This window comes from Uranotaenia lowii, unplaced genomic scaffold, assembly GCF_029784155.1.
Source record: "Uranotaenia lowii strain MFRU-FL unplaced genomic scaffold, ASM2978415v1 HiC_scaffold_12, whole genome shotgun sequence".
In the NCBI taxonomy this organism is placed as follows: domain Eukaryota; kingdom Metazoa; phylum Arthropoda; class Insecta; order Diptera; family Culicidae; genus Uranotaenia; species Uranotaenia lowii.
This window is the reverse complement of record NW_026597188.1, coordinates 3,062-147,240: the sequence shown is the minus strand read 5'-3', so window position 1 is coordinate 147,240 and position 144,179 is coordinate 3,062. Positions and strand designations below refer to the sequence as shown.

The following is a 144,179-nucleotide window of genomic DNA, read 5'->3' as shown; positions in this document are numbered from 1 at the left end:
TATAATAGGACTCCATGGATGTAGATCCTTAGCTGCTTGTAGATTTCATGCGCCGATAATGGATTTTGCTACAGGAACGGCAGCTTTGGCGTTGTGGATATTACACCTGTTTGATAGAAACAGAGTTTTAGGTTGGGACACTAATAGACAATAAAACAAATTTTACCTTGAATTGAACGATGATTTTTCCGACATCCATTTAGGCCAGCAGATAGATCAGAATTGCAACACATTAAAACAATTTAAACCTTTAAATAAACACTTTCTTTCATTTCAAATTCGATTTTCCTGCTTATATAAACAAATAAATTCACCCACCCAGAAACATCAAAGAAAACAAACTGATCTGTCATTCGTTGCCGTGCCGCTGCACTTAAATTCCAAAAACCGCTTAAAAGAGGGAAATCACACGGAACGCTTAAGAAACGTACAATTATTGTTAAAATTGAGAGATATAAGTAATCGTTTTTTAATAAATGAGAACACTTAGGTTTTTTCTTTCACAGCACCATACTGATTCAACAACGATGTAAATTTACGTAAGAAAAATGCCTGCGTTGTCATGTAATTTTAGTATACTTAAATTTCATATATACAAAACTTAAATTTCAATCACACCACGAACAAAAAATTGTACAATTACATCACATATGATGGAATTTTCAGTGCGAGTTAAATATTACACGCCTGTAAACATCTAGAGACGTGTAAAATTTGAAAAACAAGTAAAATATTGAAGACGTGTAATATTGATTTCGCACTGAAAATTCCGTCATTTCTGATGCTTCTTTTTATTTACATCATATGTGATGTAAATTTACATCAAATAATCGTGTTCCGTGTCAAGTAATATTTATGTCATTAGAATTCAGTGCTTTTGATGATTCAACTTCTTTTAAGCCGTAAATTTACAATAATAAATCGCGTTCAACGACGTGTAATCTTAAAGGTTTTCAGATTCAGTGTTGTTAAGGATTCAGATTTTTTTTTCTGTGAAGTTCATAATAATTTAAAAGATTTTACTTTTGTGGTGTCAAAATGACACCCAAAGTCGGAAAAGTGAGTTTTTTTGTCCAGGCTTCCAGGGTTCGTCCATAAAAAAAGTAAAGATGCAATATTGAAAAACTTTTAAATTCATTTAGGGTCCCCGAAGAAATTTTTGTATTTTGAAGCTTCTGAAAAAAGTTACAAGCCTTTAAACTTGCAATGGTGTCAAAATGACACCCTAATGCGGATGAGGGTTAATGCTGCGTCAAAATGTTCTAAGCAGTGCCTCTCATTAATAGTGATAAATATCACCCTGAAAAAAGTTAACTTATTTTGGAAGTCTAATAACTTTTTTATCATAAGTCGAATTGAAATGCAGTCTTCGGATGAAATATTCGCCATAGGCTTTAAGAAATACCATTTTCAAGAGAAATCGGACGAAGGGGACTAACGTTATTCATTAAAAACTGGATTTTCATGTTTCTCCGGAACAAAATGTCTCAAAATCCCATACAAACTTTAGGCTCGTTGAGCGACCCCTTCCCGTGATCCGATCTGGCCTGAATTTGGCATGAGACCTTGTACTAGGCCTAGGATCAATTTAAGCCTGCAGCGCATAACATTTCACAAACTTGAAATTTCCCATACAAATTTGGGGCAGTCTACAGTGTAGGTACATGATACTTATTAGACCGGTTGTTCTCTACGGGCACGAGACGTAGATATTGCTCGAGGAGGACCTGCGTATACTCGGAGTATTCGATCGACGAATGTTAAGGTTAAGAGCCATCTTTGGTCGCGTACAGGAGTGTGGAGGCGAAGGATGAATAAAGAGCTCGCGCGACTCTAAGGCGAACCCAGTATCCAGAAGGTGGTGAAGGCTGGACGGATACGCTGGGCAGTACATGTTGCAAGAATGCCGGACGAGTGTCCTGCAATACGAGCAGGGGCACAAGGAACGAGGTGGTTAGACCAAATGGAGCGTAATCTGGCGAATGTGGGATGTCCAAAAAATTAGAGAACGGTTGCCATGGATCGAGTGAATTTTAGGAATTTGTTCATTAAGTTATGTCGTGAAACAGAAAACTATGTAAATAATGAATTTTTCATGGACTTGCTAGGGAAATTCATTGTAAATAATAAATAAATTTTTAATTGAAAGTTATATGAAAAAAGCCATATCAAAATTTTCGATACAAGATTTTTAAATATGCACACGATTATGACAGGGTGTGCCACCTGATGAATACACCCGATTTCAACGTCAAATAGCTCCGTCATTTTCAACCGATTTTCTAAAATAAACAAAATTTTACCAGAGTATGTTATGTCATTTAAAGCAAACTAAAATTTGAATAAAACGTCGTTAAATTGATCACCTCCATTTGATACGCAAAAAACAGCTCTTTTGTAGACATTCTGCATAACATTGGCCAGCATTTCAGGCTTTATAACGACTATTTCAGCGCGTATATTAGCTTTAAGCGCATTAAGGACAACTTAAGATCAACATTTAACACTCAAAACCAAGATGGGAATCGAATCCATGCCACCAGTGGATCAGCAAAACTGTGCAAGACGCACCAGTTAAGCATAATCGTATTTACAGCGATACCAATCATCTAAGAATCAAATTGAAAATTTCAAACGATTCAGTTATCAGATTTACGTATTATCAGAAAAAAAATATAAAAACACGATTTTGGTTATATTTTTTTTTTAAACTTAAACAGCCAGAAAACAAACCGTGGGGTAGAACGCCAAAACTAAGAAATAAAACAATGATTATGAGGAGTGTAATGGTTGAAATATAAAATGTTTAATTACCTACATGTTCATCGTATTTTTGTAAACTAATCATACTTTGGCAAAAAATCATTTACTATTGCTAAACTTATCGAAAATTTCGCTTTTCAAAATACACTTTGTTTTAGCCTTGTAGGTAAAACGCCTCCAAGTAGGCAACGAAATTCAATTTCTAGACCGATATCGCGGCAAACATGGCGGCAGATAGTTTTTTCGAGTCGAATATTGGTGCACCTTTTTAACTCGAAAAAGGACGAAATTTATTATAATTATGCGTTGATATCATAATTTGGGAGTCAGCAAATAGAAAGAATGGCATTTTGTTTTGATATTTGGGTTTTCTCAAAAGTTAACAGTATTCCAAATATGAGCCTAAACCACGTGGTCTTGTGGACATTCTGCCCCAATTTTGATATGATTGATATTAGTTAAAATTTGTATAAAGTTAGTTAAATTTAGCAAAATATTTATAGTCTTCCGAAAGTGCATTCGAGTGGGAAAACGATAAGCTGTTGTTTCATCAGATTGTCCAGGCCAGTTTACCATAAAACCTTAAATCTTATCAGTGCTTAAATGTTAACCATGAAAAATAACGGGATCCACGCTGATTCCATTAATCCAAAAGTATGGTAAAGTGTCTTTAACCCTCATCCGCATTAGGGTGTCATTTTGACACCATTGCAAGTTTGAAGACTTGTAACTTTTTTCAGAAGCTTCAAAATACAAAAATTTCTTGGGGGACCCTAAATGAATTCAAAAGTTCTTCAATATTGCATCTTTACTTTTTTTTATGGACGAACCCTGGAAGCCTAGACAAAAAAACTCCCTTTTCCGACTTTTGGTGTCATTTTGACACCACAAAAGTAAAATCTATTTAAGTCGTTTGAATTATTATGAACTTCATATAAATCTTATATCAATAGAAACCTTGTAATGTCAGTAAAATATGCTTAGAACATTATATACAGCTAAAGTTACAAGTTTTCTCGTTATTCAGCATGAAAGAAAAAAAATCCGAAAAAACATGCCTCACGAAAACTGCTGCAGTTCATATGTTACACGTCCAAAAAAAGATTTGCCTTATGCATATGAAAGCTGAAGTTAATGCCTACATCATGAATACAAGAAATATTTTTTTAAATTTTTTTTAATGAAATGGTCACAAAAAGTTCAAAAAAGTGGTCTAAAAAACCTACTTTTCATTCGATTGCTAGTAAAAACTGTCTGAGCGATGGTAGAGTGTTTTAAAAAATATGACTACAAAATGTATTGAAATTCCAACATTTTGCTGTCTTTAGATTTTTTATGCAACAAAAATTGAATTTAGTGGAATTTTTCAAAGTTCACTACTTTGCGCGATTTTTTTACACATTAAAATTTCATCTGTTTTTGTGGTCCACTGTCAGGTTGTACCCGGATTATCAGTGCTTTTACTTTGTTTGGACCAATCAAGAGTATATTCATTGGAAAGCAAATTTAATCTACATTCTAGTGAGGTGCTACAATTCACGCTGTGAGATTTCAAAAAAAATATAAAAAATATAAACGTAAAATCATTCCTGAATTTCTAGAACTACAAGCAGCGCACAGTGGTCCAAAAGGGCCTGAAATGGAACTTTTTTCCTGGTGACTTTGTCTTTCATTTTAGCTATTAGATGTCTTCAGAACATTTACTAGTAAGATTGTTTCCCATAACGTGAAAGTATCAAAAATTAGTCACAGCCTACTACGATAAAAATAAAAACAGTAACTTTTTTGTTTGAAGAGATAAAGACCAAATTTGTTCTACAAAGTTGTAGATATCATCAAAATATGAAACTTTGTTGAAATAACAAAAGCTTTATCTCTATTCAGTGCAGAGTTATAAAGCTTTTAGTTTAAAACTTACTTAAAATTTGTTTTTTGTACTTAACTATTGTAAATTTTGAACTTACATAAATATGATGTTCACAACATTTATTGCGATACTCAATACGCACATTTTGCACTAGATCTTATGTCTCTACGACCTTGTCTTCCGAAGTTATCGCAATTTCAAGTTTTATTTTTGCTTAATTTCACGAATTTCTAGGGTAAAATGGGGCAAGTGGATTCAAAAACTAAATACCACATCTTGAAGTATATTTCAAGTACTACAAACTTAGTCAGAAACTACTTGTCTCCACGCGCCCGTTTTTGAGAACGGTCGACATAAATTTGTTGAATTTTTAGATTTTAACGAGAAAATAGAGATTTATTGTCATCGTTGAAATAAAAGCATGCTTAAAATGCACATAACTTTATCAGTTTTCAACTGAAATCATCAAATAGCACATCAAAACGCATTGAAATTTCATCACCTTTTCAAATTTAATATTTAAAAAAAATTAACAAAAAGCATTTCCAGTTAAAACCGTAAAAACGCTTTAAAAATTGTTTAAAGGTACAAACGGTATCATCAAAAATTCTCTAAAAAATACCATTCAATAGCTCGTTTGTTGTTGCAACTTTCATTTGAAGACATCAAAACAGATAGTTCATTCCTTGAGAAGATATGACAGAATTATTAACAATCAATCTCTATTTTCTCGTTAAAATCTAAAAATTCAACAAATTTATGCAGACCGTACTCAAAAACGGGCGCGTGGAGACAAGTAGTTTCTGACTAAGTTTGTAGTACTTGAATTATACTTCAAGATGTGGTATTTAGTTTTTGGATCCACTTGCCCCATTTTACCCTAGAAATTCGTGAAATTAAGCAAAAATAAAACTTGGAATTGCGATAACTTCGGAAGACAAGGTCGTAGAAACATAAGATCTAGTGCAAAATGTGCGTATTGAGTATCGCAATAAATGTTGTGAACATCATATTTATGTAAGTTCAAAATTTACAATAGTTAAGTACAAAAACAAATTTTAAGTAAGTTTTAAACTAAAAGCTTTATAACTCTGCACTGAATAGAGATAAAGCTTTTGTTATTTCAACAAAGTTTCATATTTTGATGATATCTACAACTTTGTAGAACAAATTTGGTCTTTATCTCTTCAAACAAAAAAGTTACTGTTTTTATTTTTATCGTAGTAGGCTGTGACTAATTTTTGATACTTTCACGTTATGGGAAACAATCTTACTAGTAAATGTTCTGAAGACATCTAATAGCTAAAATGAAAGACAAAAGCACCAGGAATAAAGTTCCATTTCAGACCCTTTTGGACCACTGTGCAGCGGTCCAGCAAAACGTGTTTGTTTGCTCTCCGAGAAGGTACGGTGGGTGGTGATTTGGGCAGAGAGCGAAGCCGACAGACGAAATAACGATGCGTGTCGTGCATTTCTTGGTCTTTCGGCTTCGCTCTCTGCCCAAATCACCACCCACCGTACCTACTCGGAGAGCAAACAAACACGTTTTGCTGGACCGCTGCTTGTAGTTCTAGAAATTCAGGAATGATTTTACGTTTATATTTTTTATATTTTTTTGAAATCTCACAGCGTGAATTGTAGCACCTCACTAGAATGTAGATTAAATTTGCTTTCCAATGAATATACTCTTGATTGGTCCAAACAAAGTAAAAGCACTGATAATCCGGGTACAACCTGACAGTGGACCACAAAAACAGATGAAATTTTAATGTGTAAAAAAATCGCGCAAAGTAGTGAACTTTGAAAAATTCCACTAAATTCAATTTTTGTTGCATAAAAAATCTAAAGACAGCAAAATGTTGGAATTTCAATACATTTTGTAGTCATATTTTTTAAAACACTCTACCATCGCTCAGACAGTTTTTACTAGCAATCGAAATAAAAATAGGTTTTTTAGACCACTTTTTTGAACTTTTTGTGACCATTTCATTAAAAAAAATTTAAAAAAATATTTCTTGTATTCATGATGTAGGCATTAACTTCAGCTTTCATATGCATAAGGCAAATCTTTTTTTGGACGTGTAACATATGAACTGCAGCAGTTTTCGTGAGGCATGTTTTTTCGGATTTTTTTTCTTTCATGCTGAATAACGAGAAAACTTGTAACTTTAGCTTTATATAATGTTCTAAGCATATTTTACTGACATTACAAGGTTTCTTTTGATGTAAGTTTTGTTCAAATCGGTTTAACACGCCAAAAGTTATAACGATTTGAGCTTGTGGTGTCAAATTGACACCACAAGTGCTGATTAGGGTAATGAAATCTAATGCGGATGAGGGTTAAAAAACCTTTAACAAAATGTTGATTTTTTTAGAAAAAAATATTCATTAATATTAGATTTTTCTATATTTATCTAAACTAAAACTTAATAATAATAATATTAAAAATTAAAGTTTACTCATGTAAATTTTCCTTTTAAATTCTTTAAAACACCATGGAAGAATTTTGAACCAAAACTGAGCATCTTAGACATCAGGCCAACTCGAGTCGGTCTTATCTAAAAACTCCAGTTTTAAATATGTTTCTAGTTGAAAATTGAATGTTCAGAAATTTCAAATCCCAAAATTGGAATACTAATGAATGTTTATAATAAAAGATGTCAATCCCTACTCAATGTTCCTCCTGCCCATTTCAAACCGATAAAAAAAAATAAAAAGCATTTCAATTTCTTGATCGATTCAATCGAAAAATCCAACTGACCGCACCGCTAGAGCACTTGCAAGAGGATTCAAACAGAAGAAAAAAAAAAACTCAAATTGAATTATTCGATTCACAATCGATACAGCTGTCAGCGTTTTGGTGACATCTGTTATCCGCGTGTTTTTTTCTTTATTTTTTTTTCGATAGAATGATTGCTCCCTAAACAAGCACGACACGAATTTGGCAAACGTGATCAAGTTTAATGTCATTCGATATGCAGGGCTGCTATTGTTTATTTGAAGCACTGTTAGATTCGCGTAGTTTTTTTTTTCATTTTGTTTACAAATGAAATGTAATGTTATTTTAAATAAGATCCGCATTGAGATAGACAAATCTCACCCAGCAATGAAAGACTCGAAGAGTTACCAAATTTCCAAAAAGCTACGAATAGTTTATGATCTTCCCAAACGGATATGCATATTTCGTGGTTTAATCGGCGCCAGAAAGATTCCGTCCCGTAAGATTCCGAAAAAAGTCATTGTATGATAATTGTTTGGCTAATTTGCCGAAGTTTGTGAATGCCAAATCGCGGCTCACTCTCGGTAGGTGCCAATCATGCATTATTGCTATGGACATTGGCAGGCATCGAAGCGTAAAATTGTCGCAGAACATTCTTCATTGAATATTCCGTTTGATTGCTTTTGCCGCTGATCGATGGTCAATAAAAATGACTTTTTATGCTGCCTCTTCAGCGCAGGTTCTCACAATATGTTCGGTAGAATATTGTCGATATGATACATGATGGTTTGCTGAGGACCTGGAAATATTGTGATACGTAGGTCTTATTAGTTGAAAATTAAAAGTAACGCATTTTAAGTTTTAATTATAAAAATTTTGAAAGCAAAATTTCAAAATTTTGCATCTGTTTTAATTTGAATTTTCTTAAAGCCGTTACTTGTTTATATTCAGATGTATTCTCGACCGCTGAGAGCCCTTTCCTTGTACAATCTATCAACAGTCTTCCGTTATGTTTAATGTTCCTCTGCAAAGAAGATTTTCTATCAATGAAAGCACATGCATACGTAAAAAATGAACATAAACTGGTCAGAGGAGCGTCACTGCCCATTTCAATGGATCAACAATTCTAAGCACATCTGAAATGGTGAGCTCTGCTAGTTCATCTATCTTCAAGATCTACAAATTAAGTAGTGCATAATCGGGTAACTAACTACCTTCTCTCCTTCTCTGCTGCCGGACAGTCTAGCGAAATTTAACGCTCAAGTTGACATATTTAGTGAACCTACAGGTGGATACGAACTCATTTAGGGAATAAGCAGTTATTTTCACTTTGTTTTAAAATTTGATAACGACCTAGAAGCTGTAAACACTTCTTGCCTGTATGAGAAACAACCGGGATTACATTACGTTTTAAGGACAAGGGTTAAATAATAGGATCGCTGACCCTATTCTGATGGCAAACTGTGCCTTTAAGCCTAGGGATACAGCAATCAACACACATCTGGCAAAATTCCTGGCTCAAACCTACATAGTTGCGGATATACGCACCTCATGGAACAATATGCTAATTGATTACTGATTCATCTAGTAGCCCATTCTTTATGAATACCAATGCGCCTGATCGCGTCGCTTGATTGATTGCTGAGTGGGCATTTATCAAGTTCAACATGTCGTAATAACTGACAGAATGGTAAGAAATTCTGTGTTAAAAAAGCGCAAATCGAATTATCAATTACTATGCGCTTCGATTGTTGGAATTTGGTATAAATTGAAACAAAGAACATTGGCATTTTTCCTAATATTTTTACAAATCACGTATTTCCGGTTCTATGTTGATCGTAGTTCTTAAACTATGATCGGATCTTTAAACTATCTAAACGCTGGTGGTTTGGTTTTTAATATTCTTGTAAGGAGTGTATTAAAAAAAATCAACACTTTTTAATGTAAACAACTTTTTAGTGCAAGGTATGTAAATAACTAATAAAGGAAATCTGTTTTCCATTGAGATCCATGTAGTATTTAATTTATTAATATCGTTACATTTCCTCGCATCATAATTTAAACATTTGAGTTCTCAACATGAGTAAAATTTTGTAAAAATATGTCATTTCTTCTGTCTGGCCGTCCAACCGTGCGTTAAACAGCTGAATTTCTTGCAGGGTAAATATTTTGAAGTAAAAAGTCGAATTTTGAAGAAAAAAGTCGAAATGGTCTGCAAAAGGGTTTTTCAAGAGCGCTTGACCAGTTTCTAGCCAGAATTTTTTCGTTCTCAAAGCTCGCATGGATGTTCCGGATAAAAACAAGAAGAAAAAGTTGAAAAAATTGACATCTTGTTTTTAAAGGCTGACAATTCGTGGAAGCTGCGAATCAGTAAGTGGTGCATATTTTCAATTGCATGAATTTTAATAACGTCTTCGTTTTCACCACCCGAAAGTGTTGCACCATCCACGCCGAAAACGAGCATGAATCGAGTTTTGCGCTCACCTTTGTTGGTGTGTCATCAAGCTGTCAAAAATCCATTACAGCTGGTATTTGTTTTTGTTTGATTTCTAAATTTGAAATCAAATTGATCATTGTCTTGTAAAAAATATGAAAATTTTAGCATGAATTTATGTACTAAATTGTGAAGATTTCAGATTAATTTTATAAGAGAGGCTTGCTTGATAGATTCGCAACGATTCGCCTCTGGCCTTGAAGATAATTGCAATACCGGCTGATTCTGGGTGATCTATGTTTGCTGCTGCTGTACGGGAGTTACTCCAGCTTGATGGTTCCGATATTTTAACTTGAGAGTAACGTTTATTCCTCGCAAATCTCATCTTCTTCGTTCGAATATTTCCGTTCAGATTACAAGAAAAAAATCTTAGTAGTCAAAACGGCGAACTCGTGGAAGTCCGGAGAAAGAATTTTTATAGAGGACCGAAAAAACGGCACTCAAGCCCGCGATGAGGGTGCCGTCTTGAACAACCTTTTTGAAGGTCAACGGGTTGAAATCCGGAAATTGGCGCAATCGGGCATCATCACTCTGAAGCACAGTTTTTTTTTCCAATTTTCACGCACGCGGGGGCTTCAACGCTTGAAGCTGGCTTGTTGCAGAGTAGTTTCGAAGAAACTTTACGCGTCTAGCTGCGCGAGACCAATTTCTGGGGCACGCCCAAGCAGGATAACTCCTCGGTTTGGGCGATTCCGCCAGATCTTTAGGTTGGACTTTTTGCACTCGGATTTGCTGCCCTTCTTGGGCATCGCCTGGAACTGATTGCAGCAAGCCTTTTGGGTACATTCCTTGCTCTTGGGAACATTCGATCCGCATCCTCTATTTTTGCTTAAAGATGAAAACGGGCGACTCTTGAAAGCTTTCCGGCTGTCTCGAGTTGCGGAATAGAGAAACACCAGTCCAGCTGATATTTGTTTACATCAAGAAGCACATTCAGTCAAAATTCATGATAGTATTGGTGAGAGCGCAAGCAACACCGAATATTTTCAGAGTGTTTCACCGTCCACTTTATGGTGCACTACCATTGGATCACTCACCTTGAAAACGAGCATGAAAACACCGGTGCACTACCAAACGAAAACGAATTCTCTATAAGACTTTTGCGAAGATCTGTTTTGAGAGATGAAAATCTCGCACTCACTAATACACATGCTTCATGTAAACAATCATGTGGTAAAAGTTGAAAAGGGAATATATGAAAATCAGAGTTCAGCTACTTCAAATTATTTCTACCAAACAAATCAACTTTCAAACCAAACAAGACCCCCTTCCAAATAATGCCATATTCGTTTTCATCTGGTGGAAAGATGGTTGTGCACCAACTGCTGTCAACTTCATATAAAAAAAACGCTTTGACAGCACTTGGTGCACTACCGGTGCACCACCAGAATGAAAACGAATATGGCATAAGACTCACATACGTAGAGTATGTTGGGGTAAAAGTACGACCTTAGTGATATCCTATTTTTAGAAAATTTTGCAGTTGTTTTTCCAAAACCCAAGAACAGCATTGGATTTCTAAGACTTATATCTCTCTTCTAAAAAATTATGAAGATAATCGATCCACGCATTTGATAGCAGTAGTGAAAATGCCTAACTGCAATCGAATCGTACTCTTACCAGTGCTCTTACCCCACCTCTTGGGCAAAAGTTCGAGTAATGTGGGGTAAAAGTACGACCATTCAGAATCCACAATTTTGCATGAAGTCAAGAGGAAAATTATTTTATATCAATCTATGCTTACAGCAGTAACTTTTGTGTGCGCTTGTGATACAAATCCTATAGATGGGCGAACAACCTGCGCGAATTTAGAGCTCTCCACTAATTGTCCATATCAGGTTTACAAAAACCAGTTCTCATTGTAATTGAGTAATTTTTCGCGCGAGCAAGTCTTTGTAGAAACAAAAATATACGCTGATGTTCCTAGTGAATTTTAGAAAGAAGATAAAACTTTCCGTTCAGATATACTTCAGTAAACCCTGTATATCATTCGTACTTTTGCCCCACTTGCAGTTCGTACTTTTGCTCCTTCAAGTTTTCTTGAGATTTGCAGTTTATTGTGCTAAACAGAGACATAATAATTAAATTCTTTCTCCGGCATTTGCTAGTGGTTGGAAACAACTAAACAGACACATTAAGACTTTCATTGAAATCCAGAATTTTGATTGCTTAAACATGTTTGCCGTTATTCTAAATATAACATAATTTGGGCAGAAAAGCTGCTTCACCTCATTTTTCGGAATATTTTCATTTTTTCCAAATAAAAATTATGTCTGAATGAAGGCAGTCCAAATCACTATCAATCCATGCCGGAGTATTGAATTTTACTGTTTTCGGTTTGTGATAATCTCAAAACTTAATTTTACCCGACTCGTACTTTTACCCCACCTTACTCTATACATGGACCCTTTAGATAAAATTGAATTTGAAATAATTGCGACTTGTGTGTCAATAAAAATAGTCGATGATTTCTTAATTTTTAGCAACGGATGATTTGAAAAACTGACATCGATTGTCAATGTGTGTGTCAGTGCGAAAATATTTCTACGTGGAAATTATTTGCACAGGAGTCCAAATGGGTGCAATTTTCGCAATAACGATCTTCATAATAAACGGCCAAATATAAAGGGAAGAATGGGGATACTTGATCCCCTTTTCTTATTTTATTTATTGGTCACTGTCTACGGCAATTTAATGTCATACAGACTGATTACTTAATCTTATCTTAAAACTATCCTTACTTACATTGAAATTAAAATATACATACACTTGGTTGAACAATTTACAAGATATGTCAAACGGGTTATAAAATTCGTTCCTACCATAGCTGTTCAGTCTCAGAGGCTCAAAACCCCGTAAGGAACGAGAGGGGACATGAAACGGTATCATTTCCACGAGGCTAGCACTATCAATATTACCGCATATGACGTCGAATATAAACAGACGACGAAGTAGTATAATACGTGAACCAATCGGTTCGATGTTTAAGATTCCACATCGAGCATGGTAATGTGGAAGGCGTTGAGGTTCGTTCCATGGTAGGTTAGGCAGTGCGTATCTCAGGAATCGCTTTTGAACTGACTCGAGTAGCTTCAATCCTCCGATCGTGTTTGGTGCCCAGACTTGAATATTGTACTCCAATCCACAGCGAACAAGCGAGCAATATAAAGCTAAATGTTGTTTGAATGATAGGGACTTATCCACAATAACACCGAGATCTCGAATAGACTAAACTTTTTCAATAGCCACGTTATCAGCTGTGTATTGATGCGAAATTACAACCCTACTTCTGGTGAACAAAATAATCTTACATTTTTTTTAATCATATCTTTTTGGAAAAAATTAGCAACTCGTCGTCTTTTGCATTTTCTGACAGCGTGTAATTTCAAGTTTATATAACGCTCCAAAAGTTGGAAAGATACATGAATCCGTAGATGAACTAGAAGCATTTTCGTGGAAGTAAAAATATTGCGATATTTTTAAAGTTAAGGGAGACTTGATCCTTTATTGAAGGAGCAGGAGACTCGATCCTTCATTGCGGGGGCCCTAGTCCTTGGAAAAAATCCATCAAAATTTTAAAAAAGAATGTCAATTGACTATTTTGGTAATGTTTTTTTCCTCTTTTCACAATTTATAAATGTCAGAAGAAGAAAATTTCAAAGCTATGTTTTTACCCTAACATCATTGCATACTTGTAGGCGGTATTTTTTGAATTTAAAAGAAAATCAACTTTCTAAGCCCTTTTTGCAAGACAATTACTGTATAAATATTAGTTATTGGATAAATAATCGTTATCTTGTAATCAGCGATGATTACGATCTATTTTTTTTTTTTTTTTTTTTTATAATGTCAATTAGTTTATTGGTGCTTAAAACTTTACGTACAAGAGATCAAAATTCGTTTGTTAAATTAAATTCTAATTCATTCACATTTACAATTCGATTTGAACAACTTTCAATGTAAGTGATGTAGCCAGCAAGCAAGCGAAGAATGGTTGTGCGTATCCTCTTATTCACTCCTTCCAGCGACGGTCTCAACAAATCCTCGCTTGTTGTGCGTCGACCTCCAGCAGACACAATCAATTGTTGTAGACATCTAAAACTGTCTCGAACGCGTGCACAGTCGAAAAATTTGTGAGCTAAAGTCTCCACCGTACCACAGTGCAGGCAATGATCTCCGTCGGCGCGTCGCATTGTATGTAATATTGTCATTGAAGTTGAAATCCGAAGTTTTCGCGCTGGTGATCGGCAACCTTGCCAACTAGCGACGTTGTGAAATATCATTACTGGCAACGCTTTTGTAAAGTAATAACCAGCGTGCCTATACAGCTACGGGTGGTTGCATATTGAGCAACAGTAGGCAAGGAGTACCAAAAGTTTCTCATTGCCGATTGCCTGTCACAAGATGGACGATTCCGTGGATTCACGCAGAGTAAACTTGAATTTTGGAACGAATTAAATCTGACTTTGATTCAAAACATTCTTTTTTTGAATCCAGCTCCTGTTTTCTTTGAATCAATGAATTATAGTTTTGATTGAAAAGAATAATTTTTGAAAGAAAGAATAAATTTTTTGAATTGAATAACTTTGGACTTTGATTTCAAACAAATTCTTTGATTCAAAAGAAATTTGTTCAATTGCATATTTCTTTAGAAACAAAGTAAATTTTCTTTCAACCGAAGAAAAATGTTTTAAACTGAAAAGAATAATTTTTTGAAACAAAAACTTCAAACTTAGAAGATATTTTGCATTGACTTACAAGAAGAACAGAAAACCGAAAAATCGAATAAAGTTCGGCCGCTCGTTTTAAAAATCAAACCAGTGAATCGGAGTAAGCTATAAATAAGGAGGATTCAGGATGCAAAATGGTAATGTGTAAGTTAATAAATACTGAATATTTAAGTGAATTCAAGATTTTCTAAAACGCTTGTATAGTTACAGGACCACGGCCGACGGATAGATTTCCAAGTCTCTCGAACATGGAGAAAGCTGCGCAAAGTAACACCTCCCCAAATCCCGCGGTCGTATTTTTTCGGCCCAATCTTCAACGGCAATCACCAGTCGGACCAGCCAGCAGCTGGAGTGGCTTTCGGAAGTTTATTGACCGGCCCACGGAGAATGCGAAACTTTGTCAACGATATCAAGGACCCTACTCGGTTATAGTGAACCAGTGTTTTATGTGTTTGTGAATAAAAAAGAATTTAAGAACTAAAATTGTATCTTTTCATTATTCAAACTCCTAATAGGAACTTCGAAACAACAGCGTAAAAATCTTCCAATTGGAATAAATGGAAAATGGTTCAATGAATAAATGCTTTTAAATCTATATCTAAATTACCTTTGAGCAAAGATAATAACTTTAAATCAAATGAAACTGGTTTTTGTATCAAAGCATTAATATTTTGAATCTAAGATTTTTCAAAAGAAAAAATCTTTGAAACAGAGGAAAATGCATTTGAACCAAAGGATTTTTTATTTATACCAAAACCAAAGGAAAAAATCCTTTGTTTTTGCGGCACTTTCCTTTGAAATAAAAAATCTTTGGTATAAGAACACACCCGAAGTTGTACACGTCCTGAGAATAACTTGTCGCCAGTGAGTGTCGCCAATAAATGTCGCCAGCGCTCATTGACGATAACTCCGGTTTGGGGATTCAGCGACAATAATTGCTGATGAGTTATTTTGCCGTTTGCCCACACGTAAAGTAGGCTCCGTTGGCTGGGCGATAGCTGGCGATCAAAAATATTCTTCCAAATTCGTCTCCAGTTGGCGTTAGGGTGTTCTCGTTCAACTCTTGGCTGCTCGGTTTGCGAAATGAAAAATTTTTGTACATTTGCGGCAGTCATTGTTTGTCTCAGCTGATCGGGAAGACTGGGGTAACTGCTTAGAATTTGTGTCAAACAAGGAAGTGTTGTTGGGCTATTCGTTGACTGGCGATCGATGATGAATTCTTTGTAAAAAGGCATTGATTCAATTTCGCTTAAATGACGGTTGAGGAGTAATGCTTTGCATTTCATTACCGGGATTTGCAACTTCAATCCACCGTGCTCAACGCTACGGGCGAGTTGTTGAATTGGAACGCGCGCACAGTATCCACGCCACAAGAATGTTCCAATTGCTGACGTTATTTTGGCTATGTGTACGCTGTACGGCATAATGGTAGAGGACACATACCATAGTTTGGAAGTGATGAACGTGTTTAGTAAAGTTACTTTTTGATGCACCGTGAGTGATCGAAGATTATGAAGCCAAATTTGTCGACTGAAGTTAATAATAAGTTTTTCCCAATTCAGCCTTATCATTTCACGAATGCAGTTAGTAAATATCAAGCCCAGAATTTTTATTTCTTTTGCCGTTTTAAGCCATGATGCTGTCAATGGAATCCCATTTATCGCACCAACGTCGATAGATGTGGTTTTTTCTTCATTTAGCAGGGCGCCCGAGACTTTATAAAATCTTCTGAATAAAGTGCGCATGAGAGAGATCTGTTGAATATCGGTTATGATAACGCTTATGTCGTCAGCGTACGCAACAATAAGATCGTTGCCGCATACGTTCTCTAGGCGCCGTAAAAGTGGATGTAGGTACACTGTAAATTTTTGCCTCGATTTCCAGCAAAAAAAATTGCTGGAAACGTTCAGCAATCCAAATTTTTGCTGGAAACCAGCAATCGGTTTTCGAATTGCTGGATTTTTCAGCATTCGGTTATGTGCTTGTCATTTTTTGCTGAAAAATCAGCAATCGGTTTTCAAATTGCTGGACTTTCCAGCAATTGACCTAGTTTGCTGGAAAATCAGCAATCGAGTTGTCAATTTGGAGTTTGTTTTTGTTTCGTACGCTGAAGTAAGGTGAGATTCTATTTTACGAATTAAGGTTAAATTAATATAATTATTTTATTTTCCTCTATATTCTAGCAACCAGGCATCAAGTCAAGGGTAAGTTTTTATTGTACAGGTAGATATTCCATAGAAGATACTCATCAAAACTATTTTTACAGGTGGCGGATGATCAACATTTTGGCACAAAGCGGCCACCCCAGAGCCGGTGTGAAAGTTGTGAAAAAAAAGTTTTTTTTTGGAAAATAAATTAATCCCTTATTGAAAATGGGAGAAAATAATTGTATTTATTGCTTATTATATGCACAGCCAATATTAAACTTTAATTTTGAATTGAATATAAATTTCATACTAAATACTGCCGGTTGTGTTGAAAGAAATAGCTGGTTTCCAGCAATCTGGATTACTGATTTTCCAGCAATTTGAATTGCTGGAAACCAGCATTAACGTTTGCTGTTTTTTCCAGCAATTTAAATTGCTGGAAATTTTGCTGGAAAGTCAGCGGGACAAAAACCAGCAAAATTTTGCTGGTTTCCAGCAAAAAAAAATTTGCTGTGTATAATACAAATAAATGCATTGAAAGGGGGTCTCCTTGTCGTACAGAGCGCAAAATAGGAAAAGGAGCCGAAAGGTGACCATTGATTAGAAGACGAGATGTAGCATTGTTAGCAATATTTTGTAGCAGTTGTATCAAGTTTGAATTCAACCCAAGATCCGACAGTGTTTTGAAGAGGAAACTATGTTCTACTCGATCAAAAGCGTGATCGAGATCGAACGATATCAGCTTACCCTTTCTCCGAGTAGTAATTAGTTGAGCAATTCTATCCTTTATGGATAGTGTCGCTTGGAAAATATTTCGCTGGCTGTTGGAGCATTTTTGGCTTTCGCTGAGCAGGTGATGATGTTGCATTATTTTTTTCAATTCTTGCTTTCAATATTCTAGAAAGCAACTTATAGTCGACGTTCAAAAGACTTATCGGACGATAGGAATGTGCAGTGTTACCTGAATCTCGTTTTTTTACCAGAACTATTACGCCGTTTATGTACTCCGAAGGGAAGTTGGAATTAAGGGCCTCATTCAGCACTAGGTTTAGCTCTCGGTGGATGATGTCGAACGTGCGTAGATAAAATTCTCTCGGCAAGCCGTCGGGTCCTGGTGATTTTTTAGGCGCGCTGGTTTGGATTGCCGAAAAAATTTCAGCAGTTGTGATGGGTCGCATGCAGGCATTATTTTCATCATCGTTTTCAGGAACTACTCGTTCGCAGCGGAAATCGTCATTTTCTTCTACTGGGACACTTGTGTACAAATTTGTGAAATATTGCACCAAGTGTCTCTGTATGGAAGCACCGTCGGTCAACGTTTGATTGTGCTCATCTTGCAGTCGATCGATCGTGGTCCTCCTCCTCACCCTCTCCCCCAACTGGAATGTAGAGAGGGGCTCACCGGCAACGTGTGTCTCGTTGTTACGAATAAATAGTTGGGTGAAACGGCGTTGGTGTGCAAGCATTTTACCCTTCAGCATATTTATTGTTGTAATAATTTCGGGGTTCCGGTAGTAGCTATCATACGCATTTTGCAGAAGACCAAAAAGGCGTTGTTGTTCAAGATGGAAACTTTCAAAGGCTAGTTTCGATTTCCACCGGTAGAATGCTTGAATTTTACGTTTTGCGTATGATAGCCACCACTGCATCCAGGATGAGTAGTGACGCCGCTGACGAGTCCAATATTGCCAGCTGATTTGGAATTCCTCAATGTTTTCATTCGTAAGTAGGTGCGGGCGCAGACTCCAAAATCCTCTGCCATTAGGTGAATCGAGAATTGGAAGGCAAATTCGAGCAGTCACAGCTTTGTGGTCCGAAAAACAGCAGACATGAACAGCTGTGTTTCTAAGCTGTGTTCGTAACCCTTCACTCACATAGAAGCGGTCAAGGCGGGACGTTGAATTATGGGTAATGTATGTGTGACCAGCTTCACGACCACGAAGCTGCACCCATACGTCGCGAAGATTCATCTGTTGGATCGTGTTTTGTAGAGCGGAACTCGAGTTGTTGTGACCTGTGGCATCGCACTGACGAATCACACAATTAAAGTCGCCACCTAAAATCATGTGTTCTGTGCGGTGCCTGAGATAGTAGGCAATGGTTTGGTTAAAAAAACGTTCTCGTTGGGTTCGGAGCATGGATCCAGATGGTGCGTACACATTACACAAAGTTGTATTGTGTATACGAACTGCTACTAGTCTACCGTCCAAACTTTTCTCAACATGCGAATATTTTATGTGAGTTTTTAGGGCTATTGCTGTACCTCTCCTTGCTTCATCTACATTGCAAACGACGTTATAACCTGGTAGATGTAGATGTTCATTTTCGACCTCTTGCAAGAAAATAATGTCCAGCTCCAACGTTCGTATAAAGGTTCGGAGAGCGTTAAGTTTGGTTGAGTTGGTGATGGTGTTAATATTGATAGTGGCTATGTTGCAGCTTGTGGTATCCATTTTAGTTGTTAAGCCTCATCATCAACACTAATGTCGCTGTAGCCGCCGGTGTGTTTAGCCTTCTTACTAGGAGGAATCTTTTGTCGTTTGCTGGACCGAAGATTTTTTGATGCTTGTGAAGCATCAGATTCGCTACCTTCTGTCATAGATGCTGGGGCATGCGTAGTTTCATGTGTTGGTTTTGGTATGACAGGGGGAGGCATGTTAGTAGGTCGAACATCTCCTACCTGTATTGTGGAACTGGTTCCCGGCTGCGATGCTGGTATCGGTGTAGGTCGGCTGATGGGCGTCGGTGATGGTTGGCTGGCTGGTGTCGGTGCAGGTTGGGTGGCGGGTGTCGGTGCAGGTTGGTTTGTTGATGTTGGTCTCAGCAGTGGTCTCTTGGGGAGTGCTGGTTGTGTTGGGAGTTTCGCTACATTGGCGTACGAAAGTTTGTTTTGGTCTGCTGTGAGCTTCTGCACAAGCAGTTTTTTGTTCTGTACACAAGGTATACCGTTGTGTATGAACTCGCTACAGTGAGGGCACGTTTGTCGCTGGCCTTTGTAGCTTAGCGAAGTTGTTTGTCCGCCGATCACGACGAAAGAGGGAATGTTGGCATCCACAATCATGCGAGCAGATCGAACACCAGTCGATACTCCTCCCAAGAGAAATTTCTCGTCCCACAGTACATCTCGCACCGATAGGACTTGGCCATAGTCTCGCAGAAACATGGCTATGTCTTCGTTTGAAACAAACTCCGTCAAATCAAACAATCTGACTTCGACTGCTCCATCTTCCATTATGATGCGTACTTTGTACGGTTTGCCTTCCACCACGATCTCGTGTTTGTTGTCATGTTCCTCGATAATACGCTCGGCGAGCTCGAGGTCAGTCACCTTTACATACACACAACCGAGACGCCTATTCGGTTGCAGTTGTATCACGTTTTCACGAGTGAGTCCAAGTTGCTGCCCGATGAAATTATGAATTTCTTCATACAGCGGAGCTTTGGGTGCAAGGGAGAAATCGATGCGAAATGTATTTTCGCGTCTTCCCATCGCGAAATCGAAATGCGCGCGTTGCTACACACACGACACTTGATTCGCGGTTTTGTCTATAACGTACTTCTTATCCGTAAAATAATCTGTTCTCGCTCTTCCGATAAACACGACCGATCCGCTCGTAAACTGAGCGCAAACTGCGCAAAAAATTCCTTTTTGAACTCTAGGGATCAATTGAACCCTTAATAAACATTTTAGAAAAAAATTATCTTCAGAGTCGCAAGTCGCATGAAGATGTTCAAGTCGCATTTTGTGAAATTTTTCAAGCATAGTTTAATAACTCAAAAAAATATTTTGTTAAATTTTTTGAGCTTATAGGAATGTTGTTTTGCTCCATTTAACACATTTTTTTAGAACATTTGATCCTTGTAAGTCATTCCAGTTTCGAGATTTAGGTAAGAAATCAAGTATCTCCAGGGATCAAGTATCCTACCCTAAGGAAGAATGCCCCTAAACTCCACACCGTTTTCCTTTCAAAGCACTTCAATAGGTCTCATAAGGCTGATATCCTTATTTTGATTGGAATTGGAATTGTCGTTTTTTGAAAACTGTGAAGAAGTGATGATAAGTCAGAAAAAATGTTTTTTTTTGCAGAAGGAGAACAATGTCCTAAACTTATCATAAATGAAATAAATTTGTTTGAGTTAATTTGAAGGAAAATCATCATCCAAAAAATCCTTGATTTATTTAATGGAAAAAAAAACTGGAGATATTTTTTTTTATCATATTTACTAAAAATCGCCAGAATCTCTTTAAATAAAGAAAGAATTTGTACATTTGTCCTCAAATACTTAGAAGCTATTGAACCTATTGGTTTTCTTTAAATTCGATGGGGACCTCCCTTTTCTTTGGCGGGAGGAGCCTTTGTATACTGAAAACTATCTGAACATGTAAATTTATGCATTTTCAAAACCTTTCATGTGAATCACTTGTCAATAGATTAATTTAACCGATTTTTCGTATTTTACAATTATTTTGTATAGGACCCCTTCTTCCCTCCTCCCTCCCTTGAGTGCGACGGATTCAAAACTCCACAGATACCATTTTTTACTCAAAAAACTATTCCATGGCAAATTTCATATCAATCGGTTCAATAGCTTCTGAGTTCTCGAAGAACAAATGTAAAATTTCTCTCTATATTTATAGAGATTTAGACGATTTTTAGTAAATTTCATGCTACGATTAAAGGGTGTTCGGATCAAAAAGGTCTGACTAAATTGCGTGTAAATCGATTGTTTGTTTATTTAAAAACATCATAGTAGCTTTCTTTTTTAAATTCAATATGGATAGTAAAGCGCGACCTAGCCTCTGAAGAATGTACAGGTTTTGCTGACGGCTTAATGAGCCACTCCCTGAGGAGACCGTCAGTCTGGTTATGGTTTGCCCTTCCAATGAGACCCACCAAAGGGCGAGTTTTTCCTTCTTCTGCTATACTTCTCCTAAAACGACCGTTCCCAAAAAAGGCTTCGAAAAAACTTCAAAATATCAGAAAAACTTAAATTGATCACAAAAATAGACCAAGTCGGCAAAAAAGATCTGACATTGCCGCTTAGCATCAGAAGTTGAGCGTCTGCCGACCACCAATCTTAGTCGCTTTTCAAATTAGAGTCTGCATAGTTGCATAGTTAGTGTTCGTGCATATCCCTTACGGCATTAAATTACAATAAAGGGCCAACGACCCGAAAAACTGTAGGGGAGAGTGAGAATACTTGATCCCTGGGGATACTTGATTCCTTAGCTGTATCTCGAAACTGGAATGTCCTTCAAGGATCAAATGTTCTAGAAAAATGTGCCAAATGGAGCAAAACAACATTGCTTAAAGCTAAAAAAAAATAACAAAATAATTGTTTGAGTAGTTGAACTATGTTTGAGAATATCAGTCGTTCGAGCGTAATATGAACTTCATACTACCATATTTTCAAAGCAATGGAAAACTCCCAACTTTCTTCAGGAAAAGTCTTCTAAAATCTTGATTATGGGTTCAATTGATCCCTAGAGTTAAAAACGATATATTCTTCTTCTGAATTGATAAATAAATAGCGCCTTTAAATATGCAATGTCATTAGCGTTGAGACAACGTTAAAGAATTTTCTTCTCCTGTCGGTTATAAATTGTGAAATGAGAACAAACATGACCAAAATAGTCAATTGACATTCTATCTTGGGGTTTTGTTTGATTTTTCCAAGGATTAGGGCTTCCTGAAAAAAGGATTAAGTCTCCTTCAATAGTAAGAGGATCAAGTCTCCCTTAAATTCAAAAATATCGCAATTTTTTTACTCCCACGAAAATGCTTCTATTCCATCTACGGGTTCATGTATCGTTTCTAATTTTTGGAGCATAGAAACTTGAAGTTACACGCTTTCAGAAAATGTAAAAGGGTGCGAGTTGCTAAATTTTTCCAAAAAGATATGGTGAAAATAAAAAAAAGGGATCAAGTATCCCCACTCTCCCCTACACAATTCAGTACCCACCAGGGGTGCCAGGTGGTTTCATCAAAAATCAGGACAACGCGAAGTTAAAAATCAGGATTTTTCAGGACACCTCTTGATTCATAAAATAATAAAGGTTTCTGCTTAGATTGCATAAATAAAGGCGCAATACAGGTGCTGTAAACGCCTTGATTTATGCAACATCAGTACGCAGTGTGTTGGCTGGCCGGTAGTTCATATCGCAAAACATCATATGAATATCATCTGAACCGAAAATTACCATGTGTGAAATGAGTTTAACTATTTTCTAATCTATTTATTCGATTTTCTCATAGTTTAACTACAAATTCGATCAAATTTAAGAAGTTTTTATGAAAATCAGGACAAATCAGGACATTTCAAGGATAAATTTCAAAAATCAGGACAATTCGAGAGTTTTTGAAAAATCAGGACGGTCTCTCGAAAATCAGGACAAATCCTGATAAATCAGGACACCTGGCACCTCTGGTACCCACCCAAATTTATGCGCATAAATATATTGAGGGAAACTTACTTACAGCATCTGTAGTTTGATGTGGTGTTGATGCAGGCTGTTTCGGTGTCGTTTTCTATCGGCTCATCGGGAAATCAGGCTCGATTTGGAGATGTTTTGTCGAACATGTGATGTTGTTTCCGCTCTAGCGGAACCTAGTGGTGTTGTCGCTCGATGTGGAACCTAGATGTTGTTGTGCTGGCCTTCTTCATCGAATGTCGCGACTATGGTGGGAAACTTATTTTACGGGTGTTTCCGTTTAATTTCGAATCTCGTGGTTGTTGTGAAGGAATCCGAAATTGTGTTGTAACTGTGTTACAAGAATTCAGTACTATTGATAAAGAAATAAAGATAAGATAAAATGAAAAATTCAATTTAAATATTTAAATTAAAAAGCGAGTCTTAAGATCCCTCGATTCTCCTAAGCGACACTAGCGCCAAACGCTAAAATTTTAAGTCTTGTCATACATTATGCAGAACTAACCAATCAGGAATCGACACGAGATTGCGCGAATTAAGTTGAGGGAGATACGGGTTATTGCCGCCAAAAACCAATTCAGTGGTCTCATTAAAGTGGTCACCCTGAAGTGATAAGGTGTGCGAAGAGCCTCCTGGAAAAAGATCTGGTATCTTAGTGACCACGCTGTGCGTGTGAAACAAACCTCGTGAGGTAAAAACGAAACTTAGCTTTGAGAAAGCAAATAAATTCTAAGCTAATTGTTTCATTTGAAGGATAACCTTCAAATGAAGGTTTTGGTCTGGGGCTCATCGTCAAATACGAGCCCATTACCCCGCCGCATCGAGGAGTTTGGTTGTCGGATCTCGAAATAAAGTTGAACGCACTTCGGAACCGGATACGACCGATTGGGAAACCCTGCATCAAAGGAATCTCTTCAGTGTACCGCCGGGAGCTCCCTCGGCTGACAGCATCGTTACTGCAAGGGGTGATTGTCACGAATAGTTACGCTCCTTCCGCCGCCGATGAACGTCACCACGTGTCGGAGACACAAACCACGTAGCAGAAAATCACAGGTGACGTACAGTACTAAACCAAACCTGGCTAATAGAATAAATTCCGGCGTTTAACCTAACACTTGGGTAGTGATTTGCCGAAATAAGGTCCCTGAATTTGGTTCGATTAGGAATTTTGAATTCGTTGGAATTGTTGCCCTAAAATCGCGTTTCAGTTTCTCTTTCGTTGGTCTTCATTTGTATGTCGAGAATTAAAAACCTCCTAAGAGTCTCACCGGGCCTTTAAGACTCGCAACTTTGCGGCAGCTTGCTGCCTGGCGCGAAAGCAAAGTTGTTGCTTTCTTCTTGATCGTTACAGTGTTGGGGTTCCATACTATGTTGACAGAATTTGGGTTTCCGGCGGGATTTGCTCCATAAAAAGTTGGTCCGCGTGGTGAATCTTGTTGTTGAGCCAGGGGAAGGTGTTGTTGGTGCGTACGTCTCGGGTGCTTTTCGTTTCCTTCTCTCAAGGAAACCTTTTGAAGAAAGCGTAAGGGATTATCTACTGTGTGCACGTTTCCCTCCCACAAACTTTTACCTTTTTTCGCAAATCGGTTGTTGCGAACGGTTTGCGACGGTTTATTTCCATAGCCTGTCGTACGACCCTAAAATCTAGGCCAGAACCAGTTAGTGATCCTTTTCCCATGAAAAACACCTCACGTTTTACCTTTCACTACTCGGAACTCTAGTCACACACCTAACTCGAACTGCTCTAGGTCTTGAGAAAATTGTCTACTTATTTTTTAACCAGAACTGCGTAATGCGAATACTTTAAGAAGTTCCCCGACATATTTTCTTAACCAATTCTTATTTTCCTAATAGTTCGGCTTTCTCCCGAATATCTCTCTTCCCTTTTAACAATCCAAGTCCCGATTTTTCAAAGTGAAAGCTCGCTGCGAAGTAGAGAAATGTAACTGTAGCTTGCTACAGGATAAAAGACGGAAAAACACTCAGTTAAGATTGAACTACGACCCAAATTAGCGAGACTTTCGTTTGACGCCTGCCATCAGATTTTGTACAGTCAATTTATGCACTTTCTTCGCCGCAGAACGCCAGTTTGCTGTGAACTGCTTCTCGCTGCTAACAGTTTTTTGGATCTTTTTTACGGTTTTGCTTAACTATCGTCCAATATTTTTCGATTGGGAAACGTTCTGGTGTGTTGGGAGGCTTCTTATCCTTGGGCACAACCTTTTTTCATTAGTTGATAACCCAGGTGGTAAGTCCATTTTACGGATTACATTCCAAGGTACGGTGAGCCACCGCGTCTCCCTAATTTGCTACTCTGGGTTCATGGGTGCAATTGGACGACTCATGATACAATGCTACAAGTAACATTGAGCCCCCTACGCCATAAAGTCCACCTGGGGCTACTTGACCTTTGTTCCCAACTCGAACTGTTTAACACACTTTATCTTTTGCGGTGGGAGGTCGTTTCGCGCGAAAGCACTCCAAGGCAATTCTCGTTTCCGAAACCACTATCAGCAATGACCTCATTCCAACACGACTCGATGCACAACCTCTCCTCTGACGAGTTTGACCCGACATCTCATCGTGTTAAAAGAGGTCCCCATTTAACGTAACTACTAACTTTGCGAATCTAGTCCAGGAAGTCTAGAAGCACAAAGCGAGTTGTCAGACTCCTCCGAATCCTCTAGTGTTGACTTAAGTCACCAATCAGCGCAACTACCTATTTTGCAAGCCGGGGTCTTTTTTTTAAACGAACACACACACATATCATCTCAGTGAAACTTCATGTTTCTTTAAAGAGATATTCTTTCCTTATTTTTAAGCGCACATCTTTCGAAGTAATGATGGCTAGCATCTTACAAATGCTAAAACCACCAGACCAAAGAAGGTGTACTATGTATGCCATGACCGGGATTCGATCTCATGAACTTTGGCATAGATGACTTGAACTCTAACCACTACGCCAAAGCCGCTGGCAAAAGCTGGGGTCTTTACAAACCCGAAGTGCAAATCGAGCTGTAGACCGCCCTCATCAGGTCGCACTCGCGATTCGGGCGCATCAATTCCCGAAACGCGCGCTATTATTATCACATAAAAAATAACTTTACAAACAGAGCAAGCAGTTTCGAAAAACAGCAAACTAGTTAAGTTACAACAAAAAGGCCTTAGGAAACAAGCTAATGTTTTTTGGGATTGTTCAACTCTACATAATTGGACATTCTTACGTATGTATGTATGTATGTATGCAGGGAAAACGATACAGAACGCACCAGTTAAGCATTAACGTTATTTACTGCGCCACCAATCATTTAAGAACCCAATTGAATGTTTACGACGATTTAGGGAGCTGATTTACGTCTTATTAAATAGAAAAAAAACATGATAAAAACCCGATTTTCATGATATTTTTGTAAACAAAAACTCGTGGGGTAGAATGCCAAAACTAGTGGACAGAACGCAAAGTACTATGACAAAAAATAATTGGTTTTTGCTAAACTTATCGAAAATTTCTTTTTAATACCCTTATAAGTAAAACGCCTTCAAGTAGGCAACGAAATTTAATTTCTTGGCTGATATCGCGGCTTATATGGCGGTTGGTGATTGGTGGTTTGCGTCTTGTACAGTTTTCCCCTTAGTTTTGTATTTGAGCGAATGTCTATTATCAACGGAACGCAAAGGTTCACCGAAACTTTACCATCACGAAAGATTTTATTTTAATTGTATGGAGTGTCTCGTAAAGTGAAAACATATTCATTTTCATATAGTGGTGGACCTTTTATGATAAGAAATTTGTCCTAAAATTTTTATATGTGACCGACTTACTAAATTTCTAATTCTAGTTCAAATTCATATCCAAACTTGAGGTTTGATATTCAATTCAATGTTCATACCTAAAAATGTGAAAATCAAAATTTTGAAAATTAATAATATGGTTACCTATTCACATTTTTAAAGATTTTTAATATATTTTTCCAGTACAATTTAGCACCATTAGTAAAACATCTATAACGTAAGTTGTTTTTGCAAATGAGACATGGAAGCAATAAAAGTTTTCCATTTTTAAAGCTCTTGGAAAAGTTTCTAACCGATCCAACAACCGAGCGATAGTTCTAAGCTCCGAAAGATAAACAGGAGGCGAATTTGAGGACTGATTGATATTCCGGTGGCACTCCCGGACCTGCCGAGCTGCTCTAGACGCGGATAATGAACCGAATTGAATAAATAGGCAGTTTCGTTGCTGCTTTCCTCCCATTATGAGCGACTCTAGCATTCGTGCTTTCCGGGAACCATCATGCTGCGTGTTCTCTCTTTTGGCACAAGTGCTAGTTTTGGCTTGAGTCTAGTCTTTCTTGGTTTGGCAAATGAGTGATGACAAGTTTATAGGCTGAACTACAGGTCAGAAGAAAATCTTTAACTATGCCAAATGGAAAATTAGGAGTCAAAATACAGTTTATTCCTTGAACAGTTACAGACTTCTGAACTTAAGTAGACAATAAATATGAAATATTTGACATTGTGGATGTGATCATTATATTGCAGAATAAATTCAAAATGATTTGATTAGTTTTCCTAATTTTATTACTTCTTTCAAATCACCAAAAATTTCTGCTGATTCCGTTTATACCAACCTAAAAAAACAGTCGGTTCTTTATGTGAAGCTAATGGAGTTTCCTTGGGAAACGCTTGGTTTGCCGTCAACAACCGAGAATCCTCCAGTATACGAAAGGCTGATGTCATGATTTCCTGGCAGTTTGTACGATTGACTTCCTGACTGTCCGGCTGATCCCTGATTAAATTAGAAATATAAAAAATAATTAAAAAATAAAATTCAACGAAGGGATAATCACTCATACCGATAATCCTCCGGGTCCAGCATGGAATCCTTGGGAGGCTGAGTTGGCAGCGGAGGCTCCGAATCCACCCGCAGGTCCCTGGTTGAAGAAGGATTGCGCTCCAGCATTGGCAGCACTTGCTCCAAATCCGTTGGGTCCGAATTGCTGGTTGAACGCGTTAGCATTGGCTTGTGAACTGGCCGCACCAAAGCTGGAAAAGATTTCATACAAAAAATCAAATTAAATTTTTCAAATCGAACTGCATTTTGCTCGCACGCTTATTGGCATAGCTCGTGTAAAGGGTAGGTCATCCTTTTATCGACAGGTAACTAAACTTTTCATTTTTTGACTTATTGATGACATATCTCAAATAAACGTTAATGTTTAAACTAAAGAAATTAAAAGTCAATTTCTCTAAAACATGCAATAACCACCAGTATCACCCTGGCACATTTTAATGAATCCTTAAACCAACAGTTAAAAGCTTAATTCCTTTGTTAAAAAAAACATCCAGGCTACGGATAATACTGAGCCGGGAAGCAACCGGAAAGTATCGTCGATTCCAGTCGCGTTTTTCAAATCATGTTAATGAGGTTTGAAAATTGGTATCTTGTCACTCTGGCCGAACACCGATGTGTCGATCCGCATTAATGATCTTGCTCCGGCCAAATGTTTGTTGCGTAGAAGTGTATCTAACGCTAACCGAACTCAATCCAAATGCTGCCGCCCATCGATGCAATCGGTCGATCTTTGAAATTTCAGGGTCAAATCGATCGTTTAAGTGTGCCAACAGCCAACACGGTAGCAAAACAACAGAGAAAAAATCGAATTGAATTTGTGAAAATCTTTCCAGCACATGGGCCTGCATACTGATTAGGGCACAGTGAAAAATGTTGGCCTTATTTGTGCTTATTGACATAGAACCAATGATTATAAAGAAAGTTTTCTATTTTATTAGTTCTCATTTTAATACTCGATTATAGTTCACCCATATTAATTAAGCAAATTAAGAAGGTTGTACTCCATTTTCCCGAAAACCATTGCCCAGAATGAAAAATCACCAGAAATCCACTTTCCCAGATTTTTTTCTCCAGAATGCACCATTTACCAGAATTTTTTGCCCAGAATGAACCATTTCTCAGAAAAAAATTTACCAGATTGAACCATTTCCCAGAAATTTTTTCGCCAAAATTGCCATTTCCCAGAAAATTTAATATATTTATCCAATCTGAAATTCCAAAAATTCATATAGATTTTTTCCACAAAAACTGGGTTCCCATCATACTATTCTTTTGCGGCAAAGTCGTAACCAACGAGGATGAAGGGGCCGAAGCGGCACAAAGCCGCCGAAGCTCCCAAATCCGAAGTGTCCGCCGACTCGCCGTCGGAAGCGGCGACCCTAATACATTGGTCTAGGTCTGCCGGGGCTTCCTAGGTCTGCGTGAAAGCTAGGGGTGATCCCTTAGCCTCGTCCGCCACGCGACAGCGTGAAGGACAAAATGTCTTTCAAGTTCTAACGCGCAGCGTGAGGAGTCGAATACCAAAACGGTTTTTTAAAGGAATGATGGAACAATATAGCCTATCGAAATAAGTGGCCTGGTGACGAATGGAGAAGATACACTCATCTCATCTCATCTGCTGGTTGGTGGATTTTGGTTGGATGGCTGCCTGAGCTGCTGTTGCTCCATGATTAGCATTTAATCAATTAAAGTACCCAAACCATAAAAAAGCACAATATTCGTTCTAAAATACATCGAGTTGGAAAATTTCAAACCTTGTTACATTTCAATTTAAACTTGGTTTACTTTAAATGAAAACCAATTCGGAATAGTTATAGTTTACTCTCAGTGCAGCCGATTAGGCAAACAAAACAGAACAAAAATACAACCCTGCTATTGCCAACCAAAGAAAAAAAAGGAAAAGACCAAACAAAAATTGACATTAGTGGTTCCGGCATCTTCTAATGTGCTTCGCTCGTGCCAGCAGTCGTCGAGCAGATAAAACGCTGCTAAAGCCGCTGCAAGCCGGTGAGAAAACGGCCAGCAGACAAATTCTGGTGAGTGCAAAAGGTGCGAATCAAGATTCCCAACAGAATTATTAATTCCGTGTGCTCCTATCACACCAGCTCACGACGCTCGCGGCACAAGGAGAACGGAAAAAGCCACTTGAAAAGGGAACCAACCAGCAGACAATTTCGGGTGAGTGTCGAATATGACAAATAATCAAAAGGAAGATTCCCAAATAATGATTCCGTGTTTTCACATCCCAACAGCTCAACGCTCGCGGCACTCGAAGGCGGAGCTAACCTGAACGGAAAACACGGAAAAGGCACAGCACAAAGAAGCCCCTAACAAAAGGGGAAGCATCCGGAAGAACACGTGAAAAGCTCCTACTAATGGCATGCTGCCTTAGGGCTTCTTTTTCTTTTCTTGTCGTTTTCGTTTTCTTCTTTCCTCAAGGGAGGTTGGCCACGGCACAGCAGCACGCCTGAGCAAGGGCACGCGGAAGGGCAACTTCTGCTTTTTGCCCCAACAATCAACGGGCCTTCCTGTTCTCCTTCTAAGGATTCATAGTTAGAACCACAACACCTGTGACACGTTGTCCGGAAGTGTATTCCGGATTCAGCGATGGACGAACACAAATGCCGCGGAGTTGGAATTCGAACGTGCGATCTTCGGAGGTCCATTTACCAACTTTACCTCTGCGTCAGGAAAGCGACATCTGGTGTCAGGATGACAAACTAGGAAGATCCTGCAACCAGGCCTTTCGAGCATCCACAAAAATTGAGTGAGTAAACAACTATTAAACAGTGCCAGATCTAACAACAAAATGGTTTGACAATACAAATTACAAAATGAACACACAAATTTTATGAATTGCTGATTTGTTGAAAGCATTTAAAATTTCCTTTGCTGGGTTCAACTGAGCTAGCCTGGCAGGGAGAAGAAAACTTCACTTCTTCTTCCAAAGCCAACTTTAATTTTACAACCTGTAGTTTCATTTAAAAAATTATTTTGAAAAAAAAAAATTTCGAATCATGAAATTTACCAGAATTCATTAGAAAAAAAAACAAATAAAAATACTAGAAGAAAAAATCGGGGATTTGTGCCATTCTGGGAAATGTTCCATTCTGGGGAAAAAAATTCTGAAAAATGGTCCATTCTGGGAAAAAAATTTCTGGTAAATGGTGCATTCTGGGGAATTTTTTCTGGGAAATGGTTCATTCTGCGGTTTGATTTCGTGTATTTGTCATTCTGGGAAAAATTCATTCTGGGACAAAGTTTTCGGGTAAATGGTATACAATCAATTAAGAACAATAAAATTAGAATCATTTAAGTAAATTTGTTAAAGTGGAAAGGTTCAAACTCATGGTTTCTTTAAGTATCTCTAGATAAATTTCGGAATTCTGCAGTTTTAAACAGTTCATATAGCGTATCAAATTTGACATGTGAGGTTATTGGAGTGAACGAAATGCTCTCAAGATGGTTCGAAGTTCTTCCCACCTTCCGTTGGAGAAACAGAAAGGGGAAGAGAGTTCTCATACAATTATTGGCATGACTGGAGGGAGATATAATGGAGCAAATGGAACTAAATTTGGCATGGGAGGATGTTTGGATACGGAAAAAGACTCTATGGTTGTTTGAAACCCCTGATACCAGTAACACAGTTTTTTTTAAGATGTCAATAGTAAATCAGTCGAAAGGCACCGAACTTGGTGGGCAATGTTTCTATAACTATTTGGGACCCTTCCTTTTTTTTCGATTGAGTGAGATAGGAAGAGGAGACGGGAGCATTTTTGTTTTAAATCTATAGAGTTAGTCAAGCGAAACAAACCACTCAGGTTGAGCTTTACGGATGTAAACAATTGAAGTGAAGAAACATAAAAAGTCTTACTCATATGATTTGGTGAATGTAATCGGTTCAAACAGAGAAGTATAACTTAAGGTGATTTCAGGTCAAGCAATAAGCAGAAACAGATATCTCAGTATAAAATGTACATTATACTTCTTATTCAAACACATTATTTTCCGTTCAAATTAAAAAATCAGGTAAAATCAGGCTTATTTCCAAAAATCCGGACAAATCGTAGGCTTATCGGGCTAATCAGCAAATCCTGAAAATTCAGACACATTGGCAACCCTGCCTCTGCCCACCCAGTTCGAGCCAGGGGTGTCAGGTGTCCTGATTTTTCAGGATTTGTCCTGATTTTCGAGAGGGCGTCCTGATTTTTCAAAAACGCTTGAATTGTCCTGATTTTTTAAAAATAGCCCTTCAAATGTCCAGATTTGTCCTGATTTTTTTTAAAAAATATCCAAATTATAACTAAAATGATTCTTAAATGATGAGAACATCAAACAAATCTTAAATAAAATAGTTTAACCAATTTAACCAATGATAATCTTTGATTCAAATGATATTTAAATGATATTTTTGGAAATTAACTCCAGACCAACCAAACTAATTCTCGCTTCAGTTGCATAATTTGAGGCGTCTTCAGTGTAGAGAATAGGACTGGTTAGAAGGTAAATAGAATTATTGATTAACCAAAAATAGAATAAAGTAAGATGAATATAGACGAACTAGAGCTAACGTTCAATTCAAATAAATTATATGTTACTTGCTCTTGTCAGCGCGACTGTGAGAACGTGCTCCAGTTGCGTTAGCAAGAGTTATCACATTAATGAGAAGAGAGAAAAACAGTTGCTTAATAAGTGTGTTCGTGAAATCGATTGAAAATCAGTATAGAGATATTAAATAGTTGATGACTTGGTAGTATGCATGATTGAAAGAAAAGTCGTTAGTTTCATAGGCAGGTTGAAGAAGTCAGTTAAGAAAGTATATTCGATGAGTAAGCACGCGTTTTTGAGAGATGATTTCAGCGAATTGAAATCGCGCGGTCACTACATTCAGCACCCATATTTCGCCTTTAGTTATGCAAACTGAGCAGAACTGCATGTTATTTTCACCAATTTAGTGGTGTCCTGAAAAATCCTGATTTTTTTCTTTCCGGTGTCCTGATTTTTAACAAAACGACCTGGCACCTCTGGTTCGAGCCTCCTCTCAGAAATCCTCTCAGAGTTTACTAAAAAATGAAAGTTGAGTCACCGAACAAACATGGAATAAAACAGTTAATTTCGGCGATACGACGAATATTCTCACTCGGCTTGTCCTACCCTACCAGCAGGGTTGGCAATATGCCTGATTTTTCAGGATTTGCCTGATTTTTGGAATTCCAATCTGATAACCTCATACACTGACAAATCATTTCACACTTTAATGTGTGATATTTCACACATTTTCGAGATAAGTAGACCAACACATCAAATGTGTGATGTTACTGCTGCACATTAATGGAAAATACCGTTTTAGGAAACCAAATCTAGAGTTTGTCTTGATTAGGTCGTATGAGCCACTTGCCCTGTTTCGAGAAAATCGCTGTTAAAGATTTGCTAAACATATTTAATTCTTATATTAAAAATATCGCTCAGAATTGTTTCAAAATTTCGAATGCGATGCAGAAAAAGATGAGAAATACGCTCGTGTATTAAATACAGGCATAGATTTGGTTGTTTCTGTAAACATGCACATACAACCTTTTGCGTTGCGTATTTGGTTGAAACGTCGTTTTGCATGTTGATGAATTTTCTCTTCAAATTCGATTTCATTTGTCTAAAACTTCCCTTATTCCTGCTAACTATCTTCAAGTACTACTAAGTACCACGATTAACATTCTTATGGAGATCTGCACAATTACTGACATGTGATTAGAAGGAACTTTTGATGTGACAATTTTCAAAGTACCTCAATATAAAGAATAAAAGAAACAGGACTTACTTTTGAACACCTGGAGTGTTATCAGGATCCCCGCGGTGATATGCTCTCTGCAGAATATCCGAATTGCACAACGCAATTATGGAGCGGGTCTTGCTTAAGTATCTAAATCTGCCTAGCCTACATCCTCTTCATCGCTACAGCTCCCTGGAATCGATGCTGCGAGAGTCGGTGTGCATCAGGAATGTATCTTTCGGACTAGACAGACGTTTACCACTGATCATACTCTCTATAGACCTCATATGACCCCGATAATTGCGTTAACACCCACTGCCACTGTAATTAAAAAAAAAATACGAGTCTGAAAATTTGTCCAACCATGATAGAAACGTTTTTTGAACTTACCTAGCAACAGCAACGAAGAAGTTCAACTTTAAGCACTCCCACAAACCATTTTCGTACAAATTTTCCAACTTTTGGACACTCGGCGACGTACTTTCTGCGCAAATGCATATTGTCGTAAAAACCATTTCGCCGAAAAGTGTTTTTGCGACCTTTGGTTACACGACAATTCAATGCAGCACAAAACGTCGTTAAAACCAAATCGCACGCAAAAATAATTAAGTCATTATACGTCTTAAATTCAAATCAATTTTTTTAAGTTATTCATTGTTCGAATAAAACCAAATTTCTACATAACTTAGAACACATATTTATCAATCGTTTGCAGCCAATAACTCAATTTTGTTTAACTTGGTTCATACGACCTAATCAAAACAAACTCTAGAAATGTGTGCGCTTCACACATTACGCAAAAAGCGTTTTAAACGAAAACTGTGTGAAAATATCACCCTGTTTCAATTTAGGTAAGCGGGAGATGAGAGTTTCAATGATTTGGAAGTTAAAACATCAAGACTCGCACTTGAAATGGTTTTTTATTGATAATTGTTCTGATTGAAATATAAAATTGAGTGTTACATGAAATGCTTTTAAAATCTAAATACTGTGGATTACAAGGCCGTGCGAACGGGGGTTTTAGGGGTTTAACCCCCCCTCCTCCCCATGAAGATTTTTTACTAAGCATTTTTTTTTAGTTTATCGTGGTAACAGAAATTTATTTGTTTTACAAAAATGGTTTTATAAAGGCATTTTACTTATTAAATTTTTATGTGCCGGGAGAACGGGAAATTAGTTGATCAAACATGTCAAAAAATTTACTCACCTCCGGCGGAATTTAATACTATATCACATCCATTATTACTCTTAGACTAGAATATTTCATTAAACGACATTCGACAAACGACATCTTGACACTCAAAAACACTACCTCCTCTTTTGAATGGGGTTTCTGTAAGAACTGTAAAAACTTAACAATTTCAGAATTTGAAACCAACCATTTTAACAGATGTTTACCACTCACGATAGTCAACTGAATTAGCAAAAAAAATAGTTAAACCTTGTCAATAGTCAATCCATTGGTTTATTACTTATCACGTTGATTATAAAAATGAAAAAATGTGTCATTAATAATTTCATGCTGATCTGAAATATTCTACAAAAAATTTTAGCCTAAATTTTGTTTTGTGTTTCTTGTCCTTCGAAATGTGCAATTCCACATTTGAATGGATTTTGATTAAATAAGGCCACCAAATTAACATTTTTTCCGAGGTGAACAGAATTTAAGAGGAAAATTCTGATTAATTTGGGTGCCCTGAATCCAAATCACAATTACTAGTTTTTTTTTTCTATCAGCTTTCGTTCTTTAAATAATTCCGGAAAATAAGTAGACATGATTAAATAAATTTCTGTACTTTTCTGATAAAACTGTATAACGTTATAAGAATTTAACAATAAAGATTAAAAAAAATGATAAACTTTCTAGAAGCCCGCTAGAAATTTTAACTTCTGCGAAAAAAGAAAAAAAAGTATTCTCTTTGTTTTCTTTTACCTACTCGGTAAAATACAAGAATATTAACAACTTTTTTAAGTAATTTAAAACGAAATTGAATTTAGGATATTATTAAAACAGAAGTCAAATCGATTTTCAGTCTTCAACAAGTTTGTTAAATAAAATAAAACTTAAGAAATTCAGTAATGTCAGAAATACTTGTAATGATATCTTTTCGAATTTCTAAAAATTGTAGAATTTAACTTTTTAAATAATTTTTCCCTATGAAGTTTGGAAAAAAAATTTTTTTATTAAATAATGGAAAACAAACAAATTCAAATCAGTTTTTGTCTTTCATGTTGTTTTGTTCGTTTATCAGTTATCAACGATTGATTTCATTCCGATATGATTAATTTTTAAACTAATAAATTCACATCATCAAAACTGTAGATCTGAAAAACAAAACTGGCAAAGCTTCGTGTTCAGGAAGCTAAAATCTTTCAAATCACAATCATCCAAACACAAAAAAAATTACAAATGAACAATTCCACTCTTAAAATATTTGAATTTTTTGGATAAGTTTGTCTTTGTTTCCTAAATCTGAATGTTCGTGTTCTGAAACGTGTTCTGAAAACTAAATTTAAAAAAAAAATTATTTGTATAATTTGTTCCTGACCTATTATTGAAATTAATGGTGACAACATATTAAGATCTTGAATTCTATTTACATTTTTGTTATTTTAATTTGTTTTAATCGATCTCGATTTTAAACTAATCTACGAAAAGTTTGACAATTAATTCGAAATTGCACCACTAAAGCTAAGTATTAATGCACAATATTAACTAAATTAGTTTTTTTTTATTTTCAGCCTTTGAAATAAGTACTTAGATTTCCATATTTTTGTTTTTATCAGTTTCTTAATGATTGTTCAAGAAATCAGTTCCCAACTTAGACTTTGTCAGTACATATGGGAGAGTGGGGAATCATGGGCCACTTTTTTTCGTTGTTCCATAACTTCTTTTTTATAAAAGATAAAATGAAAATAAAAAGTGGTATGGTTTTCTACATTTTTAAGGTATCATAAGGTATTTTTATTTAATTTTTAATAAGTTATTTTCCCCAAATTCTGACTGCTTGTAAAAAAGCAATATTTTTTGGATTTTGAAAAATGGTGGGGAATCGTGGGCCACCAAATCAAAATTAACCAAATAACATGCAAAGTTTCTAAGTTGACCCAAAACTGTGATTTCCTAATTCATTTCATTATTTTAAAGCAATTTCAGATGATGAAATGAAAAAGAGAGCTGTGTATGATCGCATAGATTCTAAAACCTGGCTCGCAAACGTTTTGGCAAAATTTCTTATATAGGATGGACAAAATATTTTTCATAACTCTTCATTTGGCATAAGAAAACTATACAGATATGAAAAACGTATTTTAAGTTCTGAATGTGCATAAAAACATAAAAATATAGGTGGTTCAAGATGTGTGGCCCACGATTCCCCACAAGCTATGATTTGCAAATTGGTTGCGTTTGTGTGACTTTTTGATGTTTCATCAAAAATTCCTTTTCCACGTGAAAGATCATGACAAAACTCAGATCATAAGCGTTTGAGCATATTTTTGGTATGCACTTTAGGTTCCCCATCGATGAAATTAGCGGGTGTATTTTTAATTATGTAAGAAAATTTTTCTAACTATTTTTAACTTGATAAATAAAAGAAGCATATGATGCGTATTTCAGTCAACAACATATTGAAATATATGCTCACGCAAAGCGACGACGATGACAGTTGGTTTGAGATTTTTATCTCAACACACATCTGAGATATTAAAAGTGGCCCACGTTTCCCCATGGCCCACGATACCCCACTCTCCCCTACTAATAAATTTTCAATGATGAATTGAACACGTATAAAATTTTTTAGTCAATATTCTGAAATGCAAAGACACTTAATACCTTTTATGTTGACAACTGGAAAAATCAAATATAAAAAAAGATCAAAAAATGAAATTTAAGCACTGGCACTCTTGAAACAAAATTTAATATTTTCATCGTTTCATCAAATTGAATTAAATTAGCTACTAGGTATGTGTTTTGAATGAATTCTCTCAACTTCAAATGGATATTATTCTCCTGATCGAGAATCGTGAGTTAAATGATTTTTTTTAAAATTCAAATTGCAAAATCTGAAATTTATTTTGGAATTTGAATTTAATTTCTTTTAAAATTTGGTTTCAATTATAATATTATCAATTTCTGCACTGATTTCTATGTCCGAAGAATAAATTTCTTGTTTTATTGACATTTTAATTCGTATTCGTTTTCTGGTGTTTCGCGAATTTAGATTTCCAATTTGTAAACTAGACTGCTTAAAATTTATTTTCAAGCTAATTTCTAATTCAGATTAGGATAATCAAAAAAAATTATTAATGACTTTCGAGGAAAAAGTATTGATTTACAGTACAATTACAGTTACAGTACAATTTATTATTTACTCAAGTCCGTTTCATGGTCATAAGTAAGAAAATAATGTTAGAAACATTTTTTTATTTATTGTGCATTTTTGGCATTGTTATTATTTCTAGCTAAATTCGAATTATGAACCCCTCCCCCCCCCCCCAACCCTGTCTTTCGCACGGGCCTGGTGGATTACTTGCCTCAACATTCTCATATGACTTGTGACGACGATTTAGCAGCTAAATTTGCACGATGAGGTGTTTCCTATTTTGGCTAGCACAAGATTAAAACAAACTCAACGATTGTGAGTTCGAAAACTTTTTCCTTAATACGTTAATTCGGATAATGTGTACATTTTGTACTTGCATTTTTTTTAAATTTACGACACTTTACCATCCTTGTGGCATTCGTGTAAATTTCGTACTTGCATGGTGTGTAAATATCACACTCCAGTTTGACAGCTCCATATATTTGCTGATATTGAGTGAAACAAATTTGTAAAATGTGTGGAACGGTTTATCAGTGGAAGCCTCCGTTTTCCCTGAATTTTAGAAATAAGCCTAAATTTCCCTGATTTTCGTGAATATGATGGAAAATAAGTACTTAGGAAGGCTTGTAATTCGTATTGAAACATTTTCAACAGATTTAATAAAAAATTAAACATCTACTGCAGAGCTGGTAGCGAGTCACTTTTTAGTGACTTGGTCATTTTTTTTTTTTTGGGTCAGTCACTAAAAAGTCACTTTTTTCATCATTTGGTCACTAAAGTCACTATTTTCCGAAAAATGGTCACTTTTATCACGAAAAGTCACTTTTTTCACCGAAAATAAACCAATGAAAGAGTATTTTGAATTGCGCGTGTTAATAATGACATGAGGCGAAAATTGATTTGAAAATCCGCATTTAATTCCCCTTTGTTTGGGTCGGTCCTAATAAATGGATGTTTTCATATAGGTTTCTTCCAGGGAGAAGAACCACTCATTCACCTAATGTATTCAGAACTCGAGAGGTTAGTCCGTACTATAGTAACCAGAGTGTGCAAAGAGCATGTTTGGCCTGCCGATGCGATACTACCACAGGATATTTTTGATAACGTTGAGAACCTTCTTTCACCTGAAAACATCGCTGTTGGAAAATTGTACCCAAATAGAATAACTTAGATATTTTTATATTCTTTAGATTTTTTTGGAAGCAAACACACGACTAAAAAAGGCCATCGAAACCCGTAATATGGCAGAAGTCGAGCTAGCTCAAGCGATGCTAGAAGGAGTTTCGACTGTTACAGGGTTGCTAGCGAACCGAAAGAAAAACTTTGGAATTTGATCAGGTCACCGGGAAAAAACCGGGAATTTCGGCATCTCACCGGGAAAATTTACATTTTTGGATTTTTTCACGAAGTTTCAAAAATATTTTTAGAATTATTTCAAAATTTAAGAGTATTTTTGAGAGTCTCGATAAAGATTTATCTCATAATCGCTTATTTTCGTTCATTAGTAAAATAAGCGTTTATGTTATCACTTTTTTAACTAATTGCGGAGAAATACGAGTTATCTCATTTTTTCGGTCTCCGCAAGTGTGCTACACTTACAAGCATAACTCAAATGATATTAATTTAATAATGAAACTATTAACGCCAAAACTAAACACAAAGCTGAACTTTTTTCCTCTCTTAAAGAGGTTTCTATCTTAACAAGGTTCTCTTTTATAGAAGGTCAGCAACATACAAATGAATTAATGTGATCTAGATATTCAACTGTATTTGATAAAAATCCACCTGACACCAGTTGATGCATCAGTTCGAAGTTTTCTAAGTAAGTTTTAATATGGTACAAAAGTGTTATATCTCTAACTTCCTTGGTCTAGTCACTAAAACGATTCTAGCTTATGGAGGTATTACACTTTCACTTGAAGAGGTTTTGTGATTTGCAAATCTTAAGACTCGTTGTTTTCTCTCACTATAGAGGTTTCTCTCACATCCAGGTTAGGCTGTACAAATTTCAGTTTCTACGTGAAATTATTCAGTATTCGATATACATATTTCATTAAAATTATTTTATGCAAAAAGCAAATAATTTGGCAGCGTGAGACGTTTTTAAGCAGAGTTACACCTCTTTTTTATCAGAAATTCATCAGAAATTTCAATGTAGTTGTTGTTGTGTATTTCGTTTGAATTGGTCTGAGGAAGGAAACATTACATCGCAAGTGTTAAGTTTTTAATTCATTCTACGTTAAGCTGTTGCTTATAGTTTCCGAAATCTAAGGTCTTAACCCTGATAAAAAATAATATCTTAAACTCAAACAATTAAACCTCAGCCCTGTTTTATACACGGTTTCTATATTTTCACGAATCTTTAGTTCAAATGACTGTTACTATAGTTATTTATTGTTTTGTTTTAAAAAACATTTTTTTCAAAAACGTTTCTTTGGATTTGTACAAAAAAATATAACTGAATTTAGAAAATAACTAAATATTTTCCGGCAATATGATGATTTTAAGTTTTGTAATCCCCATTCAAGTTGATTTTATAGTATGTTTCGATGTATTGTTAACATATTTCTATATAAATTATACTTTTTTTTTAAGAAATTCTAGAAAATTTATATTGGCTGAAAAGTACTACATCTTAGTTTCAAAATCAATTTAACCGGACTTTTTTTTGCAAAATTGTTGAAATTGTGGAGCAAACCAACAAATATATGCCCAGTTCGTTAGATTTGATTTAAAAAAATCATGAAAACCTGTAAATTTGAAACGAAAAGACTACGTGTTACAAGACGCCGAAGTGTTTGCCATGATTTCTAATCGGTTAGCAAGTTTTGGGATACAATCATCAGAAATTTGAAGCTTTTTATATTATTTTTTTTTACTCGCCATGATTTTAAATCAAAAACGAGTATAAAAAATTTCGGAAAAATCATCATTTATAACCGGGAAATACTTAGGAATTCCAAAACGAAAAATCGCTTGCAACCCTGCTGTTAGGAAACAGCAGTCTTCACAAAAACGAGCTGCTGACCAAGTTCAAGATACCGTAGAGAAGAAAAAAGCGTGTTTGATAACTGGCTTCTTCGCAAAAAAGCCGAAGAATTACCGAAGACGGTGGACTTAAATTCGTTTTTCATGATACAAAAAGGAATAAATTTGTAATCCAATGAACATTTAACACTTGGCTTTTAATGGCTTCAAAATCTATTTCTTCAAATTTTTTGTACTTCAAAGTTACTTTTTTCGTTCTACATAGTCACAATTTGGTCACTTTTTTCGGTCCTCAAAGTCACTATTTGGTCACTTTTTTCAAATTTTGGTCACTACTACTGAAATAAATATCCTGAGTTCCGCATATTATTTTCCAAATGATCCTTCTCAAATTATAATAAAAACGATTTCATAGTTGAGTTGGTAATATCATTGAATGATTTTCTTAACATGAATATTTCTATGTTTTTAATCTTATATTTTTCCAGATTCCAGAGAATTAATTTTCAGTAGTTCAGTTTCTTTGGATTTCTTACCTGACTTTTTTCAATGATAACTGATTCGTGTTTTCGACATTTAATCTCTATTCTGATTTTTTTTTCAACCGATCATTTTTGCACTGATACCCCTCTGGCTTTGAGGGCATCGAATGAAACTTTTGTCACATTTAGAATAAACATTTGATAACAGTTTTTTATCTGATGCGAATCATATTCATAAACATCTCATGAAAAGTTTTTTTTTCTGTTTCAAAGATATAAAATTTAAATTCAAATTTGGGTCAATTTCAGCTTTGGCTCTGATAGTAACTTTAAATCTCTTTTTATAAACTTAATTTATATTTTGTTTCTCAAAACTTGATATGAATTTATGATTGATAGAGACACCGAATTTTGGTTCTAAATATAACCTGATTTAAAGTTAAGAATTCTTAAACTCTTATATCTGTATCTCTATGGAATTTGAATTCAATTATTTTGTTTATTTTTTTGAATTATGTGTTTTATGTATCAAATCTTCATGAAACTTCCCAATTGTCATTAGGTAAATATTTCTCGATAAAGCACAAACCAGACGATCAATGATTGAATAAAAATCATTTAAAATATCTATCCGGTAATTTTTCTACTTAAAAAAATTTAATTGATGATAAGGGTTTTTAAAAACATGAAAATTAAATTTTGTATTTTGCAGCTCAAACCGAATCATAACCCCCCAACACCCCCCCCAACCCCCCACCCGCCCCCCCGAGAGAAATCAGTTCTAAAAAATGCCTTGGACAGGACATTTCGTAAAATTGCACAAGAAGAAGAGTATGTTCATATATCGATCAAAATAGAGTACATGTACTCTTAAAAGAGTACGTATGACATCCCCCCTAGTGTATACTTACTTGAATTGACGCTTGGGTCTCAGCAGTAATTCCGCAACACTTCGAACCCGTCTCCGGGCGACCGGATTGTTTTTCCTCACATTCAGCGAAGATTCGACTCGGATTTCCTCGTAAGTGGCAGCATCGTGCTCCTTGTTACGCAACTCGGCATCTAGAAAATTTTAAAAAGTAAATTAGATTTGAGAATCAAAGTTTAGATCCTGAATTTTTAATTCAAAATCTAACTCAAAATCAGCATTCAGGATTAGAATTCACAGTAAGAATATATTATCATATTTCAGATTTAGAGATGTAAGATGGAGATGCAGTATGAAAACGATATTAAGATATAAAGGATTGAAACACAGTTTTTTAATGATATGTATCTCAGATTTAAGATTATTCTGAACCAAAATGCATAATTCGATTAAAAATCCAAAATCGAAGCTTATAAGCCAAATTTTACAATAAATTAAAAACTCAGAATAAAGCTCCTATTTTGCAAAGTGCAGACTGATTTGCTCTATTGTAAAAAAACAAAAAAAAAACAAAAAGTTTAAAGGTGAATCTAGCAAAAGATGTACAAATTTTTGATATCACCTACACACTCTATATTGCTTTTATAATCCTTTACCAACACTGTCGATGTAAAAATATTTTCGGACAGTCAATTTTTTTTTTCTAAATTAATATTTTTCTAATTCAGTTACTAGTCTGGGCAAAAATGCATCAAAATGCAAATCAAAGATTCACCTTTTAAACCTCGCTTCCATATGCTGGAATATGATTGTTTTGCATCACGCGTATGTTGTTTTCAAAATTTCATCCATCCAAACATTAATTATTATGATTTCAGCTAGTACAATTTTTTGTAGTATTTTTTACCCCTAAATGTATGCAGCACTCTTATGTTTTGCCTTTCTATCAGAAAGGTATAGTTATCGGTCGATTTGTGAGATCCTTAATTATGGGTCTTAGATATACCTTTATAGGTACCTATCGAATCAGCTCGACGAGTTCAGACGATGTCAGTGTATTTGTATGTATTGGTGTGAATTTTTCTAAACTTTGTCACTACTTTTTTTTCTTTTAAAACATTTTTGACGGAAAAAATCAATTTAATTCAAACTCAATCAAAAATTACTGCAATTGGTGCTTTATGCGTTATGCCATTACAAATATATCAAAAACCATAAATTTCCAAACGTTTTCATTTGGTTTTTTTTATTAAAAACAAAATTTCTTGCAACTTACATCTTTTTCTTAATAAGGTGAACATCGCATGTTTTTGTGAATTTGAAAAAAACTGTTGAAACCAATCATTTCTCTGACTACGTCAATTTGATGTCCCATCAACCTTAAAACTTTTGATGTACAAGTGGTATGATTATCTGTTGACATTAATTTTCTAGAAGCCATTGAAGTTGAAAAGTGATGCCCCAGTTGACGGTATATTTTTAATATTATAAACAATAACTTTACTCCACATTTTTGAAGCTCATTCAATCAGTATTGGTTCTTGTTATCACCTTGATTTTCAGCATTGATTGCGCAGACGAAAACCGCCAAAACTGCCACACAAATAAATGCCTTCATCGTTGCTTCCGGTTTTCACTTCCTGAGATACTCTGCGCGATCTTCAGCTTTAAACGTACACGAATTCAACCGATCGTCTTAAAAGTCGAACCTAAACTAAAATTCCGTTTTTCAAAACCGTATTGTAACCGCTCTGAGCTTGGTCAATCTTCCGCTAAAACTTGAATTTCCAGATTTCTTGTCAGTTTTTTTTGTACAATCCTTTATTTATTCGTCTTCGATGTTCTTGCAGCATCCGAAGAATGTCTTGATATGTGAATTATTAAGCGGAATCTGATCTCTGGAAGAAGAGAAAACAGCAAAAAAAAACTACAGGTTCTGTGGTACTATTATTTTGCTAATTAACACATTGCACCACATAATAAACAACGAGCGTCGCACCGTACGTGTGATGGCGATTGTCGTTGATATGTAGGAGCTGATAAGCCATATTAACAATAATACCTACCGCTCTAAGAGTCATTTAATAACATAAGCTGGGATTCCCCGGCCGATCATTTTCTGTCTATGAAATCATTCTGCCTTTGCCTTGAGCTGAACCGGTTTCCTGGATTGTTGGCTCTGACAACAACAAGAATTCCCCACCAAGAGTCCAAAATGTTGTTCTGTTTGTTGAAGAAGCAACACCAAGCTCTTCTGATAGCAATGTAATATGGACAGAAAGTCAACGTGAAGTTGATTTCCTGTATATCACCAAACGACCAACGACAAATATTGCACATATATAAGCTTTTAAGGTTTTGAGCCCCTTTACAATTTTTTGCAGAACTCGAGAACAAAGGGAGCAAAAGGAACCAAATTTGGAACAAGAGGGTGTTTGTATACGATAAAGGTTTCTTCTATTATTTAAGACACTTCTCTCTTTCCAAAGGGGAAATGGAAAGGGAAGAGGAGGAACTGCATGCATACAATTTTCGTTACATCACTCGAGAACTGGAATCAAATTTGGCATGAAAAAAGGTTAGGGGGAGGGGGACAGGTTTTGTTTATTCGATTATTCCATTGCCAGTAGAAGGAAGAAGGTGCTCCCAAACATTTTTGGCACAAGGGGATTTTTCTTTATTTTCTGACGGTTTAGCATCCGGGGTTTTCATATTTTCCCCAAAATTTTAAATTTGGTTCTTTTTAACAACTTACAAGCAGTTGAAATGAGTATTTCAATGCAGGTTTCAATGGGTGAATAGAGTTATTTTTACTCTTATTCTTCGTCTACTCTTTACAATATTACTTGTATCATTAGCGATAACTTATTCCTCACTTTTAACACTTAAAGGACCAACCTTCAAAAAAGTCGGTACTAAAAATTCAAACCGCTGTAGGGGAAAAGTTCATATAACGCCCCATGTGGCTAATACGCGCCACTCTTGTTTTGAAGAATCTGACACGTTTTAAGCCAGCAAAATATTACAAATTTGTTTTAAATGCTTTGATTGGTCATGGCAAGTATGAATTTTTCCTTAAAATGCCCCTGTGTCGTGATAATTTCACAATTTAGGTTTTTCTTCATTTCGATCTAAATTTTAAAACACTTTTAATAAGGTGTCACCAAGCAGAGAAAAACGAATAAGACAATATTTTCTGATACATCGATAGAGGAGAATCTAAATTATGATTTTATGCTTAAAAATCATGCTGAACTCGCTAAGGTATGTTTTTCATGGGTATGTTCTATCACGGCCCATGCGCTCTTTATAACGCGCCAATCGTAGTAGGCTGAAAATAGCAATAATTTTTCAAAAAGGCCAATTTCCATTGAAAATGAACAAACAGTTCAAAACCATATTTTGAGCGTTAATTCAGCCCAAAAAATCTATTTTTCTTTTTTTGTTAAATTTCTATTAGTTCATTTTGATTTTCTTTTCAGTAAAAGTGTCTATATGTATTGGTGTGTTTTCGGTCTTCGGCTGCTCTCGGGTGTGTTCGGCTGCTAGGCGCGTTTTGAATACACAGCGGCGCGTATTCGCAACACAGTTTCGTTCTGTGGCTTTGAATATGGTTTTTAAAAATCATGTTTTTGAAGAAACTATAGCAATTTGAGTAATGAAAAATCATAGGAATTTGTAGAAAACACTTTTCTTCAACGATTACACCCAGTTTTAACACAATTTGTACGTGGAATACACAGAAAATCAGCGATTCGCTTAGGTGGCGCATAATAGGGCATGTTCCCCTAACTTGTCAACCACTAATCCAAATTTCACAAACTTGCCTTGCTTAATTACTTGAAGTGTCTAATTTTAGTTTGCTCAAAAATCAAAGAATTTGTAAATGCATGTAAAAATCTAGTGTTAACTTTTTTTTAAACTTACCTCGACTTCGCCCATGTTTACAATGGTTCAACTCATCGTTTTGAATTGGTTAAAAATAAGGCATGAACTGGATAAGCGAGAAACCTCAATAAGTAAGTGAACTGGTCAGGTTCAGGGATTTTATACCACAAAACCTCTATTAGTATTGTGGTGAAAGAATAATTTGTAATTGAAGTTTTGGTATTATACTCCATTTTGATATCAAACTGACAACGTGGTATCAACAGAAACTTACGTCGCGCACAGCTAGAAAAATTCGTGTAAATTAAGATAAAAAACGATGCACGAAAACGGAACATCGAATTTGATGTAAAATTCTACAACGACGAATTTTTTTAAGGATGTAATTTTTGAATCGTGTAAGTTTCAGGTATCATTTTTATTTCATGCATCATTTTTATTTCACATATAATTTTTAATTCACATATATTTCCAAAACTGAACATTAAAAAACGGAAAGCGTCAGGCTGGAATTGTTGTTGCATCCGATGATTCCCAGCACGGCGATGTTTTACAGATCAGCGTCATCAGCATCCTCCAATGGTTCCGGAACATCATGGTTTTTCTGTCAGCACACCTGAACTTTTGTATTCTTCTGACAAAAGTCTCTCCGGATCATCACTGTCCGGATATCAGCCACAGCGAAAACTCTGACCTTGCTGTAATGGAGAGAAAACTAATCAGTTTCAACAGCATTCTTATACCGTAATTGTTTTCTCCCCTCGATCAGTGTTCCACCGTATCCGACAAAAACAAACACAAATCGTCACCAGTGTATTGCTACCTCACTCACTCACACGCTCTCTCGCAACACTGACAAAATTTTCGGGGCAACACCGCCCAATGGCAGTGCAACACCAGGTCAAAACCAGTGCAACTCTGCCCGAATAAACAAACAGTTTGACACACTCGGCATAAACAAATACGGTATTAATTTCACGTCAATATAAACTTACAACTTATAAAGATTCTGGAAGTGCTGCTGTAGCTACGTCTTTCAACGACTCGTTCCCGAAAAATTTCCGACTTGTTTAGTTTGTACCCGACGCGTGTAAACTAATACCGTATTTGTTTATGCCGAGTGTTGCACTGGTGCACCACTAGGTGCTGTCAAACTGTTTGTTTATTCGGACGGTGTTGCACTGGTTTTGACCTGTCGGAGATCTGCTTACGGACGGTGGCCCACCGATAATTTTGCCAGTGTTGCGAGAGAGCGTGTGAGTGAGTGAGGTAGCAATACACTGGCGACGATTTGTGTTTGTTTTTGTCGGGTACGGTGAAGCACTGATCGAGGGGAAAAAACAAATACGGTATAACTTGAAATATAAAAAGCCACAAGTTGAATATTTGCATTCATATTTAAATCAGAAAGATATAGTTTTACACTGTTTTAAACAATTTTTTTTCATTCACTTTTTTAAAACAGACTAAAGTTACATAACAAGTAATGAAAAATTCCATCTTTTTTGGACTACAGTCGAGAAAAATTACATCACTCGTGTTTTAGATTTCTGTTACAATTAATTATTCCTTATATTTTGACGATACGATAAGGCACATTTGCAAACATTTTTTTTTACCAATTCCCCTCATAAAGATACAAATACGCACTGCACAAATATCGGCAATTTTCTCGGTATGTAAAAAGCAAAAACATTGAAACAAGATACGGCGAAGAAATTCGCATTATTTGAGTGGACCTCGTTTAGCGTGTGAACAGCCGTCAATCAAAAATAACACGAGGAAGTTCGGAAACTTGGACTTGTGTTTCCGGCAGAGAAGAAAAAAACACGCGAAGTCAAGGTGCGCCATCGGTTGAGAAAAGCCGTCGTCGATTTTACCACGTTCTGGTCCCCGGAAAGCTGGCATCGACAGCTAAGCGGATGATAAACACCGCAAGAAAGCTGCATCCTCACTAAATGTACTCCTCAGGCTCGCTCCACCGATTGGTCGCTATCGGATTCTTTCGAGCAGGACGACTGCCGGAACGGCGAAAGACGTTGGGTTACAAATTGGCCAACACTGCCCCTCTACCAAGTCGTCATCAACTTGTAAAACATCCGGAAGCACGAGGATTGCTCGGCGGATAGATTTCCGAGCAAACCGGAAAGGTAAGCAAAAACCACCGAGAATTTGCTTACGACTAAAGCGCGCATTTTTGCAGGCTTGCTAAAGCTATCGGCCAACCCAGAAAAGGTCCACAGACGTCCGAAAAATTGCCACCCAAGAAAGAAACAAAAATCAAAAGGGGTCGAGAGCGTGAGTACCGTGAGTGTTACCGTCATGCCTCGGCTGACCAACGTTTTTTATTCAACAGGGCCCCTTTTTTCTTTGGAATCTACGGTAAGCCCTGTTCTTATACGAGAAGCCTTCTTATTCTTCCACGACAACTTTTGACCCTCAAGGGACAATTCTGTCCGGGTCACACCAGCACAGCGCTTCTTGTGGCACCATATTGCCAGCATCATCACTTGGTGCAATCCAGCGGTCGAGCGACCAGGATTTCATTCCACAGCTAGACACTAAACCGAGCATTTCGTCCCGAGGTACCCACCGCGTGCGTGTCAACGAGTGGTGCAATTGTCGTCGAGGCACCATTTCACTTGTTTGGTCCGCAGATGACAAACGACCAGTGGTCAAGCGAGAGCTCACGGAGTGGACGGATTCATCGAATAGCGAGGAAGTGCATGCATCAGGTTTTGTGCAGGATTATGGGCGAAATTGGTGCGATAGGTGGCCGAATAGCGAGCCACATCGCACGTGGACAAGCGGGAAGCGACATCAAATTCTGGTGCCATTGTGCTCCGAGCATCGAAAGCAGGATTACTGATGCGAAAGGTGGCCAAGTAACGAGCCACATCGCGTGTGTGTCAACGGAAAGCATCATCGAGTCCTGGTGCCTGTGTGTTCCGAATATTGCTCGCTCAGCGCATGCGAATCAAGGTGGTGAGCCGAATCGGTAACAGGTGTGTCGGCAAGAGGTCAGCCGGCCACACATCGTAGGAGATCGGTGCAGAGCAAGATGGGGTGCAAGCCTCCAGCAAAAGCCGGACAGCCAGGACGCTGACGCTGACGCTGAAGTATGCACGTAAAGGCTGCCACACAATACAGCGTCGATCGTCGCGTCGCGTTGACATTTAATTTTGAGGATGCCATTTTCCGTTTGAGTCGCCACAATGGTGCGTCGCGTCAGCGAAGGCATTGTACTAAAACGCAAAACTTGTTCTAAACGGCAGCGTTTTCGAGCGTCGACGTTTTGGTTTTGAAAAATATCAAAATTTAAGCGCGTCAGCATGGGTTTGAACTAATCGTATTTGATATTTTTCGTCAAAGATTGACACAAACAGATTCAAAAATCATATCATCGTCATTTTATCTCTTCGATGATACACATTTGTTGAAAAACGTCATTGAAATTTATTTTTAACATTATAATGATAATGATGAAATTACATATAAAGCGTTTTTTAGAAATATTAACTTGATTTGTATGTTCCCGTTTTTTTAAAATAAAAATAAATGAAACATTTTGCGTTGGAGTTTGCGAGTTTTCTCTCAATATTTCCCTATCAGCCCTGTCAGTGGACGCTATATTGTGATGCGAAAATTGTAGAGTGCGTCGCGTCAGCGTTTTAGTACACAACGACGGCGTTGACAGCTGACGTGACGCGACGGACGACGCGGTATTGTGTGGCTGCCTTAAGTCGTTTTTTTGTAACATGTGAGGGTGGGAGTGATAATGGGTTTTAAAATTTAGCAACCCTTCAATAAAAGTTGCACAATTTATGTTCGCAAATATATTTTGATTTATTTTGTGGCACCCACCACACTGACCATAATATTCCGTATACTTTTAGAAATTTTTTGCTGTGAGGTACAAAACATTGTTGTTAAACATTTATTCATAAATAATTTGATAATTTGACAGCAATCATGGTTCCAGACAGTTTCTGAAAAGCAGCGAGAACATCAACATTAGCATGCCTTTATATACGGTTTATTAATTTTTTTTTCATTCATTGACTTTGATTGAATTAATTGCAATAACAATAATCTAGCAAAATTGGTTTGGGAAGAATGAACAAGTATGAAAAGTCAAGTCAATGAACTCTACCTTGCTATACACTCGCTGAAAACAAATTAAAAGTGTTGCATCTTGCATATTTTAAGGCGTATTTTTTTCAAAAGCACTAGACTATTGCATTCGGTCAGTCAAAGTATCTTCAATTACTTCCTGAGAAGTTATTTTATCTGGATTTAAGAATTGTTAACTTAAGGATTGTTCCAGAACCTCTATGGACGAAAACCTGGATTAGTGAGAAGCCTTTTTAAGCGAGAAAATAAAAACGGTCCTATGGACTCTCACATACCTACGTTCGACTGATATCTTTTTGTACTTTAGGGATCAATTGAACCCATAACATACATTTTGGAACCTTGTTCTTAAAAAAGTCATACTCTAACGATTCACGTATTGGGATAAATATTTTTTAAATATCTTTTTCAAATTGGAAACATTTTAAAGCGATAAAAAAAGATCTTAAAGTCTTCATCTTCTTCTTCTTTCTACTTTTGGACTGCACTGAAAATCGAAAATACCTAAACTTGAGAACTGCCACCCGCCAAACCTAAGTTCAAGATTGACAACTTAAGTTTGTGAAAAAATCACAGCTTGCCAATAAGCCAAACTTGTCCTTCGGGCGAAGAACTGTTTTTTTTGGGGGGGGTTTTGTTGTAAGCGCATCTGATTCTGTTACCTCCATCGTGGCAGATTTAGGTTTGGGGGGTAAGTTCAAAGCGAAGAACTGTTTTTTTTTTTGGGGGGATAACTTTTATTCCCGCTTCATTCGCAGAAAGTCTCACATATACGATGATGTAGCTGCCTCTCTCAACAACTCTCCGGTGGTCGAGCGGTTAGCATCCTGAGATGGTAATCGCAAAGACATTGCAGGTATGGGTGTGATTCCTGTACCTGTCGATATTTTTTTTTATTCTGATTTCCATTTTATTGTGGTATGAGATTTTGGGGGATGAGTTCTCCTTTAAGAGCTTAACTTTGAGCTATGCCAGCCAAACCTGTAGGGAGGGAGTTTCATTCGGGTTGGCGGGGAAAGTTCTCAAGTTTGGGTATTTTCGAGGTTCAGTGTGTGGTTGTTTGGGCTGCAGTCCAGGGGGTGGAAGGGCCAGTGACTTAGTCTATATGCCCTGATCTTAAAGTCACATTTTGTTAAATTTTTCCAAAGTGCAATAGCCCAACCATTGTTGTTTTATACACTGCAAAAAATCTACACATTAGCGATATGTGTCGACCTATATAGATTTTTGCAATTTGGCTCCCATTTGAAAAATATTTGTGACACATAAAAGTTAGAAAAATTCACACATAGCGGTCATAAGTGTTCTACTAGCATGGTAAACGCCTGAAAGTAGGCAGGAATATATTTTGAGGGACATGCAGGCGATTTTAATTCGACTATGATTTCGGAATTCGTATATTTATTTTAAAACTTCTTGTTCACTTAAAAATTGTTATTTACTAAATCTAAATACAATTAGCTTTCACATCACTCGAATTCATATTAATTCGTGGAATTATTCACCCTTATTCTTGTTTACGGCGTATCTGTCGTTCGTTCGAACGGATACTTTCGATCGAATTCGAAAAAGGTATTCTTGTTTTCGTTCGAACGCGATACGTTCGGTGTTGGTGTTACCAGATGAACTTCGAAATTTCTAAGCAGCCCTGTTGTATCAAAATGACATTTCTCGTCTGCCAATCGAATAAAAACATTCGTTCTTTGTGATTCTGTGAAATTTTGCTATCGGACCGGAGTACGGCAAGGAAACAGGAACCAAGCAAACGACCCACGGACAAGGACAAAAAGTAAATTATCAACGAAAGGATGTGGCCTGTCAACAAAACCGTCAACAGTAGCTGCTAAAACCAGTTGATATTGAGGCTTTTTTGGAAGAGTGATCGCAGTGTTTTCGGAGGTGATTGCAAAAAGTTTAACAAGTCGGAGCCGATACCAGCTGGTGGAGATGTTGCTTTCGCTGTTGCTGCTGGAAAGTTGCCCTGCCGGAGAAGATCAGAACTCGACGTTGAAATGCGATATATAGGTTAAAAATTGTTTTAATAAAAATGAGTTTTTTTTAATCTAAAAAAATTTGTTATTTTTCAATCGAATGTACCATCCATTTTGTTACATTGACAGCGAAAAAAAAAATCATCACCCTTATTCTCGTTTGGGGCGTATCTGCCGTTCATTCGAACAGATACTTTCGATCGAAACCAGATCAGTAATCGCCGGGGAAGATTCCGATGATAATTCCATCGCCAGCAGCAGCAACGAACGCCAAAGAAAGAATAAGGGTGCATATTTTAAACTCTACAATCGATTTTTGAGAGGTTTCCGAGTTAGTTGGTTAAATTCGGTCTGGATCGAATTTATTTATGTTTAGTTCACGTACCTACACCCCCTTTTTTCTCATTTCTTCTCGAATTGACCCAAAATACATATGTTATTTTGAACCGCTTTTGTATTTTTCAATCGATATTAAATTGATTGCTTCAAACGGTAATGATTCGCAGTATCAGACTCGCGTTTGTCAGTCTATAGAAAAAATACGTACGATCGAAAACGAGAATGCAATGTTTTGTTCGTACGAACGATGTTCGAAAGATCGAACGGTTATCATTCGTTCGAACGAAAACAAAAATGCGAAATTGCAAAACTTTCGAACGAATGCCATTCGATCGAAAACAAGAATAAGGGTGATTATTACTGTTTTTTGTTAATGAAACTTTGTATCCTCGTCGTCCGATATTTTCATTCTATGGTCCTGTGCTGGTTTGTATCCAGTTAGGACCTCCTGACCATTATCCGAGCTGTCTTCCGGAAGAGAGTACCTGTATGATGACAAAAAACTGTAATACACGAGCCAGAAAAAGAATTACAAACTCACCTTTATAATAGATCCAGATGTGTATGTAGCTGCTGATCACTGCAATACTTGCTGCAGGAGAGAGAAAACAAATGAAAATTTACCATGTCCAAAAAAAACAATATTATAGCAATTATCACTCACATAATTACGTTTTGTTCAAGACAAATTCTAATTTTTCTTCCGTCGACAGACATCACGTGTTTTTTAAGAGGTAGCCATTTTTAATAAGTGCAAATTTTCGAAGACGAAAATCATTGAATTTATGTGAAACAACAAATCAACTTTATATGTGGAACATAAACCTTATGTGTAACATATGAATATCATGATTCAGCGATTTTGAAGTCGTATGTGTGGGGAAATATACCTCCTAAGTGTGGATTTTTTTGAGTGTACTATTTGACACATTTTTCTAGAACATTCGATCTTTTCGAGACATTCCGTTTTCGAGATGTAGCTAACGAATCAAGTCACCCCAGGGATCAAGTATCCTCATTCTCTCCTATTGTTTTATTTAGCTCTATCATATAAGAGATTATGATAAAGAGGAACAGAATGGGTGAACGAACAGCTCAATAAAACATTTCATTCAACTTATGGTAGAACGAAGTCTACCGGGTCATCTATTTCCAAGTAAGTTTCTTGCATTTTTCTTACCTGCCTAGATTTTGATTTAGATTCTAGACCCTATTTTTCATTTATTTTTTTTTTTCAAAAAACCGCCATATTTATCCGAGTCGGCACGGGAAGTCTCGATCGTACGTTCAAATATTGTTCATGCTTAACTCATCAACAATAATTGCAGCACTACCGAAGGGTCCGTTACCACTGGTTTGGGACAGGTTTGACTCATCTCACTCCCTTCCAACTGTTCGAAACAAATAAAGAATCCTGAAAAGGTACTTATTAACCTACTTAGGAATTTGCCTTCCGAATTTGCCGAGATACTCCGGCTGGCTGGGACCAACAATCCATTGTTTATCAATTGATTGTATATCGTTCGATATTCTGTCCATTCCCCTTACTAAACCCCATAATAGAGTTAAGCTAATTTTAATATTTAATCAAAAGAAAATATTTCCACATTGTCAATGATGTTTTACATCTTAACATGTTACCATCCACAATTCCTTTTTACCGTTGCACTTACTCTTATACCCCTATAATGGAGGTGTCCTTATTATGTGTTATTATTATACCAAAAATGCCAAGGAATTTACTTTTCCACCCCATCATAACCAGGGGGCATTGTTTTGAAAAAAAAAATACATCCAAAATATCGAGTTCAATATTTAAGCACTGCCACCCCAACACATTTTCTCACCAAAAACTCAGATTTCTAATACTACGGACCATTTTTGGAACACACAACCTCTCATTTCCCGGAGAAGCTTGTGTGATTACACGATTACACTTCAAAGTTAATTGAATAAACCAATCTACCCACAAGCCCGTTCAATTCACTTTCACTGATCAGTGTTTCAGTTGACAACCGGCTACTCATTGAACATTTTTCGAACAATTCATCGAAAAATCACTTTGAAGACATTCAATTTAGTAAAATTTTCACAGACCCGCAAAACACGTGCGATGCCATCCAGGCAAGGCCTACTCCTCTAATCAATTCGACCATTATCTAATTCCACATTAAATAAGCAATTTCAAATTGCTTCGCATCTGTTTTGACATGTTTTGTCCCAGATATCACATTCTCTTTTGATAAACGCCCTAGAAGCGACAAATCATTTGATGAGTGGTAACATTTGGAAAATCATCCGATCTTTCAATGGAGTGGACTGGAATTTAATTTAGTTGCTGAGGATCAGAGGGATGTAAATGCCTGAATGATAGTTTCGACAAAATGCGCTTCAAAGTTGTCAAGGTGTTCGATTTTTCATATATTTTTTCATTGAACTCTTGGAAAATCTTGGATAGACGAGAACCCATACTTGAAGAAGATCTTATGCATTACTCATGAAGTTGGAAATAATCGACTTCAAAACATGATGGGAGGAATAAATGAAAATTGAAGTATTCGCTTTTGTTTTTATTTAAAAACTCGACAGAATAATGTTTACCGAATAGTTGAAAACGTCATTTTTCGGTCATTGACCGAATATCACCATCGGTACCTACCGTAAACTGGGGAAACTTTGATTAGCGGGGTAACATTGATCAACAAGAAATTTTGCAGATAATCATCATTAACTAAGTATGAAGTTATAATATCTGAAAACTGTTTACTACCTTTGAAAGCCTGTAAATTGTGTAAAGTGATCAAAGTTTCCCCAGTTTATAATTTTTTATTTATTTCTGATCAATGGATCACATGTTGATCCAAATGATTACTTAAAATTAAAGTTAAAAACAAAACAGTTAAAAACAGTTTACGGTACTTCAAGTTAACACTTATTTTAAACACCTTTCTGATTCCAGTAATTTCACTCTTTCATCACCGAGTGAAATAAGCATGCGAGCTAAGAGCACCGGTAAATGTGTTTTTTTATTTTAAAGGTAGGACTGATATTAAGAACATTTTTAAAATCTGTACACTTTCGATGTGGAGGTTCAGTAAATTTGTTGTTTTGATTTTCTACAGTTAACGTTCAATAATTTGAACTATGAAATAGTAATTGGATTCTACCCTCAAAGAAAAAATGCACAACCACGCTGTCGGGGATCAGCCACTCATTCACCTAACTGAGAGCAGCAAATAATCTGCAAGTATAATAAATGCACCAGACGAGCTCGGTCCATTTTTGAGAGCATATTATATTGGATTTACCCCTACCACAACATGCGCGATGAGATTGTGCAACGACGAAACTTGAACTAAGAATTCCATTCATAGCAAAAAATATAGTACCTCCTACCTACCACTACTCTAGTCTAGTATTGGTTGTAACGACTGGTGAATCGCCGATTAATCCGTCGATTAATATACGCATCTAGTAGAAGCCGTCAGTCCAGTACGAGCTAATCTTCAACACAGAGAGTAATCTCGGGTAGCTTATTGAGGTTTAATTACTGCTGCTGTTGTGTTCAATTGTGAATAATATTTTCATTTCCTGTTGATCTTAATTTAACCTTGTTATTCTGATAATGGCCGGGCTGAGTAGGAATATTGTTCTGTTGGTTTTAATTTGTGGAATCGTAACGGTTTGTGGCCAACTGCAGAAGGATGACAACGGAACCACCTACGAAGAGGTTACGGTTTCGGCTTCGTTCTACGTACGCCGTAAGCCACCTTCGGCCTTCAGGCGCACCGCGTACCAAGAGAAAGAGGTTCAGCGAACCAAACGAGAGATCAGGTCAGCATTCGCGCAAAACCAACCACCCTATTTAGTAGATATGTAGGTTTAGATTGCGCAATAATGTTGTTCGCTATTCTTTTTCCTTTTTTTCAGCCATTCGACCAGTCACGACGGTTCAAAACTCAAAACGAATGCCCTCAATCCCTCGGTTGGGCACCACAAGCAGGACCCAATTGCCGAGGCACTTTTCGACAAAGGCTTCAACCACGGGGAATCAAAAGCGGCGAACCGAGCTTTCTACAAACTAAAATCGGTAATGTTTAATTTATTCTGACAATTTATGCAAAACCAAATATAAGCTTTGATCTCACACGACACCCATAAATCACTTCCCTAACAGGTGACCGCAAAACAGAATAAAAATCAACTATAGCCAGACTGGGCGCAGCGAAATCCTTCGGACCACCTGACCGAAAACAGTTTTTGGGAGTCCCGGATATATCAAATCCTCACCCAGTGAATGATGGTTTGCTAGCTGGACGAGCAGCGTGGGAGTTTTATCCCTCTATGGATATATGCAATCAAAAGAAGCGGTTGATATTTTGGTTTTAATTTATCACGCAATAATATTCGAAGTGAAACTTTATGCACCTATAACGTTAAACGTGATTCAGTTGACTAAATTTTAGAGTTTATTTGTTTAAATATTCATAAAATATGTAATAAAGAACAGAAAAAAATAGAAAAAAAATGAAGTTTATTTTTGTTACATAAAAATTACCATTTAAAAAAGATGGAAACATTTTCGTGTCGAAAAGTAAATTCTGGATTGAAACTAAAAAATTGCTATTCTGAATCGATATTAGGAGATTTATAGGGGATTTTCTTCGATATCAGTTTTCAATTAAAGGGTGATAGGGTCAAAATTTGGTCAAGGGAAAACGCGTGTAAATCGGTGAAATCGTTTATTTAAAAAATCGAATTAAATTTTTTTTTTCAAGTTTAATTAGTAGAAAATTCAGGAAAAATAATCAGTTAGGCTTCCGCTTTTCCGAATCCGAATAGCCGGGCCTTACGCTTGGCCCCTCCATCAGATTTTGTACAGCCACCTTGTCCACCTTCTTCGCCGCAGAAAGCGAGTTTGCCTTGAACTGCTGCTCGTCCTTAGCAGTCTTTTTGGTCTTCTTTAGGTTCCGCTTGACAATAGCCCAGTATATATCAATTGGGTGGAGCTCTGGCGTGTTGGGAGGGTTCTTGTCCTTGGGAACCACCTGCACGTTGTTGGCGGCGTACTACTCCATGACCTTTTTACCGTAATGGCAAGATGCCAAATCCTGCCAAAACAGTACGGAACAACCGTGTTTCTTCAGGAAAGGCAGCAGACGTTTATTCAAACACTCTTTCACGTAAATTTCTTGGTTGACAGTCCCGGAAGCTATGAAAATGCTGCTTTTCAAGCCACAGGTACAGATGGCTTGCCAAACCAGATATTTCTTCGCGAACTTTGACAGTTTCATGTGCTTGAAAATATCTGCTACCTTTCCCCTTCATTTTGCCGTATAAAACTCCTGTCCCGGAAGGTGCTTGTAGTCGGCTTTGACGTAGTTTTCGTCGTCCATTACCACGCAGTCAAACTTCCCCAAACACTTTAATTACATTTGTAACGGTTGATTTGGCAACTTTTAGCGATTTTGCCAGCTTTGCGTGCGAGTAGCTCGGATTTTCGCGATGCGCGAGCAAAATTTTGATACGCTGCTCTTCTTCCTTGGAAGGCATTTTGACAACTGAAGAGTAAATTCCAAAATCAAAATAGAAGCAACATTCTACACACACACACCTTCAAAATGAGGGGTGTTCAGGTTTTTTAAATGCAAAATTGAAAGAAACACGTAAAGTTGATATTGACCAAATTTTGACCGTATCACCCTTTAGGGTTCGCTGATGGTCTCCTGTAGCTGTGGTATCAAAAGCTACGGCTTGGTATTGCCAGCCTTCTTTACGTTTGTGTCGAAACCATTGGATGAGAAGTGGTTCTAACGAATAAACTAAACAGACGTTAGATAAAGTACATATGTACAAGGGGAAAGTTTACGAGGATAAGATGACTAAACGAACAAGTCAGCTTGAGATTTTTGTAAATTAGGTACAAATATCCAAAATCTAAGTTTGCTAGAATGTCTCGAATTGGAACACCTTACATATTCAATAAAAACCCAGAAAAAAAATTTAAACCAGTTAAAGTCTGCTTCATTTAATATTGGAACAAATTCTTTTGCTCATTGTGGCGCTCCTAGTGGACGGATTTGGAAACTTTTTTCACTCACGTGTCGGGAAATTCATTACCTTTCACCATGTATTTATGTCATAACACCAAACGATAGCATTTTGTAAACAACCGCCATGGAAGCCGAACGGAGAGATCAAATTGTGCACAGTTTTCTTGAAAATCCATTGTTGTCGGCATCGAAGCTAGCTAAACAGCTTAAAATGCCCAGAAATACCGTATGGCGTGTTATCAAGCAGTACAAGGAAACATTGACGACGGCTCGGAAGCCGCATTCGAAGCGTCGGAGTGGAACTGTCGACCGGAAACTGCGTGGGAAAGTCATCAAGGCCGTCAAGAGGAATCCCAATCTTTCAGACCGTGATTTGGCCAATAAGTTCCAGGCCGCTCACAGTACGGTGCGACGAATTCGTCTCCGGGAAGGAATAAGGTCATTCCGAGCCAGCAAACAGCCAAATCGGACGCTGAAGCAGAACAATGTGGCCAGAATGTTTTGGCCGGACCGCAAGCTGCCATTACAACAAAACGGTCAGCGTAATACCGAAGGACCTCAACTCCCCAAACTGCCCCCAGTTCCGGCCGATAGAGAAATACTGGGCAATCACGAAGCGGAGGCTTAAGGCAAAGGGAGAACTTGTTAGGAACATGACTCAAATGAAGAACTGGTGGAATCAAATCGCCAAAACGGTGGACGAAAAGGGTGTGCGCCGCCTAATGTGCCGTATTACGGGAAAAGTACGAGAATTTCTTCGAAACAGCAATGAATTTTTTTTTAATTTTTTTTATGAAAGAGTAAAGAAAATGCTTCATTTGTATGAAAAACAAATTATGAATTCGTTAATAAATGACTGAACTACACGCAATTGTTTGTGTTCCAATATTAAATGAAGCAGACTTTAAATTAAAATTGTTCGTTTTCCCATTCAGATTTTGCGTTTTCTAGTCGTTCGCGTTTGTATTTGAGATTACATACATTCAGGGGTAAAAAAATGTTGTTTTGCAGATGAATGTGAATCTGCGTTTAATTCTATGTCGAATAATTATCACCCATAACGAATGGGGCATTTCGTTGATCTACCTATGAGGCCTACCTTGGTTTATCATTGTAGCTTTTCAGGTGCTGATTCCCAATAATGGCCACATGTATAGTCACATATTTTTCAATCGGGACCTATTCTGTAGATTGAAATCTTTTACAATAAAACGAATCTAGACCATTTGCATCCTTGCGCTATGATTTTCTTATTCTTATTTTTCTTCTTGTTCTACGAACATAGCCAAAACATGTACGAATCCTGGAAAATGAAAGATCTCACAAAAAAAAATGGTCATTGGGGGGATACATTTTTCCCTGATTCGGATTCGTCTTTAGTTGGCAGGAGCAGGGCTGATGATGTTTTGATACGGGGACCAATTGATACCGAAACTTCTGAAGCCGCTTCTCACGTACTTTACGATAAGTTCGCAATATTCACATTCGTAGTTATAATCAGCTGGATTCCACGTTCGATTAATTGTATTTATACTATTTCTTGCATTTGGAAAAACACTTTTTTTGCGGAGCGAAAATGTTGACTTCCTTGCAAGGCAACGCCTACTTCCCAACTATGGGGGTGCAAACTTCATATTATTTGCAATTGCAAGATTTTTACAACTGTTCGAAAAATAGAAGCGTACGATAACTCTGAAGTGTGTATTTTTGTAAATGGAAACAAATGGAACTAATTGAATATTTAATACCATTACCGTCGCATGTTTATAAGAAATTGTTGAATACAGTCTCAGATTCAAGGAAGTATCAGATAACGTCATGTGACTCAAATGTAATCTGACAACATTAAGTTTTTGAGATCTCGGATGTTTTTGTAACCAGGATGAGTTAAGGTTTAAACTGGATACATTGCTAACAAGGCCTCGACAATAGCTTAAGATCATTGAATATCTTTCGAAGCTTTATTTAGAACTAGCTGACCCGGTGTGCTTTGCTACACCCTTCAAACATATATGAAATTTTCAGAAATTATTCAAATTTTTATTGTTTCGTTAGTATTATTTTAAACCAAATTGTTACATAATTCAAAAGCAATCGTTATACCGTTATACAATGAGAGCTGCAGCTGGAGTTTCGAATTGCAACACAAATATGACTTAAATCCTTTCTTTCCCTCTCTACACTGTGAAGCGTGAGGGTCTATAACAATCGTAGAAAAATATCTCGTAACCAAATACCTTTCCATGCCATATTTGTTTCCTTTTTGTTGGCTTCGTTAGCATTAATTGAGAACTTTTGCTAACATAATTGTATTGGGCTTACCTCCCTCCTTCTATACACCTACTCACTGAAAGGAGTATGGTGTGTCAAATAATCATAGGCAGTGTCCGGCACAAAAACGCTAATCCGATAATCGCTAGTTAGTCCGATAACTTTTTGTTAGCGGTTCAATTTTGCCGCTAAATTTTGATTGAGCTAGCGAATTAAAAAGTTCCGCTATTTTTTGGTTCCGCTAACTGAAGACCGCTAACTTCCATTTACTTGTTTCAAATTCACAAATTATTACTGATAGAAGTAAACTTTTTGTCATTTGATAAGTTAATTATAGACATCGGGTATCATTCTTACACCTCTGGGCAGGAGTGCCTAATACAGATTAAGTTTTTTTCTCTTTATCTACTTTTTTTCTCAGCATTCTTAGACAAAGAATTCAATAAATATTGTTAAACATTATTAAACTATTTTAAACATCCTTTATGCAATTCAAAGCTAAAAGGTCAACTTTGAGATACTGTTTTTTGGTTGCAAAAGTCCAGACCACTTGTTCAATATTTTGCAAGACCTTAGCATGGTCGTCCACATGCGGTGATTTGTTGAAATGTGCTTTCTAGGTCAATCGATGGATTTTCAAAGGTTTTTCCAAATTTCCAAGATTTTTCAGATTTCACATTTCTATCCCACTACCCCACTTAACGCTAAAAAATCTACTTTTTACAACTTGTTTTAAGTGGATGAGATATTTACTTTTCACAATACAGTTTTACTAGTATTTCAAATCCGGTAAAATAAAAATATGATAATACCAGCATAGAATGAATATACATTTTTATTTCATTTAGTTTTTATAGATACACGTTTGGCAATGCCTGAATAAGAATTTAGCATTTCTATTTTGAAAGTTTGTAAAAAAGGGAAACCTGGTTAAAGATTTTTCATCACAATCTGGCACAATAAACAATCTGCACTAGGTTTGTAAAGTACTTGAGCAAACGAATTGAAATGCAACCGTAATCTATGCAGTTGCCATGCTGTATACGTTATTGTTAGTCAACAGTTAGCGATTAGCGATTAGCGCTTTAAGCTTGAAGCGATAACTTTTTCTGCTTATTTAGCGGTTTTAATTAGCGATCGTTTAATTTGAGTGAGTTAGCGACTTTATTAGCGCCGCTAATTTTTCAATTAGCGATGCCGAACACTGATCATAGGATAATATCAAAATGAGTTTCCATGTTAAGTTTTGTCCATTTCTCGGATTTTAGAAAAAAAAAGTTTAATATAAGCTTTCCTCTTTGCTTCCTATATTCCCAATTCTATTCTCCTACTGCAAGAAAGGAATTATTTCACACAGAAAAGTTTCTCGTATTGAAATACCATCACATGCCAAATTTGGTTTTGTTTGTGCAATAAATTCTTGAGTTATGCATAAAATTGAAAGGAAGTACCACACCCCCCCCCCCCCCCTTCGTTCTCCCCATTGAATGGAGGGGAGGAACTTAATATTCATAAAAATATTTTTCGTACTCAGATACTTTTTAATGCAAATTTGGTTTCATTTTCTCGGTTAATTCTCGAGTTATGCAAAAAAAAATTGAATGGAAGCACTCCTTTTCTCCTTATATCCATCCACTGAAAAAAGGTGGGAGTTCAATTAATAATAGAAACATTTCTCGTATCAGATTACCCTCACATGATAAATATGGTTCCTAGTGAACCTTCATATAAGAGAAGCGACATCTGATCCCTCTTAAAATAAAATATGTGGCAACATCGCTGAAATCTTGGACAAAAAAATCCCCAGCACTGTTTTCTGGGTCAATGTTCAAGCTCTAAAGTGAACGCTCCTTCAATCCAACAAAACAACATTGAACTCGATGCCCGAAGGATCGCGATAAACGGTATGAATGACTTGAATTTCGTTAATCATTAGTTAGTTTTCTAACTAGGAACACGATTCACCAAAGCATTGAAAAAAATTGCACCTAATCATAAATTCATATGACCAGCTTAAAAATTATCTGTTTGAACTATAACAACAACCACAATAGCTTCCTTGGTTGAGTTTTCAATAAGAAAGGTAAAAGCACTGCGACAAATTGCTCGGATCGATTGGAATCGATTTTGACAGTTCTTTTGCTCGATTGGAATTTTGTGTTTCAGATGTCATTTCTCTTATATACAGGTTCACTAATGGTTCCATTTGCTCGATAAGCTCTCCAGTTACACTAAGTTTTTTTTTTACGCGGTTTGATTTTGCTCAGTTTTTCTAACACGGCTTCTTTTTATGCGGTTTTTTGCCATGGATATGATTCTTCTACACGACTCTCGCGAATCAACACGTTTTTGCACGTTTATTCCAAGTCCTATACGTTAACGACGGAAATCATACCGCGTAAAAAAAACCTTAGTGTATACTGAAGGGAGACCTCTCCTCCCTCTTTTCATCCACCTCTTTGAAGGAATAAGAGATACCAAATATTGATAGAAGCATTTCTCGTACCCAAATATCGTTCCATGCAAAATTTGGTTCCATTTGATGTTGAAGTTCTCAAGTTATGCTGTAAAAATTGTATGAAACTCCCCTCCCTTTTTCCTTTCTCCCCGCTGGAAGAAGGAAAGGGTCTCAAACAATCATTAGAACATATCTTGTTCCCAAATACCCGCCCATGCCAAATTTGCTTCCATTTACTCAAATAGTTTTCAAGTTATGTGAAAAATTATAAAAGAGGCCCCCTCCCCCCTTTTATATCCTACTTCTGGAAAGAGAGAGGGGTCTTAAATAATCATAGAAATATTGTTCGTATCCAAATACCCTCCCATGCCAAATTTGGTTCTATTTGCTTAATTAGTTTTTGAATTATGTAAAAAATTATGGAAGAGACTAATACAGACAGGACACTCTTTCTCAGTTTTTCGCTAATGTTATGGGCAATGTCGGCACCAGAGGCGCTTCCATCGCAAAAAATTAACTGACATCATCGAAGCTGGCGATTTTATTTTGGTAAAATTTTAAAAGGTGAAATGCACGGTATAAGTATATAAGGTAGGCTACTAACAAGAGTAAACAACTCGTTTGAATGTAAACAAGTGACGTTATTACTATCTGCCTATAGCGTGCCAGGCAAAAAGTTTTGCGGGCGTAAGAAAATGCTGCATACACCGAGGATCACTAGATGGATAGTAATGACGACATTTTCGGGAAGATATCACCTTATTATATTGTACACCGTGGGTGAAATGCAAGTTGCCATGGAGTGATTGTTTTTCTTTGTTAAGTCTAGCCTAAGGTTGCCAGAATTTTTTCCATTCCCATCCGGACTTAGCAATTCCGGGCAATTTTTCAAAAAAAACCTGGCAAAATCCGGGCATGGATTTCAATTTTTCAAATCCAAAAAACCGGGCAAAATTCAGGTGTTATTATATATAAAAGCAAAGAAAAAATGCAAAAAAAATGAAATCAAATCGCATCAAATATCCGGGCAAACCCGGATAAAACCGCGCTATCTGGCAAGCTTAGTCTAGCCTGCACTATACACATGGCTACATGTGGGGCCAACCACAACCCAAGCCCAAAGTATGTGCAAGCCCATCTAAGCAGAACCATTCGTCAGTGTATTGTACCACGCTTCTTTCGTCCGCACCGCGCACCGTCAAGCTAACCAGCAGCCAAGAGCAATCCTGCAAAAAGTGATCCTATCCAACTGTCGTGAATTGCCAGTGGCAGCAGTTTCACAAATTTGCCCGCCTCCGACAAACGCCGCATGAAGCGGGTAATGGCATCTCCCAACTCGGCCCTGCTGCTGTTGCTGTTTGGTTCCTTTTTGCTCAATTCTCCACGGCTTTCGACAACTGAATCAACAATTTTAAAAATGCTGAATAAACCATTTTAAAAATCATAAACTTCGGAACGAACTCTCACTTCTGAAAACTCTCCCAGCTTAACGAACGCCCTAGGACCCAGTAACCAAAAAAAACCTTGAGAGCCCAAAACCAGTAGTCACCGTGGCTCAAACCAGGGACTAATTATTGAAATCTTACTCCTTCTGGTCCTGGTGAAAGCTTATGTTTCAACGTTTCCATCCATAGTCAGATTTACCGATTGGTTAGCGATGCTCATAAAAAAAATCCATGATACTCCAACTTCTGAAGTTAGTTAGGTTCACTCAAAAGCAACTTAGTCAAGAAGCCTAATGAAAGTCTTGCTTCAGTTTTCCTCGGCTTGAGGGCTTCGCAAGTACGCTGAACTGAACCGCGTATTCGATGACATTTATTGCCTTATTGAAATTAATCTAGAAAGATTCAACAACTAGTTTTGTAAAATATAACAGTTTTCATAAAATACTTCTTTTTGTTTATTTTACATTAAAATGGTCTTTTTTTTTAAATTAATCTTTATTGTATGTCTAATAAGTGTGATAGTAGTAGTAGTAGTAGAAGTAGTTGGCAGGTTCAACTCGACTGGTCCAAGTGGTGAGTTTTGCCTTCTGCCTCCACATGCTGTAATATTCTTGTATATCTCTGCTGTTGTCCCAGAAACAATACCGGCTCGTGCGATCGTTGAAGACAATATAGGCTGGTGATAAGCACTGGTTGAGCAATCCGGTGGATGATGTCCAGATAATACCAGATCATCGATGGGGTATTATGTTGTGGAGATCACGGATAGAAAAATGTCTATGTGCATTTTTTTTTAAAATCGTTCGTCGATCGTTGCACGCTAGCACCGTCGTCTGAAACACCGGCCCTGGTTTGGAATTAGGATTGATGGGTTGGTTGCCGTTTTTCAATCGTGTCACTAGGTTCACCTAAAAAAACAAATTTTGCGCAGTGAAAATGTAAGATATTCAGAATTTTGGATTACCGTTGTTGGTACCAATGAAAAACTTTAACGAAAAGATCTTTGAAATGAAACGTAAAATTCTAAATAATTTATTTTTGTAGTCACCTTAATAGAGCCTACTCACAATCGAAATTGCTTAAAGTAAGCTCTGAGTAAAGCTCTTAAATTGTGTACCTTTGTTCAAGGTACAACAGAAATGTACAAAGTTCAATAAACCAGTATAGTTAGAACCTTATTCTGCGCGGTTGCGCGTTTATTTATCCACCAAAGACGAAGCCTAAAATTCCCCAATAGAGGTTTCAAACTCTAATTAGTTTCTTCGAAACCCGTTGATTTATCCCGGCAAAGTGTGCCGTTGTTGTGCGGTGTTAAGAGGCAGTTGCAGATTGCGGGATATTGGTGCTATTGCGGAGTAATTTCACCCTAGTTGTTCAAGTGACGATATACGACATCAATTTTCTGGGCCGTTTTGATATTCGCAGGAGTAAACGGTAGCAAACCCTTCGGTACATCTGGTAAGCCCGATCTAAGCCCCAACAACCGTCATGTATCCTTCATGTACCCATCACCGACAGATGTTCCGATGTTCCGTTGTATCAGAATGCGATCACTACTTTGAGTCAAGCCACGATGGAGACGATTTTTATAAAATATTTGTTAGTTTTTTTTTTGAGTTATCAAGATTTTTCATGCAACTTAGACAATTTTTTAGTTTTTATAATGGTAAGAGGCAATGTCGACAGAAGATGGCAGTGTAATCACTTGGAATCACTTTTGCGAAAAATTGACTAGACTTTTCTATGGAGAGTCATGTCTGTATTAGTCTGTTTATGGAAATATTCCTCGTTCCCTAATACCACCCCATGCCAAATTTGATACCATTTGCTTTATTGGTTTTCGAGTTATGCAAAAAATTGTCTTTTGTTTAAGAGGCCCCTCCCTCCCCTTCATTAGAGAGGGAGGAGTCTCAGACCATAACAGGAACCTTCCCCTGCCTCCAATACCCCCATCTGCTAAGTTTCACGCAAATCGGTTAAGTAGTTTCCGAGTCTATAGAGAACAGACAGACAGACAGACTGAAATCCATTTTTATACAGTCCCCCCACAATCATTAGTCACTTAACGTATCAGTTCACCACAAAATGTTCGTTCATTCGGGTGTTAGTGGGCCAAACATCAAGCTTTGCATGAATTTCAGTCATTAAATATTCCCTCTTTGATTTCAAACATGATTTTGTTTCCAATTTTGTTGAAAAATAAAATAATTTACCGAAACAATCAACGTTTTTCAAAACCACAATTATGGGTCAAAATTGAAGCTTGTAACAATTATTAATCATATTGCCCACAATTATTAGTCACATCGAAGTCCATGGCAACACCCGAATATCAACTTGAAAATCAACAAGTTTCTGGCAAACATTCAGGGGCATTCTTCGCTAGTATACGTTCAAGGGGCAATTGGGTTGAGCTAGCAACCAAGAAATGTTTTGTTTTGCTTGCGAAAAAGTGACCCATGATTGTGTGGAACTTGTCGGATTCTGTAACAATTATGGGTCACTTTTATTTTGCTAAATATTATTGAATTTTCGCATATGATTCGCTCTGTTTTATTTAGAAAATGTAAAGTCTTTTATTGTGCTTATATGGGACCAATTCATTTGGTTGGAATCTTTGAAATACCCACATAAGGGGCTTAACGGTTTAAGATGTCAACCTTATAACATTGGAATTTTATGCGATAGTTCCACAGCTTATAGTTCACCTTTGATAAAAAGTATTCAAACTGCAATTTTAATGATATCAAACGCTCAAATAATATTTTTAATGCATTTTGATGATATTAGCTTAGCTTAGCTTAGCTTGATTAAAACTACTCACATCCACCTCAAACCGTAAAACCCGAAATGCATGATTGAAGAAAGTGTATGTATGACTTGTTCCAAAATCAAATTATGTTAACAATCACTTCGAGTTCCACGATCGCTGGCGTGGCTCAGTAGAACAAGTTCCACATCGCCAATGGTTGCTACTCCGTGATTGACCGAGGCCATCAATTTTATTCAGAGGTCAAATGAATGGTGCTTGGGATTGGCAGCTCATTCACACTGTACAAAACTGATGCTCTCTCTTTTAACATCAATAACGGCGCCGGCCACGTCCTAGTAGTCAATGGATAGATTGGAAGAAAGAGAAAAGGATAAAAGATCTATTTTGTGCTTTAGGACCGAGGTCACCTCTGCATCCTAGCAAAATAATTTTGGGTGGGAGAGGGGTTAAAGGAATTGATTGGGAAACACTTTTGACTAGTGTTACGGTGAACCATAAATATTATTATCCTAACTAATAAAGTTACAAAGTGTAAACATAAATTTGTAAAAAAAAATAATTCATTTATATATATTGTCGAATAATCCAATGGCTTATCAAGTTGACGGTTAATTAATTTTTCGATGATAAATGAACATAAAAATCCGATCATTTTTTGATTGACGATTTAGTAACAGACTGATAATCTCTGTTTTTAGATAGAGTGGTTATATAATAATTTTAAAAATGCAGATGTTCTTCATCACCTAATAAATGAACTCTATCCATAACGCCAGCGCTTGCCGTAATCTCAACCATCTGTAGAGCGCAATCTTTCCTAGTTTTTTTGTGAGCTGTCGACTGTGACATTTATGTCACATTTATGAATTTGGGAATCAGATTACTATCATGATAGTTAGAATTTTATTATATACCCACAAGTAATCTTTTGTTTCTAAGGTAATGCTAGCGTGATGTAGCTTTTGTTTTTTGTATCTTGAGAAGCAAATTGAAGCGATTCAGGTTATACAGGATTCAGGTTGAGACATTTAAACAAGATATTTTTTTACAATTGAAATTATCTAAGCGAACGAACATGCTTTTGTTAATAAATGTTCTTAGGTGAATCAAGAACTATTTAAAACTAAAAAATTATTTGAGAAAACTCAACATGATTTCGAAGCACTTAAACTCCTAAAATAATCCGAATTACACAAAGCGTGTTAAAAAAATATTAATTGATTCCTATCCCAACTCAATAACATTAACTAACAGCCAAAAACACTATAAGATTCCACTATTTTTTATAATATAATCAACCATGCAATCTCCTAGAACTTTTTTTTCAATTATATGCTAAAAATTGAAACAAACTACTTATCTGAAAAATAATGATTATCCGGCCGGCAGTTGAATTCCATTCTCCATCAGCTTTTCAACACCTTAAGGTTGTTACGGAAGGCGTAGCGCTAGCATTCCGTTTTCGGATGAATTTTCATTAATTTTGAAATTCAGAAAAACCGGAAACTCCATTTCAGAACTCTTGAAAATTTTGCTTCAACACAAAAAAAACACTTCCGTCCATTTTTAATGCATTTTGATGATATTGCCGATTAACTAAAAATAATAATATGATATAATTTCTTTTGGTTTATTAGACATCAGCAGTTCTAATGATCGGTGACTAATAATTGTGTGTGACCCATGATTGTGGGGGGACTGTATATATAGATAAAATACTAGGATTACAGGACTAGGAATTATTCAATTGAATTTTTATTAGCATGATTAACGATTTTAAATAAATAGAACTATTTCAAAATCAATTTTATCAATTAAAACTAAACGAGCTTCCATCGGAATACGCCGTCGAGCCGCCATCCATTCCGGCGGAAGTCGAAAATCCAGCCGAGTAGGACAACGTGATGTCTTTATAGTAGGGAATTTTATAGGTCTGACTTCCCGAATGGGCACTGGAACCGCTAATGCCCCCGGGACCCACGCTGAAACCTTGCGAATGGGCTACTGAATTGGAAACACCGAAAGATCCACCCAGTCCCGAACTCTGCCAAGAATTCGACTGGGCCCCTGCCGAGCTGCTCCCGAATCCACCCGCACCGAAACCGTGCGTGTACGAATTAGCATTTGCATTCGCCGATGACACTCCGAAGCCGCTGAAAAAGTGTTAATTCAATTAGGGTCTGTCCATTAATGATGTCACGAAGAATTTGGAAAAAAATTACCCCCCCTCCCCCCTCCGTCACATATTGTCACAAATTCCGTAACCCCCCTTTTGTATTACGTCACGTTTTCCTACACCCCCCCCCCCCCTCCCCCTGGAGTAAAATTTTCAACTCATAGAAAATGCTTTTTTAAATTCATCAGTTTTATTCAAAGAATTGAAAAAAAGGTTCACAACTTTTAACAAGCCTCCAATCATTGCTTAAAACACATTTCAATCATGAGTCCAAGGATTATGTTGATGACTTTCCATATCAATAACCAAATCTCTATCCAACCATCCAAATCTAGTTCCTCTTCTTCAATCCATTCGCAATCCAAATCATCTCCACAGGTTAGAATAGCCAAGCAATCCTGTTCCCGTTTTGCCACAATTTAAGTGGAAAGGACTTTCCTGAGTGTTGCAGTGAAAGTGTTCTTGTGAACTTTCTTATGCTAATAAAATTTACCAAAAGTGATTACGTGAGTATTATTATTCATTAAATGAATGGTGCAAGTATAGTTTTATTGAATTTAGGATAAAATTATTTGTTATTGTTTTGTTGCGTTTTTTTTTTCTGATGATAAGTGATGTCACGCTCAAGCTGACCCCCCCTCCCCTCATGTCACAAATTGTCACAAAAATCAAAACCCCCCCTCCCCCCCTAACGCGTGACATCATTTATGGACGGCCCCTTAGTGACCTACCCATTTTGTACCTAAATGTTGAAAACGTTGAACTCACCCAAATTGATGGCTCATTGAGTTGGCATTTCCGTTCGAGGCCGAAGTTCCTGATACGCCGGCATTGATAACGGCAGTTTGGGCATTGGCTGCTGCTGAAGTACTTCCACTTCCGGCTGCTATTCCAGCGCTAGATCCGAACGATGGTCCTTGGGATGCTTGTTGAGTTGCTGCATTCGCACTGGAACTAGATCCCGCGTAGCTAAGTCTGTAAAATACGTTAAGATCGTAATCATAGCTGACTACCTATAATATTATTAGTATTTTATTTCAAAAACTTTTATTTGTCTTGTGATTGCGTGGTAAAAATGGGTAGAAAATTTGATTTTCTCTTAAAAATTTGAAATATCAGCTTTTGTGCTATGCACTACAAGGTAATAAGTAAACTTTTAGACTCCTTTTTCTGTAATACTTAGACACTACGAAATGAAAATTAATATTGCCAAAAACAGTCAATCCACCTTATATCTTTCGTTTATCATGTGAAGGTCCCCTAGATAAAGAAACAAGCCTCCTTGATTAAAAAATGAAGTCTCTTAAAACTTCAAAACAAATGAAAAAAATCGATACACAATAATGTTAATTTTTGTAGCAGCAAAACTTGAAATTATGTGCTTCAGTTGCGAATTTTTTCCAAAAAATGCGATGAAAACAAGGTAATTAAAAGGATCAAGTCTCCTCATTCTCCTCTACATAATTAACTTTTTGTACAAGTTTAAATATCTTTGTGTATTAGTGGAACAATTTCAACAATAAATTCATAAAATTATAGCCTTGAAGCAGTCTTGATATTTTACCAATTTAAGCAATTGAAGTGTGTAAACATTTTAGCCGCAAAAGTACTGCAAATTCAATTCTGATGTAGCAATTTATGACTAAATTGTTTGAATTTTTTTAAACCATAAAGTTTTTCGAAGAACAAAAGTTTTTTGAAATCACAAAACTAAGCTAAACTTAAAATACAGATGGGGGTTACTTGATTCCTCAGCTCCAGTTTGAGGAATTTCTGACAAAAATCAAATGTTCTAGAAAAACATGTCAAATTGAGCCAAACCTCAATGCTGTAACCTCAGAGAATTAAAAATAAAAGTATGATTTCTGAGTTATTGAATTTTTGATTAAAAAAATTTACCCCACAGATCTTTTTTCTTCATATTCAACATGAACAAAATTGATCAGAAATATTTAATTCAATATGTCAATTATTGAGGAATGATAGTAACTTCACAATGCCTCAATTTCAAAGCAAAGCTTTACTCTTAATTTTTTTTTAGGAAAAGTTTTCTAAAATGTTACTTATGGATTCAATTTATGAGTGAATGAGTTGTGAGTAAATGAGTTGTTGAAAACGCAGGTTTCAGTGGTGGAATAGAGTTATCTTTATTCATGTTGCATCTGTGAGGTCAGTAGAATACAACTACAAATATTAATAAGCGATAGCTAATTGTCACTTTCCACTTCTTATATTCCCTAACCGGGAAAGTACCCATTTCTCAATGAGTACTTTGATATCTTACCCAGAATATCTGGCAACACTGTTGTGTTACCACGAACCCAATTTGAGTAGTCTCGTCTAACCGTGTGATGATGTAAACATTTGTACCGCGTTTATCGTCATCACCTGTCATCAGCAATCATTGATCTATTGTTCTCGATTGCGAATTGAACAACAAGCAAGAGGAACCAAAACAAACAATGTTTTGGTTCTGCTGCAATCGGCAGCAATGTGGATCCGCCAAAACCGTAAGTATCAACACCTCCCCTCAATTCGCAGATTGAGAATGCTGAACAGCTTCGCGTGCCTCGCCCTTGGTAGCTCATTCGTGAACGCATCAGCTGGCTGATCCTCAGTAGAGATGTGTCTTAAAAAAAAGCTGACCGCTTTTTACGATCTCCCTGATGAATGCATACTTCACGTCCAGATGCTTCATCAGCTGATGAGTCCGCGCCTCTTCCAGATACTGGATGCAAGGGATGTTGTCCTCCATTAACGTGAAAGGAGTGCTAACCACACCCAATTCACCAAGGAAGTTTGTTAACCACAAACCTTCATTGACCGCATGGCAAAGGGCTCCTATCTCAGCTTCGGTCGACGTCAGACTGACCGTCTGCTGAAGTTTCGTTGACCACGAGACTAGATTCACGAAGATCATGTAAGCGTGACTCGATACAAATCTTCGGTCATCGGAAGCTTCGGCATAAAATCTGCATCTGCATATCCGATTAGTGGTTCCGGTATCACGTTTCTGCACTATACCAACGCCATAACGGTCATACGTCGAAGGTATCGCTGAATACGCTTCAGGCCTTGCCAATGTCTATCAGCTGGGCTGGCCTGGTATTTACTCAGTGCGCTAACCGCTGCACAAATATCTGGTCTCGATGATGTCGCCAGATACTGCAAACAACCGATCAACTCTTTGAACGGCTTTTTCGGCGATAACCTCACCATCGTTCAGCGAACGTTCATGTCACAAAACCTTTTGGCCTAGGGTAAGCCAATCGCTCTCCATGCCGCATACTTCTCCAGGACTGGTTAATAGTACGCTAACCACAGCACTGATGTTCGGCATCAAAATAATTGCACACAACTAATCAAATCGTTGAACGGCTGCTCAGTGATAACCTCACTTCGTCCAGCCCGATTCTCGTTTTCTGTCATGGCTGCGGTGGTCTTCCGGAAAAAGCAGTCCCCCTGGCCCTAAGCTTGCTGACGATTCGAAGTTGCTCTTGCTCATCATCAGTTAGCCACGTAGCATTGAGTAGCTTCTCCTGTTCGCTTTCTGCGTTCGTTCATCGCTACTCTCGTAGTCGCTCTCGTCTTGCGCCATACGCTGACTGGCACCGGAATCGATGATTCGTTGATTCCGGTGGCTGATAACCTCAGCACGCGACCGAACAAATTTCTTGCCTGTTGCTTTCTGGTAACCCCAGAAAAACAACTTCTTGTAGCTAACAAAGCCCTCTCTCGGTAGTTCCGAGAATAAGCCAGACTTCGAACGATTTTGACAGAACTCGTCATAAGTGCAGCAAAACTTGAAAAGTGGTGGAAATTGCTGGCAACTAACAGTCGCCAGATCCACCTCCTCCGCAGCACCCGGAATAGCTTCCAGACATCGAAGACAAGCTCGCGCATGCTAATGCTAACTACAGCGCAGCTAAAAAGCACGAGAACGATTTTCTCGAATTGCAGTTTTAAGACTTTCGTTCCGCTGCTTCAACGCTTCGAGCGCTCCAAAAAGCTGGAGAGCAACGTTCAGCGGTATGAGCCCGATCTGGCTCTGATGCGTTACTGAAGTTGCTGGCAACTAACCGTCGACCAAAATACCTCCTCCTAAGCCACAGAAAACTGTATCCAACTGTAGGCTTGGATAAGCTCACGCGTGCTGGCTACAGCGTATCTCCACATCACGAGAGTAACTCTTTCGACAAGCAGCTTCTTCCAACCTCCAATCCTGGCTAATACTCCAACTGGAGCATTTGAACCTGACCAATCTTAGTCACAGATCCCGAGAGTCCTCCTCCCGGCCGTTGGAAACAAAATCACGCTGTTAACTGCAGCGCGGCTTGTGTCGGCATCGAGATTAGCCCTCTCGGAACCCGACTTTCCATCCTCGAACTCCAGTGGCACCTTCTGGCTGACCTGGAGCATCTTGTGGCCTTTGTGCTGATGGTCCTCTGCGGTGATGGTCCTCTGCGCATGGATCAGCTCATAACTGCTGACCATAGTGCACAACCAAAGCACGAGAGTAACCCTCTCGGCTATCAGCACCACCCAATATATCCGGGGTGGACCTCCCGACCGTTGCGCTGCCAGGTTGTAGATCCAGGGACTGCTCCCGGCCGTCAGACGTGAGCTCACGCATGCTAACCGCAGCGTGACTCGTGACGCCATCGAGCATAACCCTCTCGGTTCACGAATCTCCCCGGACTCGACCTCTGGTGGAACCTCCGTGATGGCCTGGGACATCTCGCTGGCTCATGTCCCTATTCGGGCGCCAGGAATATAAGGAGTGGGAAGTGACAATTAGCTACTGCTAATTATTAGAGTTGTATTCTACTGACCTCACAGACGAAACATGAATAAAGATAACTTTATTCCACCACTGAAACCTGCGTTTTCAACAGATTATGGGCCCAGATACGTCTGGATTTCGGAAAAACGAGTTAGTGAAAGGGGTACTCTCAAGTGAGGATCATCAGCGCAAAAGCCACACAGTAAACGAAAATTACCGAGTTCGGTAATTATTTTACCGAAATCCTAACATGTGGAGATCGTTAAACTGTTCAGTAATTTTTTCATGGCTGAGAAGTGACAGCTGTCAAAGATTACGGATCTTTTTCGGTAAAAAATAACCAAAACTCGGCTGATCATCGGTCAAAATATTGACAGTTGTCACCATGACAGCTCGTTATATAACCGACCAATCGGTATTGTTGAACCGAAATGTCTTTAATTATTACCGAAAGGTCGGTTATTTTTAACCGAAAAACTAAAAAGCTTGGTTATGTGAACCGAACAACTGGTAGACTTAACCGAAAAATCTGTAACGATTACCGAAATACCTAAAACTATCACCGAAATACTTGAAATTTTTACCGAAATACCTGTAATTATTATCGAAATACTGATAACTTTTACCGAAAAAACTGTAAAAGTTCGGTCATATTTACCGAACAATCGGACGAGTTTACCGAAATATCTGTAATTAAAACCAAAAAACCGGTAAGTTTTACCAGATAAATTCAAAAAGTTCGGTAATGTTTACCGAAAAACTGGTAATTTTCACAAAATTCCTTCAATTTTTACCGAAAATTCGGTTGTTTTTACCGGAAAATTGATTTTTTTTCGCCTAAATATCTGTTATTATCGCAATGCCGATAATATTAACCAAAACTAAATTTTTCACTAATTTTTACCGAAAACCGTAAAACGTTCCGTAGTTTCGGTGTACATACCCAGCATACTACACGAGATGATTTGAGTCTCAAATATCATCTCATGTAATATGCTGTGTATCATAAGCTGAAACTACCAAACGTTTTTCGGTTTTCGTTAAAAATTACCGAAAAAAATATTTTTTGCTAAATACTATCGCATTTCTAGAGGACGCCTCAATAGCAGAGGCTCAATCTACAAATAAGGAAAAATAAGGAGCTGTATCAAATTATTTTAACTTTATTTTCTGTGTTATGGCAACATGGCACCGTCTCGTGGCTTTTCAATGGACAATGGCCATCTGCCACAGGTGCCTGGAGGAAGGTTGTCACAGCCACGGGACCTGGAAGTAAAATTATTTTTTTACTATAGTGCGGAAAATAAACCCATCCGATGTACCTTTACTGGAGCTGCGATCAAATTAGCAATCCATTCCATGCGAAGCGCCGCGGTGCTGGTGACGTCCCAAATCCGATCGTCTACGTGCGTTCAAGTGGAGGCCATCAAAGCAAAAAAAAACTGCTGCTTCATTGCTCAAAACACGCGAAACTGAAAATGCCGAGCAATGGCGACGACTGGCCGGTTAAAAGATACCCATCACACTCGAGCACACGAAAGTAGTCGAAACGATTAATTTCGGTTGCAAGTTGAGAAGGAAGACCCGGAGTGCGAAAAAATGACAATCGAATTTTGACGTTCGTCTTGTTTGCAGTTTAATTTCGGTGATTTTTTACCGAAAATTGATGGCATTGAGATTTGTTTACATTAAAATATGAGAACTTCGGTAAGTCAAGAGCCGATTTACTGAACTCGGTGAAAACTAAACGTCAAATTGATCAATTACCGAAAATTTTCTAATTACAGAACTAGTTCTGTAAAATAAATTACCGAACTCGGTAATTTTAGTTTACTGTGCATGAGATGCTCCAGGTCAGCCAAATGGCGCAACCGGAGTTCGTCGCCAGAAAGTCGGGTTTCAAGAGGGTCACTCTCGACGCCGTCACGAGTAACGCTGCGGTTAGCAGCGTGATTTCATTTCCGGCGGCCGGGAGGAGGTTGGAAAAAGCTTGCCGAGAGGGTTACTCTTGTGATGAGGAGCTGCGCTGTAGCCCTTCCGCGAAAGCTGATCCATGCCTGCAATACGATTTTTCTGCGGCTTTGGAGACGGTGTCTTGGACGACGGCTAGTTGCCAGCAACTTCAGCAACATACCAGAGCCAGATTGGACTCATGCTGCTGAAGGTTGCCCTCCGGCTTCCAGAAAAGGTCTAAAAGTTGACGCATCTGGACGAAAGTCTATGAAGCTGCAAGTCGAGAATATCGTTCTCGTGCTTTTTAGCTGTTTAGAAGCTGTTCCGGGTGCTGCGGAAGAGGTGGTTCAGGCGACGGTTAGTTGTCAGCGATTTCAACCACTTCTTGATGTTTGCGGCATTTAGGACGAGTGCTGCCTATCGAAGTCTGGTTTATTCTCGGAGCCACCGAAAGAGAGCTTTGTTAGCCACAAGACGATGCTTTTCTGGGGTTACCAGAACACAACACTCAAGATATGTTGTACGATCGCACGCTGAGGTTATCAGCCACCAGAGTCAACGCAAGATTCGCGATTCTGGTGCCCGTCAGCGTAGGGTGCGAAACGAGAGTGACTTCAACGGTAGCAATGACGATGATGATCAAGATTCCGTCAATCCCGAACCGGCCCAGAGACGCAAACAGAGAACAGGAATAGCTAATCAACGCTACGTGGCTAACGTAGCCGCTCAAGGGCCAAAGGGACTGCTTTTCCGGAAGACCACCATCGACAAGGGAATGGCAGCCTTGAAAAAGATCGAGACTCGGGCTGGACGAAATGAGGTTATCTCACTAGGCAGCCGTTCAACGATTTGATCGGTTGTTTGCAGTTTTCGAGGCCAAACATCAGTGCTGCGGTGTCCGCCAAAACCCGTGCCAGGAAGTTGTACATCAACATGCTGACGAAAGTTGAATGCTGCATCATGGACGACGAAAAATATGTGAAGGCCGACTTCCAACAGATCCCCGGCAACCTGTTTTTCACGGCCAACGGAGCATGTCCGCACTCAGAAAATGTACAAATTTTCGAATAAATTTCTGGTTTGTCGAGCCATCTGCACGTGCGGGAAGCGGAGTGCACCTTTCGTGACCCAGGACACGATGAACGGACATGAAAGTACATGTACATGAAAGAGTTCCTCCAGAAGCGGCTGCTTCGTCTCCTGAAGGCCCACAACGTCCCATCAATCTTCTGGCCGGATTTGGCCTCATGGCACTACTCCAAGGACGTGCTGAAGTGGTATGCAGACAGTAAGGTCAATTTCGTGCCGAAAATGTTCAACCCTCCCAACACTCTGGAGCTCCGCCCCATCGAGAAATTCTGGGCGATTATGAAGCAGCACCTTCTTAAATGACCTAAAGTAATGAAGACAGTCGAGGAACTAAAGAAAGTATGAGTTTACATCCAAAAAACGGTTGATTCACAGGATGTGCAGAATCTTATAGTTGGGGTTAAGGTCAAGGTGCGGGCATTCGCGTATGGACTGTAAAAAAATCGAGTAAAATGAAGTTTAATAATTTTCAATCTCTGAAAATTTGATGGCAATCGGATGAAAACTTGAATTTTGCGAATCCATTTTGTGTGTGTGGCAATTTCATCGTTGACACCCCTTATGGTATATAATTTGCTGTACATATTTTTAAATATTTGTTACATGGTCGAAAAATGATCACCAATATTCGAATTCTAAATTCAAAGGTACATATTCCATGCTTAATCTTGGCCTTAATTGATTTTAACCCCAAGATTGAACCTTTTATTTTGAATTGTATTTTACTCCAACCAAATATGTACATTGTATAGTACACTAGCTGACCCGGTGTGCTTTGCTACACCTTCAAAAATTTTTGAAACTTGTGGTACCTAGTTATTTAACTTGTTATTTATTTGCACAAATTTTTAAGTTCAATTTCAATATCATTAAATTTTTTTTTTCAAAATGAATTTGCAAATTTTTTATTTTGAAATCTTAATTATTTTTTTTTAAATCCGTGTTTTAATCCTTTTTATGACTCTGAATTTCTTTGCTTAAAAAGTTTATAACTTATGCTAAAATATTTTTTTATAAATATGAAACTTTATCAAACTATCATGTGAGCATTTTCAGTAACAAAATAACATCATGGGACATTTATTTTACCTATTCGTTCTCGAATTATCATACGAATTACCCCCATTCCTATATCCCTAATTGAAAGAAGGTGGGTCTCATAACATCAGAAAAACACTTCTTGTATACTAATACGATCCCACGCCATATCAGTTATTCAAAAAATGGGTGTCCCTCTCCCTACTGTATATCTCCCCTCTGGCAAGAGAAGGGGTTTTCAAACCATCGAAGAAACATTGCTTGTACACAAATTTGCTCCCATGATAATTTAATTCTATTTTCTCGATAAGTTTTAGAAATATTAAACAAATTTTATCAATGCCCTCTTTTCCCTCTATATCGTTCCACTGATTTGTGGTAGTGATGCTAAACTATCGGAAAAAAACATATCTTGAGCTCGAATACCCTCTCATGCCAAATTTGGTTTCGATTGATTTATAACTTGTCGAGTTATGCTATAAAATTTGTATCGGAGCCGCTCTTCCTACCTATCCCCTACCTAAAAGAACAGGATCAAGATTGAACATTCCGTGTATTCAAATACACTCCTATGCCAAATTCTTCCCCAGTTGCTAAATTGAATGATTGTTCCATTTGTTAGATAAGTTTTTGGTTTATGCAAAACAATCATACATATATGAGCTTCCGTCTTCCCTAACTGCATTCTCAATTGAAGGAGAAAGAAGTCTCAAATAAGCTAACAACCATTTTACGTATTCATGCCAAAGCTGTCCCATGCCAAAGTTGTTTCCTTTTGCTTGATTAGTTCTCGAGTAATGCGAATAATTGTAAAGGAGCCCCCCCCCCCCCTCCCCCTCTCCTTCATATCACTCCACTGGAAGGAGGCAGTAGTACCAAATATTCACATAAACCTTCCCTGTGCTCAAATACCCTCTCAACCCAAATTTCATTTCATATGCTTAGTAAGTTTCCGAGGGATGTAAAAATTATATGGGAGGACCTTCCCCCCTTAAGATTTTCCGACTTGAAGGACGAAAGGTTCTCAAAATATCATAGAAACATTTATCGTAATCATACACTCAGAGGAAATCTTATTATAAATTTCATAAGATACATCTTATGAACCACTTTTTTGCGTCCAAACTAATTTTTCATAAGAGTCTTATGAAATTCTTTCAATTTTCATACGATGTTCTTATGAAAAATAGAAGAAACGGCATTGTGAAAAAAATGATGAACACATTCATTCACATCAGTTTTTTTTCATCATCTAACAGTACGAAGCAATCGCCAGTTCATAGTTATTATAGTTTCCCTTCAATGTTAAATGTTATTGTTATCTCCGGAATGGTAAGTTCGATTTGATGTTTTTGGTGTGAACGTTGAATATATTAGTAAACAAAAATACATTATTTGTTTACTTTTCAGCAAGCTGATAGGCAAAAAACGAAAGGTTGAAGATTAAGATGCGGCAAAAAAAAACTTTGATGGAGCCGTCTGTTGATGCGCTGCTGATGGTGACGACCATGAAGGATTTAATTTTAAACAAATTTGGCAAACAATAAAGTGAATGTTTTCAGCATGAAATATCGAGAATTTTTCTTATTAGAAAGTGATTTACTGTTTCCATAAGAATCTCTTATGAAAAGCAACAACCTCTCATTGAAGTAGGCGTTCATCTTCAGAATTCATTCGCGTCATAAGACAATCTTATGAATTTCATTAATTTTTCTTATGGCGCCACTTCATAAGAGAATCTTATGGCATACATAATAGTATTTTTCTGAGTGTATACCTTCCCACGTCAAATTGGGTGCCATTTGCTTGATTATTTATCCAGTTATGCTAAAAATTGTAAAGGAGCACCCTACCCCTTTCTATATCCTCACTGGAAGGAGGGAGGGGTACCAAATATTCATAGAACTGTTTATCGTACCCATATACCCTTCCTAGCCAAATTTGGTTTCATTTGCTCGAATAGTTTTCAAGCTATGCAATAAAAAAGTGGTTAGAGGCCCCCCTCCTTCTTCCTGTATCTCCAATGGAAGGAGGGAGGGGTTTGAAATAATCATAGAACCATTTTTCGTATTCCACTACACTCCTATGCCAAATTTTGTTCCATTAGCTTGATTAGTTTTCGAGTTATATGAAAAATTGTAAGGTAGCCCCCCTCCCCCCTTCCTATCATCCCACTGAGAAGAGGGAGGGGTACCAAATATTCATAGAAATATTCCTCGTTCCCAAATATCACCTCATGCCAAATTTGATACCATTTGCTTGATGGGTTCTCGACTTATGCAAAAAATTGTCTTTTGTTTGGGAGGCCCCTCCCTCCCTTCATGAGAGAGGGAGGGGTCTCAAACCATAATAGGAACCTTCCCCTGCCTCCAATACCCCCACCTGCCAAGTTTCACGCAAATCGGTTCAGTAGTTTCCGAGTCTATAGGGAACAGACAGACAGACAGACAGACAGACAGACAGACAGACAGACAGACAGACAGACAGAAATTCATTTATATATATATAGATGTTAGAATTGAAAATTCTGAAGTTAATATTTTTGTTTAGATTTCCTTATTTTAACTTTGAAAGGTATTCCAGTTTAAACTCTGATTCAAAATATCGATACTGAAATTTTGGTTTCAAATTTTCAATGTTAATTATGATTATATATTCTGTAATGAAATAAAATTCAAAAGCTCATCATTTTTTTTTAATTTCTCGAAGTAATTTGTATTTTAATCTAAATCTGTTTAGTTTAAGTTTTGGTTATAGATATATATCACAACATGGTTTTCTATTAATAGCTATGCGTTTTTTTTAATTCTTATTACCCTTCCCCCCCTATTCCCCTCATGGGCAGATTCTTCGAACGGGCCTGGTGCTACATGCATTTGAATCGTTAAACATCATTGTCAAATGATATCGTTGAACTTACCCAGGATAAGCCGCATTGATGTTGCTAGATTGTGCGTTTGCTGCTGCTCCTGAGTTGCTGGATCCATGCCCACTCCCGGAAGTGAAAGAGGCCGCGTTTGCCCCAGACGCCGAAATGCCCGCACTGAAAAAGAGATAAAATCAGTGCTGCGAATTGACGCACAATTTGAACTAAATTTGACACAGGTAAATAGGTAGTCTAATCCAACCAGAGCAAAGACATGAATTTCATTAGACTGCCGATTTCATATCGTCTCTGTTCGGTTCATGCAAATTGTCTCATTTTATTACCCTGGGAATCCGCCATTGAAGCTCTGCGAATTGGCGACTGCTGCAGACGCGCCGCCACTAAATTGGCCACTAGTAGGACTGGTGCCGCCCGCCGTCGTCGTCGTGGTGGTCAATGAATTAGCATTGGCACTTGATGCTGATCCCGAAAAACTACGAGCCGAAATAAAAAGGAAGAGAAAATTAGCTCAGATATGCGCTTATGAACTAGGGTGACTGCTTTTCTACAATAAACAAGAGCTTCTGATCCAGATTTTGATTTTAGAAAATCGAAACCCTTCAACTTAAAAATGTAAGTGTTCTTTAAAAGGCTAAAATAATTGTAATAAGACAAAAACGAGGAAACTTGCCCAACTTGATTGCTGTTGCTGCTGCTGATAACTGCCTGGGCGGCTGTCGAAGTTAACGCAGTAGATGCACCGCCTATCTGTTGATTCAGGACGGTTTGTGAGCTGGCTCCGGCAGTGGCGATTGATGCCCTGTAGATCAAATAATAAAACAAAACTCGGTAAAAATATCCGAAAAAAAAATCTTTCCAAAGCTAAAGAATGTTGATTACTTCCTGATTAATGGGTCTTAATATCTTCTTCAAAATTTCAAATTTGGTTCATTTATACGGCTTGAAAAGATATGTATTTTAACGATTTGAAAAATTTTTATTCTGCGAGTTAGATTCGGTTAGTTTTTTTCTGCAATTTTTTTCTTTTTTGATATGATTTCCATTGGAAAATGACATAGTTAGATAGCTTTGAAATATGATTATATTCTACTTACAAAAAAAATCTAATCAAATCTAACTCAATTTTTTTTAAATCTTTAAAAATATACGTTTTATCAAGCCGTAAAAATGAACAAAATTTCAAATTTTGAAAGATCTAAAGACCCCCGGCGCCAATAGTCAGATAATTAAAAAAAAAACCCCAAGAAAAGGTTAAATAAGATCATCATGACCATTATTAAGTCGATAAAATAATTCAACTATTACACAAGTAATTATAAAAGAATTATAACATTACGTATCAACAAGCCGTTAGAGACAAAAGTCAAATCGAATCTCAATCAGTTTCGTTGCTTGAAGCGCATTCAAGTCTTTTGTTCGGAAAGCTATATTCCTAACCTTAACTTAGGGTTGCCATCCGTCCCGCAAAAGCGGGACATGTCCCGCTTTTTTATGAATGTCCCGCCGTCCCGCTTTTTCCTCAAAATGTCCCGCTTTTTTTTCTTGGAAAACCTTTACAAAGTTCACAGACTTACACTAGAAAAAATCAAACTTTAGCCTCAATTCGAATTCATTGGCTCTACAGAAAATCTTTCAAATAAGTATTTTTCTCAAAATAAGTAGAATTTTTCGTAGTTTGTATAGAAAGAATACTGAATAACTCTATCGTTCCTAGCATTACAGTAAGATTCTGATTCAGTTGACCGTTCTTGTTGCACGTTTAACCAGTTCAATGTTAATAACTTTGGTATGAAGCAAATATGGTTTAAGTTGCTTCCAAATAATTATAGACCTTAATTTTTCGCTAGAATCATTATTAAATTGTCTTATTTGATACAGCACCTTGAAAGACTCAATTCAATTGTCCAAAGTGTACAATGTAGGAAGTTTTCTAGAGTTCTCAAATTTTTAAAACAAATTTGAAATGTATTTGTTTTTACACAAAGGTATTATATGCGGTATCAAATCCGCCGTTTACATGTAGGACTTGAAATATTTTCTCTCAAATACCGTGTTTATTCGCGAGAACCACAGTGGTCCAAAATGCGAAAAACGTGATCGTTGCTTATAACTTCTTTAGGTCACATTTTAGCTTATTTGTGTCTTCGGAGAAGTTTGACAGTAAAATCAGGTCTATAATAAAAATCTATTTTTTTTTACAACACTGTGGAACCGTGTGAAATAAACTAGTTTACGTGTAAATAGAAGACATGTAAGAAAAATCTTAGCAAAATGAATCCGCGTAAAAAATCGTAAGTGTACTTTCTATAAACAACTTTGACTGAAGGTATACGTACAAGTTTGGCTATACAATTCAGCTTTTTTGAGAGTTTCTCAAATGTCCCGCTTTTTTTCGTGAAATGTCCCGCTTTTTTTCTAAAAGTATCTGGCAAGCCTACCTTAACTTAACGTTTCCTCTCAATCACCACGATATCTTGCTGTTTGGATCAGACCCGTAGCCCATACCTATCGTAATCAAAAAGCCCCAGATTAAGCTTACTTTGTTTTACTGGTTGTAGGTAGTACCTAAGCTGTGACAATTCATATTTAAATGCACTTTCAACATCACCGAAAGAGAAACGCCTCAAAGTAGGCAGATATTGTCAATTTTCTTTGCAGCTTACGACGGCACATATTAGTATGTACTGATTCAGATTTTAGTGGACTTTCTTGGTACTGAACGAAAAATGTAATACTTATAGTACTGTAAAATGGGGTGAATAGAGACAAAACGTGGAAAAATGTTGTGATTCGAGAACTAAGCAATCAAAAAATAATTTGTTTCCCTTGGTTCATTAATTCATTGCTTAAAACCAAATAAGCGTTCTGTGTATATTGTGTTGCTGAATATGTCAACAAAAAATTTAAATCATAGTACATATTAAAAAATCTCTAAAGCTTAGTATGATTCTTATGCCCAAAGTTTTAAATTCTTGTTTTATTTCGAAATTTTAATTCGCATTCGTTTTCTGTATTTTTAAAATATAGGCCTAATATATCTAGATCAGAATAAGAATCTATGTATATTTGGAATTATTTATTTATAACTTTCCAGAAATAACATTGATTTGAAACTTTGATTCTGATTAATCATGAATTGTATCGTGTGAGTTCATGATCATAAGTAAGAAAATGGGCAAAAAAATGAATTTCCTTTTTTTGTGTATTTTTGGTGTTGTGTATATTTCCAGCTGAATTTGAATTTCGAAGCACCCACCACCCTCCCTCCCCCCATGGATAAGTCCTTCAGGCAGGCCTGCTTCTGGACTCTTGATCAAGTTCACTCCCTCAAGTTCACTTTTCCTAGCCCCCACACTTTTTTTACAGTTTTCTAGACCTACCTCGAATGATGCTAAACGAAGTTGAATTTTGACCATTTGATGGCATTTTAAAGCGTTTAACAGGGTGGCCACAACTTTTTCCTATTGAAATTCCCTGTCTTTTCCCGGTATTTCCGCAAAAAAAAATCAAGGTTTTCCAGACATTGACTGTCCGTTTTCGTTGGCATAAAGCAAAATTTTCAACTTATTTCATTGATTTGGTTGTTTCATAACATTCAAATAATTGAACACTTAGACGAATAACATTATATTTTAAGGTTTTCATCACTTTTATATAAATGATAGAAAAACATCCCACATAAAATCGTTATGGGTTTTTAAATCATGTTTACAAAAAAATCATAAATGGAGTGTTAAACAGGACATTTTAGTCAATCATCCGTGATGTGACATTCTGTCATTTTTTTAATGTGTTACAGATATCAATTGTGTTACTGAATCTTACAAAGTCCATGTCTCTTGAATTTAAAATTGTTCATGTAAATTGTCATAGAGAATTCAGTAAAAATTTTCAAATTTCAAATTTTTTTTTTCGTTTTACAGTCAGTAATAAATGCATCGTCAAGTGTAATATAATTTTTTTCTAAACATTTATCATACTGATTTACAAAGAATTGTTTATAATTGCCAGCGTTTTTCAAAACACGGGGCAATTATTAGCACTAGTTTTAGGCATTGTTTGATTATCTAAACTTATCTTTGATGTTTAAAACACCAATAACCGTCAAGATCTTAAAAATAAACCGTTTTACATAACTTTGTCAGTTTCTAAAATCTGTGAACATGAGATTGTATGGACACGATTCCTAGTTCCGTAGTGAATACAAAAATGTCCCATGACTAATTAAGGGTTAAATTTAAGACCACAAATCGTATCTAGACGCAGTGTTTAGATTTCTCTAGAAATATTGCCAACACTAGAAATTTTTACGTAACAAGAAATTCACCAGTGTTCAATACTTCCCCATATTTACCTGGGTAATTATGAACAGATATAGAAACAATAAAGAATGATCTTTGTTCATGATAACTTTAGTTGACCCTACCATTTTCCGAAGAACTTGTCTTCTGTTTTAGCTAAGTTTTAGAAATATATTCTGTAGAATCCAGTACAGATTTTTTATATATTGAAAATGCCAATATTTGCAAAAAAAAATCTTATTTATTTTTTGTATCGTTATTATTATTGTATTTTATGCAATTCAGTGCTAAAAAGTTAACTATTAGACACTGAAAACATTTTCGAAAAGCGATAATTTTCAATACAAACTGTTTTTTTGCCTGAAAAAATACAGTCCGCGATCTACTTCTTCACAAATTTTCAATCATTTGGCATATTCAACGACATGTGGTTATTTGCAAGATGCACTTCTTGTAGGTGAATTCATGGATTTTCCTAGCTTTTATAATGATTTTTTAAAGACTCGACGTAATTATCCAACTTGGCAAGCCTCGTTGAATAAATTTACGACTCGTGCTGAAGAAATAAACTTTTTGCAACTTGTTTCAATGAATAAATAATTAGAAACCATTCACCAAACATTGATTATGAATCTTGAATTCAGACTTCAAAAGCTTAAAAAAATAAGACAAATAGTTACAGCGTCTTTATTAATCAAGTTTGAGGATTATTCATCCTGTTGAATAATCCTCAAACAAATCATATTTTGAGATATAGACTTAATTTAAAACATTTATTCAACTTAGATTAACCCATTGTTTTTTTTTCTTAATTTTAATCTAAGGAATTTCAGTTTCGAAATGAATATAAAACAAAATTGCAGAAGGAATTCAAAACTATGATATGTAAATATATTGTATAATAACATGAAAAGTATCGTAAATCAATAAAAAAATATTTTTGATTTTCAAAGGGTAGTAAAATTGCAATTTAAAATTTTACAGTTTGAATTGATTGATACTCGAATTAAATTACCTATACTATTTAAAAAAATCTGAACTTCAGGACTCATAATTTGAGTTCAAAATAACATTTGAATACATTGAAATTGCAAATTTTCAAAGAAATTTGAAAAGGAACAATGTAATTGTTTGTAGTAGTCATAAAAAGTTTAAAATAACCTATCTAAATCCTCTTCTGCATACGACTCCATACTTGATTCCGAACTTTTTTTAATATATTTTTAGCATGATTCAGTAGCGTAAAGTTCTCGACGTTTTTATTTTTTATTCAGTAGAGGATTAGCTTTGTTATGCAGAAAAATGTGGATAAGATTAAAATGAAAAAAGTAACAGCCGACTGTGGCCTAGAGGATAGCGTTTCAGTCTTCTAAGCCAGAGTTCATGAGATCGAGTCTCGGTGTTAGCATTAGTAAGATGCTATAGCCATTATATCCTTGAAAGATGTACGCTTTAGTCTTAAGTAGAATTTAGCTCTCTTCAAAGAAACATGAAGTTTCACTGAGATCCTATAAGTGTGTGTTAGTTTTTTTAAACAGTTAATTGTTCAACATATATTTTTATTTTCAGTCAATTTCTCGGAGTAAAATTATGAAAATTAGATGACTGTTCCGGTATATAATAGAATTATATCGGAATATAATCATTGCTTGGAAACAACCCCTGTAGCAGGAAAACAAATCTTACAATTTTCTTCAAATACATGCTAAGCTAAGACTAACGTCAACTGTATATTTTAATGTTAATTTTTTCGGCAAATCAGTCACATTTTTTAGAAACGAACAATATTTTGTGAGTACAACATAACACTAATTAAACCAACAAACACTATTTTTATTTTTTAAAACACGTTATAACACTTGTAGAATCCCTGAGGATGGTGTTAAACAACCCCAAAACGTTGGAGTAAAAAAATATCGTTCGTTTCTAAAAAATGTGACTGATTTTCCGGAAAAACTAACATTAAAATATACAGTCGTCATCACAAAAATAACATAAAATGCTAAGACTAACTTTAAGGATTTATGTAAAAACAAGTTGAAAAGTGGACAAATAAGGTCAAAGAGACTCAACAGTGTATATAAAAATTTTCAGAAACCCTGAGCAAAGTTATAACATGCATTTTACAATTAAAACATGAAATGTACATGTTTTCAAATCTGTAAAGCCGTCCTGAATACGAATTATTTGTCAGATTCCGTCAAATCTAGTTCACTAAATATCACTAAGTTTTAAGTAAAATAAATCCATAATAACTTATAAACCGACAACCCTATATTTAAACAAAAACTGATTTCGAATCTTTTTATAACCCTCTATTTGATTGAGGATTAAGAAATCACCTAGCTATTCTAGATCCAAAAATAATGCTTTAAAAAAACTTTTAAAAAGGCAATAGAAAAAAGTAACTTTTTGTGACATCATTGAACTCATTGAATCATTGAGCTTACGATATCAAAGATTTAAATTCTATTAACAACTTTATTGAAGACTTCAAACGTTTTTTGACTTTTGCTTTATTGATTTATTCATTTTAATCAAAAAAATGTTCCAAAATATCCTTAAATTCTCATATTTCACTAGATTGTGACAAATAAACCTAAAGGACACCTCAGTTTTCTCAAAATTTTCAACTATTTGCGGTCTTCGTAAAAGTTGATCATTGATTCGAAGCCTACGATTTGAGTATCTTAGGAAAGTTCTAAAATGTTGCTTAAAAATTTCTTAAGTTAACCCTTGAATCTCGAAAACTATAGAGCTAGCAGAAAAAAAAAACAAACTGCAAATTTGGATATGTCGCCCTCAAATTAGTCAAATTAGCTCTCAATCCTCCCGGACAAACGAAAGAACGTAAATTTGGTTGACTTGTGCTATCGAGAAGAAATAAACTAAAAAATCAATATTATTGCAATATAATTGTAATAATTTTGTTATTTGAACATGGGTCTTTTTTAACATTCTAATTCTAGGATTTTTTTGCTAATGCTAATTTTTGCTAAATGCTACACTCAAAACACAAATAAACATATTTTGAGGAAAATACCATGTAATGTTAAATCATTTTAAGATTTTGACGAATTTACATGTCTTTTATTGACATAAACAAATTCTTATGAAAATAGAAAAAAAAAATCCACTGAATTTTTCTAAATTTTATTCCAATTTTCGTCACGGATCGGTATAGAAATCAGTTCATTCGAAATTTTCGCAAATTTCCAAAGAAATCTTAACATATTCAAGCTTTAAAAAGTGTAAATTGAAATTCTCTGGATAAATTATGACCAGTGATCGAAAAAAGATAATTTTCCAAACAGTGCGTTTGATAGTAGATGGTTTCAGCGATGTCGAATTTATTATTTTTTATAAAGCTACAAAAAACACCGTGTCGTGCATAAAGATGATTACCTATCTTGTGTTTAACTCTTAAATAAAACACTATCACTGACAAATTATAATATTAGCAACTTTTTACATTTCCAAATTTGCAACAAACAGTTCTGGATTCGAAATTTAACTTTAATTTGCTTGCTTTATATGATTGATAGTTTTTTTTTAAATAATTGTAATGATGTGCGATACTTGAACACATTTTAAGAGACTTTTGGAAGCTCTCATCTCATTTTTCGTGGCCGTTTTGTTCTCTTGGTAAAATTAGTGACCTTTTTTTCAATTTAAAGGTAGTTGAAGAGAAATCAGAGAGTAGTTTAAAAATTTCCAGACTTATGATATTCTTCTTAAACATTTTGGAACCAAAACTGAATTTCGGTTTCCTTTTGTTAATTTTCACGGTTTTGGGTATGAATTCCCAAGGAATATTTAAAGAAGGTAGTGTCGAGGCAGCCCTGCTTTAGTATTAGTACACACTGCGACGTCACAATCACGAAAAATCTGTTAATTTACTAGGAAATTTGAAGAATTTGCTGGAAATGTTCCACTTTTAATACCTGTTATTCTAGAAGGATTCTTGCTCTTCAAGATTGGTAAGAAAAAAGTTGGATTTTCGAGTAATTTTTGTATGAAATAGACCATCGAAGTTCGAAAAAATGGTGGATTTTCCCTACTCAAATTTGCAAAACTTTAAAATTAGTTCAAAGTCTTCCATGAAAATGATCAAGTCAGTGCAGTTTAAGATCCTTATTACAAAAAAGTTATCAAAAAACAAACTTTAATATAAAACCACAATTATTTATTCGCATTTTAGGAAATCGAGTTAACAATAATCAACTGATGTTAATTGTTCTACATAAGAATTGAATATGGTAAACCGATTGGATAAAAATCATGACAATCAGTTGAACACTCAATAACTACCAGCTAGACCTTTTTAAAGTATATTTTATCTTCGTTTTTGAACGTTTTAGCTTCAAGATGACATTGTGTTCATTATTAAAATGAGAAAAAAACATAATACAATCTTCAAAGGACCAGAAAATTTCATAACATAGTGAAATAGAGGTCTTACAACACAATCAAAATGAAATTGGAATTCATTTTCGTTCTAAAACATGTTTTTCATTGAAATTTTTGCCATTCGCATATAAATTTTCGATATATTCGTTTTTGTGACGTCACAAAAAAATCCAATATGGCTCTCGACACTACCTTATTTAAATATTCCTTGATGAATTCCCGGGTTTTCCCAGTTTTCCCGGTTCGATTTTCAATACCCGGTTTTCTCGGTTCTGTGGCCACCCTGGTTTAGGGAAATTTTACACTCTCAGTCACTCTCAAACAACATGAGCAATTTTCTCGGTATCAATGCCGCTCCACAAAAAGAAACAGCTCATGAAAGCAGGGATCTCAAATATCTCCAACATTTTTTTTTTGAATGAATGTTTTTGTGAAAATATCACTTTTACATTCAAAAACTTTTAAAATACTTAGGTGTGTTTTCTTCTTCTTCTTCTTCTTTTTACTTGAACTGCTTATGCAGCATCGATGATCTGCTATATATATAGCAGTTCTGGATTAAGGGCCAGTAACTTCGACTATATGCCCTGTGTTGCAGCTTTTTAAAATTTATAGATCTGCTTTGATTTCGCTCAAAAATCTTGTTACTTGTTCGTAATGCGATATGTTCCTTGATTTGAATAGTTCCTCCAAGTTCGAATATTTGTTGTGAAAATCGTACTTCAATCTCGATGATTCGAAACGTGGGCAAGCGAGGGCTATGTGATTTGAGGTTTCAGGTTCTTGACATAGTTCGCAGTTAGCATCGTCCCGAATTTTCATTTTTGCTAGCCAATACTTAGAGAAGTCATGGCCAGCCATCAAGCGATTTAGGAGCCGAACGTCCCTTCCTTTTAAATCTTTTCCCACGAACCATGGAACCGTGCAAAAATCTGGTTGTATGGAATAAAAAGTCTTTCCTTTTTCTAACGAGTAACGTTGGTACCATTCTTTTGTGTGTTCGGCAAGAGACTTCTTTAAAAAGTTGAATCCGTCAGCCAGCATGTACATGTTGTAAATCACCTGATTCGACTGGAGACCATGCTTGGCTAAAGCATCAGCCACTTCGTTTCCACCAATCGATACGTGGCTTGGTATCCATTGGATGGTGATTCGGTGTTTTGAGCAACTTCGGAGGATTTGTACAAAAATACTTTCAACTTCCTTGGATTCTAGTGCATTGAGGAGCATCATGCAAGATGCTTGCGAGTCGGTGTAGATGACGGATCCTTCGAGGCATTGCTGTTCAATTAATTCCGTTGCCTTTAGAATAGCGATCAACTCCGCAGAGGTAATGCTGGTTTCCTTCTCGAGACGTTGAGATAACCGCGTTCTTGTTTGTTCAACAAATACTCCAACACCGCAAACGTTTCCATCCTTTGAGGCATCTGTGAAAACACGACCACGACCTCGATATCTTCCATTCATAACGAAGAGTGCCAGTTGCTTCAGCCTCAAGGGGTTTGAGTTTTGTTTTGAACCCGTTAAGCCTTCCAAAGTCGGGAAAATTTCAACACCATGCACATTTTCGAAGCGTTCGGTCAATTGGATACAGTCAAATACTTCTTTATTCGTCCAGTAAATCCTTTCTTGATAAGTGTACTGATGCCATTTACTTACATCATCCGGTAGTTGGATTGTTTTTAGTTGACGAGCAATTAAATTGTTTCTTGACATGTGTCGACAAATTTCCTTAGAAGCAATATATGCGTGCCTAAGATCAACGGGCTCTTGACCGCTCAGAGCGACAATCACGTTTCTCGGTGTGCTCCTTGTAGCTCCCGTGACCTTTCTAAGACATTGGTTGTTTACTACTGCAAGAATATTACGATTGCTTTTGCAGGAGTTGTTGTATACTGAGCTACCGTAGTCCATTATGCTCCGGAAGAGTCCCCTGTGTATTTTTATCATCGATTCCGGATGGGCGCCATGTTTTACCCCATTGAGTACCTTGACCATATTTAAGCGGTCTTGTACTTTCGACCGCAGTTCTTTTATGTGTATCCCAAAACTAAGGTAGCGATCAAAAATTATGCCCAGGTACTTGTGACATCTTACAGATTCCAACAAAGTACCATTGAGATGTACACTTAGCTGTTTGTTGCCGTGTTGGAACAGTATTGTTTTGGTTTTTTCTGGGTTGATAGAGAAATTTAGTGTTCTGGCAGTTTCAGCAAAATTGGCTAAATATGCTTCTCCGATTTCGTTGAGAGTTTGCAAATGCTTTGCTCGAATAAGAATCCCGAAGTCATCTGCATATTGAACGAGCATCACATCTGGATGTACGATTTTATGTAAGTTAATTGTATAGACGTTAAACAGGGTTGGTGACAAGACATCCCCCTGTGGAAGACCATTATTGATTGTCCTTGATAGCGTCTTGTATCTCATATGAAAATTTATTGTCCTGTTTCTCAGGAACGACATAACCCAGCGAAGCACTTCATGTGGAACTTTTATATGTTTTAAAATTTCCTCCAATTTGTCCACCTTGATCGCGTTGAAAGCATTTGACAGATCGACACATATCATGGCAGTTGTGAATTTGTCTCGCTTACTTTGTTTCAGCCAGTTAAGGACAAATGAAACGCATGTATTTGTTGAGGAGTTTTTGCGAAAGCCAAAAGAGGTTTCTGGCAGTATATTGTTAACGTCAAGAAAGTCCTGCAGACGTTCCAATACTGCTGTGTTAGCGATCTTGGTTAAAGTGGGTACTAATGAAATTGGACGCTTACCTGCTGCGGTGCTTTGGTCACGACCGGGTTTTGGAATGGCAATTACTTTTATTACCTTCAAGCTCTCTTCTAGGACTCCTCTCATCCACATTTCGTTGATCAAGGATATTATCTTTTCAGTTACCACGGGTTTGAAATGAGCCAGTAGCTCATAAGAAAGGTGGTCTTCTCCAGGAGCTGATGTCTTCTTTTTGGAAGCTAGAATTCTGTGCCACGACTCCTTAACGAGCAAGCCATTTGTAAGTACATTTAGTGGTTCTTCGTATGGTTGTGGGTCGTGTGATCCAAAGTGTGTGTCCAAAAACGTCTCTGCCATAGCTTCGTCATCGTGTAATAAACAGTTTTCTTTTTTATAAAAACGTTTGCCGGTTAAACGTCCCACTTTCTGCCATAGTTCCTTCGAACTAGTGAAAGGGTTGAACTCATTAGAGAACTCTTCGAATTTTTTGCGTATCTCATCTCTTTTCCTCTTTTGAAAAATGGCTGCCTTTCGTTTGAAATCTAAGAGGTTATCTACTGTAGAGATCTGATTGAATTTTTTTCTAGCCTCAGATTTGTCCTTCCATGCCTCGTCTACAATGTCGGACCACCAGAACTTTGGGGTGTTTTTGCATTTCATTTTGCTTGACTTGTGTATGCTATTCATTTTGGACGAAAGTTCAGAAAAGTTGTCAAAGTCGTAGTGTTCTAAAGCAGCCACTTCTTGGCGAATAAGTTTTTTGTTGTAGAAGTGTTTATTGTTGCAATGTAAATTATTTTTCCACGAGATTTCCAGACACATATGGTGACTTCCAATACCATAGTCCAAAACCATCCAACGTACCGTATCTATCAAATTCGCAGAACACATAGTTACATCAATAGCAGTAGGTCGCTGGTTCAGTTGTAAAGGGATGTATGTCTTGCTACCGTTGTTGACTACCAATAGATTACTGTTATTTATTGCTTCAACGAGTTTCTCTCCTCTTGCATCACAGATATCATCTCCCCAGTCTGTGTGGTGAGCATTGAAATCACCACCAAGAATGATTTTTGTATTTTGCGTCAGATTAGTGAAAATAGCTTGGACGTCAGTTTCGAAATCATTTATGTTGATCGATGGACTAACATAGACCGAACAAAGTATTAAATCCAACTGCGTGATACGAATACTAACTGTTTGTGTTAACGCAGAAAGGTGTTGGGGTGTTGGTAATCTCTGATAGCTTAGAGTGTTTTGAAGTAAAATACCCGCTCCTCCGTAATTGTCGTTTCGAGAATGCGGTACAAAGTGGTAATTGGGAAAATTGTATTTATTGGTGTTTTCAAAGTTTTCGTTAGTCCATGTCTCTGACAGTAAGGCAGCAGTAAAACCATCTCCAGACAAAATTCTTTGAATTTCTGCTTTGTTTGTTACGAAACTTTGCACATTTGCTTGAAGTATTTTGAAATCGGTTTTTTGAGCCATTTTTGTTTCGGACAATTTTCATATGCAACAGATTTTATTTGGAGAGAGTTAGCGCTATCGAGAGTCAAAGATAGTTAATTTTTATTTAAAACAACTGAATTTGCTAGGTTGAAATGTTTCTTTGTGCAATCTTTAAATAATGTTTTGACCTCTTCTTGTGGTCCCAAAAGATTGATAAATTCAGAATAGAATGACATCATCCTTTCCTGGTAATTACGATCTAAATTTAATTGTGCTTGTCTTACCGCATTTTCCCATTTTTCGTCTACTTGGACCTTTCGTGGGTTGTTGAGTGCTGTACCACGGCTGCTTCCTGGTACTGGCGCAATTATTTCTTCCCGCTCCTCGAACGTAGATTTAGCTTCTGGCTTAGAGCGAGAATCTTCCATTCTGGCTCTTTTGAAATTTTTATTCGTTTGTTTCGGTTGATCCTTGTGTAGTTTTACGGCTGGCTGAATTTCCTGGCGCTCTTCGTTGGTCTTGATCCAAGCTTCTCTCATGGCATCTTTCCTGGCAAAGTTTCCTCGCGTTACTTTGGCGAAACTTTCCATCGGTGTAGGGAACTCTTCCGCGTTCAGAAGTGGAGCATATGGATTACGATACGATGTAGATACTTGTTCCTTGGCCTCAGTATATGTCCAGTTTCGCTTTGACATAAGGATCTTTATGTCTTGCTGCCGTTTCCTTTCAGGGCAGTTGTTATCAAGAGAATTATGTTCGTTGCTTCGACAATGAGCGCACCTTTGAAGTTTCTGGCAATTAACAAACTCTTCTGCCTCCTCGTGGCGTTCCGAACAAATTTCGCAACGTTTTGCTCCTTTGCAATTGGTCGTTTTATGCCCAAATCGAAGACATTTGCCGCACAAGATGATTGATGGAGTGAATGGTCGGATTTTTGCTGAGCAACAAAAAAGTTTCACATCCTCCGGTAACTGCTGTGCTCTGAAGGTGATACGCACGCGGTTGATAGGTTCTTTCTCCTTGCCTCTGAACATCCTGTTGATACTTAGGATTGGGACATCAGACTCTATGTCCCCCTTGATTTCTTCCAGGTCAATGTCGGTCGGGATTCCTACTATTACACCTGTTATACAAATCAGGTGTCTGGGGATATAAGCTTTATATCCCATTCCATCCTTTTTGATCTGCTCAACTAGTTTGTTCGCTTTCACGTAGCTGCTCATAAAAACGATTATCTTCCGTTGACTAACATATTTCATGTCAGTAATAAAATTTTTGAAGCTTTCCATTTTTCTGAGTGTACTACCGAGAGCGAATTTGTTTAGTTTTCCGGATGCTTTGTCGGCGGATTCGAAATAGACGCGGTAAGGTGCAGAGTCCGTAGCGGTATAGAAAATCTCCTCGTATTCCGTTTCTTTCGGCTGTTGTTCATGGCTGTCTCCTGGGTTCCTGCTTGTTCCTGGCGGATCAGGGGGATCCTGTCCACCCTCCATCGTTTGTGATAACCTCACTTTTCACTGGCGTCCTTCCGCCTTTCTTTTTCGGTTCACGAACTGCGATTTGATTTTTCCGAAGTCAAATAATGGAAAAAACACTTCTAAAACTCTATCGTCACTGATTTTGTACACGATACTTCCGAATAGATACGTATTTCCGGTTAGATTCGATTTTAAAATTCAAATTTTCACGCGTAGAAGAAAAAAAACATCAGGTGTGTTTTCAATTGTAAGAAAAACACCAGTTTTTGAAACTCAATTTATCGCTTAGTAGCTATCAATATTTTTTCAAAAAATATTTAAAACACTAAAAGAAGACCTAAAAGTTGATTCTATTTACTTTTTAAGAGATCTCTGATGTAAAAAGCCGTAGTAAAATAAGTTTTAAATTCATCGAAAATTTAAATACTTTTGTTTACCTTTTTTCCTAACTACAAAACGTCAAACATGTTACCTGGTATCGCGGATAGCGAACCGCGGGCCACATGCGGCTCTCGAGACCTTTCTGTGCGACCACAGCCAGCTTTTTCAAGCTTTTCTCAAAACAAAACAAAAAGATATGTCAGTGACTTGATCAACTGCACTGCACTTGTTCGTAGTGGTAGTTGTATTTGCTCCACAATCATTCTGATTGTTATTTTTATCTAGAATTTTAAGTATTTGTTGTTGTGATGTTCAACAGATGTAAGTCTGATATTATTTATTTGTTTGCTAAACTTAAAATTTGGGTTTTTTTTTCAATTTCCTGTTTGTTATTTTACTACCACTTTTAAATTCAAAATCAATACTCAGCAGATTATTGTTTTGAAAATTTTATTATTTCATTAATTTTGTCAAAACGCCTGGTGCAGTTAGCATCTAACTATTGGCAAAAAATAAAACCATTAACAAATGAAATATTTTTGTTTTTGAATATTGACGGAAATGAGGAACGTTAGAATAATAAAGCGCAAGTGAGTAATTCATTATTTTTTACCGAGATGAGTTCGTCAAAGTTGTCGTCAAAAATTCTGAAAACCTGACAAAAACTATATCTCTTGCATGAGCTTTCATGACGTCGTATGAAACAAAATGTACACAGAGAGCTTTATTACAAAAAAACTGACATAAACTAGTCACAATTGCATTCTATTTAGAATATTTGCCTGGACAACATATTCTACATGGGAAATACAAATTTTAAAGTTGTGTTGATAACTTTTGCAGCAGTTTTCTGTGATTTCTTAAGATCTTTCATACGATGTAATTAAAGTTCACGCGAGACAAGGAATATTTAAATAAGGTAGTGCCGAGAGCCATATTGGTTTTTTTTTGTGACGTCACAAAAACGATTGTATTAAAAATTTATATGATAATGGTAGGAATTTCAAAGAAAAACACGTTTTAGAACGAAAATGAATTCCAATTTCATTTTGATTCTGTTGTAGGGCCTCTATTTCACTATGTTATGTAGATTTTTGGTCCTTTGATGATTGCATAATTTTTTTTTTCTTATTTTAATTATAAATGCAATATCGCCTTGAAGCTAGAACGTGCAAAAATGAAGCAAAAATCAGCTTTTTCAAGGTCTAGGTGGTAATATTGAGTGTTCAACTGATTGTTATGAATTTAATTTAACCGGTTTACCATATGCAATTCTTGTGTAGAACAATTAACGTCAATAAATGATTGTTAAATCATTTTGCTAAAATGCCAATAAAAGATTTGTTGTTTTGTATAAAAATTTGTGTTTTGATCACTTCACTGTAATGAGGAACCTAAACTGCACTAACTTAAACATTTTTATGGAAGACTTTACAATAATTTTAAAGTTTTGCAAATTTCAGTGGGGAAATTCCACTATTTTTTCGAACTTTGATGGTCTATTTTATAGAAAAGTTATTCGAAAATGCAACTTTTTTTCTAACGATCTTGAAGAGCAAGAATCCTTCCACAATAACATGTTTTCAAAGTGGAAAATTTCCAACAGATTCTACGAATTAACGACGAAAGAGATAAATTTTCTAGTAAATTAACAGATTTTTCGTGATTGTGACGTCTCAGCCTGTACCAATACTAAAGCAGGGCTGCCTTGGCACTACCTTCTTTAAATATTCCTTGCACGCGAGATCTGTTATTTTGTGATTCGACCAAAAAAGTCTGTGCCGACTATTTGTGATGCTATTTTCAAAAATTTCATAAAAAAAATTTGCCAAACATCGATGAATTAGGTCAATCCACTTGAAAATTTTCAATCCACTTTACCTAAGTAATAACATTTCCAAAAATCAGTTTATAAAATTCTATCCCAGTGGTATCTTAATTAAGTTAGGAAAATCCATGAGATTTTAAATTTGTTTTCTAAATTCATAAATGTAAACTGTAACTTGGACGTAATTTGCATTAAAATCCGTGGAATTATGGATTTTTGTAATGTCGACAAATTTGTTCAATATCTATTCCAATGCAATGATTTTATACGCAACTTCAAATTAAAAAAACAGTTTTTCATCGTTTGTAAAAAAAAATCGGGATTTCAAGGACAAACTCAAATTGTGGAAAAACTTTTCCAAAACGCATACAACAAGAATGATGATTGGATCGTTTAAAAAAAATTAAAATTTAACTATTAAGCCTAAGCATGAAATGCGGATCATATTTGGTTGCCAAATCTATAAATTATATTTAAAACGATTTAGAAAAAAAATCTGCTACGGATGAGGGTAAAAAAATACAGTAAGTCTTACCCGCTGTTTCCAAAGAACGGCCGAGGATATTCAGTGGTCGGCCTAGTTGTTGTATAGCGATGTCTCGAAGGTCGAAAGCTGAAATACATGCCAGAATTTTATCATATTCCACATTTTCACTTTTATAAGGCCTTTCTTCTCATGATCTATGTATGTGCTATCTCTAGCATTCGAACTTCAAGTACCCACCCAAACAAATAGCCACCAATTTCGCGCCCAACATTGATTGCTCCCCGAACAATTGCAACATCATCTTCATCGTCATCTTCGTGTTGGCCGAAAAAACCATATCTTCTCCCATGCACTTCGTTGCACACAAAGCATAAAATTGAAACAAGCAAAATTAGCAAGGCACTATTTTTCATTTTTGAAACCGATCGTCAACCGCAACCTCTCGAATCTGAACCCGAACTGTTGTTCTGAAACTCGTCATACAGTTCTTTTGCTCATATTAAAATGGAAGTGAGTTCCAACGGACATTTTGCGGATATTCCGAAGGGTTTCTGGCCATTGCTCGGCAGAAAATTACTACATCCCGCCATTCAATTTGCTGCGATCTTGATCATGCCGGGCCGCCAACCAATCAATGGGAACAACAATGTGGAGGAGTATTTAGTTGCCTGTGATGACTAAACCCCACTTGAGTGCGTCTACGTGCACGCGTGACAATCGTTCCAATTCAAAATGTATTACCGATCGAAGGTTTCTTCCTCAGACATAACACACAGATCAATTAAAATGAGCGTCCTTATAGGTGGTTAACTGTCGGTCAAGATTCAGGCTCACTTCCCGCGAGCTTAATCACGTATGTCCTATGTGTGCTTGAGTTAGAATCAAAGGTACAAAATCGATCCGTTAGCAAAGGTGAGCGTGGTATTCATTACCTTTGGAATTTCCCAATCAATGATTATATGTAGGTATCAGCTATTTTTAATCGATCAAATGTAAGATATAACCTGCGATGAAATATTGTCATGCTTTTTTAAGTTGTTTTTCCAAAATAAGTATGATGAGATTTTTTATGACAAACTTAAAGTCTTCATGAGATCTAAAATAAAGGTAATTAAATCCAACTTAGTAGTGAGTGGATTGCCCGGCATAAAAATACTTTGAAAAGTTGATGGCCTAAATAAAAAAAAAACATTCAAACAAAATATCAAACTTCTAATATTTAACCAGAAAAGTCCCATCTTGTATTCCAACTATAGGGGAGAATGAGGATATTTGATCCCTGGGGATACTTGATCCCTTAGCTATATTTCGAAACTGGAATGTCTTACAAAGATCAAATGTTCTAGAAAAATGTGCCAAAATGAGCAAAATAACAATGCTTGTAGTTTAAAATTTTTTAACAAAATGATTGTTTGAGTAATTGAACTTTGTTTGAAAAATTTCACAAAATGTAACTTGAAGATCTTTTTTCATCACTTTAAAATGATCTTTACATGGGAAAATTATGAAAGAAATATTTGTTCCAATGTATCAATCGTTCGAGCGTAAAATAAACTTCATATTGCCATATTTTCAAAGCAATGGAAAACTCTCAACTTTTTTCAGAAAAAGTTGTCTAAAATGTTGATTATGGGCAGGGTTACTGATAATCGCTTCGTTTGCTTCAAAATTTCCAATCGTTACGACGCAACCACAGTTACGACGCTGTTAAGCATTGACTCCCGAGCGAATCAAAACATACAACATAAGAACGCCGTCTTAGTGAACCATGTACTATGAATTTTCGTTCTGTTTGTGTTGCCTAGCGTTCCTTGTTGATTTTCTCCTTTCGATTTTTAGTCATTGTTTACTCCAGCAATCATTCGCTTCGCTACTGAATGAATTTATTTGCGAGTTGATTCGGCGCGAGTTGATGACGATGCTGTTGATTCATGCCCAAAATCAGACCTTAAAGGAAGAATGCTACTAGGGATCAACTCCTGGGATAAAGACTAAGACCGATATTTAATAAAATAATTAACACACCTTGAGAGGAAAATAAGGCAATTTTGGCATAAATTTGGTTTTTGGGCATCTCTTGCGTTCCAAGAATTAACCCGCTTTCCTTCATGAAGCGTTCGCGGCGAAGCATGATCGTCAGCGAGTCGAGTAGATGTCGAAGAATTCGACGGCGTCTACGCGCAATGTTTTCATTAGAAGCGAATGATGATTGTTTGATGGTTACCGATAGTAACTCAGAAAATAACGGATCACTAAAGAGGGGAAGAAAAACAAACTAGGTTTGCGTCGTTCGATGCTGAAAAGCGTCGTTTCTAAAGAAAACAGACTTCCTATGTTGAGGAGTAAACTCGTTGGTGACTAGGATCGGGGTGAAAAACCATTCTGAGCGAAGATCAGCAACCTTGATTATGGGTACAATTGATCCCCTAGAGTTGGGTACAATTGATCCCCCTTCCAAACGGCATATTCTTCTTCTGAATTGATCGTTATGATTGCTGATTACGAAATTACTAATATTTATCCAAAAACTAATATATATCAAACATTTGTCTGAAGAAAAGAGCAAAAATAATTAATTTTCTCTTAATTATAAAAAATAGCGCCTTCAAGTATGCAATGTTATTAGCGTTGAGACAAGGTTATAGAATTTTCTTCTTATGTCTGCTATAAATTGTGAAATGAGAACAAACATGACCAAAATAGTCAATTAACATTCTATCTTGGGGTTTTCTTTGATTTTTATACAAGGATTGAGCTTCCTGAATAAAAGATCAAGTCTCCTTCAATAGGGGATCAAGTCTCCCCTAACTTCAGAAAAATCGCAATTTTTTTACTCCCACGAAAATGCTTCTTGTTCATCAACAGGTTCAAGTATCGTTCTAATTTTTGGAGCATAGAAATTTGAAGTTACAAGCTGTCAGAAAATGTCAACGACGACGAGTTGCTAAATTTTTCAAAAAAGATATGGTGGAAATAAGAAAAGGGGATCAAGTATCCCCACTCTCCCCTATAAATTAGCGTAAATATGTTACATTTTTTTTTCTAAATGTGACCTAAAGATGGATCTTGACTCAAACATTTAGTCAAAAAATGAATCTAATTGTGTAATTTGAAATTTACGAGAAAATAACGCATGTATTAAGAGGATTTTTTTTTATTATCTGACAATTTGCGCCGGGGGTCTTCAGATTTTCCCCAAAATTGAAAATTTGGTTAATTTTTACGACTTAAAAACACATGTATTTTTTCAGGTTTCTAACATTTTTATTTTTTGAGTTAGCTTCGGTTAGATTTTTTTGTCAATTAAAAATAACCATTTTTCAAAGCTTCATAACTCTGTTATTTTTCAACGGAAATTATTAAATAGCACATCAAAATGCATTGAAATTTTATCAGCTTTCCAAATAAAATAGTTGAAAAAAAAATAAATAAAGACCTTCAACATGAAAAGTTGTAAATAAACTTTAAATGGCGTCTAAAAGTACCGTCTGCACCACCGAATATTTTGCAAAAAATACCATTGAATAGCTCAATTTATGATGCAACTTTCATCTGAAGACACCAAAGTGGGCCATCAACTCCTTGAAGAGTTATGAAAGATATAATGACGATAAATCTCTTTTTTGCGACGAAAACAAACAATGCCGCCGGTCGTGGCCTAGAGGATAGCGTTCCAGTCTTCTAAGCCAGAGTCCATGAGATCGAATCCCGATCACGGCACATATAGTACTCTTTCTGTGGTCTGGTGGTTTTAGCATTTGTAAGATGCTAGCCATAATATCCTTGAAAGATGTACGCCTTAGGGTTAAGTAAAAAATTAGATCTCTTCAAAGAAACATGAAGTTTCACTGAGATCCTATATGTGTGTGTTCGTTTTTAATGGTCGAACAACTGCACTCACATATGGAGGTAGCGCGCACTTCTAACAACATGGAAACAAAAGGACTTATCAAAGCAGGTTAAAAACATTACTTTTTCGTGCTTTGTAGACTGCCCCTACTCGCATAACAGTCCCATATGAATTTTCGTCATTTTAGGTCAACATAGGGATTCAAAAGAAAACACTAAAAAAGAGGTTTTGTTCTACAAATTTCGAAAAAATATCAGTGATCGAGTATGATTGCTTCGTTTTTCATCAAATGGGTAAATCCCATTTTATCAAATTGAAAAGGATTCAGTATAAAAGTTTAAGAATTTGCTTGGATCTCTTAACATCAACTCATACGATGTCAGTAGAAGTAGTAGCAGGAGTGCTACCTTTAAATATTCGGTTTTTGCAATTGAACAGTCGCTATTTGATTAATATTCCACGGTGGCCCAAAATACGTTATTAAAAATAAAAAATGACCACCAAAACGGCACTCGACATTCGATAGATATAGTATTCAGGCATCTATCCTTTGGAAATGTTTCATCGGGCTTTTTTGAAATTAGAGCGATTTTAAATTTTAAGTCAATTTGCATTAGATTTCCAATGGGGTTTTTCGATCTTATGTTCTATGACCATGGATTTTTCTGACTACACATATTTTATGACAATTTTGCCAAAAAACGATCGCATACTCGGAAGAAACGTTCCAAACAAATTTTGGGACCCTATGAGCATCGGAACTCCCAATCCTCCGATTGTGTTAGCGGAGACCAACAATTAGACATCATTCATAATTTTGCTGCAAGTTTTCCTGACTCCGAGCGCACGTTTTATGGCACTTTGGAAGGCCCCCGATCCGTTACCACAGTTGTGCCGGTATCCAGAGTTGGTTCAAGTCGTCGTAGTCGCTCGGGCCCTGTGTGTAATACTGGAGGAGGGGTCTTCCAATCTGCCACTGCAGGTATGTTTACGTGTTTTTCTGATCAGTCATCTTCGCCCCTTAATAGCTGTTCACATTCCAGTTCGACTCTTCGGGTGTACTATCAAAATGTCAGAGGATTGCGTACCAAAGTTGATGAGCTTTTTTTGGCAGTTTTGGATCCAGAGTACGATGTAATTTTTGAACGAGTTTGCTGTAGATAGCTGTACCGTCACGACTGCGATGGAGCCACTGATCGAGATGGATCTTCATCACCCACCATTACTTGTTGCTCTAGCCTGCCCTCGTTTTACTCCGTTCCAAAGCACAACTGACACATGCTCATTGAACTTCCGCAGAGCGAACTTCCCACAAATATCCGAAATACTATTTCAGAAAAACTGGTCGTTTATCGAAAGCGCTACTGACATTGATGAGGCTGTACATTTCTTTACTTCTGCATTGCACGAATCATTTCGTGAGCACGTTCCGCTGAAGCGACCTATTCGTAAACCTCCTTGGTCCGATGCACATTTGCGTTTGCTGAAACGGAAAAGAGCTACTGCAATTGAACGTTTTTCCCGTGCAAAAAATGCAATCAATAAACGAGAATTCAACATTGCAAGCAGTAATTATAAGCGCTACAATCGAATAAGATATTCCCAACACATTGAGCGCATGCAGCGGATGCTAAAGCATAACCCAAAACGTTTTTGGTCGTTTGTCAACGAAAAGCGAAAGGAAACAGGATTACCTACGGAGATGCTTCTAGGCGAGCGTAAATCGACGAATTTGGGACAAACATGTAACCTTTTTGCCGAACACTTTGCTAGCGTATTCACTTCATCGCAGGCCACATCTTCTAAAATTGAAAGAGCCTTACGTAACGTTCCCAGCAATATGGTTAATCTAGTATCAATCCATTTCTCGGAGGAAGAAGTTAAAGCGGCTATAGCAAAGCTTAAATTGTCGTCTACTGTAGGGCCCGATGGAATTCCGGCCAACATCTTGAAAAATTGTATCGATGCCCTATGGATGCCACTGTTAGTGATCTTCAACCTCTCTATTCGAACTGGAAAATTTCCAAGTGCTTGGAAAAAGTCATGGATGTTCCCTGTTCACAAGAAAGGCAACAAGAACAACGTATTGAACTATAGAGGAATCACATCCCTGTGTGCATGTTCGAAAGTACTAGCAATTTTGGTGTCACAAAGACTTTTCACCGCTGCAAAGTCTTACATTTCGGTCGATCAACACGGATTTTTTCCTGGGCGTTCGATAAACACGAACCTATTGGAGTTTACTTCATTATGCATCCGCACTATGGAAAAAGGGGGTCAAGTTGATACAGTGTACACTGATCTCAAAGCCGCATTCGATCGAATTGACCACCGTTTGCTCCTAGCGAAACTTCAATATCTTGGGCTTGGTGAAGGCCTTGGTCGTTGGTTCGAATCATTCCTGATTAATCGTTCTCTCACTGTTCGGCTGGGCAATGAAGAGTCTTTCGTGTTCCAGAATAACTCCGGAGTGCCCCAAGGAAGCAATATCGGACCGCTCCTGTTCTGCATTTATATCAACGACGTCACATATTCTCTTCCATCGGGCTGCAGAATGCTTTACGCTGATGACCTGAAAATTTACCGAAAGATTGAAAGCTTTAGCGATTGCTTGGAGTTGCAGCACTTGTTGAGCAAATTCATGGTGTGGTGCGATCTGAATTGCTTAACAGTCAGTGTGGAGAAATGTAACGTCATCAGCTTTACACGGAAGAAGAATCCGGAGATTTGGAATTACACACTCCAAGGTTCCCCACTTGAACGAGTTCCTGTAATAAAGGATCTAGGTGTAATACTGGACTCCAAAATGACATTTGAACATCACTTGAGCCATGTAGTAGCTAAGGCGAACCGGAATTTGGGTTTTATTTTGCGAACTACCAGAGAATTTACCAAATTACGCTGCCTACGGACTTTGTATTGTGCCTTGGTTCGCCCGCATCTTGAGCCAGCGGCAGTCATCTGGAGCCCTAGCCACGCCAACTGGATTCACAGAATCGAATCCGTTCAATCTAAGTTTACCCGCTCAGTACTACGGCTTCGCCCGTGGCCGATTCCGGAACAATCTCCCTCATATATGCAACGATGCTCTTGGTTGGAACTGGATACCCTTGCTGATCGACGAGAATACATGAAAGCGGCCTTCGTTGGAAAATTGCTACTCGGAAGCATTGATGCACCAAACATTCTTGAGAGGATTGACTTCAACGTGATGCCTAGACAACTAAGAAGTCGCGAATTCCTTCGGCTTGGTTTTCATCGTACACTTTACGACCAGAACGAGCCTATCCGTGCAATGTGTGTAGTGTTTAATGATAAATTTAGCGAATTTGATTTTAATATGACCCCGGATATGTTTGTGAACCGCTTACGGGCTTCAATGTTAAGATGATATCGTTTTATTGTAGTACTTGATGTTAGATCTTATCGTTACTTTTATTTTCTGATCCACTATATTTAATGTGTTATGTAAAATCCCTAAAACTAGTTTTAAATATCCTGACAAACTATTGTATCGTTCATGTATTGTATTTGCTACATTCATCGATGGGTTTTTATGCCTTGTGCTTTTCCCATCCCATCCATTTAGACTAGTCGTTCGATGGATTAAAAATAAATAAACAATAAACAATAAACAATCACCCAGTTCAATGACTTTATAGAAAATTTAATGCCCGACAACTTTGTGGAGGACCGGAAAAAGATTTGAGTTGATCCTGAAAAGTTATTGGCAATTTTCTAAAACTTTATTAGACTGATTGAAATTTTTCTATGTTTCTTAAGTTTTTTTTTTTTCCAATTCCGCTTCACTAAAAAGCGAAAAGCTTTCCAGGCGTAGTTTGAATCGTTTTTGGGTCTTTGATAATGTTGTTTGGGATAGAATTTTCAGCACAAATGTGTATGTAATAGTAAATCTATGGGTAATAGTCATCATACGAGCTCACAGCTCTTTGAAACGAACTGCTCCTGTATCTGCCCAGAATGTGTTCGAAATGAAAGTTGACAATAACTTAAGCGTGAGGAAAACTCTTAGTATTACACGAAACTTCCGTAAAATGGGTATAAATTTTGAGCCTAATCTTAAAGAAAAGTTAGGCTCATATAACCGGCAATTAAAGGATTTCTTCTAAATCAAGAAGTTGGATGATATAGGAGGAAACGAAAGCGTCAAAGAAGCACCTATAGTATACTGCGTCAATGAAAAAGAAATTATTCAAAAGATTCGAGACTCGCGAAATATGACTGATGAAGAACTAACTTTTTAAATTTGGAATGGACGGTGGAGGTGGTTCTTTTAAAATTACTTTGTCGGTGATTTCCCTGGGACAGCAGTCCAAAGCTGAACGTTTCAAGGATGGCGGTGTTCGAAGGTATTTCAGAAATAGTTATGAAAATTAGGCTTATAGTATAATAACGTCAAATTATTTAATCAACTATTAGGCTTTTGATTCTTGCTCTTGCCCCAAAACTGGAAGAAAAATATGAGAATATTGCTCCAATTTGGAACGCGTTACAGTTGCAAGACATCGATGGATATGTTGCAGGAGATTTAAAAGTCAGTTGCAGCCACGAATCCAGAGCTAGCAGAATTATGGACTGCAAAGGCAGGAGTGAGGCATATTTGTGCCTGTTGGAGAAGAGGCTTGAGAGAAGCTTAACTCCAGCGGGCTTTCCCTGTCCGAGGAAAAAATAAATAAATAAATAAATAAATAAATAAATATCCAACAAACGTTTGGTTTCACAGGGAAAGCTTGCCATAATCTAACGGATTCCTCAGATGTGCTTGAAGGTCATTTTGATGTGCAAGAACATTTAAAGGTATAAGTAAAATAGATAAATAAAAAAAAAACACTTAAAACTTAAAAATACCGATATCGCAGGCACTGAAGCTGTTCCAGGAGATTTACAAGGCATGCTTTAAGGAAAACTTAGATTCCGAGTACACATCACTCATTGATGAGTTTTCTACAGTGTGGGAGAATCTTAAACTGCCAAACTCTTCCAAATTCCACATTCTACGATTTCATGTAAAAGGTTTTTCCGAATACACCGGAAAATCGCTGAGTGTATTCGGAGAGCAAGCCTCGGAGAGTGTTCATCATGATTTTTCAGAAACGTGGAAACGATATCAAACCCCCGATTAGTTGTGATCAGTGCTCATCTTTTAAATGCTTTAGTGGACTATAAAAGTGGTCATCTGTGTTGATTTTTAATTTTAAATAAAAAACATCGTTTATTTTTATTGTTGAATCCAAGAAGGTAATCAAAAATGACTATTTTCAAGCCAATATTACGCTATTTACCTTGTTCGACTGAGCACAATTTAATGAACGAAAAAAATTGTTTAAAACCCAAAAACGATTCCAACTACGCCTGGACAAATATTCGCTTTTTAGTGAAGCGGAATTGAAAAAGAATTAAAAAAATTAAAATTTTAATCAGTCTAATAAAGTTTTAGAAAATTGTCAATAACTTTTCAGGATCAACTCAAACCTTTTTTCGGTCTTCCACAAAGTTGTCGGGCATGAAATTTTCTATAAAGTCATTGAACTGGGTGAATGTCATAAAATATCCATGGTCATAGAACATAAGGTCGAAAAACCCCATTGGAAATCTAATGCAAATTGACTTAAAATTTAAAATCGCTTTAATTTCAAAAAAGCCCGATGAAACATTTCCAAATTTTCAGGATAGATGCCTGAATACTATATCTATCGAATGTCGAGTGCCGTTTTGGTGGTCATTTTTTATTTTTAATAACGTATTTTGGCACACCGTGATTCATGTTCGATCTTCTCATATCATGGAAAAAATTGATGAGCTATTCAACTTGAACCCACAATCATCTTTTTTGAAATCCTATCGACAGTGTTTGTCCCGTCATCTCCAGAAATCCGAGTAAATTATTTTGATCTTAATTCAGGCGATATGTTTACAACTTTAAATATTGACACCTCTATACACGAAATCGTTTCAAAGGTTAAGGAAAGTTTACCTCAAAGACAAATTAAAAATATTTGTGAGGAAAAACTTTCAAGATACTCTGTGGAAAATAAATTTTTTACCGATGGTTCGTTTAAAGACGACATCTCAGGTTTCGCGATTTATAATTTAAACCATTCTGCTTACTTCAAGATGAGAAGTCCAAGTTCCATTTATATGGCACAGTTAACAGCCATTTGGTATGTCTGTGAACTCATAGAATCTCTACCTACAAATAAATACCTCATTGTCACAGATAGTCTAAGATCTTTGAATGCCATTAACAAATTGAGACTTTGTAGTAGGACTAACCAATTGATTTTAAAAATCAAAGAAAAGATAGCACATGTCTCTAAGAAGGGCTCTGAAGTTTCCTTTCTGTGGGTTCCTTCTCATTTCGGGATTGAAGGAAATGAGAATGCTGATACCCTAGCTAAACGAGGAACGACGATACGAAGTTACGGTCTTCGACAAAGTTGTTCAGCGGAAAATTTCCTTCAGGAATTTTATAAATTGGCATGTGAAAAATATTCGCATAAGTCCCATGACCAAAATTCAGCGTTAGAGCATACAATTGAAGGAAACTGTAGATAGAAAATGAAGTACTGAAATCAATAATTTAATGCTAAAAACCATAATAGCGGCAGGGGCGAATAGGGGCAGTATGGAGAAGCATTCACTGAGCATAGGGGACGGTTATCGGTACTCAATCATTAAACAAATCTGTATTTCTAAACTATGAAGAATATATATTTTTAATTCATCGTCGTAATCATTCACAAGTAGAATACATTTTATTACAATCTGTACAGAGCGATTTAATGAATGTTTTTTTTCTTTCAATATTGTATCTTTTATTAGAATATATTAGTCCTAAATAGTTATGTTATGGATTTACTTTTGAATCAGTTTTTTTCCCTAAATACTTTAGTTTACCATCATTCAACAAGTGGTCAAAATTGTTTCTACACATCGGTTCTGCTACTGAAGGGTTTTTTTTTTTCAAATATTGTAACATCATGATGCATGGCATGAACGGATGCCAAGTACTTATAGAAAAAAAAATTATGTTAAATTTGTCGATTTCAAACATTCATGTACCTATGATCATAGTTATCTGATTGTTGTTCAGGTGTGCTTTAGTGTGGCTAAGAGGAATTGAGGGTGTAGGTGAAGGCTGCCCGTGTTTTGAATTAGTATTTAGAAGACTGGATGCATACAATATTGATGTTGATACTGGAAATGAGCTAAGTAGGTATTTCCCTGCATAACAATAGGCTACGTCGCCTTTATGGAATAATAAATTTGTCTTAACATATACATACAAAGAGTTGGAACAAAAGCGTACCTAAGGTAGCAACGGAAGAAAACGGATTTTTGCAGAAATTTATTTGAACTGAATTATAGAACAGTAGACAATGTTAAATTTATGTAAAAAAATAGAAAAAAGATCCTTTACCTAAAGATCTACAATTAATTTAAAAAAATAGCTAAGAAGCCTAATAACCATATTTATCTTGAATTGAAGTCATCATATCATTTGCCATCGTGCTAAGCCGCCCAGCAACTTTGGTCACACTCTGGCGAACGCTTTCTTTAACATCATCTAGATCCGGGCCATTGTACTGCAAACTGGGGCCTCGATCTGGAAATGAAATCATTTAAGCTTTTGCTTATTGTAACAACTTGAAGTGTTAGAACTTACTGCCCGCGGAACTTGTTGGATGTCCAAAATAATCTGCCGAGGATATGCTATTCGAGCCCTGAAACTTGGAAAGATTTGTCGAACGCTCGTACGCAGAACTTTCATCACCGAAAAATTGTTCTGATGAAATCCCCTTGGAATTGCCAAACTTCTTTTGGGCAGCATCCGTCGGTTCGAAATCGTTGCTGGCAGTTTTTTTGCTGCTATTTCTGCTATAAGTTGGCTGATCTGTACACAGTAAAGATAAAAATAACCTCATTTATTTAACCGAAAATTTCAATTCTGTTTTACAAAGAACTTACCACTTATACTCGAATTTTTGGCCGATGAACCAGCGGAAAACATCGTCTGAATGTTGTGTTTAGTATCAAATGGTTCAATCGTTTCAAAACCCATCAAGGTAGCATCACTATAGTCCTTGGTGTTTGAGGACGACATTTTGTTGCCGGTGCTACTGCTGCTGCTACCGTACATCGAAGTTGGATAATCATCGAAAAAATCGTTACCCGAATCGAATGTTTTAGAAGATAGCGATGTTCCGCTCTTAGTGACCGATTCCTGGGTGAGAGTTTTCATCTCCGTCATGGCCGAATGTGACATTCCAGTGCGGGATCCGATGCCCATGCCGAGCCGTTCCAGCTGTCTAGCTTTATTCGGATCGGTCGCTTTAAGCTTCTCCTCTTCTTTGTTTTGTTTAATCGACAAATCTTGATACGCCAAACGCACGCTGGCCAAAGCTTGAGCTTCCTGTTCTTCGCTCATCGGTTTTTCAACGACGGCAGCAGCTGCTGTCATTTTCAATTTATCTGCTAGGTTCGCTTTCTCTTCGATTTCGGCAAAGTTTGTCTTCACACGCGTTGCTCCAAGGCCACCTTTTTTGGCACCCAGGCCGGCTTTCTTAGGCTGGATCTTCCTAACTCCAATAGTAGATTTTGGAGCTTCTATAGGAACCGATGAATTGAGAAAATCAACACTCGGTCCTTGTAGGTTACCAGTATTGTCCGGTACAGATATTGGAGCCAGTTTCGGAACCTGCAACACAAAATATTTCCGTTACAACTCAACTGAACTTTCAACTAGAGGAAAACAGCTGGTTAGGTTACACAAGTTAAGGGACTTGATTATTAAAATTCAAACCACAAAACTTACCTCATCATGTTGTTGCGACAACTGCTGCTTGACATTGTTGTTGTGACTATCGGTGGTAATTACGGAGGGACTGGCCTCAAAGCTGGTACAATCGGCAAAAAAGTCCACCTCTTCGATTTTGTTACTTTCAGTATGGTGATCATGCGTATTATCAATGTGAAGCTGGAGTATGTTGTGTGGGTTTTTGGTTCGATTCAATTCAATCACAAGGCGGCCAATGGATAAAAGAAATAAAAAACAAAAGAAAATATGTGTTGTGCTAGTTTTTTGGAAGCATGAAATGTGACTATTCAAAAACACACGGTTTTCATACGTAACCTACGCATTTTTTGGATACTTCCTATGGTGTCACTGAACGTGATGCATTCTTTTACTGTTCATCCTTATTTCGTTTGGATAGATCTAAACTCAAGTTATATTTGCAGAATACTGTTGCATTACTTTGGAACTTTAGGAGACGCCCTGCATAAAAATTTAGGCACATATGTTTTTTTTTTTTTAATTTTTTTTCCAAACCCTGGGGAGCACTTGCTTCTTTTAACCGTCGAATGCGGTAATTCGAAAGATTAGAATTGTGTAAATGTTACCTGGTCCGCTGAATCCGAAAACAATCTTTGACCAAAGGATGACACGTCACAGGCTTAGGAATCGAAGTTATGGAAGCTGAACCATAACATTTTTTAATAGTATTCCAGTGAGTTATCGACTGGTATATCAAATTATTCAACGAGTTAAATTATACATAAGTTCATTTTAATTTTCGATATTTAGTCCATAATTCGAACATTTCTTGAAGTCACATGACATGAATGCAGTACTCCAAAAGTGACTCTTGACCTTGACCCAGAAAAAGTTTAACTTTTAATTTGACTACACTTCTGGTCAAGCTAATGGAATATAACACGATCTTAATTATCGAATAAGGATGAACAAAAATTACAAAACCATTCCACTCTTTAACATTTGAATATCAATGCTACTTACCACTGTTCCGTGTAGTTGTAACGATTGTTGGGCCAAATTCGCAAGCTTATCTCTATACAGCTGGGCCGCTCTCGAGTTGTACTTTTGCTGAGCATCGGTCGTATTACAGTTATGTTGCCGGAAGAACTGGGCCTGGGAATCAAAGGGAAAAAAGCAACAACGTAATCATAATTTAATTTTGAATGTACACGTCATAGCTTCCTACAGCTTTTGCGTTGCCTCCAACTTGCATCTGGCGGATCTGCTGCCATGTCCAGTTCGTGTCCAGATTGGTCGATCTCACGAATGTTAGGTGCACACCCAGGCTCCGGTGCACGGCCGAGCAATCTATGCAGATGAATATTCCGTATGTCACTGAGGACCAGGTCGGATTTTTGGCTGCACAGTCGAAGCAACTCTGGAACACAAACAAATGTAAGTGATATTATAGACGATTACATCCTCGAGGGATAATGTAATTTACCTTGTTTGTTGGTATCGACCGTAATCGATTGAACACTGCATCGATATCAGATTTTACTGGAGTTGCTGCCATTATTTTTCACTACTATTTGCTATCTTTGCACCTTCTATTTCCACGTTCCAGCACAGCAATAAAAAAAAAAACACCAATAAAGCTACGAAACTTCAACCTCTTTTTATCAGCAAACAAACAACGATATGATCTCGAAAATTAAAGCAACGTGTTAAAAATAATCTACTGTTTCTATTTAATGATCTCTCCGCCTAGTTTAATCTAGTTTCAAAGTTAAAATTAATATTTTCTGAATTCTTTGTGATATCTAGCACTTTTCTGCTTTTGAATTGAACTTTTTGACAGCAAAAGTCCTGCGACGTGACACTGTGGCGTGAAGTTGGCGGCGATGGCGTTTGGCCCACTGAAATTTAAACAGCAATTCTTTTTTGAGAGAACATCTGTTCCTACCGATGTCTGTGGTAATTGAAATCAAAACAAAATATTTCTTGCATGGATTTCACGATTTGGTATCATTGTGGATTTTAACTATTTTGAACGTAAAAACCTTTAAAAATGCCGCTTTTATGTGGGACGTCTTGTGGGCGAAATGCGTTTGTCAAGGTGAGTTTCAAAAATGAATTTGGCGAAAAGCTTGTGCGCTTACAATTTAAGAAAGTCCCTTCCGTTCATGCTTCAATTCAGAACTAGCCTGAGATTGTTCATATGAATGGGGCAATTTTCCAAGGAAAGGAGCAATTTGATATCCGTTTTTGAATTTCCTCTTTCAGAGACCCAAAACGGGAGATGTGTTGTGCAAGGAATGTTTCTTTCTGGCATTCGAAACGGAAATCCACAACACTATTGACAAGAATAAGCTATTTCAACGCGGAGATCGTGTAGCAATTGCTGCCAGTGGCGGTAAAGATAGTACGGTTCTAGCACACGTGTTGAAGATTCTTAACGATCGTTACGACTACGGGCTCCATCTGTTGCTCCTGTCGATCGACGAAGGAATCACTGGATACCGGGATGATAGTCTGGAGACTGTCAAGAAAAACCGAGACGATTATGGTTTAGATCTTAAAATTTTATCCTACGAAGAACTTTATGGCTGGACGATGGACAAAATCGTAGCAAAAATTGGGCGTACGAATAACTGCACATTTTGTGGAGTTTTTCGGCGTCAAGCACTCGACAGGGGAGCACAGATGATGAAGGTCGATTGTGTTGCTACGGGACACAACGCAGATGACATTGCCGAAACGGTTCTGATGAATATTCTACGAGGAGATACTGCACGGCTGCGAAGGTGTTGTGACATTAAAACCGGCGGAGACGATGAAGATTCAATCCCACGTGTTAAACCACTCAAATATGCTTATGAGAAGGAAATCGTGATGTATGCCCATTTCAAAAAGTTAGTCTACTTTTCAACGGAATGTGTATTTGCTCCAAACGCGTACCGTGGACATGCCAGAGCGTTCCTTAAAAATCTAGAGAAAATTCGTCCTTCGGCCATCATGGACATTATCCACTCTGGGGAGCAATTGAAGTTTAAAGACTCGATTAAAAAGTTGACAAAACGAATGTGCACCAAATGCAACTTTATATCATCTCAGGAAGTTTGTAAAGCTTGCGTTTTACTGGAAGGTTTGAATCGAGGTTTACCTAAGCTGGGTATTGGTAAAAAATCGAAAGCAGAAAGAATGATCGCGTTGCAGGATGCTCAAAAGCAGCAATTAAATGTTCAATTGTATAAAAATGATTTTTGAACAAAATATATTGTTATAGGTATTCATAAACGTGGGTTGTTTGTTTTATTGAGAATATTCCAAATTCTGTTTGGCATAATTTTACTCAATTCATAATAGACGGTTAAAAATTTTAACACTGTCTTTTTTTTTCATTTTTATGCTTTTTAATTGCTTCTACATGTTATCGTTATGCAGCTAATGTGAGCTGCAAAATTCTCTACACTAACATGAGAAGCATTCTGTTAAAATCGTTGTTCAAAGAGTTATCTGTGCCATTCCTTTCCCCCCCTTTTTCATGATCAAAACGGCGCTCTTTATTTTGATGACAGGTCTTTTTATCAAAACAGCATAAAATAAACAAAACGCATACATTTCGTGATCAATTCAGACGGACTGATGAAAATTTAGTTTTTACTCTTGAAATCAGGATTATTTTTCAAAAACTTGGTAAGTAACTATTAATTCAATAACATTAGATTTTTCGGGAAACAATTTTTTTTAAGTTACCTTCCATATGTCCTCAAAAACTTTAAACCAAGAACTTAGTAATTTTTGTAATGTTCTTCCATAGGGAACCCCGTACGCTAAGTACAAATAAAATGCATTCTGGGAACAGCATTTCCCGGCTGCTGTTCCGGTCATTGGTGCTGCTGGTTTTGGTAGATTGGACTTTCAGTCTGCCAGTGGTGACACCGTCCCCAAAACCAGAGAAAAAAGACGAACATTCCAAGGACAGCAACGTGGAACCTCTCGAGGTGAGTATGTGTTAGCGCGTGCCGAATTGTTAATGAAGGGTGACGCGTTCGTCTAGAATTGGCTTTGTAGATCAATCTAAATCTGATCACGTTGAAATATGTAGTGCGAGCTGCAATGTGTGTGTTTTACGGCAACGAATATCTACATTTTAGCAAACAATTTGAACATATGGTTTTCTCTTCGTTTTGCAGAATATCATTGAATATAACAAGTATCTCCAAGAGGTCGTTAAAGTTCTGGAAACCGATCCCGAATTTAGGGATAAACTAGACAAAGCCGATCAAGAGGATATTCGGGTATATTTTTTTTATTTAATCTTTCAGTAGATTTTAAAAATTACATCACTGCATAAATGAGTTGAATTGTCTAAAGCACTTTGTTCTCATTTACTTGTACAGAATGGCAAGATCGCACAGGAGCTGGAATACGTGAATCACAACGTACGCTCAAAGCTAGACGAGCTTAAGCGCATCGAACTTCAGAGGTTGCGTGAACTGGCAACACGTCAGTTTGAACTGACAAACGAAATTGATCGGGACCATCTGAAAATTGCTGAGCATGTTGATCATGAAAATCAACACACGTTTGAAATTGAAGATTTGAAGAAATTGATACACAAGACGTCGCAGGATCTGTCGGAGAATGATCGTCGACGACGGGAAGAATTCAAACAATACGAGCTGCAGAAGGAATTTGAAAAACAGGAAAAGTTACGAGTCTTGGACGAGGAAAACCGTAAAAAGTATGAGGAAGAATTGAAGAAGCAACAAGAAAAGCATGACAAGCATGGAAAAATACATCACCCCGGTAACAAAGCTCAACTGGAAGAAGTTTGGGAGAACCAGGACCATATGGATGGACAAGAGTTCAATCCAAAAACTTTCTTCATGCTCCACGATATAGATGGCAATGGTTTTTGGGATGAAAATGAAGTCAAAGTACTGTTCATTAATGAATTGAATAAAATGTACGAAGCTGGGGCCCCTGAAGATGACATGAAAGAGCGAGCCGAGGAGATGGAACGAATGCGAGAACACGTTTTTCAAGAAGCTGATACCAATAAGGATGGTCTGATAAGTTATGATGAATTTTTAGAGCAAACCAAGAGGGAAGAGTTCCAGAAAGATCCTGATTGGGAAACTGTTGATCATCAGCCACAGTTTACGCACGAGGAGTATCTGGAATACGAACGGCGAAATCAAGAACAAATACAACGACTGATTGCTGAAGGAAAGGTACGTCTGACCCGCCCACTTTGAATTCATCTATTTTTTTTCGGAAATTCAACGACTAGAGTTCTTTCTGAAAACAGCCATAAGAAAATATAATTATTTATATTTCGATTTTTTTAGCTTCCACCACATCCGAATATGCCACAAGGATATTACCCAGGACCAAATGTAAAAGAATAGTTTATTTTACAGCTTTCATACAATTTATCATTCATTTGATTTTACAGGGTGGTTATCAGGTACATCCGAATGCTGTCCCCCAACAACCGTATCATGGCCCCCCACAAGGTCATCCTGGTCAAGTTCCACAATACCACGGTCAGCCACCTCAACAGGGTTACCCGCAGCAAGTGAATCTTCATCCGAATCAAGTTTATCAACATCACCAAGACCCTAACTACGCTGCCCCACAAAGTGGCCAACAGTCCAACGTATACCAACATCCTCCACCACAGGCACAGCAACAGTATAACGGACAGCAACCCCTGCAACAGCAGCCAGTCCAACAACAGAACTTCCAACAACCTCCACAACAATATCAGAACAGTATTCCGCAGAACAATCAAGTCCCAGTTCCTCAACCACACCCACAAGTTCAGCAACCGCAACAAAAACAACCAGTGGGAAATAATCAACCGCCAATCCAACAACAACCTATCCAGCAACAACAACCAATCCAACATCAACCACAACCGATCCAACAACAACCAATCCAACAACAACCAATTCAACAACAACCAATCCAACATCAACCACAACCCGTCCAACAACAGCAACATCCGCAACCAGTCCAGCAACAACCGCCACAACCTAACCTTCAACAACACAACAATCCGAATGCCAATAGTGTTCCCGCGGTTGGGCAACAGAAACACTAATGACGTGGTCTTGTACCTATTCCGACCGGATCAGCATTCACCTCAACCGAAACAATAGATCAAAATAACAAATAACTCACAGGCTCGAGTGCAATAGTGAAATGAGCACAGTTTACATTTTTTCAGAAACCGTTAAATTTCCAACTATACCCATTTGATATTTTCTTCAATTTTCAATGAGCGGTGTTTTAACAATGCCCACAATAACTATTTAAAGACTGTATTGAATTACAAAATTTGGATTTAGGAAGTATGTATGTGTAACGGAGGACATCGGTGGATAAATCGTTCAAGAAGTGAGTGACATTCGAAAATTGCACATATAGTGCATACTGTTAGATTCCATCTTCTCTCTTTACTTAAATTTTTTTATCCGAAATCTACTGCTATAAGACAGTGTAATGACAATTCTGAATAAAAGATAAATCTTTATAGCACAAAGCGAATTTTTCCTATATTATTTATGTTTCATTAGCAATTTACGTTTTCTTAAATTTTTGAAAGAAATTTCAATGAAATACATTTTTTAAGATTTTGGGTATGGATATTTTTTAGTTTTCCAAAAATCACATATTTTGGCGGAACACATGATTTTTAAAAAATTTATTTCCCGGGGTGGTAGGTACATACCGCACAAAAAATCCGCGTGTAAAACCGGAAAAATCGTGCTACCATCATGTCCCCATCTACCGCCCAGTAACGGTTTTTCAATTCCGGATCCGTGAATTTCCAGGAAATGAATACAAGGTGCGAAGACCTCTTGTAAAAATATTTGATACCTGCAGATCTTGAAATTTGTTTCACATTGTATAAGCTTATGACTTTAACGTGTCGATTAAATGGAGGCACCGGTGAGTACAAAGCTAATATTCCTAAACACTTCGTATGTATTACCGGGATTGTCAACATTATTCCGACAATTTGGATATAAAAGACATCACAGAAGAGCGTGGTACCGATTGTAAGCATTGATCGAATGTTTCGTGGCAAAGAGACAGAAATGATCAACCTTTTGCATCTACAGTTGTCTTATGTCGTAATTGCCTTCGATTTGGCCACAACACACATAATGACGAGGGTACTAAACGGTGCGAAAAGTGTTCTGAACGGCATGAACACCATGAAAATTTTACACATGTCAAAACCAGGTTAAGTGCGCTAATTTCCACAGTTCGGGACACGATTCGACAGACAATACCTGTCCAGAGTAAAGAAAAAAACAGTAGGACATCAAGACACTCATGTCTAAAAGCAACTTGACAATCACAGAAGCAAGGGAAAAAGTTTCGACTAGTCAAAACTTTTATGTATGTATGTAGGTCCTGCCTATGACTGTGTTGCTTGGCCTTCGAATTTATTTTAGGGCTTCCACGGTCCGATGGTTCGTCGAAGGAAGGCATCTAACCCTCAGAAACCTACAATGGTCAGCTACCCGTGCCGCTTGCAATAGTCTCTTCAGATTAACTCCAGATGCATTCCCTCTGAAATATCGAATCGAACCCAGTACGCTTTTTTTAGGTGGTAAATTCGAAGAAGGAATTTTACGAATTGGTCCCAATGCACGTCGAGTGCCGTGTCCACATGAAACCAATGGGTCGACTCGTTATATACTCATCCGTATATACATACGCCCTAAATTCCACCTGGAGCCTCAGACAATTTCCCAAACCGATACCTGCCCCAAGGCAATACTTCGGCAGGGGGTGTCTTATTCACGCATATGGGGATTTTTTTTTATTATCTGACAATTTGCGCCGGGGGTCTTCAGATTTTCCCCAAAATTTAAAATTTGGTTCATTTCTGCGACTTAAAAACACATGTATTTTTTCAGATTTCTAACATTTTTATTTTTTGAGTTAGCTTCGGTTCAATTTTTTTGTAAATAAAAAATAACCGTTTTTCAAAGCTACATAACTCTGTTATTTTTTAACGGAAATTATAAAATAGCACATCAAAATGCATTGAAATTTTATCAGCTTTCCAAATAAAATAGTTACAAAAAATTAAATAATTACCTTCAACATGAAAAGTTGTAAATAAACTTTAAATGGCGTCTTAAAGTACCGTCTGCACCACCGAATATTTTGCAAAAAATACCATTGTATAGCTCGATTCATGATGCAACTTTCATCTGAAGACACCAAAGTGGGCCATTAACACCTTGAAGAGTTATGAAAGAAATAATGACAATAAATCTCTTTTTTTGCATCGAAAACAAACAATGATCGAACAACTGCACTCACTTATGGAAACAGCAAGCACTTCTAACAACATGGAAACAAAAGAACTTACCATAGCATGTAAAAAACACTACTTTTTCGTGCTTTGTAGAGTGTTTGCAGCAAAACTGACTTTAAATTTTAACCAAAATTCTTAGTATCGTATTGTTAATGTGATATAACTAATAATGATAATGTTGCTTTTACAGCCTGGTCATATACTATATAACTTATTAACTTTTCGATCAAAGATCATTGTGAAGCATAATCAATGCCAATAGTAGAAGGTTCAGTCCCTGTGTTTGGGATCACAAAAATGTGATTAAAAAATGAAATATAGACGTGCTTTACATTGTTTTTATATCGGGAGCTATGCACTGGACACCAAAATCCTTTCCCAATGATCAAAAAAGTATGAGAAAGTGGCACAAATGTTGTAGTAATAATCGAAGAGCTCAGCATGGCCAGCCAGGCTGTAAAATGATGAAAATATGATACTTTTACCGTATTCGTTTTCTACATTCGCCCAGTTCTGAGGTTGAACATACTAGAAAGAACATAGTTCGTCGTCAGTGTTTTGCTACCTCGATCGCTCACACACGAATCTTCAGTGTTCCACCGTCCATTTTAAATCAAATCTGGGGAATTACGGATGCAAAACTTAGCGCATAAACTTCTAAAAATGACAGTAAAATGTGCATAACTTAAACGAATACGTTATAAGATTTTTAGATATTACATGAAGTCAGTTAAGCTGCAACAATCTACCGCCCCTACTTTCATAACAGTGCCATATGCAAAAACAAGCAAGCGAGGAAATCAGCTTTTTCTGTTTTGGAATATATTTTTAAATTGTGACCACCTCTTTCAGCATAAACGAAAATCGTTTCTAGGTTGTCATAATAAATCGTTAGACCTGAAATTTTCGAAATTGGGTTATTGAATAGAATAGCTTTGGTTATTGGTAAGGTCGAGAACACCATTTTTAGTCATTATGGGACTGTTAATCGACCATATTTGAAACCTTTTTCAAATCTACTCGCATAACAGTCCCATACAGAATATAAATATTTTGTTCACCAAGCTACTTTCTAGGGCTTAAATTTGATCATTTTGAACTTCAAAATGCAATTGCCAGATAAAAAACATACTTTTGGAAAAAATATCGTGAATTTCCACATTGTTAGTTGATTTTTTTACGATTTTTGATTGCATCCGATAGTTTTTCGCTCAGGAAGTCGTTCCTAAGAAAGTCAGACCTGCCTTCGAAAACTACTGTGCATCATTCGACATCAAGTGAGTTAAAAAAAATGTTTCAATGATTCAAAGCAATAAACCAAAGACTATTTCGCTGAAAGAAGCATTGCAAAGTAACCAAATCCGTGGTATTTCACATATGGCATTGTTATTCAGGTATATTTCGTATAGGACAAGCACGAATTGATTTTTTTTTTCGAAATTTCTAGAACAAAACCTCTTTTTTTAGTGTTTTATTTTGAAGCCTTATGTTGACCTAAAATGACGAAAATTCATATGGGACTGTTATGCGAGTAGGGGCAGTCTGAAAAGGACGAACAAATGGTGTTTTTTACATGCTTTGATAAGTTCTTTTGTTTCCATGTTTTTAGAAGTGCGCGCTACCTCCATATGTGAGTGCAGTTGTTCGATCATTGTTTGTTTTCGATGCAAAAAAAGAGATTTATTGTCATTATTTCTTTCATAACTCTTCAAGGTGTTAATGGCCCACTTTGGTGTCTTCAGATGAAAGTTGCATCATGAATCGAGCTCTACAATGGTGTTTTTTGCAAAATATTCGGTGGTGCAGACGGTACTTTAAGACGCCATTTAAAGTTTATTTACAACTTTTCATGTTGAAGGTAATTATTTAATTTTTTGTAACTATTTTATTTGGAAAGCTGATAAAATTTCAATGCATTTTGATGTGCTATTTTATAATTTCCGTTAAAAAATAACAGAGTTATGTAGCTTTGAAAAACGGTTATTTTTTATTTACAAAAAAATTGAACCGAAGCTAACTCAAAAAATAAAAATGTTAGAAATCTGAAAAAATACATGTGTTTTTAAGTCGCAAAAATGAACCAAATTTTCAATTTTGGGGAAAATCTGAAGACCCCCGGCGCAAACCCGTCAGATAATAAAAAAAAATCCCCATATGCGCTACTTATGCAGCACTCGCCAAGAAGTTCATATTTAAATTAAATGTCATCCTGACCGCCCAAGATCACCTTCACGTTGTGGTCCTATCGGTTACGTTGATTGTTTTGCATAGTTCATTTGATAGCCTCGGACTCTTTAAGCTTAGTAAAGTCTACTTACGTTATCCTACGTCAATCACAATATGCGTCAGTCTCCAACTCCTTTGCAAAGCAGTCATTATCCAGGCGAGTCCATCACTGACTGCCTGCCATGTGTTGATGTCATCACACATCTTCTGCAACATGTTGTCCGGTGTAGTTTCCGGTGAATATGTTGACACGTTCCTCTTCAAATCTTGGACGATATAAAACCACGTGTTCGGATGTCTCTTCCACGTCATCGTATGTTAGGCCTCCACTACCAACAAAACCGAGATGGGCATGACTCCCGCTACAGCGCATGCAGCCTCCGACGAAACGGTGCGGTATGCACCGATAACCCGCAAATTCATTCGTCTTTGTACACTGTTTAGCTTCTGCTGGACACACTGGATGTTAAGACCAGATTTCCAGGCCGCCCCTCCATACCGAAGGATAGACGAAACTACACTCGAAATTATCCTTCGCTGACTACTTCGGATCTCCGAGTTGTTCGCCATTATTCTCGTGAGTACGGACGTTGCTGTTGCCGCCTTCTTGCATACATACTCAACGTGGTTTTTGAAGCTGAGCCGGTCGTCAATCATCACACACAAATATTTAAGCTCACGCTTTGATTCGATAGTGAATGATCCAACTGTAATCCTGCCTGTTTGCGGCAGGATTACAGTACACCTGAGTTACCAGACTCGCACCTGTCTATCCATCCACTAGACCACATCAGCGCTACAGCTAGTCAAAACTTTTATGCTACAAAATTCCCGACATCTCCGGAATGCTATATAGAGTGCCACATATGACTAGACTTTTGAAAAAGTTATGTACTGCAGGCTAAAATTAATCCTAGGCCTAATGCAAGATCTCATGCCAAATTTGGGCCAGATCGTATCACGGGAAGGGGTCGCTCAACGAGCCTGAAGTTTGTATGGGATTTTAAGATATTTTGTTCGGGAAAAACACGAAAATACAGTTTTTCATCAATAACCTTGGTTTCCTTCGGCCGATTTCTTTTGAAATTATGACAAATATTTTATCCGTAGACTGCAAATCGATTCGAGTTATAATAAAAAAGTTATAAGGCTTAGAAAATGGGCTAACTTTTTAAAAGGAGGTATTCATCACCGAAAATGCTGCGTCGAAATGTTCGAACGCCCCTACTCATTAACAATGATGAATAACACCCTTAAAAAATTTAGCTTATTTTTGAATCCTAATAACTTTTTTTTCTTTATTTGAATCAGATTGCAGTCTTCGGATGAAATGTTTGTCATAATTTTGGCCTCAAGAAAACCCGTTTTCAAAAGAAATCGGCCGAAGGAAATCAAAGTTATTGATGAAAAACTGGTTTTTCATGTTTCTCCCATACAAAATGTCTCAAAATCCCATACAAACTTCAGGCTCGCGACCCGTTCCCGTGATCCGATCTGGCCCAAATTTGGCATGAGATCTTGCACTAGGTTTAGGATCAATTTTGGCCTGCAGCGCATAACATTTTACAGGTTTTAATTTCCCATACAAATTTGGGGCAGTGTACTATGTAAGGATGGCACATGGAAACCACAAATGGAAAGACCCACTTAGAGAGCAGTGGATAAATATTAGCATAGTAAGCGTTGATTTGTATAAGCACCAATAAATCATTCCATTCTGAGCTGCTTAGACGCTCTTTGAATTAATGGCAACAAGACCCGGGACGGACAAACGGATGGCCAGGTGGCCAGCTATCCGAGATTACCAGGTGGCGGAGGTGTGGCCATGCTAAAGGGTCCTGACAACTACGATTCCTGGTCATTTGCAATGAGAGTGGTGATGATCAGAGAGGGCACGTGGCGTTAACCCTCCAAAAGGCACGCACGTAAACGAGGATCTGTCTGAGCGAGCTTTGGCAACGATTTACTTCAGCATGAAACCTTACAATTATATGCTTGGTTCAGCAAGCTTAGCAAGCTAATGCGCCTGGAACTTAAAGAGTGTTCATCGGTGGAAGAGTATGTCGACGAAGTCATGTCCACAAGTCAAAAGCCGGGTGACATTGGATTTAACTTGAACGACGAATGGCTATCTCTTAACTTGCTCATGGGACTTCCGAAGCTGGAGCTTTAGCAACTCATAAGAAAACTCCGGGAAAGAAGGAAAAATCAAAAGTACAGTGTTTTAAGTGCGAAAGGTTCTGGCATTTTACTTCAGAAAGCCAGCAGAAGGTAAAACCCACGGACGCGGTAAAACTGCAGGTCGACACATGTGTATTTCCGAGAAGGCAATTTTGGATCCGATGCTAGTGGACGTTGGAAGACAACTACGACTGCGGGATCATTTTGAGTCAAAAATCGTCGGTTTTTTTTTTCAATTTAAAAAAAAAATTTAAAAAAACCGAAAGCTATCCTTTGAGATTGAGCAAGCAGGGTGAGTCTGGCATCGTTGGATATTCGGACGCTGATTGGGCAGAGAACAGAGAGGACCGTAAATCAAACACCGGATTCGTATTCAACGTGAATGTAGGTACCGTGAGCTGGGCATGCCGCAAGTAGTGTGTGTGAGTGAGCCTGTCGACTGCCGGAGCTGAATTTGTTGCGTTATCTGAGACGATTCAAGAGGCACTCTGGCTCAAACTGTTGCTGCAGGAACTCAACACCCGAGAATTTGGTTATCCTGGAAGACAACCAAAGTTGTCTGAAAATGTTTCAACGGAGAAGCTGAGTTGGAACATATCGCTGCTTCATTTCACGAAGGATTTTAAGGAGAAGAAGAGCGTGAGCTGCATTTACTGACCGTCTGAGGAAATTCCGAAACTTATTAACGAATCCGCCTCCAAGGATCCGTATGGAGAAGTTAATGCTAATGATCGATCTTACCGTTTAGGAGGAGTATTGAGGAAAACTGTAATCCGATCATATTAGTCGTAGGAATACATTGTAAGAAGACTAGTTAGTGTTACTTTGGAGTTCAATCTGAACAGACATCTTTCATTACACCACTTACTCACTTATTGTTAGAACCGTGTTTAAAAAGTTGTTGAAGCCAAACCAGGTAAACTTTCTTCCCCCAGGCTCATGGCAATCCGGTGATCTTCTTTTTGCTTCATTGCCGGACAAATACTCCTGCTTCCCACTCCTCCTTCGCGTTCTTCCGACCCACCATTCTCCTACATTAGTTAACACACTCAGACCCTTCTCCGTTCAGGTCCGGTTTTCCGGAATGATATCTGGGGGATGTTACCGAATGACGCGGAAAACACTTCGATGCTCTGTGGGCCAATCAGTAACATAAGCATAGTTTTTTGACGAGAACCAGCACAACTAAACGAAATCTAAGGAAACATCTACCGTTCTGTTCCGATTTTCATGTATTGTTTGACCTTTTTTTGGATTTACTTTTTTTTTTCTATGTGAATTGCACCTTTTTATTCAGCTCAATTTAGGTGGACCTTTACCTTTTTTACTTTTTCCAGCTCGCTTCAGGTAAATTTTACCTCGAAGAGGTAGAAGTTACCTTTTTAGCTTCCACGAAAGATCACCTTGCTATCTCGGTAATATTACCTTTTTATTATTTTCCGTGTCTAGATTTCAGATATCTACACCTCATTTTTCATTTTTGGATAAAAAATTCTAAATTTAAGTTTTGTAAACTAGATTAATAGCGCATCTCAAATTCATCAACGATTTTGAAAGATTCGATGTTTTCAGAAACTTAGTAAGATGGAGAAGTTGAGGTATGCCGCAAACCGTGGCCTAGAGGATAGCTTTCAAGTCTTCTAAGCCAAAAGTCATGAGATCGTATCTCGGCCACGGCATATATAGTACTCTTTCTGTGGGCTGTTGGTTTTAGCATTCGTAAGATGTAGCCATCATGACCTTGAAAGATGTACGCCTTAAGTGTTAAGTTTGAATAAGATCCCTTCAAAGAAACATGAAGTTTCACTGAGATCCTAAATATATGTGTGTGTTTTGTTTTTAAGGTAAATATTTTGTGAAAAAAGAGAAAAAAAAGAGATACCTTTATGGCTCTGTAAATACAATTTATACAAGATAAACGTTAACCGTAGGGGAGAGTGGGGATACTTGATCCCCTTTTCTTATTTTCACAATATCTTTTTGGAAAAATTTAGCAACTCGCCGTCTTTGACATTTTCTGATAGCTTGTAACTTCAAGTTTCTATGCTCCAAAAATTAGAACGATACTTAAACCCCTTGATGAACTAGAAGCATTTTCGTGGGAGTAAAAAAATTCCGATTTTTCTGAAGTTAGGGGAGACTTGATCCCCTATTGAAGGAGACTTGATCTTTTATTCAGGAAGCCCTAATACTTGTATAAAAATCAAACAAAACCCCAAGATAGAATGTTAATTTACTATTTTGGTCATGTTTGTTCTCATTTCACAATTTATAGCAGACATAAGAAGAAAATTCTATAACTTTGTCTCAACGCTAATAACATTGCATACTTAAAGGCGCTATTTTTTATAATTAAGAGAAAATTAATTATTTTTGGTCTTTTCTTCAGACAATTGTTTGATAAATATTAGTTTTTGGATAAATATTAGTAATTTCGTGATCAGCAATCAAAACGATCAATTCAGAAGAAGAATATACCGTTTGGAAGGGGGATCAATTGTACCCAACTCTAGGGGATCAATTATACCCATAATCAACATTTTAGAAAAAAATTTCTGAAAAAAGTTGAGAGTTTTCCATTGCTTTGAAAATATGGCATTATGAAGTTCATTTTACGCTCGAACGATTGATACATTGGAACAAATATTTTTTTCATAATTTTCCCATGTAAGGAACATTTTAAAGTGATGAAAAAAGATCTTCAAGTTACATTTTGTGAAATTGTTCAAACAAAGTTCAATTACTCAAACAATTATTTTGTTAAAAAATTTTAAACTACAAGAATTGTTATTTTGCTCATTTTGGCACATTTTTCTAGAACATTTGATCTTTGTAATACATTCCAGTTTCGAGATATTGCTAAGGGATCAAGTATCCCCAGGGATCAAGTATCCTCATTCTCCCCTATATATTAAATCTATAGCTATTCTGCTTTGGATGAGCCCAGAAAGCCAATCCAAAACAGTTAAAAGAAGAAGAAGAAATTTCGGCTTGATTTGTGTCGGTTGACCTTCGAGATGATAAAGCATATTCTTCAACATATTCAAATTATATTGTACCTATTAATAGAACACAATCAATTAGGATTTGTGAAATTACCACTACATTAGGCAAACAATCGTTTAAATATATAAATATATATTTGTAAAGATACACATGTAACCAAAGATCACTGAGATCTTCTACGACAGCATTCTGTATACACATATGATACAAGATCGAATGGATACCTGCCAATATTTACCAGTTGCACGTAAAATCAATGTTGCTCCAGTTTGAAGAAGCAAATTGCAACTAAGAAAAAAAATCCTGTACCGCAGCTGAACGTTAGCAGTTGTATACAAATAGGCATTATAGATTTTTTTTAGAGCTTATTCCAGTCTAATTACAATCTGTAACCTGTTCGTCAGGTAAATTCCATAGAATGAATCGCTTCCTGTACTCCAATAAACTATACAGTTAAAGAAATCTTTCTCTATTACGCTTTTGTTTGAACCATTGTACACTCAAGCTTAACCAATTATGAATTATCTAAGATTATTAGGAGTAGTTGAATGTCAATGTTTTTGATATTATAATTCAATCTTATGAATAACAACGTTTTGGTTAGTCTCGTTATTGCCCAGAATCTGCTTCATACATTTTCTTTCAAGGAATTGTGATGGATTCATTTCCAACCTAATGGCGCTCAGAAAAAACTGTTTTGTTAAGACGTTTGTTTGAGTCTCCGAGCCAGCTGGTTTGTATTTTTAATGTTAACACCACTGCATGAAAGAATTGATAATAGCTTTAACTTAGAGCGATGGGTTTATTTCTTCAGACAACTAGGTTGTTACTTACAAGCAAATGAAACGACTTTAGAGGAAATGTCATTCTTCGAAAATACTTGTAGGAAATTAACAATTGGTAGTTAGTATTGGGTTAAAAATAAAATGCAACGTAGAGAATATTAACATAGAAACGGGCGCGTTTTGTTAATAATTGAATGGCAATCGTTTAAAAAGTTTGTTTAAGGCATTATACATTTAGTATTTATTGGAAAATGGTACAATTGGTTTCTAGTAAAGAAGCGACAGTTTTAAACATATGACGTGCCGCAAAAGTATGTAATAGTGTATACTGTATATACTAATCATCTAAAACTTCGATTACATACGTAAGACTGAATTTCGAATAGAATCTATGATAACAGTGTATGAAAAAAAAAACCAATAAATGTAGACAGATAGTAAAACACTGACGTACAAGATATATAACAAGCTTTCAAGGCCTTACATTCTGATATTGATAATCAGAAAATGTAATATAAATTCTTCCGAACTAGTTTTAAAAACTGAAAATTCACTGATAAAAACGAGGAAATTACTATAATTATGTTAAATTCGGCGTACGTTTTGTAGGCAAATTTACATATTTGCGGATTTTGATAAAGCTCGAATGGATGAGAAGAAGATTACCTGTTAATGCTGAAATATGCAGTCTATCGTCGCACGTAACTGGTCGGTCTAGGAAGCCCTGTTCGTGCCGTCGGGGGTCGTAGATTTGACGGAGGTCGTAAACCGGATGGCCGCAAAGCTGTACCTGTTGCTGCCAATGTACCGGTACTGCCCAAGCTCCCTATTGAACCGACCGTAGATTTGTGCTGGACAGAATTAACTGTCGTTCGCATTGGTTCGATTAGGCTAGGTTTCTTTAGCCCTATACTGTTACCGCTCGTATTTACAGCGTAATTGCTACCGCTAATATCTTCGATACTATTGTTTACATAGTTTTGTACATTGTTAGCTGAACCTTGACTATCTATTCGGTATAAGCTTCCTCTAGAACTAGCTGATGACGAAGATAAACTCTGCGCAAAGAGAAAAAAAACGCACATGAACAGTTAGTAAAGTTATTTTTTTCTTAAGTCTAAACTTTTGGCAATCTTATTAAGTTTTATTAGTAGCACTTTACCATCTTCGTGGCATTCGTGTCAAAACTTTTGGCAAACGTAAATATTCAAACCTCAACGTTTTTCAATCAAAATAGTTAAAAATGTTTTAAAGAATTTAGAAAGTTAACTTACATTGATCGATTCGGTGTCCGAATCAACATTTTTCCGCTGCGTACTGTAGCTGAAATAACCGGATGAAGGTCGAACTAATCCCAACCGAGACGCTGCCTTGGGTGCTCGCAATTGCACTCCCGATATCTGAAACGATATTAATCATAACTTTTGAATATTGATACAAAATAAGTCATGAACAATGTTTTATATCACTATGAAGGACACATAATGAAGACATATTATGAATAAAAAATAATAAAACATGACAAGCAGAAAAACCAAAAAAAAAAAAAAAAATAAACAATCAAATACTAAACGTACATTAGGAGTTGGTGAGCTAATACTGCTGCTAGTAGTAAGTTCGGCTGACGAGGTTTTCTGCAGCGACATCGAACCAGAACTGTTTGTTGCGGCCGGTCGAACGAGAGAACTGGCACGAGGAGTTCGCAAATTTAACTGCAACTTGGAAGTGTTATTTTTGAGCTAGGGAAACAAATATAACATTCGATTGAGCCATTTTGAAAATTTTGTTAGTCATTCTATGATAAAATGCGATGATGGAAACATTACGAAACATATTAATTTTCAAGAATTTTATTTTAACGTAGTTTTTTTTTTAACAAATAAAGGCGCAACCAATAGGTACTATGTGAGGCAAAACCACCACACAAAAATATATTTCGCATGCGTTGAACGAAGGTTACTAACTGATATTAACTAATTTACTCACCTCATTATTGCTATTATTGTGGGAAAGTTTTTGTGCTGACAAACCAAGCTGGCCTGGAATCCTGTTCAGATTACTATTCGAACCCCCACTCACTTGATTGTGATACAAGTTGTGGTATGATTTGGATTTGATGCCCATAGGAGATTTTAAGTTTGATTGTAGTTGAGGTTTCCCTCCACCAATAGAACTATCTCCGTTAGCAGACAATTTACTGCCCCCGAATGACAATCTGGACTGTTGATAGTTAGGACGATTATTTTCCAAATTATCGGTTGAGCTGGATTTTGCTGTCAAAGGAAGGGAAAGATCTTTTCGGGAAAAACCATATCCACTACTTTGTGCACCATAACGTGGTTTTGAAAGTGATCTCACTTTAGTCTCAGGCTTGGGTATACCTTGAGGCATTTTGAAGATCTGTTCATTATTGCTCACACTTCCAACCGTTGGAACTCTGCTATCTTTTGGTGAATTGTAATCCACACGACTGAAGGCACTCGTCTCAACTATTGGCGAAACAGGTACCTCTTCTTCTGCTACAAGAGATACAGGTTCCGCAAAACAGTCTTCAATCTCTCCTGGGCCAGGGACTATTACCATTCCCTCTTCTCGTCGTTTGCTGATACGAATAGTTTTGAATCGGTCGCGATTTTTCTTATCACTGTTTCCTACCTCTGGGGCAGTAGGAAGGGGATATTGAACGTCCTTTGCTTCGTTAGATTGGGATTCTAGCTCCTGTTGTGGTGTTACGGATGATACGGATTGATTCTGCGGGGACAAGGTTAGATGGACATCATCATTGTACCTACTCCTTCGATTGAGCAACCTTTCACTTCCACTCGAGGAAGACATACTTCTTGCCATTGAATCTACTAATTTGTTGTCCAGAGGTGACGAAGACGATTCGGTCAATTCTACACGCTTTCGTATGTCTTCCTGTTGCTTTTCACTATTAATGTGAGAATGGCGTCTTTTAATATTGTCTAGAGATTGGCGTAATTTCACACTGTCCCCAGAACGCCTAACATCCATTAATGAATTCAACATGTCATCGAAATCTACACCATTTTGTTCACTTTCCATGAATGATTTTTCAAAATCTTCAAATTGCTGCAATGATATTCTTTTTTCGCTCTCCAGCAAGTGAGAACCGTTGCTACTTTCAGTCTTCGAATTGGGAGTTAGTGGAAGTTTCCGGAATTCCACGTCAAAATCATCAGTCTCCATATGATGCTCTAAGTCTTGCTCAAGATTTCTGCTACCTCTCATACCACTGTCGGATATTCGCGCTACAGGACCAGCAGCGATTGGTGAAACATTCATTTCATATTGTGAAATATTACTGACTCGTTTCATTCTAGGCACTTGTACAAACGGTGTAGATTGAACCATATCCACCGAATTTCCACATTCAATTCCATTTTTCGATATTTCAAATGTACCATTGAAAGAATCATCATTAATATTATCCGGACTGACATCGTTTGGTACGAATGTTTCATTTTTAATTCCTTCAAATGTTTGATTCAACTCCGTTGTTTTCCTTTTGCAATATTCGTAAGTCTGGTTTAGTTGTTTTTCTTCTCCTTCTGTAACTTTAGCAGTACGATTGAGGCAGAATGTACCGTTACCTGCATCAGTTACACCAAAAGTCGTGTCCACAACTTTGTCGAATGTCTGATCCACCACCATTGGCTCATCGGTGTCTACCTTGGGCAATGCGTCAAATGTACTATTGAGACTAGATTTAGGCTTGCGGTAGGTATCAAAATTTTTCCTCCGGTTGAATGTGCTATTAAGCTTATCTCGAGATGCAACAGGAGCGTTCGAATCTTTCGCTTCCGTGACCTCGAAGGTATTGTTAGCTTTCCTATGATCTAAAATCATTGTCACATCTGACAGTCTACCCTCCGCACTTTTGGTAACGCTTTCCAAAGAATTCTGCATCGTGCTCAGACCAGATAAATTTTCCTCAATACCGTTTAAATCGGTTTTTGATATCGCGTGATCCTTTGTCATTGTTTCATCAAGGCCCGAAAGATTCTCCAAAAATTTACGATCTTTTATCACATCGGCCAGTTTGTAACCATCATAAGTGCTCTGCGAACCGAGCATGTCATCTCCTCCATTTGCATTTAGAAAAGAGCTCACGTTCGTAAAATCTCCACTAGTTATGAGACTACTACCCATTTTCTCATTTACCGAGAAATCCATCGATGACATGATAGAATTCGGTGGAGACACATCATTCAACCAACTTCGCTGCATCATCTGACTTGAGTTCATCAGTGGGTTGGGGGTATTCGAAAGTGTCACTGGACCGCCAATTTGTACGTTCAGCAGTGGTGATGACAGTTTTGTTGGTTGCTGAAAAGTTAAGAGCGTGGTTTTAGGCTTATTTTTAAAACAAAACAAAACTTTTTTTAGTTGTTAGGCTAAGCATATTCACCTCAGGTGCTGTTTCTAGGACTGGATTGTATAGAGAGTCGTGTTTTCTCTTCGGTCGAGTGAACGTTCGTGTATCGATATATTTGGCACCTAAAGGACAGAATAGGATAAATAAAGTATATTGTTAATTACAACTTGTTTTATTACACTATTTTAATATACAATAACTCAAATGTATTAGTCTATAGTAGAACACAGTGCTTTTACAACTACACCCACAAATCAGGCTCAAATCCAATACATATTGAACTTCCTTGACGGAGGAATTATCGGTACAAGATTCTATGCTGGACCGGAATTAACAAGCATTCTAATAGGGGATAAATAACGCGAAAGCGTTAAAATCCCAGAAAAAAAAAGAATTAAAAAAAAAGCTTTCTAGTAACTGAGATTGTCCTCCCAGCGACAAAACCAGCGTCTATCCCAAGTAACACAGATCAAGCTAACTAGCATTTCGATGTTTTATTATGGTTTTATTATGGTCATGCAAAATGCTTATATTCTTGAATCGACCATCTGTTTTTAGATAGTTTTGAAAACGCTCATAAATCTTCCATTAAACATACTGTTTTAGTTATTTAGAAAGAGTTAGGAATGCTTTGTTTAAACTATAAAAAACACAAACTTAGAAGTTTGCTCCAAGCTTTCTTTTGCATGTTCTATAATAGCACTCAGTGCCTGATTATTAAACCGCCATAAAACTTAGTGACAGTTCTCGATCAAGATGTCAAATCAGGACACGCTCAGATTAGATAGCACATATTTGAATTAGAATTCCCATTTTTACACATTTTTGATAAGTTCTGTGTGTTGATTTTGAGTTAAAATAATAAAAAATTAAATAAAATCTATGAAAACTTCGAATTACCGGAAGTGGAATGAATAACTCTACAATATGAGTATTGAGTGAAAGAGTTCAAATAGGAGGAACAAAATTTGTTGCTTGACGCCATCATTAGTACAAGATGGCGGCTTCCGCTTTTATTTTCAAAGTTGTAAATAACTGAAAATATCATGAAACTTTATTAAAATTGTTATTAGGTGAAAGTAATAAACGAGTAGAAGTCGAATTTCGTTGTCCGTCGCCATCTTAAATTCCAAGATGGCGGCTACCACTCAACTTGAAAATACTGTAAATGACTGAAAATCACCTCAAACCCTTACAATATGGGTATTAGTTGAAAGAAATGAACCAGTAAAAGTCGAAGTTCGTTATTTGACGCCATCCGAATCCAAGATGGTGGTTTCCTCTGAACTTTAAAATGTTGTATATGACTTATAATCGTATGGAACCTCAACAATACTGGCATTGGGTAAAAGGGCTAAACGAGTAGTAGTCGATTTTCTCTTTCCGCTTTACTCTGAAATGCTGTAAGTGACCCAAAATTGCACAAAGCAACCACAATACAGACCCCGAGCGTTTTTGGCAACATTTGATTTTGGAAACATCCGATTTTGGCACATGTCCCTAAATCAAACAAATAACAGAAACAACATAACCTTATAGTTTTCGCTTTAATAGGACCAATAAAATTTAGACATATTAGCATGATAGACATAATACAATGACATAAATAGCAAATGGCAAAAAAAACAAAAACTATCGACAAAACAAGAAAAGTACTAAATGCATCAAAAACATGATAAAAAATGTAGTACAAAGAAAAAACAAAGTTGAGGAAAGAATCGTTCGATTTGAACAACACAAAATGTTCGAGCGGGTTGCCAAAAACAATCAGGGTCTGGTTCTTCTAGTTTATCCCTTTCAACGAATACCAATATTGTAAAGCTTTCGTGCGGTTTTTAGTCATTTGCAGAATTTTAAAGCTCAGTGGAAGCCGCCATCTTGGATTTCAAGATGTCGTTTGATAGAAAACTTCGACTTCTGCTCGTTTAGTCCTTTCACACATTGCCTATATTGTGGGGGTTTCATGCGATTTTCAGTGTTTAACAGCATTTTAAAGTTCAGTGAAAGCTGCCATCTTGGATTTCGAGATGCACCTGATAGCAAAATTTGACTTCTTCTAGGATAGCCCTTTTAGCCAATACCCATATTGTGGGTGTTTCATGCGGTTTTTTAGTTATTTACAGCATTTTAAGGTTCAGCGAAAGTCGCCATCTTAGATTTCAAGAGGATCTGATAGAGAAATTCCACATAAACTGATTAAGCCATTTTACCCAATGACCATATTGTGGGAATTTCTAGTGACTTTCAATGATTTCAATCATTTTATAGTTCAGTGGAAGCCGCAATCTTGGATTTCAAGATGACGCCTAATTGCGAAATTTGTATTCTACTCGTTGATCCTTTTCAACTTATACCCATTTTGTGGAAGTTTCATGGTGATTAACAGCATTTTAAAGTTCAGTGGAAGCTGCCATCTTGGATTTCAAGTTGACGTCCGATAGCGAAATTCGACTTCTTGTAGTTTAGCCCTTTCACCAAATACCAATATTGTGGGCCTTCCATGCGATTCTCAGTGACTAACAGCATTTCAAAGTTCAGCGGAAGACGCCATCTTGGATTTCAAGATGGCGTCGAAAAGAAAAAAATCGGCTTCTTCTAGTTTAGCCCTTTCAACCAATACCCATATAGTGGTTGTTTAATGCGACTTTTGGTCATTTACAGCATTAAAAGTTCAGCGGATGCCGCCATCTTGGATTTCAAGATGGCGTCTGATAGCGAAATTCGACTTCTAATCGTTTAGCCCTTTCACCCAATACCAATATTGATGGGATTTCATGCTATTTAAAGTCATTTACAACATTTGAACGATCAGCGAAAGCCGCCATCTTGGATTTCAAGATGGCGTCAGACAACGAAATTTGACTTCAACTCATGATTTATTCCACGGGTGATTAACAACCAATCCGTTTTTATTTAAAATGTATGTCCTCATTTACTGTACTAAGGATTAACAACTCAGAAATTAGGAACTCATCCTAAGCGTGTAATTGATTGGCTTGCGAGAGAAACGTCAAATCGTAGCTTTTTTTGGGGTCATCATTAAACCATAATAAAACTATGAATTGACTCACGCCATGTTGGTTGCAAAATCGAAGGGCACAAAATGACGCCATGTTGATGGATTCACAATGCAAGCATTGGAAAATATTTTTTCAGGCCTTTTTTCCATCAATTCCATCATGATTGACCATCAGATTTGACGAGGCGCATTTATTTTAAGATACTATTTCATACACATTTTACCTAAAATCTTGACTGGCAGTACAAAAGAGGCTCATAATATGGTTAAAACATTGGTATTTTGGCTATTAATTTTACCAGATCATAAATATCTCAATAATGCAATCATCATTCATCAACCATTATGGTTGCTGGAAAAAAAAAATAAAACTCCGAGAACTCACAGAATCGAAAAAAACAAAAATTCCTAACATGTTTTATAATAGCTTTTTAAAAGCTTTGGTGACCAGAATTTATGACCAACAAAGATATGTCATGATGACGTTTCTAGGGTAGGGCCAAATAGCCTAATTTTGGCTTTATTAGAGTCCAGGTGATGTTATAGAATGCGCTTTAGCTTTTTATGAAGATTAATGCTATAGTCCAAACGAAATTTTGCTGACCATAATAAAGCTAAAATTGTTACTTGGGATATCAGCATATTTCAAATATTACGCTTTTTTGTTTTCAATTATGATCGTGAGGAGAAAACATTAGTTGTTTAAGGAAACTTAGTAGTTTTAGGACATAGGAGCGCAAGTTTTAAGTGGTTCACTGCCGTTGGAAGCATAATTGTCACATGTTACAAAAAGGCAAAGCGAAAAAAACGCAATTAAAGTTTCACCAAAACATTTTGCTGTTATCGCACAGTTTCGCAACTTTTGTTGACTTCAATGCCTTAGATCTCTAAAGTATACTCCTATCATTTGAGAATCGATCAATTTTTTGGAAAATGAACTGTTTTTTCAAAGAAAATCCTTGTGTGACATTTATGCCGCGAAATTCTATGAATAGTCGAAAAATGGACGCATATTTGTCACACCACGAACATTTTCTCAGTAGTTGTTTGGTTTGGAATTTCGTGCGTGGCTTTTGTGTTTTTTTCGAAATGGAAGCTTAAATTGAAAAAATCAGGTCTGAATCAGATTATTCGAAAGCGTACATTATTTGGTGACAAACATGAATTGTTTAACGGGTTCGATCAATAAAACGGCAAGGGGAGCCATTTGCGGCAGCTCACTCACTGTACAGGAAGCAACATTTCTTCAACAAACTGTCAGCTGCCTTGCTGAAAATATCTCAACCGCGAGATAAGCGATACCAGAAGAGGACAATCAATCCGTTTGAAGTGAATACGGTCCTGGAACAAGTTCCGGATGAAGTAACTAAGGCGGCATACTTCGTTAACATTAAAAAACAGACATCTCCGGTATTTTGCGAAGTGCGTCAAAATAAAAACTCAAGGCAAAACCAAAGAAGAAATGGTCTGCTAAAACCACCGACAATCACTTATGGCCATCCTGGACAATTTTGGATTACAGTTCCACGGCGCCGGAAGAGTAATATTAGACTAATGTTGTGAAGTGGTTTTCGTTTGCATGCACTCTTCCAAGCGCCAGCAACGAACCCGAAGCAGTTTGCAGAGTTTTTATTGTACATATTGGGATGTCGCGAAAACAGTGACCCTTCCCCCTCTTTATATTTCCATGATCCCCTCCCGACTGTCTAGGACACGTATGCCAAGTTTGGTGAAAATCTATTTAGACGTTCCGAAGTTATAATACATTCATTTATTGAGTGTGACAAATATGCGTCCAATCGTCTCAGTGTGACAGTTATGCGTCTATTTGTCCCAGTGTGACAAATTGACTTTGAATTTTTCTCGAAATTTCTAGAATAAACTTTATGTTTCGACAAAAAATTTCAATAATACGTATCAAATTATCACGATTGACATCTAAAAGTCAAAAACGTCGAAATGTCACATGTGACAATTATGCGTCGAACGGCAGTTCATCACTTACCAAGATGATTCCTTTGCCAAATTTCCCCTAACCTCAAAACTCAGCGTGAGATTTGTGGAGGGATGGCGTACAGCCGGTCTCCGCAGAGCAAATCATCACATGTGCTGCACTTCCCTTCCTCTTATCGATTACACGGACTTGGCTGGCGTCGTTATTGAGTCATATTAAAGTCGATAAATGTCAACACTGTACACAGTGAGATTGTGTTGCTTGATCCCGGCTATTTTTCACTTGGTTCATTGTGAAATGTTGATCATTTCGAACAAATCAAGGAGTACAACCGTTATGCCAACCCATGCCAACAACAAAATTTGAAAAATACTTCTATCTTTCGAAGCTGTAATAAATAGCTTTAAAAAATAGAATTTTTCAGATTTGTAAAAAATGTATAGTAATTTTTGAGTTTTTGATTCTGTTCACTTCGCACAGTCCCTATTTACCCCTTTTACGCTACCTATTTGTCATTGAAATATTGCAAATATAATTCTGTATTTATAATAATAGAAACGTCGATGAAAAAAAGTACCGTAAACATGCGACAAACAACCTCAATATCGCCAAGGGTATAGCAAGTGGAACATCATCCGCCAACGAAGTTATAATCGCTCAATTTCTAGAATAAGAACAGGCCATAAGGTATTTGCATCAATAATTACTTCTGTCGTTCTATTGTTACTCTAATGATAATCCATACTAATGGTTTCGATTTTCTGCTGCCATATACATAGCATTCCCAAGACTCGAAAATTTACCCTACACAATAGCATCAGAACCTTGTAAATAAACAAATAGGTACATCAACCCGCAACTCAGCCTCAATGCTTCAATGAATATCACTAGACATACTCATCAGGCAGGCGGGGAAGGAAATAAAACGCTAAAAAAAAGTCATTTTGCTTGGCTTGCACGCATGACTAATCAGACTCTCTCGCGAAACACGCGACTATAGATAGTGCTATATGCAAACGAACAACCTTAACGGCAGCCTCCTCAAGGCAGCAAACAGATTTTTACGATAATTTTGATTCAAAATGTTATTGTATCAATTGTACCTGCAAGGTCTATCGTTCACAGTTGATTTTTTCTTCTGATCTATTTTGCAAATGCAGTGATTTGAAAAAAAAATCCACTTTTCTCCCTTGAAGGTTCAGTACACAAGATGTACTTGTTGCTCTCGAATGAAATTTGGAAGTGCAAACCCGAATTTCACTCTTACTTTATTCAAAAGTTAAAATCTTAATTGTGAACTTAGACCCAGTACGTAGACCTTGTATCTCTGTTTCAAAACTGAAATGTTTATTATGCTCATATTTTAATGAAAGGTGGTAGAAAATATTTTTTTCTAACAAACTTAAAAGTGGATATCGCAGAGAACAGACGTACAAGCTGACCCACGAAACTTGTGTAAAATTTCCAACGATCGATTTTAACGATTTTAACCAATTTTTGTTTTTTGCCTGGGCCACCAGATGTCTCCAAATACACCAAAGAAAACTGTCAAAACAAAACTGAGAAAAAAAACTTGATCAGTTTTGAACAGGTCGTATGAACTATTTGGCATTTTTCAAGAAAATTGCTGTTAAAGTGTCGTAACACTTTCGTCCGGTTGCATAATGGAAAAATATCTTCAAAGTTAATAGCTATTTCCTTCAAGCTAGAAGTGCTAAATTTAGGACAATGGGATGCAAAAGTGATATTTGAAAGTAACCCGCTTTGAGATGTCTAGAACCAGTTCTGATCGGTAAGACTGATCGTCAATAATGTTCCTAATTGACTGGATATAGCCAATTTGTCCTCTGGCGATAACCGTTTAAGAAGTTCAAAAATTTCTTGTAAAACTGTTAGTTATTTTGACTGCCTCAGTAGTAAAAAAATAAAGGAATGAATAAAAGTGTATCACCGGTACTTTTTATACGGTCCTTACGGTTTTTTCGGTGAGTGAAACAACAAGTCAACAATTAAAAACCGTATAAAATAAATGAAAGTGAAATCTGTCCAGTCAAAAGTAGCTCTTATTGCATTTATCTAGCAATAAATTGAACCCGACTATGCTAGAGCTGCACTAGTTTAATTGTTGATGATTTGATATACGAATACGCCTTTTCGAAAACTGAGCACTGGAAAATTTGATTTTTACCTTTTGAACAGCGCAGTAGATGGCACTGTCTCAAGTCAATTTTCAACGTATTTTTTGGATGTCAGCATTTGAAATTTTACACACTTTTTTGAAGATTGTTTGTTCAAGCTTTTACGTCTGGTGGATATCAAGAATTCAGATAAAGGATTTTGCACATACATTATCGTTCATAATTGTATAGAAATTGGAAGCACGCGCACTGTCACTTCGAATTCGAACTTCCATTGTGTTTTGCTTTGATGATATTTTTTTTTATCAAATTTTCTTTGTAGGAAAGATGAACTATCACATTATAATATCATAAAATTTGAGCTTTCTAAAGTTTGTGTGGCGTGAGATACAGTAATTCTACGAAAATCGAACTTTTTTGGACTTTTACCATGCAATATCACAGAAACTGCGCTTAGCTTTTCACTGAAATTTTGCAGAGTGATGTTTGAAATTTTTGAAAAGTTTCATCGATGGGATCAAAAGTTACGCGAGTCAAAATATTTCAGGTATTAACCTAAAAATGCGATTTCTATAGAATTTTTGACGAATTTTTCCTTAGGAAAATCATATTTTATGATCAACAACCAATGTCGAGATGTTTTGACTGATTTGTGGATGCAAGATATTGTTCTCATGAAACGTCCAAAATTCTAAAGAAATCGCATTTTTAGAGGCATGCCAGAAATATTGTATCTTGCGTAGCTTTTGATTCCATCGATAAAACTTTTTAAAAACTTCAGACATACTCTCGTTTTCGATCGAACGTTTTTTTTTACTATCGGTCGTCAAACGCAAGTCTAATGCTGCGAACGGAATTCGTTAAAAGGACCAAAATGAAAAAATAGTGGAAAAACGTAAAATTGAGAGTAAATGAGACTTAAAAAATCTGAAAACACAACAATTTTCTATCCAGGCTGATTTAATGCAAAATTACGAACATTTTTGCTGAAGAAATTTATTTGACCGATGTTATTTTTGCCACCTGCTAACAAACGCAAGCCTAATGCTGTGAACTGAAGGCATTTGTGAATTTTAGGACGGTTGTGGTTCAAAACTATAAAATTTATGTGGCTCAAATTAGCGTATTGATTTAGAGTTCAAAAATTTTATTTTGAAAGTTTTAATTTTTTATTGAGACTTGTATCCGGAGGCGAATTATCAGCGGAAGTCGTGCCTATTATGGACTCCACAAGCAACTGCGGTCGAGAAGACTTAGCCCTCGCACGAAGTGTAACCTGTATATGACGCTCATTAGACCGGTTGTTCTCTACGGGCACGAGACATGGATATTGCTCGAGGAGGACCTGCGTACACTCGGAGTATTCGAGCGACGAGTGTTAAGAACCATCTTTGGCGGCGTACAGGAGACCGGAGTGTGGAGGCGAAGGATGAACCACGAGCTCGCGCGCCTCTACGGCGAACCCAGTATCCAGAAGGTGGTGAAGGCTGGCCGGATACGCTGGGCGGGACATGTTGCGAGAATGCCGGACGACTGTCCTGCAAAACAGGTGTTCGCTACGAATCCGGTAGGAACAAGACGAGCGGGGGCGCAACGAGCGAGGTGGTTAGGCCAAGTGGAGCGTGATCTGGCGAACGTGGGGTGCCCGAGGAACTGGAGAACGGTTGCCATGGACCGAGTGAATTTTAGGAATTATGTTCGTCAAGTTATGTCGTGAGACGGAATACTATGTAAATGCAAAAAAAAAATAAAAAAAATAACTTGTAGACGGATTCCAATTTTCCACTCCGGGTGGGGGAGCTTAAAACAGCCGTAACAATAACAGCGGCACCGTTCCCACTACCGTCTGGTATTGAGGACACCTCCTTGATACCGGAAACACTTACGATAAATCTTCACTTCTAGGGCACAATTGAACAGCTTTCAAAATCGGCAGGCGTTTGTTTCTGCTGCTGACGATGTCGGAATCAGCCCCGGCGACTGCTGATGTTCTTTTTTAACAATTTTTATTCCGAAATTCACCGAATGAGCACGACTAGATCCGCGAGACACAAAAGTACAAATTTTTATTCCAATATTTACATTTGAAACTGTCATTTTCAACCTGGTTGCTGTCCAACAATTTCGAAGTTCATTAGGCAACACCAAAATTGAACGTATCGCTTTCGTACGAAAACAAGAATACCTTTTTCGAATACGTTCGAAAGTATCCGTTCGAACGAAACCAGATACACCGTAAACGAGAATAAGGGTGACTAACTTTATATTTCAGCAATTACTCTGCATAATTTCCAATAAAAAGTATTGCGTAGTTTCTGAGATATTGAAGTTTGAATGATAAAAGTCCAAAAAGTCCGATTTTCTTAGAATTACTGTATCTCAGACCAGACAAACTTTAGAAAGCTCAAATTTTGTGATATAATAGTGTGATAGTTGATCTATCCTACACAGAAAATTTGATCAAAAAATATCATCAAAGTAAAAAGCTATGGAAGTTCGAATTCGAAGTGACAGTTCGCGTGTTTCCAATTTCTATACAATTAGGAACGCGGTACTGTAGATTTGAGGGGCTTAGGATCAGTGGGATGCAAGTGCCGAAATGATGATTTCTAGAAAACGGGCCTCAAAGATTTTTTTCCTAAATCAAAATTATCGCATCACGTTTTCTATTCAATTTTCGATGGAGTGTTTCTCAAGAAATCTAAAACGAATGATTCTTAAAGAAGTACCAAAGTTTTTGCGATATTTATGTTAAAACGGCGAACTACTTTTTTTTTAAATTTTTCACTTGCACCCTTTCTGGTCCCAAGAATGACCCTTTCCCCCGTTCTGACTCCAAACAATATGATCGCATTGAGCATTGATCGCTAGAATTCAAGATTCGGGAATGTAAGTGGAGATGGATTGGGCTCACGCTGCGAAGAGATGAGAACGAGATTTGCAGAGAGGCGCTTGAATGGAATCCAGAAGGACATCAAAGGAGAGGCAGACCAAGGAACTCGTGGCGGCGAAACCTAGCCGCCGAAATCCGAATGAAGACGCTGGCTCCGGATCGTCAACAGTGGAGGTCTTTTACCACGGCCCTATGCACCGGAGAATCGACGCGGGACCATTGAATAAGTAAGTTAGATAATTTGTTTCAGATTTCTCGTCGTGATGTTCTTCTAATAAACGAAAGATTAAAGAAAAGACTGAAAATACATCGAAGAATTGGGTTCGAATTTTTAGTTGCTGTATATTTCTTGATAAACAATCAATATGAACTAGTTTAGGGGGCATCCATGAATTACGTAACGCTCTTAGGGGGGGGGGAGGTTGTAAGCTTCAGCGTTACGAATTGTGACATAGGGGAGGGGGGGAGGTATGCTCATCGTTACGTAACGATTTTTTCCTTAAAAATTTCATTTTACTTAATCGCAGCTAATAGCTACTATTGTGATGTCATGCAATTTTTGCAGAATGATAAGCAATCCAAAATCTGCTTTAAACTTGTAAGCTTCAATATGATTGAAACCGGTTTGTAATCTCTCCTATTTAAAGATTCTGAGAAATTCCTTAAAATTTCTAGGGGAGAGTGAGGATACTTGATCCCTGGGGATACGTGATTCCTTTGCTATATCTCGAAACAGGAATGTCTTACAAATATCACATTCTAGAAAAAAAAAGTGCTGAATACAACAAAACGCGAATACTATTAGTAAAATAAATTTTAAAAAAAATCGAGTTATTGAGCTTCGTGTGATAAATTTAACAAAATTTGATTTGAGGATCTTTTTTATCACTTTAAAAGAAATACACCGTCTTAGCCGATTTAGGCTTTACAGACTGAATAAATGACGTGGACAACTTAAGATTAACATTTAACAACCATTACCGAGATGGGAATCGAACCCATGCCATCAGTGTACCAGCGATTACCGTCTTCATCACGCTAACCACTCGATCACCAAGACGTTTAAAATGTTTCTCACATGAAAAAATTATAATAAAAATATTCATTACAATATGTCAATCGTTAGAGTATAATTTGAACTTCATTATGCCATATTTTCAAAGCAATAGGAAACTCTCAGTTTTTTTGAGAAGAAGTATTGCAAAATATATGTTATGGGTATAATTGATCCCTAGAGTCCAAAATGATATATTTTTCTGTGACCATCGGTTATCATGAAATTACTAATATTTGTCCAATAACTTTTGTTTATCCAGTAATTATCTGTTGAAAAGAACTAAAAATACTGTTATCTAAAACCAAAAAATTGCACCTTAAAGTATGCAATGACCCTAGGGTAGTAGAAAATCTTTTGGAATTCTCTTTGTCTTATACTTACAAACTGTGAAATGAGAACTAATATGGCAAAAAATAGTCAACGAACAATATTCTTCCGATTTTTCTAGAATTTGACAAAGGGTCAGGGCAGCCGGAATTAAGGATCAAGTCTTCTTTAGTAAGAGATCAAATCTCCTGTAACTTAGAAAATATCACAATGAAAATGCTTCAAGTTTAACTACGAGTTCATGTATCGTTCTAACTTTTGGAGCATAAAAACTTGAAATTACACGCTGTCAGAAAATGCAAAAAACGGTGAGTTGAAAAAATCTCCCAAAAAGATATGATAAAAATGAGAAAAGGGGATCAAGTATCCCCATTCTCCCCTATTGAATATCTGTGAAATAACCCTTGGAAAGTCAAATATTAGGTACAT

General features: G+C 36.9%; 7 protein-coding genes and 2 long non-coding RNA genes across 11 annotated transcripts in view; 4 read left to right on the top strand and 5 right to left on the bottom strand.

The window, feature by feature from the left end:
- Positions 1–45, bottom strand: part of LOC129759192 (uncharacterized) — a 939-nt gene extending 894 nt beyond the window's left edge. Inside the window, exon 1 of the long non-coding RNA XR_008740135.1 lies at positions 1–45. This exon is cut by the window's left edge and continues 282 nt beyond it. This is a non-coding gene — a long non-coding RNA (uncharacterized LOC129759192).
- A 27,663-nt stretch (positions 46–27,708) lies between these two features.
- Positions 27,709–44,324, bottom strand: LOC129759198 (uncharacterized). The gene is made up of 4 exons (XM_055756605.1): positions 43,987–44,324; positions 42,479–42,629; positions 28,007–28,196; positions 27,709–27,939 (listed from the first exon to the last, which is right to left on the bottom strand). The coding sequence occupies exons 1-4, from the start codon at positions 44,051–44,053 to the stop codon at positions 27,802–27,804; spliced, it is 546 nt and encodes a 181-aa protein (XP_055612580.1). The 5' UTR covers positions 44,054–44,324; the 3' UTR covers positions 27,709–27,801.
- Positions 29,910–30,795, top strand: LOC129759199 (uncharacterized). The gene is made up of 3 exons (XR_008740136.1): positions 29,910–30,041; positions 30,111–30,183; positions 30,258–30,795. It is a non-coding gene; the product is annotated as an uncharacterized LOC129759199 (long non-coding RNA).
- Positions 44,325–56,221: 11,897 nt separating the features above from the next.
- LOC129759202 (uncharacterized) lies at positions 56,222–57,306 on the top strand. Its single transcript, XM_055756609.1, has 3 exons — positions 56,222–56,621; positions 56,718–56,877; positions 56,965–57,306. Exons 1-3 carry the CDS (start codon positions 56,413–56,415, stop codon positions 56,995–56,997), a joined length of 402 nt encoding a protein of 133 aa, XP_055612584.1. The 5' UTR covers positions 56,222–56,412; the 3' UTR covers positions 56,998–57,306.
- Positions 57,307–69,530: 12,224 nt separating this feature from the next.
- Positions 69,531–99,225, bottom strand: LOC129759201 (uncharacterized transmembrane protein DDB_G0289901-like). 2 transcript variants are annotated; one of them, XM_055756607.1, is made up of 7 exons: positions 99,018–99,225; positions 98,829–98,906; positions 82,384–82,512; positions 82,037–82,186; positions 81,747–81,869; positions 70,732–70,968; positions 69,531–69,940 (listed from the first exon to the last, which is right to left on the bottom strand). In XM_055756607.1, exons 1-7 carry the CDS (start codon positions 99,191–99,193, stop codon positions 69,598–69,600), a joined length of 1,236 nt encoding a protein of 411 aa, XP_055612582.1. In that variant the 5' UTR covers positions 99,194–99,225; the 3' UTR covers positions 69,531–69,597. The 2 variants fall into 2 exon arrangements, with proteins under 2 accessions (XP_055612582.1, XP_055612583.1); XM_055756608.1 differs by having other exon boundaries at positions 69,533–69,940; positions 70,732–70,938.
- A 10,113-nt stretch (positions 99,226–109,338) lies between these two features.
- On the bottom strand, positions 109,339–113,286 carry LOC129759195 (ADP-ribosylation factor GTPase-activating protein 2-like). Of its 2 annotated transcripts, XM_055756602.1 has the most exons (7): positions 112,914–113,285; positions 112,656–112,847; positions 112,451–112,582; positions 111,467–111,628; positions 110,620–111,349; positions 110,318–110,545; positions 109,339–110,257 (listed from the first exon to the last, which is right to left on the bottom strand). In XM_055756602.1, the coding sequence occupies exons 1-7, from the start codon at positions 112,983–112,985 to the stop codon at positions 110,112–110,114; spliced, it is 1,662 nt and encodes a 553-aa protein (XP_055612577.1). In that variant the 5' UTR covers positions 112,986–113,285; the 3' UTR covers positions 109,339–110,111. The 2 variants fall into 2 exon arrangements, with proteins under 2 accessions (XP_055612577.1, XP_055612578.1); XM_055756603.1 differs by lacking the exon at positions 111,467–111,628 and having other exon boundaries at positions 112,914–113,286.
- Positions 113,287–113,391: 105 nt separating this feature from the next.
- LOC129759197 (cytoplasmic tRNA 2-thiolation protein 1) lies at positions 113,392–114,709 on the top strand. The gene is made up of 2 exons (XM_055756604.1): positions 113,392–113,528; positions 113,696–114,709. Exons 1-2 carry the CDS (start codon positions 113,481–113,483, stop codon positions 114,677–114,679), a joined length of 1,032 nt encoding a protein of 343 aa, XP_055612579.1. The 5' UTR covers positions 113,392–113,480; the 3' UTR covers positions 114,680–114,709.
- Positions 114,710–114,975: 266 nt separating this feature from the next.
- Positions 114,976–117,955, top strand: LOC129759194 (nucleobindin-2-like). Its single transcript, XM_055756601.1, has 6 exons — positions 114,976–115,108; positions 115,233–115,416; positions 115,609–115,713; positions 115,816–116,652; positions 116,770–116,817; positions 116,877–117,955. The coding sequence occupies exons 2-6, from the start codon at positions 115,261–115,263 to the stop codon at positions 117,525–117,527; spliced, it is 1,797 nt and encodes a 598-aa protein (XP_055612576.1). The 5' UTR covers positions 114,976–115,108; positions 115,233–115,260; the 3' UTR covers positions 117,528–117,955.
- A 9,381-nt stretch (positions 117,956–127,336) lies between these two features.
- LOC129759193 (uncharacterized) lies at positions 127,337–132,504 on the bottom strand. The gene is made up of 4 exons (XM_055756600.1): positions 132,396–132,504; positions 129,950–132,313; positions 129,238–129,363; positions 127,337–129,021 (listed from the first exon to the last, which is right to left on the bottom strand). The coding sequence occupies exons 2-4, from the start codon at positions 132,230–132,232 to the stop codon at positions 128,653–128,655; spliced, it is 2,778 nt and encodes a 925-aa protein (XP_055612575.1). The 5' UTR covers positions 132,233–132,313; positions 132,396–132,504; the 3' UTR covers positions 127,337–128,652.
- Between the last annotated feature and the right edge of the window lie 11,675 nt (positions 132,505–144,179).

Coding starts and splice junctions, on each gene's coding strand:
- LOC129759198 (XM_055756605.1), bottom strand. CDS start 44,053: ATGAAGGCATTTATTTGTGTGGCAGTTTTGGCGGTTTTCGTCTGCGCA. Junction 42,630..43,986: donor AATCAATGCTGAAAATCAAG/GTGATAACAAGA, acceptor AAAATTTTCTAG/ATGCCGAGTTGCGTAACAAG. Junction 28,197..42,478: donor AGACCCAAGCGTCAATTCAA/GTAAGTATACAC, acceptor AATCTTTTCCAG/CTTTGGTGCGGCCAGTTCAC.
- LOC129759202 (XM_055756609.1), top strand. CDS start 56,413: ATGGCCGGGCTGAGTAGGAATATTGTTCTGTTGGTTTTAATTTGTGGA. Junction 56,622..56,717: donor CGAACCAAACGAGAGATCAG/GTCAGCATTCGC, acceptor CCTTTTTTTCAG/CCATTCGACCAGTCACGACG. Junction 56,878..56,964: donor CTTTCTACAAACTAAAATCG/GTAATGTTTAAT, acceptor CTTCCCTAACAG/GTGACCGCAAAACAGAATAA.
- LOC129759201 (XM_055756607.1), bottom strand. CDS start 99,193: ATGAAAAATAGTGCCTTGCTAATTTTGCTTGTTTCAATTTTATGCTTT. Junction 82,187..82,383: donor AGCAACAGCAATCAAGTTGG/GCAAGTTTCCTC, acceptor TTCGGCTCGTAG/TTTTTCGGGATCAGCATCAA. Junction 81,870..82,036: donor TTCAATGGCGGATTCCCAGG/GTAATAAAATGA, acceptor TCTCTTTTTCAG/TGCGGGCATTTCGGCGTCTG.
- LOC129759195 (XM_055756602.1), bottom strand. CDS start 112,985: ATGGCAGCAACTCCAGTAAAATCTGATATCGATGCAGTGTTCAATCGA. Junction 112,583..112,655: donor TTGGAGGCAACGCAAAAGCT/GTAGGAAGCTAT, acceptor TTTGATTCCCAG/GCCCAGTTCTTCCGGCAACA. Junction 110,546..110,619: donor CAAAAATTCGAGTATAAGTG/GTAAGTTCTTTG, acceptor TACTGTGTACAG/ATCAGCCAACTTATAGCAGA.
- LOC129759197 (XM_055756604.1), top strand. CDS start 113,481: ATGCCGCTTTTATGTGGGACGTCTTGTGGGCGAAATGCGTTTGTCAAG. Junction 113,529..113,695: donor GGCGAAATGCGTTTGTCAAG/GTGAGTTTCAAA, acceptor TTCCTCTTTCAG/AGACCCAAAACGGGAGATGT.
- LOC129759194 (XM_055756601.1), top strand. CDS start 115,261: ATGCATTCTGGGAACAGCATTTCCCGGCTGCTGTTCCGGTCATTGGTG. Junction 115,417..115,608: donor GCAACGTGGAACCTCTCGAG/GTGAGTATGTGT, acceptor TTCGTTTTGCAG/AATATCATTGAATATAACAA. Junction 115,714..115,815: donor CCGATCAAGAGGATATTCGG/GTATATTTTTTT, acceptor TTACTTGTACAG/AATGGCAAGATCGCACAGGA.
- LOC129759193 (XM_055756600.1), bottom strand. CDS start 132,232: ATGAACTCAAGTCAGATGATGCAGCGAAGTTGGTTGAATGATGTGTCT. Junction 129,364..129,949: donor ACAATAATAGCAATAATGAG/GTGAGTAAATTA, acceptor ATATCGTTTCAG/ATATCGGGAGTGCAATTGCG. Junction 129,022..129,237: donor CGGACACCGAATCGATCAAT/GTAAGTTAACTT, acceptor CTCTTTGCGCAG/AGTTTATCTTCGTCATCAGC.